Source organism: Archocentrus centrarchus, unplaced genomic scaffold (assembly GCF_007364275.1).
Source record: "Archocentrus centrarchus isolate MPI-CPG fArcCen1 unplaced genomic scaffold, fArcCen1 scaffold_33_ctg1, whole genome shotgun sequence".
In the NCBI taxonomy this organism is placed as follows: domain Eukaryota; kingdom Metazoa; phylum Chordata; class Actinopteri; order Cichliformes; family Cichlidae; genus Archocentrus; species Archocentrus centrarchus.
Genome location: NW_022060261.1, coordinates 1,696,677 through 1,840,855, shown reverse-complemented (window position 1 = coordinate 1,840,855; position 144,179 = coordinate 1,696,677). Strand labels below are relative to the sequence as shown.

Genomic DNA, 144,179 nt, shown 5'->3' with positions numbered 1-144,179 from the left:
TGATTACATTTTCAGGCAGATCGGGCAAAGCATGTACGAACACGTGCCCAAACAATTTTGGTCGCCATTGAGAAAAATGAAAGCCAAATTCAATGGCCTGGTGTGACAACACCATTTAATATTTTGTCAAGATTTCCACAATATTTGATGGGCTGTTTGTCTAGATGATCTGGAGCCAATTTGGTCTCACTGGCTGAAATGCCCTAGGAGGAGTTCATTCAAATAGCAGGCCTGAAAATGGCAAAAATTGACAAAAATTGACACTTTCAATTGAAGATGCTGGACTTCCTGTAGGGTTTCCAGTATGGCTCCAAGAGACTTTTTTGTACGTCTTAGGATGTTACATGAGTGTGCAGAATTTCAGAGCTGTAGATATAATGTAGCTCTGGGGCTAGCTAAAAAACATGCTATTTTATGATATTTCAAGCTGCCAGTAGGTGGCGCTGTAACATTTATGGACTTTATGCATATCAATGTGTTCAGGGCAGGAGGCTTATCAAATTGATGAGGATTTCGTAAGGAATGGTGAAAGATAGTTTCATGCATTTCAGAGCAAAACTAATTATGTGGACGTCATACAAATTTTCATTTGCTTCTGTAGGGGGCGCTATTGCGCCTACAGTCTTGAATCTGTAGTTATCGATTCAGCCTGGGTGTGTACATGAGTGATTAAATTTTCAGCCTGATCAGACAAAGCATGTGCGAACAAGTGCACAAACAATTTTGGTGGTGAGGGAGAAAAACGAAGGCCAACTTCAATGGCCTGGTGTGATAAGGCCATTTAATATTTTGTAAAGATTTCCACAATATTTGATGGGCTACTTGTGTAGATGATGTGGAGCAAATTTGGTCTCACTGGGTCAAATGCCCTAGGACAAGTTCGTTCAAATAGCAGGCGTGGAAATGGCAAAAATTGACACCTTCAATTGAAGATGGCCGACTTCCTGTAGGGTTTGGGGTATGGGTCCAAGAGACTTTTTTGTACGTCTTAGGATGTTACATGAGCCTGTACATTTTCATACATGTAGATAAAACGTAGCTCCGGGGCTACTCAAAAAACTTGCTATTTTAAGATATTCCGAGCTGCCACTAGGCGGCGCTCTACCGTTTATGGACTTTTTGCATATGAGTGTGTTCAGGACAGGGTGCTTATCACACCACTGAAGTTTGAGCCAGATTGGGCAAGTTGGGTTTGAGTTACAGCCATTTTTGTGTTCATGGCGAATCATCGAACTTTGCCGTCCCATAAGGGTCACGCCCTTTTGTCAAAAACTCACAGTTTTGAAAACACAGTAAGTCCAACTTCTTAAGGCTTTCCAGGTGAAATTTGAGATGGTTCTGCTAAACCACCTTGGAGCTGGACCTCCAAGTGTAAAATATGACATTTCCTGTTCCCACTAGGTGGCGCTGCGACTGATATTAAATATTGTCATATGTATGTGTTCAGGGGGGCACCCTCATCCTACTGGAGAAGTTTGATGCACATTGGATCATGTAGGTATGAATGAGAGGCAATCAAAATTTCATGGCGAATGATCAAAGTTCAAAGGGGCATAAGGACCCCTCCCCCTTGGCAAAAACTCACCATTTTCGAGATTTAGATTCCCCTGGGGGTGTAGGTTAGACAAACCAAATATGAAGATGATAACGTCTAAAACCTCTGAGTTATTAGAAAAAGTGTGAGGGCTGCAAATCGCCAAATTTGCATAATTAATTAAAAATGGCGGACTTCCTGTTGGGTTTAGGGCATGGCTCCAAGAGGATTTTTTGTGCGCCTGGACATGATATACATGTGTATGAAGTTTCATTCATGTACGTGAAACACAGCGGTGGGGCTCCAGTTTAGGGGGCGCTAGCGAGCCATTTGGGCGCGCCCTTGCCCGAGCCCATTAAAATACTTAAATTTTCACCAGGTGTGACGCATGTGCCAAGTTTCATGAGTTTTTGAATATGATAAAGCCCCCAAAAAGCCAATTCATTTGCCTGAATAATAAAAAAAAAAAAAAAAAAAAAAAAAAAAAAATAATAATAATAATAATAATAATAAACGAAGCAATTACAATAGGGCCTTCGCACAGTTCGTGCTCGGGCCCTAATAAACGAAGCAATTACAATAGGGCCTTCGCACAGTTCGTGCTCGGGCCCTAATAATAATAATAAAAAAAATAATAAACGAAGCAATTACAATAGGGCCTTCGCACAGTTCGTGCTCGGGCCCTAAAAATAATAAACGAAGCAATTACAATAGGGCCTTCGCACAGTTCGTGCTCGGGCCCTAATAATAAACGAAGCAATTACAATAGGGCCTTCGCACAGTTCGTGCTCGGGCCCTAATAAACGAAGCAATTACAATAGGGCCTTCGCACAGTTCGTGCTCGGGCCCTAATAAACGAAGCAATTACAATAGGGCCTTCGCACAGTTCGTGCTCGGGCCCTAATGAAATGTAAATAACAGACAGTTAGGACCTTATTGATATTTTTCAAATCTTCACTGACAAAATATTGTTGGATTGAATCTGCACTTGATATGGTAGGTGAGCATCATATTTTATTTAAAGTTATTGTAAAATAAAACCAACATGTGCAGACTCTTGTGAATAGACACGTTTACATCTGTTCTAAGCAGCTACAGCAAGCTAATGTGAATACCAATTACATCCTCCAAGGGATTCCTATGCTTTTCAATTGGCTAATCAATATTTGTGAATGTGCACATGTAAGATTTCCCGTTCATGTGACATTTCCCATTGTTACATCTTCAGGGTTTTATGTTGCTTAGTATGTTCATAATTTAGACAATGTATTTTTTCTTCATATAGTCACTGAACTGCATTGAACTGCTGCTGCAAAAATGTATTTCAGTTTTGTGCCTTAGGATATGGTTTCCCAAGTACACACAGGACAACTGTGATGAAGCCACAAGTTTTACATGATTGATCTGTAACTGCACAAATCATATTAATTCTGGGAGTATGCCATGCTATTTTTTTTTATTTTTTTTGTCATTTTAAAGTAATGGAAATTGTTATTTCTTTTTATGTTATCTTAATTTTCTTTACAAATGCACCAAAGAATGTTCATAATTTGATGTTTTTAAAAGTGCACCAGTTTCATTTCTGTATGATCTGTTTAACAATAAGTTAAGTTAATAATCAAGACTTAATAGCTAGTTGATAGCACAAAAAGTTAGTGAAATAAAGAGTTTTCTATTTAAAGATTTTGTGTCTAGTGACTGGCACCTGAGTAATTTTGCAGGAAATTAAGTGCACATTGCATCCTCTACAATACAATCTTTTAATACTCCAGCATGTTGTGCCATTGTTACAGACAATATTCTTGTAGACTGTTATGGTAACCTTCATGTTGAGTCAGTCCTTGACAGTTTAACACAAATTAAATTGAAGAATAAAAGCATAGTTAACCCACCACAAATTATTTCAGCCTTCATATATACATCGCTCCTTCACAGCAAACACTGATTAAGGTAGTCAGAGGGGAAAAAAGGAATACTTTCATTGTGAAAATAAAGTTTTACAAGTAGGCCCATGTTATGGGTAGAAATAGCTTTTATACTCTGTTAAATTGTCCACATTTAGAGGACTTCATGGTTTCAGTACCAGGCTTCTGAAATCTGACAGCTCACACCAATTAACGTCCTTAGAGGACTATCCTGCCTTAAATATTTAGCAGTATTTCATTTCTTAGTAACAAGTACAATTCAGCAGCAGAAAATGCATCTCTTGGAGCATCCCATCCTTTTTCCTGCATTAGAAGACAGCAGAGATCAAATACAGTTTCATCACAGGGGTACTGGCTTTTGGGGGTGCACTCCTCCTTACATAGGGCCAGCTCCTCCAAATCAATAGTCTTAAGACAGTCTTCAGCGCCATGCATCTCTGGAAGTGTGTACATCAAAACAGGACGGCCTCCAGTCACCTCGTGACCCGCCTTTGGCCTTATTTTGTGGGAATTCCAGGTTGTCACGACTTCATTAAGTTCTTCCTGAATAAAAAGATAATGAAAACATCATACTGAAGCTTTTAATTTTTCTGTTGCTGCTGTTGCGCGCATAGTCCTAATAAAAATAGTCAGGTGTGCGAATTTTTTGAGAATTATGCGCTCCAATACCAAATATTAATATTCCAAATATGCTCTAATTAAAACAATGCTGACTTTATGATGGAAGATGTGGATAACGAAAGCAAGGGTAATGAGCTCGGAAACGTACCTGAACAAGGTTTAGGAAGCAGAACTGAATTAAGCTTTTATCCAAAAAATCACCGGAGAAATGCCCATCATCTTGGAGAGTTTGGAAAAGATTGATCCAAAACTGTGCACTTTGTTTTCTCAAGATTCCCCACCAAAACTCAATACGCTGGTTTGCGGTGCTGCGCCCATAGACAAAACTTCGGTCTCTTGCAAAACTGTCAGTGTGGTTCCTTCGCAAAAAGACAAGCATGTTTTCAACATGTCCATTTTCTGTCCCCCTGTCAGCGCGCAGACGCTCCGGACATCCTCCCAAGCGCGCAATAGATGTGATGAAGTAATCAGCAATCACCTTTGGGTCGTTGTTTGTTCTGTAGGCTTCCATCCACACAACATAGCGACTAAAACCATCAATGCAGCCATTGATGCCAATGCCATAGGGCTTCAGTTTATCGTACGAATCCATGTGCCACAGAGCATTTGGGCCTTTATTACGGTAATGCCTGCGTCTCAGACGGCGCGCCCGCCTGAGCTCCACACCTTCAGGATCAAACAACTTGATCAGCTGCCTTATTGTGTCTTGTGATGCAACATACCCCCTCTGTAATGCACGAAGGTGTAACCACCGATATCCTTGCATCTGTCCGTTGCCAGCTATTTCATTTTGCACAAATCCGGCCAATTCTTCCAAATCTGTGTGATTTTTCCTTCTGACTAGACACAGATTTCTGCACCATCTCTTCAACGTCCTTATACTTATAACTACATCGTGTTTATGCGCTAAAAGAGAAAGAATTTCCTTATTACTAAAACCGATTTTGAAATATAGTTTCACTAACTCATCCACGCAAGGCATACTGGAGAGGGTATAGCAGACGTCGCGTGGCAGCTGTTTGACTTGAAACGACTTTATTCTCGAAATTTCGACTTTATTCTCGAAATAGTATTTTGACTTTTTTCTCGAAATTAGGACTTTATTCTCGAAATTTTGACTTTATTCTCGAAATAGTATTTTGACTTTTTTTCTCGAAATTACGACTTTATTCTCGAAATTTTGACTTTATTCTCGAAATGCACATTTTAATTTTTTTTTTCAATGTGGCCCTAATACTCCGTCGTAGATTTAACTGTACATAAAGATTATATTAATTAAAAGTATTATTTTTTTCAATCATAACCATGACAGAGACCATGGAGTAAGTGACTGTTGGGGTTGCAGTATAAACAGCAGATATTTATATTCCAAAGTAAAATGGACATATTGAATATGAACCCTCAGTCTGTACTCTGCTAAGCACCAATAGTTACTTCCCCATATGACAATGACAGTACTCCATGTTGAAGGATATCTCAGTTCTTAAACTGTATCTGGAGGACAGAGGAGATGAGGGTGCAGGATGCACAGCTGGCTCCTTAGTGGAAGCGTTTTCACCTCCAGTGTATAAGAGAGGACGAGTCAAGGAAAGTAACTGAGCTTGTCCAAACTGAGAGATTAGATAAGTGTTGTGTTGGTGTGTTTGTGGATGCAGCTTGCTAACCAAACTAGCTAGCATTATGTGACAAACTAGCGGTTCGCTTGCTTGTCCAAAAGCAGGAACTTTTGGCTCTAAAAAAAAAACATGGTTGCTGACTTAGAGATGCAATTCATATGCCAGACTGCAAACTGCTCCATCACCCAGTGTTAGAGGATCAAATCTAATGAATTAAATCTATGATGAAGCCGCCAGGGCCACATCATCAACAGAAAGCAAAGATTTGATTCTGAGGGCACAAAGTCTGACAGCACCAGGGATGAATCTGAATATGCAAACAAATGTCAGACCATCAACTGCTGTTGGTCCCATCAGTGGTGGTTTGTTTGCTTTGGACTGATTCCAGCTCAGATAAAAGCATCAACATACTCACTGCTTCAACATGTCAGGAAACTTCTGATTAGAAAAAAAACTATAGCACTAAAAAATAACAGAAAAACTGAAGCAAGAAAACATTTAGTACTCATACAAGAAAAATTTTATTAATCCACAATAAATACATTCACATTAAAGGTGAAATGAAATAAAGCAAGACTTTCTGACCAGCTGTTGAAATGTTTAACCTACAGTAACAGATTGAAGAGTTGGAAGATAAAGTTCAATAAAGCTTCAGAGGAAACATCTGACTGCAGCTGCATGAGATGATTTTTGTCCTTGGTTTCATGTTACAATCATAATAATGTGTCACTCAGCTGTTAGATAATATAAGAAGGAGCTCATTAAATTAATGGATTTATGTAACAGTTTTTCTTGACCACACATCTCATTGCACACTGTAGTTCTTGGAGGCACTGAAAAAAGTACACAGAGATATACAAATATACAATATACAAACAATAACACCAGATTAATTACAGCCTGAAACTGATATGTTATGGCTGCAGTTGAAATGTTTATAAATATTCACACATTTTCCGTGTTTGAAATATGGATCATGAAGTAGTGGATTTTACTGCAGGACTGTCAGACTTTGCACTCACAGGAGAAGAAATGTAAAGATGATCCTAATATTTAAATGAATATGAAATGTAGCACAAAATACAGTCAATCCTCAGGCTGGTTCAAAGTAGCTGATTTAGACTGATCTGATATTCAGGCTGATTCAGCTCCAGCTGAAACACTGACAATTGTAACAACACAAAGCGACTCACAGTTCAGCTACACAACAGTCTGAGGCATTTTAACTTGGTGCCTTTTCCTATAGATCAGAAAACCAACAGCAGCAGCAACAAGAAACAGAGCAGAAACTGAGAGACCAATGATCAGACCAACAGGTGCTCCATCCTCTGTGGTTCCTCCTCCTGGACCTGCAGGTAGAAACAGGTGTGAGGTGTCAGCTGTCAGGTAGGTGATGAGTGAAGAACAGAACAGAATCCATTTCCTCTTCAAACTGCTGTCAGACATTATCTACTGCACTCTGATCACATCACTCAGACCAGCTGCTTTCTACAAAGTCTCATCAACAACATCTTTAGAAACAAACATCAACAACCAGGAAGCAGCTTCACCTCTGATCACAGACACACTGAACTCTGCTCACTCACCTGGAGGAGCAACAACTCTCAGGGTGATGGTGCTGATGAGGTTCAAACTCCTGCTCCCTCTCTGGATGACGCGACACTCGTATGTTCCCTCATCATTAATCGTCACATCCTTCAGGATCACAGACACGTCTCCATCCTTCATCTGTCTGTCCTGCAGATCCACCCGGTTCTTGAAGGATGGATGCTGCTGTTCAGAAACGAACTGCCCATCACGATACAAAAAGACATATTCTTTATCTACTGCAGCTCTGCTCCACTCTACAACTATGATGTTGTAATTTAGAGCACGACATGTCAGAGTGACGTTCTGTCCAGATTCAGCTGTGATGATTTTCTGATCTGATGGAGGAAACAACATAGAGCAGAGAGGTTAAAGGTCAGAGGACAACTGTTCACTTCTACAGCAGCCAAGCAGAGAGAAGAGAAACAAAGAGAGGCCTGAGCTGTGGACAACATATACACACACATACAGACACACAAAGAGACTCTTTCCAATAATATACAATAATGACTGACAGCCACAAAACAATATCCAATCCAGGTTTATTTATAAAGAAGTTTAAAATCACCCCCAGGGTCCAAAGTGCTGTACAATATAACAATAATATACATAAAACAACTCAATAAAATGCATTAAAATACTTGAAAATTACATAAATACAAAAATACTAAAAAAAAACCACAGCACACAGACTCAAGCCAAAGAAAAAAGGTGAGTTTTAAAAAGTGATTTCAAGTGTGAGGCCTGTCTAATATGCAGTGGCAGATCATTCCAGAGATTTGGTGCTGCCACTGCAAAGGTCCCCTCTGAGCTTAACCCTGGTTTTAAGCACGGTCAGAAGCAGCTGGTCTGCCGACCTGAGTGACCGGGTGTGAATGTAAGTGTGTAGAAGCTCAGAGAGATAGGGTGGGGCAAGACCATTTAGAGATTTAAAAGCAAATAAAAGAATTTTAAAATGGATCCTAAAACGAACGGGCAGCCAGTGAAGTGACGCTAAAACAGCTGAAATCTGCTCATGTGTGCAGGCACCAGTTAAAAGCCGCCCAGCAGCATTCTGCACCAGTTGAAGGCGAGCAATAGCGGACCCTCTAAGCCCCATATAAAGTGCATTACAGTAATGCAGCCGAGTGGTGACAAAGGCGTGGATTACTGTTTCAAAGTCTCGCCTTTGGAGAACTGGCTTTATTTTGGCCTCAGGTGAACAAAGCTTGACTTGACTACAGCATTTCTGTGGCTGTCAAGCTTCATGTCTGGATCTGTTTTGACTCCTACGTTTGTGATTGTTGGTTTGAGAAACTGTGCCAGAGGACCCAGATCTACCAGAGGGGTCACTGAGTTGTTACCAAAAATCATCACCTCTTTTTTTTTCTCATTGAAACTCAGGAAATTTAGAGCCAGCCGTACCTGAATGTCACCTAAGAATTTAAGTAATTGTGCCACTGAGTAGGAGTCTTTCCTTTTAAGAGGCACATATATCTGGCTGTTGTCTGCATACCAGTGGAAAGAGAAACCATATTTTCCCAGCGGTAATAGATAAAGAGAAAAAAGGAGCAGGCCTAGAACCGAGCCCTGTGGTACCCCACACACAAGTGGAGCCGTGGAGGACACAAATTCACCAAGTCCAACACAGAAACTCCGACTTGTCAAGTAAGACTGAGTATTTTTTTTTTTTTTTCACTTTAATATAAGCAACACAGTTGTTGCATCATGAATTTAATGTCACACTATCACAAACGTCACCTCTGCACTCACGTGATAAAAAGGTTCAGTTAGCTGCTGGGTCAGAGGTCACGAGGTCAAGAACATTCTTACTAGAAAGTCTGACAGAGACACTGAGATAATGTTGAAGGAGAGCTTCAACATCAGCACAGCTTTTGGACCCATTTCAAAAATGTCTGCACTAATAACAAGATGCAGTTTAAAACATCCTCCTGAATATTAAATATTAATATCAATGCTAAAGGCTGTAAACACATCACTGCAAACAAACTGCACTGTGACCTGTGCCCCTGTCCTCCTGATCATTTGGTCTGAAGGTCACATTCAAAGCGTCTCCAGACTTTTCGCTGCCAAACGAGGAAATGAAGAAAAAGTGAAACTCGTCTGTTCGGTGTTCAGAGGATTCAGCGAGCTGTGATCATGACTGCAGATAGTCACATTCTGTCACTACGATGATGTCACAGAGACAACAAAAAGAAAAGACCGATCTGTTCTTATATTTGTCACTTTGTAACAGACTCGATTCTGCGGGAAACACCGTCAGTCCGTCTGCAGTTCCGGGTTTGGAGTCGCACCAACAACAGTTTAGATCAGCGATAACGTCAGCGTTTCAAACTCGATCGGCATGAAAAACATTTAAAGAATGTATTTTAATAACTCCGCCTCATACATTCTTATCTTAAAGAGGAATGTTGTTTCTCACCTGCGGACACAAACACAAGGACACAAAGGAATCCAAAGCAGAAGAAGGGCGTTAACGTTAACGCGGCCATTTCCGTACATCCTTGTTTTCTTACCTGATCCTCCCGGAGCCTGGGTGCTGTCGCGCATGCTCAGTAGCGAACTGGAAGTTATTCTTCTTCCAAAAAGCAGCAGCCAGCGTCCTTACAGGCCCACAGAAACGTGAGCAAATTACCCCAGGACACTGGCTCCCAGTGCAACATGGAATTATGTTCTAATTAATTACAATTAAATAGTTTCATTAGTTCACAAAGCTCCGATCTAAGTGCTGAAGGTGCTCTCCGTTATTGTGCTCCTGTTCTGTGGAACAACCTGCCCGCTGACCTGAGATCAGTTACAAACAGAGGTGGGAAGTAACGAAGTACAAATACTTCGTTACTGTACTTAAGTAGATTTTTCAGGTACCTGTACTTTACTTAAGTATTTATTTTTCTGACTACTTCTTACTTTTACTCCCTACATTTTTACACAAGTATCTGTACTTTCTACTTCTTACATTTTCAAACAGACTCGTTACTTTTTAACACGTCAGAGAGAAGTTTGTATTTCCGGTCAGTGCGCCGTCAAACATCAAACGATCTGAGCCTAAACGGAGGAATAATAACACATAAGAGACAATCGTACTGCGTATCCTCCATCACCGGGGCTTATCTCGTACAAAGGGATTAAATACGCAAACCCATATAATTAATGTATCATTTATAGCGCTATAATCGGGCCGGACCGAGTCCGTAAGTTGCGCTGCGGCACATAAACAGCTTAGCTAGCGCTACTGAAGAGGAGCGAGCATGAAGGGAGTAACGTGTGGCAGGTAAATGCAACGTTTCTAAATGCTCAACAAATATCAGCAAACACACAAAGTGTGTGCAGTTTGTCACACAGTGTGTCTGCTAGCTTAAAGAAGAGCTGCTGTATTTCAGGGAGAGCAAAGAGAGAGAAGTTCACTCAGAGATGGAGAAAGAGGACAGGAAAGGAAGAAGAGAGGTTAGATTTAAAGGTAAGGACTGGAAAATAAACTGAAGTATGCTGACTTTGTGTTATTCAAAGATTGGATGAAAATACTGCAGTTTAGTGTGTAATAAATAGGTTAGTTTGTTGTACTGTATTTACAGTAAAGCTCTGTGGTGGACTGGAGCACAGTGTTTGTGTTCATGGTCAGAGTTACAGGTTACATCAGTGCAGCAGAGATGAGTTTGAATCAAAGCTGCTGATGCTGAGATTCATTCACTGAGTCCAACATTTCTACAGCCTGTATGCTGTCAGTGTAGGGGATGGAGATCAGCTCAGAGAGCTGTGAAATACTGGGTTACATCTTTGTGAGTTCAGTTCATCCACACAGAGCAGTAAACCTCAGAGCAGCAGCAGCAGCAGGTCAGCTGATCACAGCCTGCACACCAACATCATTTACTGCAGCGCACAATAGAAAGCTGTGATTCTTCTCCCCATGCAGAGCCACTACAGCTGATCTTAGGGTTCCTCCACCTTCTGAATCCCACTGTAACCCCTGAGTATCCTCATGTTGGTGTTTAGGTGGAGGCACAGTCACCCTCTACTATGGAGGACACAGAGAACAGAGCTGGGTTTAAATTCCCTTTAACAGTTTGTGTCCTACATAACAGATTCAAGCTGAGTGCATTCATTAGAATTAAAATTTAGATTGGAATAACATTTGTATTCTCGTGTATTATTTTTTATTATTACAATAATATATAATGAGGTTCGGTTCGTTTTACAGAAGAATAGCAGGTAGAAACGTCCTCCAAAGAGCCACTTTTACTTTCTTACTTTGAGTACATTTCAGAGCCTGTACTTTTATACTTTTACTTAAGTAGAGAAGTTGAACCAGTACTTCGACTTTTACCAAAGTATTTTTTAACACAAGTACTTGTACTTCTACTTAAGTACAGAATGTCAGTACTTTTGCCACCTCTGGTTACAACATACATGCACACATTTAAAAACAAAATTAAAACATTTTATTCACGCAGACCTAAACTCACTATTTTATTTTTGTTGCTGTTATTTATAAAGCAGCAGAGCGGCTGCTTTATAAATAACAGCCTGGAGCCTGGTGAACTCCAGTGCACTGCGCTGTGAATTAATGCAATTCTCCCAACACCTGTCCTGTTACCTGAACTGCGCAGCCAGGAGGATTCAGACTGAAAATAAATTAAACAAAAATCTAGTAAAAAGTAGTCCATTAATTACAGGTGATCCATTTCATAGCAATTCTCATGACAAATGCGTTTTTCTCCTTTCTTTTTATTCCTACTGAGGCTCCAGGTTTAAAAGTCTCATAAAGGTTCAGTGTAGCTGAAATCTCAGAATCAGACCGAGACAAACGTATGCATCAGAAGATGTGACATCCCGAGGAGCTGCAAAGGTCACGACCGTTTCTTCAAGGTTCAGAGGTGCTGCTCAGCAGAAGGTGATGTGTTTGCTGGTATTCAGAGTGACGCTGAGAAAGTGACTGTCGCTAACGGTCAGAATACCCTTTTTGTTGTGTTGCAATTATGAAACGTGGAGAACTAAAGAGAAAATACCCCCACCCAAAATCAATTTGTGAAGCGGATGGAAAAAACTTTCATCTTTAAAGGTCTGCAGCCTTTAAAAAACTTTGTTCATCTCTGTATTCATGTGTTTTTGTTTTCCTTTTGTTGATTTTTATTTTTTTTAATAAATCAGAGCCAAGAGGGGAGCAGCTGATGCTGGCCAAAAGAGCTAATGATAGCTTTGAGCCACAGGTTTGAGACTCGTGTACCTGTTGGTGGTCTTGATGGTGGAACAGGTGTAGAGCTTTTGCAGGTGCCTGAAGGTCCTGATAGCTCTCCAGTCTGTCCTAAAGGAAAAAGGTGATGGTGCAAATATTTCAACGAGGAACATCCAAGGTGACCAAGGAGCTGCTGCAGTGCCTGTCACCTTATGCCAGTTTTCCACTAGTACCTACTTGGTTCAGCTCAACTCAACTGCTCGTTTTTAGGTTTTTTCATTAGGTGGTACCACCTGATACAGGTACTTTTTTTAGTATCTACTCAGCAGGGGTTCCAAGCAAGCCACGTCGAGCAGAGAATGTGCCGTCAACAGACTGCATTCTACTGACTGGACAGGAAGTGACATCACTAGATGAGTCATAAGAGCAACTCCTTCACAAGGATCAAATCCGGCAACAAGGAGCAGGCTAACCAGAACAGACGTCTTTGTGCTCGGCGGCTGACAAATGAATCCAGAGCTCCATGGAGCCATCTTTTTGTGTTACATACACAGGACATCACAGGACTTTTGGGCTGACCTGCTATAATGGCCCCACCCACACTGACTCAATTGTAATGGAAACAACAAAAACAAAGTAGTTGAGTTTAGCTGAGTAGGTGCTTGTGGAAAACATGCTTTAGTGTCAGTCACCCACACCTGTTCCCCATGTGAGCCCTGAATCCTCTGTCTCCACCTGAGCATATTTCTGCTAACAGAATAGAAGCTCCAGCCTCTGACGGGGACGGTCGCATTCTATCTCTCTCCCTGCCCTCCCTATCTTTCCTGCTTGCTGCTTGCTGTGAGAGCGTCTCTTGCACACTGTTCGAATAAGAATAAGATTGAGAGCAATATGGATTTGGCAAACTGGGCCTTCAAGACCATGGATCGAATTTTTTCCACTATGAGATCTGGGAAAGGGGAGCCTGCGTGTCCGAGTGGAACAGACCCGGTTGGATACGTCATCGACTCTTGGAGCTCGTGGAGACCTGTGTGCTTCTCGGCCCTAGAGGTGGAAGACGTGGAAGACGCTTACATATTTGGCTATCTGGTAGCGGTATCTTTTCTGTTTGGGCTTGGAGGATACCTGATTTACCGTGAAATCAAGAAAACCTGGACGGCAGTTCGACATCTGCAGAGGCTGCCGACCCAGGTGGATGGGCTGACCAGAATGGTACAGACTCAGACTCAAAGCCTGATGAACCTGAGCCGTAGACTTGGGGAGTAGCAGGTGAGAGGGGTTCGATCTGGAGATAAGGTACGGTTCTGCTCAGTGAGGACGGTAACTAATGAATTTGGATTATTGGATTTATTGAATGGTTTCCCAGTGAGACTGAAGGCTGTTGAAAAAACAAGCAGCCTGTTCCAAAACAACATCTGCATTATCAGAATTCGGCTCCCTAGCCGGCCTTGGCTGGCAATCATATCTCTCCAGAACTATGTGTGAAGGCCGCTATCCCCCTCAGCCCTCTCTGTGATTTGTGAAGCTGGATCTGGTGTACCAAGGCTGCTGATGAACTTCCATCACTATCAGCAAACTGTTTGCCTGGGAGCTGGCATCTGGGCTCCACAATGCCCCCACCCTCTCGTCTCCGTCTGCGTCCCCTCCTGACCCTGACCCTACCCACCATACTGCTATCCCGGCTTTATATGTGCAATATGCTTTTGCTGAGGTGTTTTTTGGAACCTCGTAAGGTGTTCTTTATGAACACAGTATGAGATGATTTTTTGAACCTAACTATCCCAATGTATCTCTTTCTGTCTCTCTGCTAAAGGTAGCGCCGTTGAGAAACGGTTGCATGACCTCAGACATCTGTCCCCCCCCCCTGTCTGTGTTATGTTTTTGTTTTGGATGGATGTTCTGTTAACTGCAATTTCCCCATTTGTGGGACTAATAAAGGCATTCTTGATTCTTGATTCTTGATTCTTGATAACACTTTGTTGTCCTTATTTGAATCATACATATCCAAGGCCGGTGTGCGTGATTGCTCCTCCTTTAGGTAGGAGAGGCAGTGTCTCTACATCCATGTCCAACAGTGAGTCTTTGAGGAGTTTCTCTCTGCAAACTGTGGTGGGAGCTTTGCTGCTTTGCCATTCTCATGAATCTGTGTTTCACTTGGATTTGTTGGTTCAACATTTCTCTGACTGCTGCTCTGAGTCCAGTTCTACTTCTATTTCTGAGATAAACATGAACAAACAAACTCACCACAACTCACATTTTCATTCTCTTTAATGTTCTACAAGGATTTTCTGCCACTGACAATGAGGGAAAAAAAGCTCAGTTATTTTATTTCACTTCATTTATTTAATATGAACTGGGGTGATTGCCACTGTGCCAAATGCTGCACTCTCTCTGGTCCAGTTCAGGAGCACTCAGCAGTTTCTTTCTGATCTTAACTCTGATTGGCTGCTGTAGAGGTGAACAGTTGTGTTTTGACCTTTAACTTCTCTGCTCTGTGTTGTTTCCTCTTAAAGGCCAGAAAATCATCACAGCTGAGTCTGGACAGAGCGTCACTCTGACATGTGAAGCTCCAAAATACAACAATAACACTATTAGGGCTGTAGAGTGGAGCAGAGCTGACCTGGGGACAGAACATGTCTTTTTGTACCGAGATGGACACTTTGAACTGTCCAACCAGCATCCATCCTTTAAGAACTGGGTGGATCTGCAGGACAGACAGATGAAGCATGGAGACGTGTCTGTGATTCTGAAGAATGTGAAGATTAATGACACTGGACTGGAGTGTCACGTTTTCACGACAGGAACAAACAATGAATTCATCATCAGCATCATCTACCTGAGAGTTGTTGCTCCTCCAGGTGAGTGAGCAGAGTTCAGTGTGTCTGTGATCAGAGGTGAAGCTGCTTCCTGGTTGTTGATGTTTGTTTCTAAAGATGTTGTTGATGAGACTTTGTAGAAAGCAGCTGGTCTGAGTGATGTGATCAGAGTGCAGTAGATAATGTCTGACAGCAGTTTGAAGAGGAAATGGATTCTGTTCTGTTCTTCACTCATCACCTACCTGACAGCTGACACCTCACACCTGTTTCTACCTGCAGGTCCAGGAGGAGGAACCACAGAGGATGGAGGATCTGTAGGACTGATGGTTGGTCTCTCAGTTTATGCTGTGCTTCTTGTTGCTGCTGTTTCTGTTGTGATCTCTATAAAACAGAAAAAGAAGAATTATCTTCTCCCTCCACTTGCTGATGAAGGACCGTCCAACAGGGTTTTTTTTATATAAGTACCATAGCGTGGCATTATTCTGGCATTATCACAGTGAAAACACCAGCAGCAGTATAAACACCTTCCTGTAAATTCATCTGAGAATGTGAATCAAGATTCTCTCAGTCCAAGTTTTCAGCCATCTTCATCCTCCTTAAACCACAACATTTAATAGTCTGTGAACACCAAAGCTCAGTAGGTGTTCTCTTTTAGGTATGTAGCTTTCTAGAAGGACTCTGTTTCTGAAACCCTGAAGTTTTTTTTATATACATGGAGGACTTGGGGATCTAACCTCGTCTCAAAACCCACAATGACCAAGTATTATTGTGGATTTTAGGAATCTCAAGAAAAACCCACTCACTGTGGTACACCTCCGTAGTTGTGGAAAGAGTCCCAGTTTCAGGTTCCACAAACTGCACAGCAAACTGGTACGACTATAGACTGTATATACAAGATGTACAGAGCTCTCCATCAGTCTCTTTAATAGCTGCTTTCTGATGTTTCAGGTTGGTTTGTAACAGATGCTTCTTTGCGTGTCTCTTCCATCCACCCTCTGATTAAATGCTGCTGTTTAGGGTGAGGAGCTCCACGGCAGAGGCAGAGCTCAGCCCGGCTGTCACTGCTTTGATTCAGCGTAGTCTTAGAAGCAGCTGTTACAACCACAGCAGGCCCAAAGAAAGACATGCTTTTCTCTGTTAATGCAACACAATGTGAAGTAAGCTGAGTCCTGCAAACATCAGCAGAACAACACAAACACTTATGGTTAATTTCAGTGTGTAACATTTCTAATGAAGTATTCATATATTTAAGCTTTATCTTTTTTTCTGTGCAGTATTGAACCTTTGCTCTTGATGCCTCTGTGCTCTTATTAAATAACTATTTTTTATGAAGACCACATGAAGCTAGCATAGCTGTAGCTGTGTGGCACAGTGATCAACGTCTTGAATGTAAGTGAAGCTCCAGGTTTGGTGATCCAGGGCAAACAGCTCTGGTATCTTTTGTTCCCTTCAGTTATTGTTTGTCTTTATCTGATATTTACCGTTGTGACTGTGTTTGTTTAATCAGCTTCATATTTATATTTTTTCTCCTCTTGTGTCATTAAAGGTCAAAGTGCAAATCATCATGTGACGTCTCTTTGAGAGAGTAGAACACACTAAATGTAATGTTTGTGTTTGTGTGATATGATCTTTGTGCTGATCAAAGAGGAAATACAAAGTTTCAGGACTTTCTGAACTTTAAAGTTGACAGTTTGAAAAATGAAAGTCAAACTGAAACAAAGATAAAACGGAGAGTTTATCGTCTGGCACTGGTCACATGTCAGAGCAATACAGAAAAACTATGTTCAGCATAGAGAAGTTTATATGGTTCATCTTTATTTTTAAAAACTTTTCAAACAGTTTGAAGTTTCTTACTGTTCTTCTATCTTTGACTGATGCCCAGTATCACCAGTGGATGGCAGCAGTGAGGAGGCCCCTCACAGATCGATGTTCTCATCTTAAACTGAGAAACATTTCAAATAATGATCACCTGCTGACAGCCCCAGCTTTACTCTGTGCAGGTTCACAAAATTTGGCTCAACTGTAATACAATGAAAAATACATGCAATACATAAAATAAGATGTTAGCTGAGCTTTTAATGTGAAAGGAACCAGGCAGGAAGTGTTTAGTAATTGGTGTCTCAGTGCTGTGATGATTCTGTAGCTGTACTGGTGAATCAGTGCTGTAAATATCAGCCTCTGCGTGTAACTGTGCTCCTGTTTCAGTGAACAGATGTGCAGATGTTGATTCCAGCTGTTCGTCAGCCTGTAGAAACCACCACACAGCTGCTGCATGCGGACAGATTCACCTAAATGAAAGAGCTGTGTTTAGCTGTCCACCCAAACACAGCGAGCTTGAGTTTAACCTGCAAAGACAAACACACAACCCTTCATCATCTGTGATGCGCGCGCACACAAACACACACACACACACACACAGTAAACGTGTATTTATGTGACTGGAATGCAGTTGAGCAGGTTTTGGTTCATCAGAATCGTGTGGTCACATGGTCTGTGTTTCATAAAGCTTCCTGCTCATCATATTTATAGCTCAAACTGATCAGACTGCTTTTCTCTGTTGAGGAGGAAACAAAGAGCTCAGTGTGTTCAGACTTTGTTTTGCAGCCACAAAGCAGGAGAAGGAAAACGAGGTGAGTGTTACTGTGCTTTTATTTGGTGTCAGAATAATCAGAAAATGTTATTGGCTGGAAAGAAGTCACATGTTTCTCAAATTGGAACAAAACCTCTGAAACTTGTTTTGGTTCATTCTGGGACTCAAATTTGTGACATCATCCAGGAAGAAACATGATGTTTGTTCTGACCACCGTTCTTATGGTGGTCAGAACAAACCAAGTAAGCTGTTTTTCTGTGGACTCTAACAGCAAAATCAAAGAACCTATTAATTAATGAGTCGACTGGTTTATCACACTGGAACATGCGTACGTTGTATTTCCTGTTCTGCCAGTTTGGGGTTTATGTCAATCTGTTCCTCTTTCGCTCTCAGACTGACTGAAGATGAACGGTTTAGAGCAGGTCAGAGCAGAGTCTCCAGGGTCCAGCCATCTGTCCATGAAGAGTTACCATTCCAGGGATTATCCTCCAGTCTTCGGTCAGGAACGTGGACACTCACAGAAAACGTAAGACACTGATTTGTTATAAACTGAAATGCTGTCCTTTGATACTCTTTCAAAGGAGTTTGGAGGAGTGGAGTCACTGAATTGTTCTCCTGTCGAGCAGGTTGTGTTTGAGATTGGAGATCATCAGATATCAGATCACTGCTTTTGGACCAATCAGGTCTCTATAAAGTAGAGTCACCATTCTTGGAAGATCCAATCTAAACTATATCCTCCAAGAATGCTGGAAGATTAGGCTAAACATAAACTTAGTAGATCTTTTACAGTTTGCTTTTCATGCACTCACATTTTATAAAGCTTTTAATTATGCTAAGTACTGCACAGTGGTTTTAATCAAACAGCTGCTCACACAGGAACTGTGGTACTTTCAGTTTATATTCTTCATATTTTTCAGTGTAGTTTTATCTTCCTTTGTAAAATCTGCTGCTCTCCTACCAGCACACCTATCTGTCATGGCTCAGCAAGCTGGTGATTAAAAGTTCACAGGTTTATTCACAGTTCCAATAATCAAAAACTAAACAGGGTGAGATTTTCAGACAGTGAGTTCAAGCAAAACTGAAAGGGAAGGTTCATTAACTGCTGCACACTCACACAAACAGGCAGGAGTCCAAAACAAACTCTCAGCTCCTCTCTGGGAACACCAGGAAAATCTGTGCCGAGGAAGCACACAGGTGAGAAGGCAGGTATTTCAGCAAACAATATTCAGCAGTGTTGGCAGTGTGAAACTGAAGATACGTGCTTCGAACCCTGACCTTACAGTCCCATAGCACCTCTGCTTCGAAGCTTGCTTTGAGGCAAAAAAAATCATGTGACGTGTGAGGCAGCAACTGCTTCAATCCCCAAACGAATCAACTGACTACCTTACAGTCCAGCTGTCTCCGTCCTTACAGCCTGTTGACTAGGGATGGGAATCGAGAACGGGTTCTCCACAAGAGCCGGTTCCCAGTAATTCCTTGGAATCATTACTCTGCTTGCTTAATGATTCTGCTTACATGATTACATCACACACGCGCCTTATTTGGTTCAGAATATATCCAACATTGTGAAGACAGAAGCGTCAAGATAAAAAACATTACAAAATTAGGCTTGCACTGTTTCAGCAACAGCAGCAGTTGTTCTACGTGCAGTCTGTGCACACACAGCAAGCGCAGAAAGGGGGAGCCGTTACCGAGACGGTGAGCTTGGATGGAACGAAAGGAAACGTTTTTCTTGCTTCCAAAGCATCCATCCATCCATTCTCTCCCATTTATCTGGGGTCGGGTCGCGGGGGCAGGAGCCTAAGCAGAGAAACCCAGGCTTCCCTCTCCCCAGCCACCTCCTCCAGCTCATCTGGAGGGACCCCAAGGCATTCCCAGGCCAGCTGAGAGATATAATCCCTCCAGCGTGGGTCTACCACGGGGCCTCCTCCCGGTGGGACATGCCCGGAACACCTCACCCAAGAGGCGGCCAGGAGGCATCCTAATCAGATGCCCGAGCCACCTCAACTGGCTCCTTTCGATGAGGAGGAGCAGCAGCTCTACTCTGAGCCCCTCCCGGATGCCCGCACTCCTCACCCTATCTCTAAGGGAGAGGCCAGCCACCTTTCAAAGGAAACTCATTTCTGCCGCTTGTATTCGCAATCTTATTCTTTCGGTCACTACCCAAAGCTCGTGACCATAGGTGAGGGTAGGAACGTAGATCAACCAGTAAATCAAGAGCCTCGCTTTTACACTAAGCTCCCTCTTCACCACGACAGACCAGTGCAGCGTCCCCATCACTGCAGAAGCAGCCCCGATCCATCTGTCTATCTCCCGCTCCCTTCTCCCATCACTCGTGAACAAGACCCCGAGATACTTGAACTCTTCCACTTGGGGCAAGAACTCGTTCCTAAGCCGGAGAGGGCACTCCACCCTTTTCTGGCTGAGGACCATGGCCTCAGACTTAGAGGTGCTGATTCTCATGCCGGCTGCTTCACACTCGGCTGCGAACCGTTCCACTGCGAGCTGGAGGCCCCCCCCTGATGAAGCCAACAGAACCGCATCATCTGCAAAAAGCAGAGATGAGACTCTGAGGCCACCAAGGAAGAAGCCTTCCGCCACCTGGCTACGCCTAGAAATTCTGTCCATAAAAATTATGAACAGAATCGGTGACAAAGGGCAGCTCCGATGGAGTCCAACACCCACAGGAAATGAATCCGACTTATTACCGGCTATACGGTCCAAGCTCTCACTGTGGTTGTACAAAGACTGAATGGCCCACAACAACGGGCCAGACACCCCATACTCCCGCAGGACCTCCCAAAGGACACCTCGAGGGACACGGTCGAATGCCTTCTACAAGTCCACAAAGCACATGTAGACTGGTTGGGCAAACTCCCACGCACACTCGAATATCCTTGAGAGGATAAAGAGCTGGTCCAGCGTTCCGCAACCAGGACAAACACTGCATTGTTCCTCCTGGATCCGAGGTTCGACTAACGGACGGACCCTCCTTTCCAGCATCCTGGCATAGACCTTACCGAGGAGGCTGAGGAGTGTGATCCCCTGAAAGTTGGAGCACACCCTCCGGTCTCCCTTCTTAAAGATGGGGACCGCCACCCCGGTCTGCCAATCCAATGGCCCTGCCCCAGATCTCCACGCGATGTTGTAGAGGCGTGTCAACAAAGACAGCCCTATAACATCCAGAGCCTTCAGGAACTCAGGGCGAATCTCGTCCAGCCCAGGGGCCCTGCCACCAAGGAGTTGTTAAACTGCCTCAATGACCTCACCCCCAGTGATGGTCAAGGCATCTCCCTCGTCCCCAGACTCTGCTTCCACTACAGAAGGCGTGTCAGTGGGATTCAGGAGGTCCTTGAAATATTCCTTCCACCGTCCGACTATAGCCTCAGTTGAAGTCAGCAGCACTCCACTCGCACTATAAACCATGTGAGTTGTGCACTGCTTTTCCCTCCTGAGTCGCCTGACGGTTTGCCAGAATCGCTTTGATGTCGTCCGAAAGTCTTTTTCCATAGCTTCACCAACTCCTCCCACACCCAAGTTTTTGCTTTGGCCACTACCCGAGCTGCATTCCGCTTGGACTGCCGATACCTGTCAGCTGCCTCCGGAGTCACACAGGCTAATGAAGCCCGATAGGACTCTTCCTTCAGCTTGATGGCTGCCTTCACCTCCGGTGACCACCATCTGGTTTGGTGGTTACCACCACGAGAGGCACCAACCACCTTGCAGCCACAGCTCTGAGCAGCAGCCTCAACAATGGAGGTGCGGAAAATGGTCCATTCAGACTCAATGTCCTCAGCCTCCCTCGAAATGCTGTCGAAGTTCTGCGGGAGGTGGGAGTTGAAGATCTCTCGGACTGGGGCTTCTGCCAGGTGTTCCCAGCATACCCTCACAATACGTTTAGGTGTGCCAGGTCTGTCCAGCATCTTCCCCCGCCACCTGATCCAACTCACCACGAGGTGGTGATCAGTTAGAATAGAATAGAACTTTATTGTCATTATACATACAATGAAATTAATCATTACACAACAAGTTATATAACGACATTCCATCACAATATAATGAAATTCCGTTCAGAACAGCCATCCAGTGAAGAAACAGACAAGACTAAAATAGGGGAGATGGGTGTCCGCAGCCACTGCCGTTTTTCACTGGTGCCGCCACTACAATCAGTGCCCAGAAAAGGAAACAAACACACATCATGGGGTAGTTAGGTTAAAAAAAAGTCATCTGGTACGGTGCTCGACATGAGCACCATACCAGGGTCCAAAAACCACCTTAGCAAAGCATATTTTCACATTTAAAGCCAGGATAGCAATATGGTGGGGGGAGGAAGGGGGCAAGAGGGGATGGACATGGAGACGAGAGGGTCAGGGCATTGTGGAGCCAGACGCCAGCTCCTAGCCAAAACAGTTCGCTGATAGTGATGGAAGTTCATCAGCGGCCATGGTACACCAGATCCAGCTTCACAAATCATAGAGAGGTCTCAGCTCAGCTCCTCTCTTCACATTAGGCCGCAGATCTGATATACGATTACAAAATCGATCATCAACCTGAATCGATTATTTTTATACCAGTTTTAATTTTGTTCTACTTTACATTAAAAATAGTTGATGCAAACCAACCCATATGTGGTACATTTTATTCACTAACCCAATGAGGATCAATAAGAAAATCGATAAGGAATCGAATCGATAAGTGATATCCATAACGGAATTGGAACTGCTAAATTCTTATCAATTGTCGTCACTACTGTTGATGAGTGAACAACTGTTAAAGCTTCATGTTATGTATAAAAATAACTAACGTCTAACTGGGATTTCAGTGCTTGTAGAAACATAAATGTCTGCAGATGAATTCGCTCCTCTGACGCTCTGACAGCCACTTTATGAAGGAGGAAACGAATCATAGTGTCAGACAAGTGGTTCAGGTGCAGAAGGAGGGGAAAAGTCAGAGACACACTCAGAGTTTTCTCATTTTAGGGTTAAAAACCCCAGAGTTGTTAGTTAAACCTGCTTCCATGACAGTCATCCATGTTTGTGATTGGTTAGATGCTCCCAATGCCTTTCATGTGAATGCCTTCATAGTTAGCCACATTAAACCTGTGTTAACCTGGTTAACCAATAACAAGTGTCATGTGATTACCAATGTTAGGATTAGTGAATGTTAGGCTTAGTTAACAGATGAAGGAAAGATAACTGAACAGAATCCCAAACTCAAACTATCAGGTAAGGATTCAAAAGTGATTCAAAATAATGACTCAGCCAACAGCCTCTTTTACGGAAAGTACAGAAGCTGTAAAATTTCTGTAGTGAAAACATCCAGAGCTTCATCCCTGTAAATCTGACCCTGAGAGAGAAGCAGCTCAGTGTCCAACAACAGGAACATGAATCCAAACAATGTGTGATTTATTCTGTCTGTGTTTCCAGACAGCAGCACAGACTCAGAGCAGAGTCTCCAGAGTCCAGCTGTCTGTCCATGAAGAGTGACCATTCCAGAGATTTTCCTCCAGTCTTCAGTCAGGAACCTGGACCCTCACAGAGAAGGTAAGACAGTGTTTTGCTGTAACCTGAGCTGAAGATGAAAGGGAGAGAGCTGCATTTGGTACTGGTGCTACACAGTCTACCTCTATAGCAACACCTGCTGATTCCCAACTAGAATCTCTGTAGAAGAGAGACTTGTTTTATCAACTGCCCTTTGTTTAGGCGAAGATCGGGTAGAAGTTTGAACGAATGGTTGGAGAAAGCCAAATTGTGTGTGGGGACATGTCTTTTGTCTGTGTCTGATTTTCCTGTTCTTTCATTTGGATGTGTCATAAAATTTATTATCACTCTAGCGCAGAGATGTCGATCCAGTGATTCTGTCTGTGTTTCCAGACGTCAGCAGCACAGACTCAGAGCAGAGTCTCCAGAGTCCAGCTGTCTGTCCATGAAGAGTGACCATTCCAGAGATTTTCCTCCGGTCTTCAGTCAGGAACCTGGACCCTCAGAGAGAAGGTAACACAGTGTTTTGCCGTAAACTGAGCTGAAGATGAAAAGGAGAGAGCTGCATTTGGTACTGGTGCTATATAGTCTACCTCTATAGCAACACCTGCTGATTCCCAACTAGAATCTCTATAGAAGAGAGACTTGTTTTATCAACTGCCCTTTGTTTAGGGAAAGATCGGGTAGAGGTTTGAACGAATGGTTGGAGAAAGCCAAATTGTGTGTGGGGACATGTCATTTGTACAGTATGTGTCTGATTTTCCTGTTCTTTCATTTGGATGTGTCATAAAATTTATTATCACTCTAGCGCAGAGATGTCGATCCAGTGATTCTGTCTGTGTTTCCAGACGTCAGCAGCACAGACTCAGAGCAGAGTCTCCAGAGTCCAGCTGTCTGTCCATGAAGAGTGACCATTCCAGAGATTATCCTCCGGTCTTCAGTCAGGAACCTGGACCCTCACAGAGAAGGTAAGACAGTGTTTTGCTGTAACCTGAGCTGAAGATGAAAAGGAGACAGCTGCATCTAGTACTGCTGCTACACAGTCTACCTCTATAGCAACACCTGCTTCTTACAAAATAGAGTCTTTGTAGAGGAGAGACTTGTTTTAGGAAATGCCCTTTGTTTAGGGGAAGATCATGTATAGGTTTAAATGAATGATTGGAGAAAGCCGAAGTGTGTGCGGGACATGTCATTTGTGTGTGTCTGATAAGGCATTGTTCCTGTTCTTTCATTTGGATGTGTGATAAAATTAGTCTGATCCAGTGATTCTGTCTGTGTTTCCAGACAGCAGCAGCACAGACTCAGAGCAGAGTCTCCAGAGTCCAGCTGTCTGTCCATGAAGAGTGACCATTCCAGAGATTTTCCTCCGGTCTTCAGTCAGGAACCTGGACCCTCACAGAGAAGGTAAGACAGTGTTTTACTGTAAACTGAGTTGAAAATGAAAGGGAGACAGCTGCATCTGCTACTACTGCTACACAGTCTACCTCTATAGCAACACCTGCTGATTCCCAACTAGTATAGAGCAGAAACTTGTTTTCATGCCCCATGATAGGAAATGCCCTTTGTTTAGGGGAAGATCGGCTAAAGGTTTGAATGAATGGCTGCCCTGTGTGAGGGCATGCCAATTCTTGTGTCTGATAAGATGTTTTTCCTGTCTCATCATTTGGAAGGGGAAGCGCAAGATTAAATTAAACATCCCTCTCCTGCACACCAGTCCAATCCAGTGAAGATTGTTGCTATATTACAAGAGGTTCACGGTTGCTCAGATTCCTGTGTAGTCTTGCAAAAGGCTTTGTTTTTAAGAAAACAGCAAGAAGAGTTTTCCCTCTTATAGATGAGTCTTATGGAGAAGGTCAAACAGTGTGCTCCTAATGCTGAGGTTTTATTAAGGGATCAGTTTGTGGAGCCGGTTTTAGATGGGGTGTTGCATTGTTAGTAGAGGCAGCTGGTGCAAAGGCAGCCTGCACTCTTGTTGCTTGACATCAGGGGAGAGGCTGTTAGGTGGGAACGTGAAGTGTTGTCTTGTGGCGGAAGTGGTAAAGTAATTCTGTCTCTGATGTATATTGAATTCAGCGTGGGGTCTGTAGTGGTCCTCTGGAAGTGGTTCATTCGACCTCTAAGACAGAGATGAGTGAGATGAAGGAACTGTTAAAACATCAGGAGGAGCAGCTTAATCAGCTTACTGAAAGCATTGGTCTTTTGAAGAGTTCCTGTCTACAGACCCATTCATTCAGTAGTACCTGTTTAATATGCAGACACTGAAAACAACATGGTCATTTCCCTCGAGAGTGTGATGGTGAACATGTTCCCTGCTCCCAGGTTTCTTCACAGGGCATCCTTGCATCAGCACCCAGTCCCATTCTACTATGGCTTCAGAAAGCTAGCACCCACCACACTGCAGAGACACAGTTCCTGTGGGGCATTTCTAGGCTCAGGGGTTGTTTTAAATAGTCTAGCTGCAGTTTGACAACTTGTTTCATCCTCTCTGCATATCGATATGAGAATGGGTGGCATAACAGTGCTTTGTCTGGTAGATACTGGGCCCATGGTATCTATGGTTAGATAAAGTTTCTTCCAACAGCTTAAAGTGGCTAATACTTTGGCCACTCACTACACCGGTTACATAAAGCTGAGTGTTGAGCTGTGTGGTTACTACAGTAAGTAATGCATTACTCTAATCTGACTACTTTTCTAGGTAACGGGTAATCTAAGGCGTCACTATTTGCAATCCAGTAATCAGATTAAAGTTACTTATCCAAGTCACTGTGCGTTACTATTTTTGTCATTTTCTTAGTAAAACAGATATGTTTTTGCTTTCTTCTTGTGTCTCGGGGAGTGGCATCTGGCCAACGCAACAATTGTGTCCCATTTTCAGCATGAGGACAAAAACAGCACACCGCGACACAAATGTAAACCGTGGAGGGAGGAGAAAGATACGCTTTTCTAGCTGAAATTCCCTCACTATTGTGAGTTTGTGTCAGCTAAAGATGACAATATCAAGGTTAGTTGTGCACTCTGTGCTGCGATAAAGTGCTATCTAGCTTAAAAAAACTACGTCAGATTTGGAGAAACATCTGGAGTCGCAGCACAGCACAGTCACACTTACAGAGCGAGTCCCACCAGGTGGAGAAGCAGAGCTGCGGCTAATGCAGGAGCCCCCCAGCACCCACAACAAAAGCTGGACTTTGGTAAAAACCAGTAAGTGTGTGTGGGGGTGGGGGGGGGCTGAAGAAGCTGGTCGGACAGTATGTAGTAGAGGAAATGCTGCCACTTTATTTATTCATTTTTTTTGGGGGGGGGGGGGGGGGGGGGGGGTGTTTACTGGTGTTGTGGCAAAAAGTGATCGTCTGCCATGAAGTGATTCTGATGTGTTTCTGTGGGTTTTTACGTGTAATGTCTTTGCTCATATTGGTAAACAGAGTGCAGTCAGCATGATTTTTGAAGGGCTTATATATAAAATGCAGAAATAACCTGTTTTTCAACAATCTTTAGGAGTCTGTGTTATTGTACCTACATTATAATCAATCCTGTGCTTGTTGGCCACTTAAAATATCTTTATAGATCTGTGATGTTATATTTGTTGTGATTTCTGCAGCTCTGAGCCAGATTTCTGTTTAAAAAGACATTTTTAATGTCAGACAGTTTTTACCTTGATACCGTATTATATATATATATACATATATATATATGCATATGTACATATGTACATATGTACATATATATATATATGTATATATATATATATATATATATATACATATACATACTGTTAGATCCCACAGGTTTTACCTCTGTGACAGCTACTCCGTTTCATAGGGACCTGATCACTTGGGTCGGCAGGGTATTACCCACTTCCGAGCTCAGTGACAGTACTTAAGCTGTGGCGGGGCTGCTCGTCTGGCTCTAACTGCTAATAATCCTAACATCTGCCCCGCTACCTCTGTATTCTGATGCTGTCGGTCAGGAAGGCTCACACAGTCGACCCAAAATACAGCCCAATTAGTTATAGCAGCCAGCCCCTTTGATCAGTGCACTTGTAACCGACCAGATTCTTTTATCGGCTCGGACAGTGAGCCCAAGGGACATAGGTAAAGTTGAAGTGGATTACATACGACTAGTGTGTCCAAAACAGAACCAGATATTATAGCTTAACTTGCCTATCATTTTATTGTTCCGTGGACATTAAGTGTACCGTTAAAAAGGGAATAAATTCTCAACGAATTATACTGACTTTTTAGAGTCAAATTTTATTATGCAGGTTTTCAGCTCAAGCAGGTAGCATTTAGCTCTGAATCAATCTTCAATCAATTCTCAACATGCAGTAATCACTTCTAAATCTCAGATCTCAAAATTAATATAAATCAATCACATTTCTTAAACAGTAAATACTTATGAGCTGGGTTGTTGAAGAAGGGGCTTAAAATATCCAATTCTGTCGATAAATCCTTTTTGAAGAGACTGCTTTCAAGTGAGTCACTCGGCCAAAGCAACCACACCCAAAATCCAGTCCATTACTGACTCAGTGAAGTGGGGGGAAAAAGGAGAAGTCCAAAAAGAGAGGTATTGACCTCTTTCAGTTGACTGTCCTTCTTTTTTATAATCTTACTGTTCTTCGGATATCCTTTTCGAATTCCAACAGCTTAGGTACTTCCAATCTTCATCTGATAATGCAGGGAGAATTCTCACAAAGACATTTGAAGTCAATTAAATGTCCACATCTGGATTGGCTGGGTCCACTCTGTAGACTTGTCCTGGTGTTGGGAAGGGCTCCCTAGATTCTCCCTCGATGCTTCTGTGCATCACCTTTTATAGCTCAAGTCTAAGACACATCCTAGTTTTAAAACATCATCATGACACATTATCACTCCACTGTTTGATTACCAATTATGGTATTTGGCTTTGACCATTACTTCATCCCCTCTCCCCTCTGGGCCTTTCGGTACTTTTCCACTCTCAACATGCCTGGACATGTTTTCTCCCCCCTGTTCTCACTCATCCTTGGTAACATCTTTCTGTTCCTTATTTTACCCTGCTCTGTGATTCTCTAAGATTTCACAATTTCCTTAACTTGTTGTGCTTTAAAATCATTACTTTGTTACACACATCCTGATCAACTTTAGAAATCATACAGATTATCTGTTACACTCTATAAATCAACTTTATTATTTTATATAAATCAAAATTATGATTGTCCACACAGTACCAGCCGTAGGCCATCGAAGAACCTAAATCTCAACCTCAACCCACTTCATTCGACAATACATATACATACATATACACACATACATACATATACACACATACATACATATACACACATACATACATATACACACATACACATGTACACAGATATACGCATACATATACACACATATATACACGTACATATCAACACATATATACACATACATACATATATACACATATTTACACATATACACACATACATACATATACACACATATACACATACATATACACACATATATACACATACATACATATACACACATACATACATATACATACATATACACACATACATACATATACATACATACACACACATACACACATATACACACATATACACACATACATACATATACACACATACATACATATACACACATATATACACATACATACATATACACACATATACACACATATATACACATATACACACATACATACATATACACACATATATATGTATATATGTATACGTATATATGTGTGTATATATATATATGTATATATGTGTATATATATATATGTATATATGTGTATATATATATATATATATATATATATATATATATATATATATGTATACGTATATACACACGCATATACATATATATATATATATATATATATATATATATACAAATATATATATACACATATATATATACACATATATATATACACACATATATATATTCAATTCAATTCAATTCAATTTTATTTATATAGCACCAAATCACAACAAACTGTCGCCTCAAGGCGCTTTTTATTGTGGGTAAAGACCCTACAATAATACAGAGAAAACCCAACAGTCAAAACGACCCCCTATGAGCAAGCACTTGGCGACAGTGGAAAGGAAAAACTCCCTTTTAACAGGAAGAAACCTCCAGCAGAACCAGGCTCAGGGAGGGGCAGTCATCTGCCGCGACCGGTTGGGCTGAGGGGAGAGAAAGACATGCTGTGGAAGAGAGCCAGAGATTAATATCAATTAATGATTAAATGCAGAGTGGAGTATAAACAAAGTAAATAAGGTGAATGAGAAACAGTGCATTATGTGAACCCCCCAGCAGACTAGGCCTATAGCAGCATAACTAAGGGATGGTTCAGGGTCACCTGATCCAGCCCTAACTATAAGCTTTATCATAAAGGAAAGTTTTAAGCCTAATCTTAAAAATAGAGAGGGTGTCTGTCTCCCGAATCCAAGCTGGAAGCTGGTTCCACAGAAGAGGCGCCTGAAAGCTGAAGGCTCTGCCTCCCATTCTACTCTTAAGTATCCTAGGAACCACAAGTAAGCCAGCAGTCTGAGAGCGAAGTGCTCTGTTGGGGTGATATGGTACTATGAGGTCTTTGAGATAAGATGGTGCCTGATTATTCAAGACTTTGTATGTGAGGAGAAGAATTTTAAATTCTATTCTAGATTTAACAGGGAGCCAATGAAGAGAAGCCAATATGGGAGAAATCTGCTCTCTCTTTCTAGTCCCTGTCAGTACTCTAACTGCAGCATTTTGGATCAGCTGAAGGCTTTTCAGGGAGCTTTTAGGACAGCCTGATAATAATGAATTACAATAATCCAGCCTAGAAGTAATAAATGCATGAATGAGCTTTTCAGCATCACTCTGAGAAAGGATGTTTCTAATTTTAGAAATATTGCGCAAATGCAAAAAAGCGGTCCTACATATTTGTTTAATATGTGCATTGAAGGACATATCCTGGTCAAAAATGACTCCAAGATTTCTCACAGTGTTACTGGAGGCCAAAGTAATGCCATCCAGAGTAAGTATCTGGTTTGACACCATGTTTCTAAGATTTGTGGGGCCGAGAACAAGAATTTCAGTTTTATCTGAATTTAGAAGCAGGAAATTAGAGGTCATCCAGGCCTTAATGTCTTTAAGACATTCCTGCAGTTTAACTAATTGATGTGTGTCATCTGGCTTCATGGATAGGTAAAGCTGAGTATCATCTGCATAACAATGAAAATTGATGCAGTGCTTTCTAACAATACTGCCTAAGGGAAGCATGTATAATGTAAATAAAATTGGTCCTAGCACAGAACCCTGTGGAACTCCATAATTAACCTTAGTGTGTGAAGAAGACTCCCCATTTACATGAACAAATTGGAGTCTATGAGATAAATATGATTCAAACCACTGCAGTGCAGTACCTTTAATACCTATAGCAAGCTCTAATCTCTGTAATAAAATGTTATGGTCAACAGTATCAAAAGTTGCACTGAGGTCCAACAGGACAAGAACAGAGATGAGTCCACTGTCAAAGGCTCTAAGAAGATCATTTGTAACCTTCACTAATGCTGTTTCTGTACTGTGATGAATTCTGAAACCTGACTGAAACTCTTCAAATAAACCGTTCCTCTGCAGATGATCAGTTAGCTGTTTTACAACTACTCTTTCAACAATCTTTGAGAGAAAAGGAAGGTTGGAGATTGGCCTATAATTAGCTAAGACAGCTGGGTCAAGTGATGGCTTTTTAAGCAGAGGTTTAATTACAGCCACCTTGAAGGTCTGTGGTACATAGCCAACTAATAAAGACTGATTGATCATTTTTAAGATTGAAGCATCAATAATTGGAAAGACTTCTTTGAACAGTCTAGTAGGAATGGGATCTAACAAACATGTTGCTGGTTTGGAGGAAGTAACTATTGAAGTTAACTCTGAAAGATCAACTGGAGCAAAAGAGTCTAAACAAATACCAGCAGTGCTGAAAGCAGCCGAACATGAAGAATAATCTTTGAGATGGTTATGAATAATTTTTTCTCGAATGTCTAAAATTTTATTTGTAAAGAAATCCATGAAGTCACTACTAGTTAACGTGAAAGGAATACTCGGCTCTACAGAGCTTTGACTCTTTGTCAGCCTGGCTACAGTGCTGAAAACAAACCTGGGGTTGTTCTTATTTTCTTCAATTAATGATGAATAGTAAGATGTCCTAGCTTTATGGAGGGCTTTTTTATAGAGCAACAAACTCTTTTTCCAGGCTAAATGAGCATCTTCTAATTTAGTGAGACACCATTCCCTCTCCAGCTTTCGGGTTATCTGCTTTAAGCTGTGCGTTTGTGAATTATACCACGGAGTCAGGCACTTCTGATTTGAAGCTTTCCTTTTCAGAGGAGCCACAGTATCCAAAGTTATACGCAGTGAGGATGTAAAACTATTGAGGAGATAATCGACCTCACTGGGAGCAGAGTTTAGGTAGCTGCTCTGCACTGTGTTGACACTGAAGAGCATAACAATGAAGGAATTAGAGCCTTAAACTTAGTTACAGCACTTTCAGAAAGACTTCTACTGTAATAAAACTTATTCCCCACTGCTGTGTAATCCATTAAAGTAAATGTAAATGTTACTAAGAAATGATCAGACAGGAGGGGGCTTTCAGGGAATACTGTTAAGTCTTCAGTTTCTATGCCATATGTTAGGACAAGATCCAGAGTATGATTAAAGTGGTGGGTGGGCTCCTTTACATTTTGAGAGAAGCCAATTGAATCTAACAATAGATTAAATGCAGTGTTGAGGCTGTCATTCTCAGCATCTACATGGATGTTAAAATCACCCACTATAATTATTTTATCTGAACTGAGCACTAAATCAGATAAAAAGTCTGAGAAATCAGACAGAAACTCTGAGTAAGGACCAGGTGGACGATAGATAATAACAAATAAAACAGGTTTTTGATTTTCCCAATTAGGATGGACAAGACTAAGAGTCAGGCTTTCAAAAGAATGAAAACTTTGTCTGGGTCTTTGATTAATTAATAAGCTGGAATTGAAGATTGCAGCTAATCCTCCTCCTCGACCTGTGCTTCGAGCATTCTGACAGTTACTGTGACTCGGGGGTGTTGATTCATTTAAACTAACATATTCATCCTGCTGTAACCAGGTTTCTGTAAGGCAGAATAAATCAATACGTTGATCAATTATTAAATCATTTACTAATAGGGACTTGGAAGAGAGAGACCTAATGTTTAACAATCCACATTTAATTGTTTTATTCTTTGGTGCAGTTGATGAAGCTGTATTATTTATTGTTTTTGAATTTTTATGCTTAAATAGCTTTTTGCTGATTTTAGCTTTGGTTTTTGGTGGTCTGGGAGCAGGCACCGACTCTATGGGGATGGGGTTTTGGGGGGATGGCAGGAGGAGAGAAGCTGCAGAGAGGCATGTAAGACTGCAGCTCTGCTTCCTGGTCTCAACCCTGGGTAGTCAGTTTTTAGGAGGGTTAATAAATTTGGCCAGATTTCTAGAAATGAGAGCTGCTCCATCCAAAGTGGGATGGATGCCGTCTCTCCTAACAAGACCAGGTTTTCCCCAGAAACTTTGCCAATTATCTATGAAGCCCACGTCATTTTTTGGACACCACTCAGACAGCCAGCGATTCAAGGAGAACATGCGGCTAAACATGTCGCTCCTGGTCTGATTGGGGAGGGGCCCAGAGAAAACTACAGAGTCCGACATCGTTTTTGCAAAGTTACACACCGAGTCAATATTAATTTTAGTGACCTCCGATTGGCGTAACCGGGTGTCATTACTGCCGACGTGAATAACGATCTTACCAAATCTACGATTAGCCTTAGCCAGCAGTTTCAAATTTCCATGAATGTCGCCTGCTCTGGCCCCTGGAAGACATTTGACTATGGTCGCCGGTGTCTCTAGCTTCACGTTTCTCAAAACAGAGTCACCAATAACCAGAGTTTGTTCCTCGGCGGGTGTGTCGCCGAGTGGAGAAAAACGGTTAGAGACGTGAACAGGTTGGTGGTGTACCCGGGGCTTCTGCTTAGGACTACGCTTCCTCCTCACCGTCACCCAGCTGGCCTGTTTTCCCTGCTGCTCGGGATCTGCTGGGGGGGAGCTAACGGCGGCTAAGCTACCATGGTCCGCACCCGCTACAGGGGCCTGGCTAGATGTAGGATTTTCCAGGGTGCGGAGCCGAGTCTCCAGTTCAAAAAGCCTGGCCTCCAGAGCTACAAACAGACTACATTTATTACAAGTACCGTTACTGCTAAAGGAGGCCGAGGAGTAACTAAACATGTGAAACCCAGAGCAGGAAAGTGCAGGAGAGGAAGCCATGCTGGTAGTGAGTCGGCTAAGGGCTAAGCTACTAGCTAAGCTAAGCTAGCGAATTTCTAAAAACAAATAAAGTGAGTAATGTGAATACAGGTGATTCAGCAAAGAGTATGCTATTTAAAGTAGGTGAAGATTACACTAAAATATGTTATTATCCAGATAAATCAAGTTATACAGATATAACAGCTAACAGACAGCAAAACACTGTGCTCCGAAACAGGAACAGGAAGTGATACAATACCGCAGTGAGAGCCAACACCAAAGACACATATATATAGATATACACATATATATACACATATATATATATATATATATACACATATATACACATATATATATACACATATATATACATACACATATATATACACATATATGTATATACACATATATATACATACACATATACACATATATATACATACACATATATATATATATATACACATACACATATACACACATATATATATATATATATATATATACATGTGAGTGCTGAATTGCGATGGCATTTTTTTCATCCAATGACAGAGAAGCCACGTGGGTCTGTTGCTGCTGCTTCGGCTTGCAGCGCTGCTGTTCATATGTAAAGTAGAGTCGTTAACACCTCCCGCCTGCCGGCTCCCCCGCACCTTTACCCCCCGCTGATTCTGTTGGTACATAAACGACCATATCCGTGTCAGGCGAACGAAAATGCGCTTTCCCGTAAGCTGACGAAAGCTGACGTTTACCAGCGGCGCCCGTGTCAGTATACGGGGACGAACATGCTTCTTTTCGTGCAGTGTGAGCAGATTATCAGCTCAAAGAAGTAAGAACAATGGTTTTAATGAGTGCTCAGAACATTCCACAGAAATAAATATTTTTATGGAAAATTTGGTATTTCTAGTTTTTTCTTGTGTCCACAGAGTCTCCAGTGTAAAGAAAAATCCAGAACCAGAGCTCCAGGCCCCCAGTGAGAGTAGCTGTGTACAAAGTAGGACTTACCATCTACTTATTTCTGAAAACCAGATTTCTTATTGTGTTCAGACATTAAAAAGTTTTCCAGCTTTGTAGTTTAGCTAATTTTCTTTCTTTCAGATGCTGCTCTGCAGGAGGTTTCAGACAGACTTAAGAACATTCTGAGGAGAAGATGTGAACATGTGATAGAAGGAACTGATAGAACAGGAAATCGAACCCTTCTCAACAAGATCTACACTGAACTTTATATCGTGAATGGACAGAGGGAATATATTCACACCCAACATGAGGTGAGGCAGGTGGACAGAGCTTCCAAGAAGATGATCGTCCCTGAAACACCAATCAGATGCCAGGACATCTTCAAAGACTTACCCGACCAACAAAGACCCATCAGAGTGGTTCTCACAAATGGCATTGCTGGCATTGGAAAAACCTTCTCAGTGCAGAAGTTCACTCTGGACTGGGCAGAGGGCTTGGAGAACCAAAACCTCAGTGTGGTGATTCTGCTTTCATTCAGGGAGCTGAACTTGATCAGAGATCAGCAGTACAGTCTTCTGCAGCTGCTCCATGTTTTCCATCCTACATTACAGAAGGTCCCAGCAGAGAGGCTCACTGTCTGTAATCTTCTGTTCATCTTTGATGGCCTGGATGAAAGCAGACTTTCATTGGATTTCACCAACAGGAAGCTCGTGTCTGATGTCAGACAGAAGTCATCAATCAGAGAGCTGGTGGCAAACCTCATCGAGGGGAATCTGCTTCCCTCGGCTCTCATCTGGATAACTACCCGACCTGCAGCAGCCAATCAGATCCCTCCTAGATGTGTTGACAGGGTGACAGAAGTAAGAGGCTTCACTGATGCCCAGAAGGAGGAGTACTTCAGGAGGAGATTCAGTGATGAAGAGCTGTCCAGCAGAATCATCTCCCACATGAAGACATCCAGGAGCCTCCACGTCATGTGCAGAATCCCAGTCTTCTGCTGGATCACTGCTACAGTTCTGGAGGACATGATGACTACAGAGCAGACAGGAGAGCTGCCCAAGACTCTGACTGACATGTACTCACACTTCCTGTTAGTTCAGATAAAAAAGAAGCAGAACAAGTACCATGAAGGACATGAGACGAGTCAACAGGAGCTCAGTGAAGCTGACAGGGAAGTTCTTCTGAAGCTGGGGAGGCTGGCATTTGAACATCTGGAGAAAGGAAACATCATGTTCTACCAAGAAGACCTGGAGCAGTGTGGTCTGGATGTGACAGAGGCCTCGGTGTACTCAGGAGTTTGTACAGAGATCTTCAAACAGGAGTATGTGAGCTTCAAGAAATCAGTTTACAGCTTTGTTCATCTGAGCATTCAGGAGTTCCTGGCTGCAGTCTACATGTTCCACTGTTACACCAAGAGGAAGATGGAGGTGCTGCAGGCCTTTATGTGTAAGGACATCTCATCTCTGGATGAGTTTCTGATAACAGCCATGGAGAAATCCTTTGAAAGCAAAACCTCCCACCTGGAACTGTTTGTTCGCTTCCTTCATGGCCTCTGTGTGGAATCCAATCAGAAACTTCTTAGAGGTCTGCTGGGTCAGATAGAGATCAGTCCAGAAATGATCCAGAGAGTCAGCAAAAACCTGAAGGAGATTAACGCATCTGACAAGTGTCCTGATGGAAGCATCAACATCTTCCACTGTCTGATGGAGATGAAAGACCTCTCAGTATATCAGGACATTCAAGAGTTCCTGAAGTCAGGGAACAAATCAGTGATGAAACTCTCTGAAATCCAGTGCTCAGCTCTGGCCTACATGCTGCAGATGTCAGAGGAGGTTTTGGATGAGTTTGACCCTGCAAAGTACAACACATCAGATGAGGGACGACATAGACTGCTTCCAGCTGTGAGGAACTGCAGAAAGGCTCGGTGAGTCCGGATGTGGCTAACGTTATGAATCAGTGTAGAGTAATAGATTAGTTCATAAAAAAGATTCTTTATAAAATATCCTCATGGATCAGTTTTCTACTTGTTTATTGCAAACTTCAGATGTCAGTTTGATTTTGTCAGAGATCATGTTGAGCTTTTTCAAACACAGTGAAAAATGTTTTTTCACAAAAAATTATTTGGATGATTTAATTTTTATGCTTGTACCTTGGGCTGAAACAGCAGCCATTGTGGTCACATGTAACGATGGTGAGGCAACACATGATGCTGTCACAGTGATTTGATTTTAGCAGTAGAAATTAAATCAGTAAATTTATTGATTGCAGAGTGTGCTGAAACTTTCCTCAGTTCAGCACACTCTGAAGAGTCAGTCGGAATGAATCTGAGTCCAACTTTTCATGTTAAAGAGGGAGGTGAGTCAGATGTGGGATCAGATCACACTGACAGACTGTGGACAGCATGGATACCTGAATAGAACACCACTGTCTCTCCTTCCACTGCACAAAAGAGAAAGGAAAAAAAAAGTCAAATAAGAAGTGTCCAGTTGTTTTGCATCAAGTGCATGAAGTATATATAAAGTGCCTTTTTCATAATAACATGTTTTCTAATATATGTGTCAACACAGATTTCACAGTGTTTCAGATGTTTGCTGTATAATGCTGAGCTCATCTGTGAACTCCAACCCCTCCCATCTGAGAGAGCTGCACCTGAGTTCAGTGAACCTGGAGAATTTTGCAGCAGAACTGTTTGGTGCTCTGGAGAGTCCAAACTGTAAACTAGAGAAACTGAGGTCAGTTTATAGAATCTGTTTTTATCTCTGCAGGTATTTCAATAACATGAACTGTGATGTAATCTGCAAATAATGTGTGGCTCCAGCGCTCTAAGACGAAGGATTGGAGCACTAAACTTTTTTTTTTCTCAGTTCCAATCATTGTTGTTTTTGGCAAACCATTTTAGTTTTAGTCCTAGCCTTTTGGATGAAAATGCTCCTTAGTTTTAGTCAATAAAAACTCAAAAAAGCTTTAGTCAAGTTTTAATCAGCTTTAGTGGGGAAAAAAATTAGAAAATATTTGTCTTCACAAATTAATTTGAATAATTAGCGGTAACAGTGGAATCAGTTATTCCAAAAATACAATAAACAAAAACATTCTCACCTTGGCAATTGGGACTTTATTTCTCAGAATTTGCTAAAGATGAGGAACACAAGCTTCACTTGACCTCGTCTGCCAGATAAATAATAATAATTATTATAATAATTGAATTGATTTTCCCAAATTGAGCATTCACAGTGTTGGAAAATCCTGCACAGTTATAGCAATCTAATAATTCTCATTCCCATGTTGCACCGGTAAGTGACCAGGGTCAGATTTAGTCTGCTATGTTAGGATGGGCAGCTGGAAATATAAACAGGCAACATGACCTGAGGTCAGAACAGCCAACTAATGACCCGCAGGTTGCTGGATTGAGAGCCTTTTTACACTTTTTAAGATGACAGTTTTGTGTATGCTGAATTAACAATTGGAACAAACTGATTCTAAAAATTACTTCATTCTGGTCCATATGTAGCAGCTGTATGATGATTTCTGCAGGCTGAAGAACATCTACACTTTTATAGATTATACACAATCAAATTACACAGAGAGACTCTCTCCAAATGCACAAATTTCCCCGTCGTGGGATCATTAAAGTTTTATCTTATCTCTTATCTTAAAACCACAGAACAAAAGCTGAGAAAGTTTTCTGCTAGAACACTTCTGGTAAATATTGCTATAATTCATGCTGTTACAGCTGGAGTAAAATCAAGATTTAATTAATCAGAGTAAATATTCACTGAAACTAAATATCTTAATGTGTGTGTGAATTAACATTAACTCTTATAGAAAAAAGAAATGTTGACAACCGACAAAGCTACGGATGATGTGCTTCATATCACCCTATCCTTAACTTCCTCTTTGTGTCTCTGCATGTCCTTCATCCATGAATCTATGCTGTGGTTTTCCTCTCCATCTTCAACATATTAACATCCACACATGTCCAAACAATTTCAATTCAATTCAGTTTTATTCATATAGCACCAAACCACAACAAACTGTCACCTCAAGTTGCTTTATATTGTAAGGTAAAGACCCTACAATAATTTTACAGAAAATCCAACAGTCAAAACGACCCCCTATGAGGAGTTGGAGTTTGGAGGTAATACTGACAACTGATTTGTGTGTGTAAGACGCTGATGTGATGATGATCACAATAACAGAAGGGCCAGTCACTATTAATTTTAGAGAAACACATCGAATTTGATTACCAGTGATTTCATCTCCATGTTCTAATCTTCATTCAGATTGGAGAACTGCAGTTTGTCAGAGACCTGCTGTGCTGCTCTGGTCTCTGCTCTGAAGTCCAACCGAACCAGGCTGAAACATCTGGGTCTAATAACAAACAACCTACAGGAAACAGGAGTGAAAGAGCTGTGCAGTTTCCTAGAGAGTCCACTCTGTAATCTGGAGACTGTGAGGTCAGTCTACTTAGTTTCTGTTGCTACTATAAATCTTCCATCCATAAACCGGTATGTTTTATTTTGATAATAACTTATTTACTTGAATTTAGCTAATTTAGTTAACATATTAGATTAATTTGAGGAAGATTTATGTTGATGAAATATCGTACTCACAAAAATAAATAAAGCGACCCCTTTTTAATCTTCTGTCTGCCTGTAACATTGTTCATTATGACTGGTTTGGTGGTGTGTCAGTGATGGTTTGGAGAGGTATATGTGTGGAAGGACGCACAGACCTCTACAAGCTAGGCAACAACACCCTGACTGCCATCAGGTATTGGACCAACTGTCAGACCCTACACTGCTGCACTGGGTCCTGGGGTATGGCAATACCTGGCCTCATGTGGTTATAGTACATAGGAAGTTCCCAGAGGACAAAGGAACAGATACAATTGAAGAAGAAGAAGAAGAAACAGCCTTTATTGTCCCACAGAGGGGAAATTTGGGTGTAACAGCAGCCGCAGTTATTATAAATATAAATAAAGATATAATAATTCACACTATTAAGAAAAGAATATGTATAAAATCAACAAACAATATTAACCTTAATACTACTAATAATAATAACACTATATACAATGTGCATGATGTGCCGGACTATTTACAGTATATTATATATTATCCTACATTGTGTAGGTTATTGTGGTTTTTGTTGGGAGCAGTGATGGTTATACAGTCTTACAGCTGCTGGGAGGAAGGATCTGCGGTAACGCTCCTTTGTGCATTTAGGATGCAGCAGTCTTTCACTGAAGGAGCTCTCCAGCTCAGCAACAGTTTCATGCATGGGATGGGAGACCTTGTCCATCAGTGATGTTATTTTGGTCATTTTAATTGACTGGCCCCCAGTCCTAGTCGTCTCAATGGGTGCATGCCCGAATGCTGTCAGGCGTCAATACAAGTATGTGAGGGGCCATACAAACTACTGAGTTTGTATACAGCTCATTTGGTAACATTGAGCAGCATATTTAGAGGTCCCATTGCCTACCACTTTAACAAATGTCAGTTTCACATGTCCCCAGAATGTAGATTTAGGTATCTGCGCAAAACACCACACAGATTTTTTACATGTGCCTTACACTACCAGTTAGGCTCCCTTTCATAATGTCTTAGTGTCTGTGGTTTCAAGTCATAATGGAATCGCTTCTGCACCCACTTCTTTTACTGTCTCTGGCCTTCATTATAGACCTAACTGAGACACTCCATGGGTTCCTTCGAAGGAAGCTCATTTGTGCTTGTATTCCCAATCTAATTCTTTTGGTCACTACCCAAAGCTCATGACCATAGGTGAGGGCAGGCACACCAATCAATTGGTAAATCAGCAGCTTTGCTTTCACACACAGCTCCCTCTTTAACACGACAGACTAGTGCAGTATCAGCATCACTGCAGATGCAGCCCCGATCTGTCTGTCAATCTCCCTTTCCCTTTTCACCATCACTCGTGAACAAGACCTTGAGATAGATAAACTCTTCCACATGGGGCAACAACTTGTCCCTGAGCTGGTGTGGGCACTCAGAATTAGAGGTGCTAATTCTCATGCCAGCCGCTTCACACTCAGCTGTGAACCATTCCACTGTGAGCTGGAGGCCACCACCTAACGAAGCCAACAGGATTGCATCATCTGCAAAGAGCAGAGAAGAGATTCTTAAGCCACCAAAGCAGAAGCTTTTTGCCATCTACTACGCCTAGAAATCCTATCCATAAAAATTATGAATAGAATTGGTGACAAAGGGCAGCCCTGGCAAAGTCCAACACCCACTGAAAACAAGACAATCAATCAATCAATCAATCAATCAATCAATCAATCAATCAATCAATCAATCAATCAATCAATCAATCAATCAATCAGTCAGTCAGTCAGTCAGTCAATCCTTTATTAGTCATTGTACACAATGTACACAATAAAATTATGTTCCAGAAAAAACCCATCCAAGAAAAAGAACAAACAAACCAAACAAACAGGGGAGATAAGTGTCTGCAGCCATGCTGCCATCACAGAGAGGCACTGCTGTTTAAAGAGATGAAACAATAGCAAACACAGGAGCAGATGAGGAGAAAAAAAATCATCTCGTACTATGCCCCCACAGGGCACAATATGAGGTTGGAAAAAAACCTCTGCACAGCGTAGTGAGTGCACATTTAATGCATGGAAAAGCAGGAGGGTGGGTGTGGGTGGGTGTTTGGGAGACGAGATGGGGGGTGGAGAGGGGGGGGGGGGGGGGGGGGGGGGGGGGGCAGGGGAGGCTAGTGGGTTCAGGAGTACTGTGGAGCCAATCCTAGCTCTCCCCTCGGGTAACAGTTCGCACAGGTCAAAGAGGCGGGATGTGCGGGGCGAGTAGAGCATCTGTTTACATAACTTCAAGGAGAAAAATGAGATTTCCGGCTATCCAAGGCCAGCCAGGGAGCCAAATTAGATATAAACACAGTTGTTTTGGTACAAGCTGTCACTGATTTTGGTTGCTGACTGCCTTACAGTCTCACTGGAAAACTCTCAATGGTGACAACTCCAATCATCCGAATTTTCTCTCCGCACAGAGACATACAGCTTCTCCAAGATTTAATCCGTTTCGCCTGCGGGCACGGCCACACCTGTGAATCTCAAGACTTGCATCCAACTTGCGATTCAGCTCCAGGAGATACTGAGTCTGAGTGTGCCCTGCTCTGCACATACCTTCACACTGGCCAGGCAGCCTTACCAAAGCCCGAATGGCTGCCCAGACATTTCGAATTGCGCTTGGCCTGCCGGTACCTGTCATCTGCCACCGTATTACAGGCTAACCAAGACAGATAGGATAGGACTCCTTCTTCAACTGGATGGCTCCTTTCACCTGTGACCACCATCTGGTTTGGGGATTACTGGTGCAAACTGATGTGCAGGCAGCAAGCCGAGGGGTTACAAGAATCTCCACCTGAGCTTCTCTCCTCTCACTGAGGGCAACTCTAAATTGGAACAGAGTCCAGCTCTCTCTAAGACTGGTTCCAGAGGCCAGGCGATGCACTGAGGTGATCCTGGCTATATCTAGCCAGTATCTTTCAACCTCACGCACTAGCTCAGGCTCCTTCCCCACCACAGAGGTGACATTCCATGTCCCAATAGCCAGTCTTGATAGCTAAGGATTGGTCCGCCAGGGCTTCTGCCCTTAGACACTGCCTGACACACAATGCACCCGACCTCTATGACGCCTCCTGCGGGTGGTGGGCCTACAGGACGGCACGCTCATGACTCCTCTTCGGGCTGCGGCCGGCCAGGCACCACAGGCTAATGCCTGTCACCAGACACTCTCCACTGAGCTCCCTCCCCAGGCCTGGCTCCAGGGTAGAGCCCTGGTAACCATATGCTGGGCAGGATAAACTGTTCCCATGATGACTTTTCCAAAGTGGTCGTTCAAATTGCTCTCTGTCTCACCCCTCACCCAGGACCAATTTGCTATGAGAGACAAGGCCCCGGACAACATAGCTCCTGGGATCACTAGGACACAAAAGCCCATCCACCATGATAAGTTGGCGATTCACAGAGGAGTCTGTGCATACAATTAGCCTTCATCTCTGCATACAATGTAGGCTAATAATTATATTAACGACAATAGTCCCTCCTAGATGCTAGCATGGTTTTACTATTCCTGTAGAGACATTGTCATCAGAAGTAATTCAAGAGAGCAGCTTCAGTTTCTTCATGAACAGCAGTTCAAGCCCAAAACACTCTAAACATGTCCTACAATTAAACTGGGAGGCTGGAAGAACAGCAGTAGTAAGAGACTTCAGACACTCTCAGATCATCATTTACACCTCAGAGTTAATCAAATTTTCATAACCCAATAAAAGTAGGTTTCCAGGATATGAGACTTTTGAAATCTGAACCTATCAGATGGGAATATCACTGATTTTATCCCCATATTTTATTCATTAATCAGTGTGCAAGACTGCAGTCTGTCAGAGGAATCACCTGGGCATCTCTGGTCTCGGGTCTGAAGTCCAGCCCCTCCCATCTGAAACATCTGGACCTGAGTGGAAACAGCTTGCAGGAATCAGATGTGAAGCAGCTGTCTGATTTTGTGAAGACTGGAGGATGTGAGGTCAGTATAGTGTTGGAGACAGTCCATGCTTTGCTTTTTCACACAGGGACAGGCAGGTTTGGATAGCTTAGCTGCTTAAATTCTCACCACTGGATGCCAGAAGATTGCAGACTGCACTGAAATGAATTCTGTTTGCTTAACCCTGCCAATTTAAGTGCATGATCCTAGCTAAAGTGGCTGCTGTACGACGAACATGTTTTAGTCAGCCAGAAGAAGACGATCAGAAGCAAAACATTTATCCCCAAACAGAACCAACAACCAACAAAGATAAAGGAGCACAAAAATCCAAAACAGACAAAGTTCAGGTGGTTTCCCTCTCAATGGGAGAAGTCCGACCAGACTAAACAGTTCTGTAGGCCAGCTGCAGTACCAGCAGCACAAAGTACTTCAGGAGGACTCTCAGACTCAGGCTTGGGACACACGAACGGAGCCAGACTGCTGCAGAAGACACTGCTGCTGCAGTACTGCTTCATCCAGCAGTGACTGACTGCCACAGCTCCAGAGTGAACTGCTCTGAGAACAGCTCCACTGCCACACAGTGTACGGTCTAACATCATCCCTGTGTGCTCCTCTGGATGTACCTGGACTGCTCTGATGCTGCTGCTCTGTCCCTCCACACAGTCTCTGTAGACACACTGAAGCTCCTCCACTCCTTCTGCTCCACACTCACCTGCTCCACCTCATTTTATTTCATCTTTTTATTCATTCACAGATTCTGAAGCCAGAAAGACTGTTTATTATTACTGTGAGTTACTTTTGCGAGATCCTGCAAAACTTCTTAATTTAAGGCTCTTCTGTGTTAATACTGATGAGGCAGCATCCATCTGGATCTTGAAAGGATCACTGAGAGATTGCCATCAAAAGTCTTTAATTCATAACTCAGTGGTTATTGTTGGCCAGAACAATGGCAAATCTGTACAGGGATAAAGGAATGAACCTGTCTTGCTCTCACGCCCTCACTGCTTCACCCATAATACAGTAACCACTGGGTTATGAATTAAAGATGACTTTTCGCTGCCAATCCCTCACCGATCCTTTCACCATCCCAACGGACGCCGCTGTATCAAGATTATATTAAGGTTTTGCTGTGTGGTGGGAAGGGTAGGACCCAAATGTAGGATGCATGACACTGGAGCTACACTCTTAACAGCTTTATTTGCTGGAGGCTCACAGTTGACAAGAAACAAAAACAACAAAATCTCAACTAAGCCTGGGAGAACTAGGGAAAAACTAAACTGGGAAACACACAGCGATAAAGGGGAAACACTGACGATGACACAACAATGAACACATCTTTGGTGGCTTAAATTCACGAGGTAATTAGGGCAAGTGGAAAGAGCAGGGATCAGCAGGTGAAACAAATGAAACTAATAACATAGAGGAAGAAATCTAAACACAAAGTACAAGGAACACGAGACCATCAAAATAAAACAGGAAATGACCAACTAAGACACACACGCAGACTTAACCCATGAAAACCTGACGGAGGGGTGACTAACAGACAGCTACTTGAACACACAGCCTGACAACACAGGGAAGACAGACACAAGAGACTCCACAACACAGGGGAGGGACACTAAGGGAAATCACAGGAAGTAACTAAACAAGAAACTAATAAACTAGGGGTGGGACTTTAACGCGTTAATTTCGATTAATTAATTACGGGGAAAATAACGAATTAAAAATTTTAACGCACTTTAATTGCACTTTGCACCGTGGAACGTTTCTCAGTGCACGAATTCCAGGCATACAGATTATATCAATGCATAATGTCCAAATTCAGGGGCCGCATCCTTCGAAGGACCCGGCCCACGTCCTTCACAGCCCACGAAGACCGCAAAGATTGGAAGTGAGCAGCTAGCCTTCATATCAGCTGCCCTCACCTCTGCGTAGCTCATGTCGCCTAGCAACGTGAGTGCGAAGCACAGCTGTGTAAAAGCAGCTGTTAAACGGAGAACGAACTTTTTCTCCTTTTTGTGGTTTAATTTTAAGTCTTTATTCAAAATAAGCTGTTAAAACAAGCATAACAACATCAAGTAATACAGCTGAGCGAATGATTAATTTCCAGCTATATTAAGTGAGACATTAATGTTGAATAAAACTATCCAGTTATGATGCTTAACTTTAATTTCAGGAGTTTGCTTATCACAGGAGCACTTCCACCCTTCATTGGTCTGTGTAGCAGACTGGTGGGAAAATAAACAAGATTTTGATGTTTAAGCTTATGTATATTGAATCATTCATCAACCAAACTTAAATTAATATTTCTCATGTCAAATATTTAAATGTGATTAACATGCGATTAATTTTGATTAATTAATTACAAAGCTTCAAATAAACTTGATTAATTTTTTTAATCGAGTCCCACCCCTATAATAAACATAATCAGAGATAATTAAAACAGAACAAAACAAGCACAAAACACTGGGCCATGGGCCCAGGACCACAGCAGATTAACACACATGGCTGTAAATTTAAAGATTTTGCAGGATCTCACAAAACATTTGTTTTTGTCCTCACATATTTTTGCCCTCCCATGTCCCTTGCGGGGTTCCGTAGATGTCAGGTGGCAGCAGCTGAGTAGTCTCTGTAAGCATTACATGAAGCCTGTTTGTGTTGGTAATGTCAGAGTTCTTGTATTGCCTCCTTGTATTTGATTTAAGGTTTCTCGAGATGAAAAATCAACAAATGAATACCTTCAAACTTCACAAAATGTTCACATGTTCACTCTCTATTGAACCATTATTTTAAAACCTCGTGTTTCTGTTTAGTTCTACTTCCTATCTACTAACTCATGATTACTCATTTTTCCCACTGTGGATCCCACCTGTTTCCTCTTCCCTCTTTACCTTGTGTATAAATTGTCTGTTTCCCATAGTTCTTTGTTGTGTTGTCCTTCATTCCCAGTGCTGTGTTGTGCCTGAGTTCTTGTTCCTAGTTTGTGTTCCTGGTTCCAGTCAGCTCTGCAAGTTCTGTGTTTGGAAAAGACTTCATTAAAGTTGTATTTCCTCTTCACTTCTTGACTCCCAAGTTGTGCATTCTGGGTCTGAAACCTGCCTGTATTCACAGCATTCCATGACAGTATTGCAATATTTTAGGCAGAACTACAGTACACAGTATTGGAAGTGCAAGAACCAAAAAGCATTGACAGAAAAAACAGAGATGGCTTCACCCCTTCAATCACTGCATAACCAGATGTGTAAATCTTTCTACACTTTTCAAACAGATGTGGTGACATAAATGTGCTCCAGAAAAGAGGAGTAGATAGACTGCAGCTGGATCGGGTAAACAAGGTTGCAAACCCAATACATCTTGAATAGCTTGTCAACTGCACTTGTCAGCCCTTTGTCTCCAAGTGGGAGAGCAATCTTGTCACTTCTATCGATGATCACATACTGTTGGGAAGTTCCACTAGGGTGTCCAAGGCAAATGATGACAGGCTGGTGGGTCTTTGAATCCGGATTTTTAAAAAGAGCTTGTTCCAGTCTGTGACACAAAAAGTTTGAAAACTACATTACAAAACTAGCAAATGGACACTAGCATAACGAAAAATCAGGATGATGAATTAAATTTTACATTCAAAAAGCCAGAAATAGAAAGGTTAAGACAAAAATAACATACTGGTACAAAGTCCAAGAGGTAGGAGATGGCTGATTTCAGTTGTGTGAGCACCTGGAGTGCTTTAAAGCAAAGCATGTCTATAAGAAAATAAACTTTTACATTAGTCATGTTAAACAATTAAAATTATTTAAGTATATATTCATTGCATAAAACAGTTAAATGGATGCAACACAACATACCATCAGTGTTGTTTTCAGTAGTTGATGAAGGATTTACCAGATCTTGAGACAACTGCAAAGAACATCAACTTTAGGATGATGTTTGTCTCCCATTTGTGAAGAAAAAGCTCAGTCTTCCCCTCAAACAGTTTTCCAAAATCTGCATCAAGCTGAGATATAGAAGATGAAACAGTTCTTTAGTCAGTCTCAATACATTTCAATACACTCGTGTGCGTAATGTTTCAGTGCACACGGCTGCTGAGTTCTACACACACAAGTTGTTGAATTTACTCATGAGGAAGGAATACCTGCACTCGCGGAATGACATTTAGGTGGATTGTTTTCTCTCACGAGTGACTTTTGTCCTAATTATGATTCCATACTCCTCTGTCCATAATTAGAATTTGCAGTTTTCCAGCCAACACTCATCAAAACGGTGGCTGTCTGTCTTCAGGGGGAGGGGCGGGGTCAAAAACAGACTGACAGGTCACATGCAGACGTGCAGGCCAGGTGGAGAAATTTTCATTTTAGACTTTCCAACTCATTTTTTTCTCTCCTTCATAAGTGAACTATTCAGTCATTTTTATTTTAAAAAGCAGTTGCAATTTCAAGCAGTTTCATGCACTATATCCAAAATTCAAGCACTTTTCAAACCTTGAAAATACAACATTGAAATCCAAGCATTTTCAAGGATTTCCAGCATCCGTACAAACCCTGAATTTAATATCACCATTTTTAAGAAACATGTAAACTCTTCCTAACAATCCCCTCATTTACAATATAGTATTTAAGAATACAGTTTCTGTAACACCACAAATAATAGAGAATTCTGAAATGGAGGTCATAGGCACTTTGCTAAAACAGCATCGTGTCACAATAGCTTTTAAGACAGTTGCTGCAGCAGAAATATCACTAAAATAAAACTAAAATAAATATGGGATCAACTTCATTTCAGCATAGTCACCATGCAATTTTCCCATCCTTCTGTCAGTGTAAACATATAACTGGGGTAACTCAAGCATGGTTATGTAGGCCAGGCTAGCTTAGTCATAACCACATTTGTTGGGGTAAATACAGAGAAAGACAAGCCTGATAACCTGATTTCCACTTTCTCTAAGCCTTCACGTTTTATCAGCTGATCAGATATGCAAACAAGTTTCTCATATTAAATTAGCTAGGCTACTCCGACCTCACATAAGTGTTACATACTAAACATGTCAAACATGCATGTAACATGGAGGGATAGCATGACAATATGTATAGCAGAAGGATGAAGCCTTTTTCTCAGGTATGCTTAACTAGCTATAACCTAAAGGTTGGTGCTCAACGCTAACATTACACTCAGCAGTAATGGTGAGAACATGTCTAACCAAAAAAATTAAGCTTCACATCAACAAATACAATATATTTAATGTTATCATATATTGTTATATTGCATTATATAGCCTATAAAATGTGCCTGCCCTGAACAATAAAGAAATATCTGTTTAACTTCGAGTGTTTCTTTTCCTCATTTGCAGCCGCTTACTAACAGTCATGAATTAGGATGCGGGCCTAATGTGTGAAGAAAGTATCATGAAATAGATTACTTTAACATATTTGCCTTTTAAAATGGAGTTGAGTAAAATGTATATTTTTTAGGCTATAAGGATTGGCCAGTTTTTCAAAAGACGATTCACAGCCAACCTACTTTAACCCTTAAACACGGCGTTATAAATTTGCTGTTGCCAGAATGGCAATGACCAAGTCGTAGTGCATTACTCAAGGCCCTGTGTTATGTCATATTATAGTGTAGTACGGTAGTTAACTTTTCAATGACTATTACAGCGTTCCACTGGTGGAACGGTGTGCACGACAGCACAAGTGGCTGAGCCTTTATCAATGCTGTGTGGAGATGAACCGTATTGTTTTGCACCAGCAGTTGTAAAATATCTTGGTATAATTTCATGTACAATGCAGGAATATTCAAATTATATTTGTTAAGGGAGTGTTGAGGAACGACACAACACCGCACAGCTCGAGCACTCGAATGCCGAGATGTAGGTTTTATTGCATTAATCAAGCCAACGTTGCCCCCTACTGGGCATAACAGGACATAGCTGGAAAGCTACCTCTACAATATCAAAATAGGTTAAGCCCGACACAGGCTACAGAAGGCCTAATTAAAATTTAAAAAAAAAACTTTTTCCTGGGATTCCCGGGAAATGGCTCGTCTTTTCCCGGGATTTGATTCATGTCATTTTCGGGAAAAATATTATACCCTAGTGGCTACAGCTGATGTTAGGAAAAAATAACAGCTGACATTCTCTGCACAGCGAGCAAAACCACACAGACAATGAAGGCGTGGAAAAAACTTGTCAGCGATGATCCGCTCCTGTTAAATTATGCCTGAAATTTTCATTTGATCTTCGTTTTTCTTCTTACTTCTCCTCATTCGTGCTGGCTGTCATTTCGATTTCCGTAGCCGTGAAATCAAGTGCGCTTGACCTTAGGGATATCAAATGTGCACACTGTGAACTTTCCCTGCACTGTGGTAGATTGTAAATTGCAGTGAAATCATTCAGGCGCAAGCAGCGATAAAAGCAGCGATCTGGCCGGTGGTGCCGGTGCGGAGTCCGCGGAGCTCCTGTTTGCTAAATGCAGTGTTAGCAGAGCTCCAAAAGTGAAGCGGTGAAATCCTCAGCTCAGTGCGAGGGCGTCTCAGACCGGCGCGGCGCCTTGCGATCAACCGCTAGCTAGAACACTGCACACACACACTCAACATTTTACTGTGTTCATGTGTGCAGATCACTTATTCATGGACTTATAAAATACAAGACTTCTATGACATCACTTACCGACTTTCTTTAAACGGGGACAGGAGGAGGGGAGGTGAAGGAGCGCAGTGCATATGATATTGATCATATCATATCATATGCACAGCTGTTAAATACAGAAAATGCAACTACAGAAATATTTTCCCACATCTTTTTGGCACCCCCCTCTTGTGCGGTGCCCCTATGCATTGCATATAGTGCATACCCCCTTTTTGCGCCACTGTTCAGAGATGAAGTTTTTAAAACCAAGCAGTCAGTAAATTTAAGCTGGAAGGCAATAGAAATACTGGAGCTGAGCTGTGATGTCATCAAGTACGCTGGTGTTCCAATTGAGAAATAATCCCCTGTACTTGGGAAGTCCGTACTTGTCAAGTCCACAAGTTCGTACTCGACAAGTACAAACTTGTCAAGTATGCAAGTTCATACTTGCGTACTTGAGGTTTGAGAAATGGCCCCGGTCTATGGAGGACGGGTCCTCCGAAGGATGCGGCCCCTGAATTTGGACACAGCTCCTGTCTGCAGGTAAGAGAGCGCCACCATACGGAGCAGAAGTAAGTCACGTGATCTTAATAGCAGAAGTGGGTCTTTTATGTGCGCTTACAGATGAGCGGCTGGGCCCGTTGCTGTGATACGTCAGCGCATATGTCTGTGGATTTACTGAGCTGGCTAAAATCCTGCAGATGATTATGAAAAATGCCAGACATGACAGGCTTTAAAAAAAAAAAGAAAAATCCTGCAGATGGAATTTTGTTCAGTCAGCCTGTCATATACAGGAGGCTGTACCTGGATACACAGGTTTGTAAAGAATAAATCAGTCTTTTGCTATTTGTGTTCTCTATCTTTTCTATTTACATGTTAATAGCACAGCTGTGAGTTTTTATAGAGAATTTATTTGAGTAGCTGAATGTTAATAAAAATGTCTGTGTGATATTTGAGAATGTAGCTTTGACTCTGAAGTGCCTTTTTGTTTATACGTTTTGGGAAGAAAATATATTGAGATATATATCGCCATTCAGCAAAAAAATAGAGATATTACTTTTGGTCCATATCACCCAGCCCTAACTCTAATATTCATTTTGTGACATCTCCTACTTCAAAGATGATGTAGGAGTTCTGAGCACATAATCATGACCAAAGCAGTTTAGCTTTTGTAAACATACATGGTGGGAATAATCTAAGTGATAAACAGGAGAAAGAAAGAACTGAAAGAAGCCATACTGAAATATTAAGTCAGCTTATTTCAGTCATGACTAGAAGTCTGCAGTGAGCAACACAAACTAACAGCTCAAAGACACACAGACCTGATGAGGGAGTGATCAGCCTGCTAACACAGTATCACAGTGTAATAGCACATTATTGCAGCAGGCTGTGTGAGGCTAATATTAAAGTTGATGAGCCGTTTCATAACATTCAGACATTAATGTAACACGTTTCAGATCTCCATCAGTCTCTTTAATAGCTGCTTTCTGATGTTTCAGGTTGGTTTGTAACAGATGCTTCTTTGTGTGTCTCTTCCATCCACCCTCTGATTAAATGCTGCTGTTTAGGGTGAGGAGCTCCACGGCAGAGGCAGAGCTCAGCCCGGCTGTCACTGCTTTGATTCAGCGTAGTCTTAGAAGCAGCTGTTACAGCCACAGCAGGCCCAAAGAAAGACATGCTTTTCTCTGTTAATGCAACACAATGTGAAGTAAGCTGAGTCCTGCAAACATCAGCAGAACAACACAAACACTCAAACATCAGCTCGGTATGAATTATGTGTAATTTCAGTGTGTAACGTTTCTAATGAGGTATTCATATATTTAAGCTTTATCTTTTTTTCTGTGCAGTATTGAACTTTTGCTCTTCATGCCTCTATGATCTTATTAAATAACTATTTTTTATGAAGACCACATGAAGCTAGCATAGCTGTAGCTGTGTGGCACAGTGATCAACGTCTTGAATGTAAGTGAAGCTCCAGGTTTGGTGATCCAGGGCAAACAGCTCTGGTATCTTTTGTTCCCTTTAGTTATTGTTTGTCTTTATCTGATATTTACTGTTGTGACTGTGTTTGTTTAATGAGCTTCATATTTACATTTTTTCTCCTCTTGTGTCATTAAAGGTCAAAGTGCAAACCATCATGTGACGTCTCTTTGAGAGAGTAGAACACACTAAATGTAATGTTTGTGTTTGTGTGATGTGATCTTTGTGCTGATCAAAGAGGAAATACAAAGTTTCAGGACTTACTGAACTTTAAAGCTGACAGTTTGAAAAATGAAAGTCAAACTGAAACAAAGATAAAACGGAGAGTTTATCATCTGGCACTGGTCACATGTCAGAGCAATACAGAAAAACTATGTTCAGCATAGAGAAGTTTATATGGTTCATCTTTATTTTTAAAAACTTTTCAAACAGTTTGAAGTTTCTTACTGTTCTTCTAGTCTTTGACTGATGCCCAGTATCACCAGTGGATGGCAGCAGTGAGGAGGCCCCTCACAGATCGATGTTCTCATCTTAAACTGAGAAACATTTCAAATAATGATCACCTGCTGACAGCCCCAGCTTTACTCTGTGCAGGTTCACAAAATTTGGCTCAACTGTAAAGTGTCAAACACAATGAAAAATACATGCAATACATAAAATAAGATGTTAGCTGAGCTTTTAATGTGAAAGGAACCAGGCAGGAAGTGTTTAGTAATTGGTGTCTCAGTGCGGTGATGATTCTGTAGCTGTACTGGTGAATCAGTGCTGTAAATATCAGCCTCTGCGTGTAACTGTGCTCCTGTTTCAGTGAACAGATGTGCAGATGTTGATTCCAGCTGTTCGTCAGCCTGTAGAAACCAGCACACAGCTGCTGCACGCGGACAGATTCATCTAAATGAAAGAGCTGTGTTTAGCTGTCCACCCAAACACAGCGAGCTAGCTCCGGCCCTGACCCCCGCTCATGCTGTCCACTCCTGTTTAGAGCCGTGCTGTAAAAAGTCACACTCTCCAAAATATAACATAGAATTTCTAAAAATATACAGGAAATAAAACAGATTGTATAAAAATATATACATTGTAAAAAGTAAAATAAGTATATACATATGCTAATGAAGCTGGTGATTATTGCACTTGGTGAATGAATACTGGATATTACACATAATAGGGTTGATAGACAGTATAAATGATATAATATTGCACAGTTAGAGCAGGTGAGTGTGTTCTGTGGTCTGGTTGTGCAGCAGGTCAGACAGTTCAGAGCCGTTAATGCAGCGTGTTTGAGTTTGACCTGCTGCTGTTCTCTGAAATCAGACCATCACAGAGAACAGCTCCAGGTGTCCAACAAATGTGTATTGGTGGGAAATGCAAAGACAAACACACAACCCTTCATCATCCCTTGATCACGCACACACACACACAGTAAACGTGTGTTTATGTGACTGGAATGCAGTTGAGCAGGTTTTGGTTCATCAGAATCGTGTGGTCACATGGTCTGTGTTTCATAAAGCTTCCTGCTCATCATATTTATAGCTCAAACTGATCAGACTGCTTTTCTCCCATCTCTGTGCATACACATGTAAACATGTCTTTGTCTCACACCTGGAATGTAGTCATACAACTGTGGGGAGGGGAGGGGCTTCTCTGCTCAGGTAAACTGTGGGGAGGGGAGGGGCTTCTCTGCTCAGGTAAACTGTGGGGAGGGGAGGGGCTGCTCTGCTCTGTTGAGTTGTCGGGTCGTGGTTTCGGCTCTCTCCCGCTGTTCTTCTTTAGGGGAGATCAATGGAAACAATGCACCTTGAAAAACCACCACACTTCACAAAAACTCACTGGAGATGAGCAGGTTTCGCCTTCAGGATTTATTGAAGCCCAAAGTAAAACAAAGTACAAGATAGCAAAAAGTTAAACAAAATGCAAGAAAGCAAAAAGCTTCTCCCGGGAGTGAGTGCCTTTGAAGCCGTTACACGGAGATAAGGAAGACCAGCGAAAGAGCTTATCACCCAAATTCAGCCTGGCCTTTTATAGCCCATCTCACACCTCCTGCAGCTGTTATCAGGGGAGGGGACATATTAAGATGCTCCTTTAAGCAACAGTTCTATGAATTGATCTCAGGGGGGCTAGCAAAAACCCATCTTTCCCACGTTCCGAAGTCCAGGTGCGCCTCCTCCCCTCCCCTCGGGATTCACTCCGGCTACTCGCCCCCCCCCCCCCCCCCCCCCCCCCCCCCCCCGGGAGAAGCTGGGTCAAAAGTGCACTGGGTAAAAGGTGAAGCTCCTCACAAAGGTGGGGGCTAGCATTACTTAATGGAAAAATCCCAGGTTGCCTGCAGAGCAGGCCTCAGCATTTTTACCTGTCTACAGCATGCAGAGCTTCAGTGTGTGAGTGACAATATAGGTGACAAATAATACATAATGTGACCATTAATTAGAGTGTGTGATTAATATATATATAACAATACATGATATAAAAATATTGATAGAAAATACTGATGTCATCAAGATAAAAATACACGACATTTCCCCCTTTGATGCCTACTGGTATCAACACAACGTATTTTTATCAATTCAAGAGTAAATATTTGTTTAAACAAGGTGAACATTGCAACACACTGCGTGAGCTGTTTTTATTGATATAATCATTTGCAAGCTTCAAACTAAATCTTCTCACTCACATGGTGTGCTCGTCACTCTGGAAGCTGTAATAACAAACAAACTAATCTTACCAATACAGCATTCCCACTTACAGGGCACATCACGCAGGTCAGAGGCACCTATACTTAGGGGTACAGTATATAAAGCACTTAGGATATAGTGGACATATGAAAACACAAAAAAATACAGCAGTGGCAGAGGTTGTTTCAGAGCGAGATAGACTTAGCATCTTCCAGGTCACCATCAGTTCATCTAGCGGGCAGCAGCATCTTCAGGCTGCATTGGCTGGAGGGCCATTTCCTCCGGTGTTGCAGCAGCCTCTGCCTCAGGTTGCCAGGGGGCAGAGTCTCCCTGCCCTGCCTCCATGATTTCTTCTTGCTCCATCCTCAACCGATCATAGCAGCCTCTGAGCCACTGGTTCTCAACCATGAGCCTTTGGTTTTCAGCCACAAAGCTCTGATTCTCCACAATGAGCCTTCGGTTGTCAGCCTCAAAGCTCTGTTTCTCCACAATGAGCCTTCGGTTGTCAGCATCAAGCCTTCGATTCTCACTGACATGCCCTCCAATGGCGATCAGGGCTGCGGTCAGCTTATGGTTAGCTATTTCACAATTGCTGTTGAGCTCAGCATTCTTGCCTTGCAGTTGGTTCACCGTACGGTTCAGGCCCTCGTTCTTTTCATCAGTGCGAGCTCGATCAGCCTTAACTTCTGCCATCTCGCAGTAGGCTCGCTGTGAGGCCTGCTCCCACTTGATGTTCTGTATCAGGAGGTGAGACTCGTATTGCTCCTTCACAAGCTCTATCTCCTGACTTCTCTCTCGATGGCGGGCGTGCTGAGCGCGAACCAGGAAGTTGTGCCTCTTGCATCTCAGCAGTCGAGCCCAATCCGAAGGCAATTTCCGCATTTCTACTTGAAAGACCTCCCTTGGCAGCTGAGCGAGATACTCTTGAACTCTTGGATCTCTCAGGTCTCCCCATGATGTCATCAGTATCTCTGATGCATCATTTTCACCAGGGTCATCAGAAACCCCTGGCTTCTCGATGTCATCCGGCCCTCCAGTGGCGGGTAGAGAGACTCCCATAAGCCCTCTCTCTGATGATGTCATCCCGCCACGATCCTGCAGATCCCTGGGTTCTGGGCTGGGTGGTGTCATCGGTCCTTGTTGCTCCCACTGCTCGGTGGCTCCCTCTGATGCCCTGGAAGGTCCAGGCTGCTCTGGATCCTCTCTGGATGTCCACACTGCTAGCTCTCCTCTCTCATTTGGCCGAGGCACGACCGGTGTCGGGTCTGCACTGACCACAGCTCTCAGCAGAAGCCTTTCCAGTATGGAGCCAGGCTGGGCTGCACCTTGGCTGGTCGGGTACTGTGGGGGACTGTCAGAGCACTCTATCTTCCACAGTTGCTTTGCCATTACTGCTTTATCTATATCACATGAAACACACTGTCAATAATGTTCATTACATATAAGGCTATGCTAACTCAAAACAAAAACATTCTCCTTTCTCCTTCAATAGCTTCCTTTTTTTTTTTTTTTTTTTTTTTTTTTTTATATATATATAATTTGGTTATTACTGCAAGGGGAGGGGACTTCCACCTTCACACAGTCACCTTTTACTCCCAAAGCTCTGGTTACAACATATCACCATACTCAGCCTCATCCTCATCCTCTGGCATGCCAAGGAGAAATGTTTCTACCGGTGACTCTGCACGGAGTGGCTCCCGTCCCATTGCCAGGTCAGTCTCCGGCTCTATCCTGACAGGAAACTGCGTCATTGTTTTTATGGTTTTGTTAGCTAGTGCTCTGATCAGGGGAAACACACAGCAGAATATTAGTCCAAGAATCAGGAAAAACAGGAAAATAGCTATTCCTGCAGCACGAAGCATTTGAGAGATAGACAACTTCTTAAACCACTCCCAGATGGAGAAGGAAGTGGAATTCCAGCTGGAATCCTTGACATGCATGTCCCTTAACTCCTTCAATTTATCCAACACTCTGGTGATATTTCCAGTTCTTCCTGTGTGCATTGGGATGGCCGTACAGCAGTCATCCCCGAACCTATCACACACGCCCTGTTCTTCTGCTAACATGGTCTCTATCAGAAGTCTATTTTGCATTGTCATTATTGATGTTGCATGCAATTGCTCAGTTACCCCTTGCAGTGCTGCAGTAGTCCAATTAAGGAAGCGCTGTTGGTTAAACCAGAGGTAGTTCAACCACCTAGAGTTTTTAGCGATGTACTGTGCATTCACTATGTTTCCTACCAGGGGTATGGAGCCTGCTGCTTGTCCGGATACGATCCAGTCTTCACCAATGGCCTGAAACTCTGCTGGGATGCCAAATGGCATACGATCTGCTGTGACATAAACATTAACATTCGGTTCCCATGGAAATTTTGACTCTTCTTCTATCTCTCTCTTAATCCTGTTCTCTTTTAAATTATCTTTATTGTTGGCCATGTCTATCACATACAATTGCCCAGTTAACATTGCAGGTGCACAAATTCCTGTCCAATTAGCTGGTAACACTGACCTTAACTGTCTGTCTTCCTCACATATCCAGAACACATCTGCTAAAGGCAGGGTCCCCTTGGACAAGTCATAAACCCTTAACCACTGTGCATTAGTTTTGTTTTTCCCCATGATGAATGTGTCAACTTCTATTTCCCCTCTCCCATTTAAGACTCTAGCGCATTGGATTCCTGCTTGGAAAGTTGTGTTGCACAATTTCAAGCTCCACGTCCTATTACTAATTTGGAAGTAATAATTCTGAAATTCACACTGGAGCAATTTACTGCTCATGTGACTATTGAGATTAGATATTATGCGCTCATGTTCTTCTCCCAGGGCTACACAGAAAGGAAACACTAGGTCTCCTGCTGCATGAACTACAGGGGGTATCTGATATTGCTCAGGACCAATCAGTTTCAAAGGACATTCTCCTGATTCCTCACCCTGGCATGTTACCTGTGGCCTACTACCGTCTACATCTCGGGGTAGCGTGCAATAGGGCACGTGGGTGTGAGCCTTCCACATGACGCAATGAGCAAAACAATGCTTTCCCCCAATTGCTAAGCACTTTTCTACTCCTCCAAAGGGAGTGGCCAGGGCCTGTGGCACAGAGCGTCTGTGACACACTATGCAATCCTTTTTTCCTACCATACTTGCTGAAAACTTTAGCCACTGATAAAAGGAGTTAGTCTCCAAAGATGCTGAATTAATAGAAGTCAACCGGCGGAATTGCTGAATTAATTGCCTCTTGTCCCTACCACCTACTGTTACCCAAAGCCTTGCTTTTTCTAAAGTTATGGTTTTCCCACTTAAGATGTTCAAACACTGTCCCCAGTTGCAGATGACGTGTGATGCAGTCACCCCTCCCCTGCCACACTTTTTGGTAATTGCATGAGCTTTTATTTGAATTCCGTTAGTATCAAATACAATGATTAAGTTGTAAGGATCAGATTTAGCATAAGTGAGAATGATTTTTTGGCCACTGGGAAGCTTTTTTAATTCTACGGCTTGCACCGCTACTGCAGATAAGCAGTCGTGCATCCAAGCATTTTTCTTATTGTATTTAGGCAAAACAGGCCCTATTTCTTGCCCTGTGTTACCGATATAGAGTGGTGTTATTAGCAACATGTAAATCATCAGCCTCACTTTCCAATTCCCTCTACTCTTCCCCCTTTGAGGCTTATGAGTACATGTCCATAATTTTCTAGTCTGAGTCCACTGTTTGTCCCTCATCTTCATGTTGACACCCTTTTTGTAGTCAAGCTATTTTGTCAAATGAAGTGTTAGTTTTTAATGCTCCACCTACCGGGGGATGGAGTCGATGCTTACTGGACTATTGCCCTGGATCACACCCTTCACTGCTGCCTGACTCCCTGCCTTCTCTATCCACAGTGTTGGCAAAAGCACAGTGAGAACCTCTGACTTTTTCCCCAGAGTGTTTTTGTGCAATCAGCCGTTGAGACCTTCTGATCCCAGCCGGGCCTGAAGTCTCCTGTGTGGGAGGTTCGCCTTCTCTCTCTGTGGTCACTGGAGGAGCTCCCTGAGCAGGTGTCTGCGCTTTTACACAAAAGTTCAAGTGGTACCACCCGTTTTTACCTGCAACTTTCACGGCCGTCGGTGTTGCATAGATAACGGTGTAGGGCCCTTTACGTCTGGGTTGGTCCCACTTTCTCTTAATCACCTTCAGGTATACCTGGTCTCCAGGCTGTATAGACATCAGCTGTTCAGGGATGTCTGCGTCTCTGTCTTCTGTTGCTCCTTTTACCTGTTGAAAAATAGCTTTGTGAATATTAGATAATTGTCTTAGGTAACTACCCATTTCCTTCTCTAGTTGCTCCAATGAGGGGCCTTCGTACGGCCCCCGAAAAAATGGTAGTGGCATCGGCCTGCCAGTAACCATTTCATGCGGAGTCAAGCAAGTGTTTCTGTTTGTCTGCGACCTCATGCACATCAAGGCCAAAGGCAAAGCCTGCAGCCAACTGAGCTTTTCTCCACTCTCCTTGATCATATCAGCAATGATCTTAGCAATTTTTGCCTTTAAAATGCCATTCTGGCGTTCCACAGACCCCTGGGCCTGTGGATGATATACACATCCAAACTTTTGCTTAATACCCAACATTTTCAACATCACCTGTACAACTTGAGATACAAAGTGAGGTCCATTATCAGAAGAGATGGTGTCAGGCAAACCAAACCTAGGAAATACCTCTCTGCTCAGGAACTTTGCTACTGTTTTGTGGTCTGGATTTCTGGATGGGGTAGCTTCCACCCACCGACTGAATCTGCACACCACCACAAGAACATATCTCATTCCCTCTCTTCTATTTTCCATCCCCATATCTACAAAATCAATCATTAGGTGTCTGAAGGGACCATCAGGAGTAGGGATGTGTGCTGTGGGAGCTGAAATGCTTTTTCTAACATTGTAACGCATACATACATCACATTCATCCAATGTTCTGTTCACCTCTGGTATTAGAAAGGGTGACCACCATATGTTCTGCAATTTCTTAAGCACCTCACGCCTATTACAATGGTCAATCCCATGCGCTTGTTTAATGGCCACACGCAGCATAGAACATGGCATGACAAACAGTCCTTGTACACTTCTCCACAGACCCTCATGGGGAGGAGAGGTGCTTCTTACAGCACCCCTCTGCGCCCACAACTGTTTCTCCCCTGGGGAGACGCTGTTTTGTGCTTGTATCAGTGATTGCAATGATGTTAGTGGGGACTCATGTGACTCCTCCAGCAGCACAGGAGCGAAGATATCTCCCACGGCTGCCTGTTTAGCTGCTGCATCAGCAAAATTATTCCCTTTAGCAATCAAAGTACCAGTTTTTTGGTGTCCTGGGCATTTAATTACTGCCACAGCACTGGGGAGCCGTAGTGCATCAATTAACTGTGACACAGCCTCTCCATGTGCCACAGGGGCCCCATCAGCCCTCTGAAATCCCCTTTGTTTCCAAATGTTAGCACTTACGTGACATACTCCATATGCATAGGCGGAATCTGTGTAGACATTAAGTCTCTTACCTGCACCCAGTCTACAAGCTGCAGTTAAAGCTTTTAATTCTGCGAGCTGAGCTGAACACGGCTGGTCAACCTTCTGTGCTTCTAGAGTAGTGAAACTTACATCTGCTGGATTAAGCTGAACGACAGCATACCCAGCCTGACAGCCTTGATTATTCCTGAAACAAGATCCATCCACAAACAAAGTTAGATCAGCTGCAATGGGTTCATTAAAAAGATCTTCCCGGGCTCGCACAAATTTGTCGGTTTGCAATACGCAATCGTGAGGAGTTCCTTCATCTGGTAGCAACATTCTGGTAGCAGGATTAACAGTATCACATCTTGAAATGGTTAGTTCTGGAGCAGAAAGGATTACCTCATACCCTGTACGCCTGGCTTGAGTGATCACAAACCTAGGACTACTTAGCAATGCATGCAATTGATGTGAGGTGTACAAGGTTACAGGATGCCCCATAGTTAATGATCCTGCTTTTTGAAAGGCAAAAACGGCGGCTGCCAGTCCCTGATAACAGGGAGGGAAGCCTGCCTCTACATTGTCCAGTTTTGTACTGTAGTAAGCCAAAGGTTGTTTTCCAATGGGGGTGTCCTGCATTAAGACAGCATTAGCATAACCCCTCTTGTTGGCTACATACAGATGGAAAGGTTTTGAGTAATCTGGGTTACCCAATGCTGGAGCTGACTGCATGTCCTGCTTCAACGCCTCAAACGCAGCCTCCGCCTCTGCTGTCCACTGCAATCGAGAATTAGCATTAGCTTGTCCTGCTGCCCGTAGAAGGGCTCGCAGGGATGCAGTTTTGAAAGCATAGTCACAAATCCACTGTCTGCTGAATCCTGCCATTCCTAAAAAAGTCAACATTTGGCCCACTGTCTGTGGTTTGGGGGCTTTAATCACAGTTTCTAGTTGAGAAGGAGCAATTAACCTCTGCTGTCCACTAAGTTGTCTTCCCAGATACTCCACTGTTTGTTGGCAAAACTGCAATTTTTCTTTACTCACCTTGTGTCCCCCCTCTGCCAGCATTGTTAACACTTTAATGGAGTCCTGCTCACACTGCTCCTTAGATGGGCTGCAGATCAACAAATCATCTGCATATTGTAAAACAGTGCTGGGAATATCTAAATGTTGCAGGTCTTTAGCTAAGATTTGGTTAAAGATTCCAGGAGAATCCGAGAACCCCTGTGGGAGTCTGGTATATAGGTACTGTTGATTTTGATAAGTGAAGGCAAATAGGTGTTGTGATGCAGGGTCCAGTGGAATGCTGAAAAAGGCAGAACACAAGTCAATCACTGTGTACCATTTAGACTCAGGAGGGATGTTGGACAGCAAAGTGTGTGGGTCAGGAACAACAGGTGTGTCGGTTTTGACAATTGCATTTATAGCACGGAGATCATGCACTAATCTATAACTATCAGAATTTGACTTTGGTATTGGAAGAATAGGTGTGTTGCAAGGGCTGGAGGCTTTAATGAGTACCCCAGCCTTCACCAGTCCCTCAATGGTGGGTTTGATACCTTCAATGGCGTGTGATTTGAGTGGGTACTGTTTAATGTAGGGCAATTTGACCCCAGGTTTTAGTTCGATTTTAACTGGTTGGGCCGATTTGACCCTTCCCACATCTGTTTTACTCACAGACCACAGCTGAGCAGGAACCTGCTCCAAGAGCTGCTCCTGGTCAATGGTTAATGGCAGCTGACTGGCGCACCTTTTATTCACTAATACTTTAGTGGCAATGCTTTGATCATTACTTTTCATTGAAATCCTAATAAACTCTCTATCTTTTGAAATGTGTATTAACTTGTTGTCTGTTGCCTCCCATTCTGATATGTGCAAGGCCTTTTTAATCATTGGTCCCATTTCGTGAGAGTCATGTCCTCCCGCGATCAGCAGAGTAACGTGTGGAGCAGCATTTGGCACCTGATACCAGTTTCTCAGTTCATCCGGCAAAGTAACAGCAGCAGCCACACCCTGTGGACCAATATAAATGTCATTGAGAGTGATAAAGAAAGGTTTTTTATTGATTAGTTCATCAAAACACAGTTCATAGTCTTTATAATCCTGTTTCTCATCAAACAACAATGTACAGTGTAGTGGAAGCCTGGGTTCAGCAGTGTTCCTCACTTGAGTCCACACCCAGGGCTCCCACAATTTCCATTGGTTATGTAGCATGGAGTCTTCAGCTGCAAGTTGCAGCCAAAATACTTTAGGTTGTACCTGTGACACAACTTCTGTGTCAGCCTGCATTGTCATCATTCTATGCAGCTCCTCATGGGGGAAATCTATTTGTAGCCCATCCGCTGTGCACATGATTTTGGCTTTCAGAGCACACAAAACGTCTCTTCCCATGAGATTTATTGGAGTGTCAGCTGAATACAATAATTGTGAAACAATAACTTTACCTGCCACTTTCATCTGAACGGGTTGGGTCAAAGGAATTACTTGAGTTTTTCCAGAGAAGCCGACGGTCTTCACAGATGATGAAGATAGGGGAAGTTCCTGTCCCTCAATTCCGATACAGGAGTAGGTGGCCCCTGTATCAATCATAAAAGAAAATTCGTGTCCTTGTATTTCTACAGATATGACAGGTTCGCTTGATGAATTAAAAGATATGACCGGTAATTCCTTTTCTTCGTCAGGCCTCTCCGAAAATTCCTATGGCCATCTTGTTGCTGGCCCAGCCCAGGTGTTAGCGGGGCAGTCCCTCTCAAGGTGTCCTGGCTGACCACACCCCCAACATGCAAAATTACCTCTAGGTGGGCCATACATCTGATGAGTGGCTTGTGGGGGTCCCTGCAGAGGAGCTGACTGTGTTGCTCCTCCTCTCCATCCTCCACGCCGGACCCCTCCTCTCATCTGAGGCCTCCCTCGTCCACGAGCTTGCGGGTAAAAGTTCTCACCCTGGTTGAGGTGCACATGTATAACAGGCAGAGATGATTCAGGCAGAGCATTTAAAGCATTTGGGGCTGGAATTCTACCTGTTACCCGCGCAGGGCCTCCCGCTGGTGCTGTAGGCAGTGAGTGTGCCGGAAAAGATGCTCCATAGCTCTGTGCAGGGCCGACTGTCGGTGCTGTGGCCTGGGTCTCTGTAGGTGCCGTTATCAGAGGAGCTTGTGTCTTGGCTTTCTCCTTCTTCTGCTTGGACAGCTCTCCCAGCTGAAGCTGAGTCAGCCTGTTGGCTAAGTGCTTGCTGGTCTCCTCCTCCTTCAGCTTCTCCTTCCTGTAATAGTTCACGTGATGGACAACATGTTCAACAAACAATGACCATTCCATTTTATTCAATCCCACCACCTGCTCCAGTCGCAGCTGCACTGGAGTGGGCAGGCCTCTTTTTATCATACTTTTAAACAGAGTCTCTGTGGATTTGTTGGCGTTCCACGCGCTCCCAGTTTCATCCTTCCACTTGCGCTGAAATGCATACAGCCACTTCGTGGGGCACTCTTCCTCTTTCAGGCTCTCTCCTTCCAGCTTTGAGGGATCTCCGTTGTCAGGATACTGCTTTCTTAGGGACTCCCACAAAACAGTTCTGTGCATACCTAAGTTCACATCATCCAACAGGTTGCTCTGACAAACTCTGCTCAGTTTAGCAGTCTCAAAAATGTTTATGGTGGCGTGCTTTCCAACCACATGCATTAGCAGGGCCTTAATGTCCCCTAATGCCAGAGTAACCCCTGCAGTGTTCTCTTCCAAAGAAGTAATGAACTTACTTGCACCTTGTGTTAAATCCGGTAGTCTATCAGCCAATCCTACCATGTCCATGAAAGACCAGGGGACGTAGGTGGACACGCCTCCTTTCCTCATGATGGGGCACATGGGGATGCTGGGTTCCTCTTCATCCTCGACAGAAAGGCCTGGCCACTCCGGCTCTGGACCACAGTCCTTTTGTCCTTGAAGGCCTCCGGGCAGGCTGTATGCTCGCTGCACCATTCTGCCGCTTCTCAGTCGTATCCCTCTCTCTTCTGGCTCTGTTGCAGGGAGTTTGTCTTCCTCCCTTCTGGGCTGCCGTTGCCTGGGAAGAGTGCTGTGAAAATCTATGGAATTATCTAGAAAAGGATTGCTAGACACACGGTTAGAGCGAGAGAAACAACCGGTCACAGCAGGTTCTCCTTTTTCTGGTAGATCTTCAGTGATGGTTCCCTTCAGCTCAATTCTCTTAGTCCTTGAGCTGTCACCTCCAGCCCTGGCTAGAGAAGGCATAGAAGAAGAACAAGTTTTTTGATTTGCTGTTTCCTGCTCTCTTACCTCTTGGGTTTGTTTAGTCATCCACTGATCCAAGCGCATCAGCGTTTCCTCCAGCATAGCTGTAGTGTTTGACAGTCTTTTATCAGCACCCAGGTTGCTCTGAGCTCCCTGCTCCTGCTCATCATTGTTGACTCGTGCAGCCTCACGGTCCCGGTGAGGCCTGCTCTCCCTTCGCTCCAGCTCAGTCAGAGACCAAACTTGGCCAGCCTCGATATCCCAAGCTCCGGGGGAGCCCTCGCTTCCCTCCTCGGGCGATTTCTCCAGTCCGCTTTCTCTCCACCTGTCTCTCAAAGTCACAGTTAGTTTTCCTTTTAATTCACAATCCATTTCTTGTGCCTCCACTCCTACTAGCGGTTGCTCAGAGGACATGCCCCTCACTGGGAACTGGCCTGCATTCAGGGAGTGAGAGGGTGACTCACCTCGCCACTCAGGGGCAGAGGGAGTCACTTGGCAACACTGAGACCCCTGCTCCCCATCTTTTTGCTTCATGTGTTCTCTAAGTTTTTGTTTTAATCTACTTCCCTCCAATTTAAACCACCCCAGCACTTCTTTTTCTTTAATTCTTTTGTCCTCCTGCTTCCTGCTGCGCCGCACGTCAGCTGCCATTTTCTTATTTATACTTAATTCCACCCTATCACAACTTGCCACATTGAAAGTACCACACACTGGCCACTGATTCTCCCCCTTGGTTCTATCATGCCATTTTTGCATACATTTTGCCACCCTCCGGCGATGCCGAGGGTGTTGTTTAATTACCATTTTCATAGGTGAATTTGCAGAACTCCCCTTTTTAGACTGGTTGTGTCCCATCTGCCACGCCTGTTCTTCCAAGAAGAAAAGTAATAAAAGTCAGAGTCACCGGTTTGCAGGGTAGATTTGTGAACACACAGTTATTTCCCCAGCTGTCACTTTCACCACGTTCGTTTGTGTTTCTATCAATTCACATGTTATTTGATTTTATCCAACACATAGCTATTCATTTATGAATTTAATTTTAATCTACAGGGATGACCTTCTGACCTACTGGGAGTTACAGGGCTACGGCAGCATTCAGCAGCAGCTCTCTCTTTTTTTTTTTTTTGAATCTCCTCCTTCAGCAGAGAGCCTCTCTGCTCCTTCCCTCTTTGCGTCAGCACGCAGCAGCAGCAGCACCTCCTCTGAGGCGCCAAAGCAGCCAGACAGCAATCACCCCACCTTTTTCTTTGTCAGTTTGACTCCTCCTTTTGATTTCTGTTTTTTTTTTTTTTTTTTTTTTTGAAAAGGCTTCTTAAACAAAACAGGCACTTCCGGTCGACCAGCCAGTTGCTCACAGATCAGCTCACATCCCACAACTCTCTGCTATCCCTAAATGTTTTATTTCAATTTATTATTTCTGCACTAAGAGTTAACTTTTATTCACAAAAGGATTTCCTCAGCCTATCTCCTCCTCAAGGTCTCACTCTGTCTCTCCCCACAGCTATTTCCAGTCCCCGACTGGCTAATGTTTGTTTATATTTTAGGCTCAGATTATTTCCAAGCTATATATTATTGCTATTTTGCTACTATTGTTATTCATGCTTTTGTAGCTATTTTATTTAATTCTTTCTTACTCCTTCTTCTCCCAGATATCTTAACATTTGTTTCCCCTTACTCTCCATGTTATAATTAATTCTTACCTCTTCTCTCAGGCTTTTTAAATTTCATTTGACTCTTTTTCTAATTGATATTACTCCTATTATTGGTCTTAATCAATCCAATTATTATTTATTTATTTATTTATTTTTTTCTTCAGAGGTTTGTCACATTTAAATGGGTTACTCTTTACTCAAATTTATTTAAACTGCTCCTGATTTCCCCTTTTGGTCTATCTGCCTTAGTGGATTTGACGGTAAATGTCCCGATGACCAGAAGTATCTCTATTTGATTACCCCAAATAGCCCTATTTTAAGCCCACAACGGTCTACAAGCTTACTATTCACCCCTATTGACAAAAAGTCTCTCGTTAGTTTAGTTATGAATAACCTCTCACGAGTTTCTATAAGCCGCCTCTATTCTCCTCTATTTTCGGTCTCTTCTTTGCCACTTCAAACCCCTTTAAGCTACTCAACCCCAAACTTTTAGCACTTTGTGGTCACGTAGCTCAAACCCTAATAGTTAAACTCTCTAGTTTACGCCTTATCCCCACTTTTATGCAAGCCTTCATGAACTGTTTGCATGAAGATAAGACAGACAGCCTCTTCTCTCCTTACACACACACACACACACACATCCACAGGCAGGCAGCCACCCACGCACACACACATACAGGCGGGCAGACACACACACACAGACCTGCAGCCAAGGCCTTTGCAGCTGCAGCAGCTTTTCTCCTTCTCCCACAGCAGATTATATTCTTGAAGCACAATTTACAGCAATAACAAGGATAAATGAATTATACTTTTCAAAAGCAGAATATACAGCAGGGAATAACTACAAGCCCAGGCAATATGTACAAAACATTACTTAAACACAACTTAACCAAATGGCACCACTCATCCAGTGCCTGATGTCATAATCTCCCAGTCGGACCTCGATGCCTTATTATCAAAGGTTTCCCCCTTCAGAGAGCTACCCCTAAGAGCTTATCTCGATCCGCCCCTGGTTGTCGACCCCGACCGTGGAACCCCCGCTCGTCAGAGCCCGAACCTTTAGCGGATTCTGACGAAACGTGCGGTAACCGCCGTGCGACTTTCTGCTAGCTTCCTTTTTTTTCATACAGTGAATCCTCCAGGCCGAATCTTCAGTGCATTGTTACCGCAAAGGTCTCAAAATATTAATCATGGGACCCCCAATAGCTTACTTCCGATACACGACCTGGGCAGTATCGCCCGCGGCAGATAGCAGCCTGAGCTCGTCCGGCCCAAGATAAAGGTTTGGACCGGATAATTCTCAGCGGTAAATCTCCGCGAGGACCTATCACTTTATTCTCTTCAGCGCTTCTCAATAAATACCACAGAACAGATACGACAAGACGAACAGACAAAACAAACACCATTCACAGCTGCAATCTCACTCTCAACACGCATTCATTCCGCTCCAGAGTTCAGCAAAGCAAGAAAAACCCCAAACACAAAACCTGCTCAATCCAGGAGTCTCCTTTTATCCAGATTAGACCATTTTAACTCAACATAGCCGACCACAAAACCCTTAAATTTTACAAATTCTTTATCCAGAGCAAGACAGCTGTTTTATTTTGAAAGTGTAACCAGGAACTTGGGCGGAAGTCTCAGTCACCCGGACAACACCATTGTTGCAGAAAACTGCTTTACTTACTTTTGCGCGCTTTTGGTGTTCTCCGTAGCAACGTGAGGCTCCGTCCAAACCCTAGGTACCTCTCCAGCTGTTCTTATCTCGGAGTCCTGCCGCGGTCGCCAAGATGTCGGGTCGTGGTTTCGGCTCTCTCCCGCTGTTCTTCTTTAGGGGAGATCAATGGAAACAACGCACCTTGAAAAACCACCACACTTCACAAAAACTCACTGGAGATGAGCAGGTTTTGCCTTCAGGATTTATTGAAGCCCAAAGTAAAACAAAGTACAAGATAGCAAAAAGTTAAACAAAATGCAAGAAAGCAAAAAGCTTCTCCCGGGAGTGAGTGCCTTTGAAGCCGTTACACGGAGATAAGGAAGACCAGCGAAAGAGCTTATCACCCAAATTCAGCCTGGCCTTTTATAGCCCATCTCACACCTCCTGCAGCTGTTATCAGGGGAGGGGACATATTAAGATGCTCCTTTAAGCAACAGTTCTATGAATTGATCTCAGGGGGGCTAGCAAAAACCCATCTTTCCCACGTTCCGAAGTCCAGGTGCGCCTCCTCCCCTCCCCTCGGGATTTACTCCGGCTACTCGCCCCCCCCCTCGGGAGAAGCTGGGTCAAAAGTGCACTGGGTAAAAGGTGAAGCTCCTCACAAAGGTGGGGGCTAGCATTACTTAATGGAAAAATCCCAGGTTGCCTGCAGAGCAGGCCTCAGCATTTTTACCTGTCTACAGCATGCAGAGCTTCAGTGTGTGAGTGACAATATAGGTGACAAATAATACATAATGTGACCATTAATTAGAGTGTGTGATTAATATATATATAACAATACATGATATAAAAATATTGATAGAAAATACTGATGTCATCAAGATAAAAATACACGACAGAGTGTGTTCAGACTTTGTTTTGCAGCCACAAAGCAGGAGAAGGAAAACGAGGTGAGTGTTACTGTGCTTTTATTTGGTGTCAGAATAATCAGAAAATGTTATTACCTAGAAAGAAGTCACATGTTTCTCAAATCGGAACAAAACCTCTGAAACTTGTTTTGGTTCATTCTGGGACTCAACTTTGTGACATCATTCAGGAAAAAACATGATGTTTGTTCTGACCACCGTTCTTATGGCGGTCAGAACAAACATTTTTCTTCATCTGCCAAATCAGCTGTTTTTCTGTGGACTCTAACAGCAAAATCAAAGAACCTATTCATGACTGAGTCGACTGGTTTATCACACTGGAACATGCGTACTTTGTATTTCCTGTTCTGTCAGTTTTGCGTTTATGTGAATCTGTTCCTCATTCCCTCTCAGACTGACTGAAGATGAACGGTTTAGAGCAGGTCAGAGCAGAGTCTCCAGGGTCCAGCCATCTGTCCATGAAGAGTTACCATTCCAGGGAATGGAACTCCAGTCTTCGGTCAGGAACGTGGACACTCACAGAGAACGTAAGACACTGATTTGTTATAAACTGAGATGCCGTCCTTTGATACTCTTTCAAAGGAGTTTGGAGGAGTGGAGTCACTGAATTGTTCTCCTGTCGAGCAGGTTGTGTTTGAGATTGGAGATCATCAGATATCAGATCACTGCTTTTGGACCAATCAGGTCTCTATAAAGTAGAGTCACCATTCTTGGAAGATAAAATCTAAATCTTCCAAGAATGCTGGAAGATTAGGCTAAACATAAACTTAGTAGCTCTTTTACAGTTTGATTTTCATGCACTCACATTTTATAAAGCTTTTAATAATGCTTAAATACTGCACAGTGGTTTTAAACAAACAGCTGCTCACACAGCAACTGTGAACTTTCAGTCTATATATGAAACTCTTCATATTTTTCAGTTTCATTTTATCTTCCTTTGTAAAATCTGCTGCTCTCCTACCAGCACACTTATCTGTCGTGGCTCAGCAAGCTGGTGATTAAAAGTTCACAGGTTTATTCACAGTTCCAATAATCAAAAACTAAACAGGGTGAGATTTTCAGACAGTGAGTTCAAGCAAAACTGAAAGGGAAGGTTCATCAACTGCTGCACACTCACACAAACACACAGGAGTCCAAAACAAACTCTCACTCTGTCCACTCTCAGCTCCTCTCTGGGAACACCAGGGAAATCTGTGCAGAGGAAGCACACAGGTGAGAAGGCAGGTATTTCAGCAAACAATATTCAGTAGTGATGGCAGTGTGACACTGAAGATACGTGCTTCGAACCCTGGGCTTACAATCCCATAGCACCTCTGCTTCGAAGCTTGCTTTGAGGCGAAAAAAATCATGTGACATATGACGTGTGAACCAACAACTGCTTCAATCCCCAAACTAATCAACTGACTGACTCACAGTCCAGCTGTCTCCGTCCTGACAGCCTGTTGACGAGTGAACGACTGTAAAAGCTTCATGTTACAAAAATAACAAACTAATGTCTAACTTGGATTTCAGTGCTTGTAGAAACATAAACGTCTGCAGATGAATTCGCTCCTCTGACGCTCTGACAGACACTTTATGAAGGAGGAAATGAATCATAGTGTCAGACAGGTGGTTGAGGTGCAGCAGGAGGGGAAAAGTCAGAGACACACTCAGAGTTTTCTCATTTTAGGGTTAAAAACCCCAGAGTTGTAGCTAAACCTGCTTCCTGGAATAGGCCCCATGACAGTCATCCATGTTTGTGATTGGTTAGATGCTCCCAATGCCTTTCATGTGAATGCACTGATAATTAGCCACCTTGAACCTGTGTTAACCTGGTTAACCAATAACAAGTGTCATGTGATTACCAATGTTAGGATTAGTGAACACAGATGAAGGAAAGATAACTGAACAGAATCCCAAACTCAAACTATCAGGTAAGGATTCAAAAGTGATTCAAAATTCACTCTGAATTCAAGATGGCGGCGCGCACAGACGCAGCGGCTCACGGCTCTTCCTTTCGGTGCTCTTTTTTGTACTTTTTGTATTTCATATTTGTTAGTCCTCCAATCTCATTGTACATCCTGTATAATGACAATAAAGGCATTCTATTCTATTCTATTCTAAAATAATGACCCAGCCAACAGCCTCTTTTATAGAAAGTAGAGTATCTGTGAAATATCTGTAGTGAAAACATCCAGAGCCTCAGCCCTGTAAATCAACAACAGGAACATGAACCCAAACAATGTGTGATTTATTCTGTCTGTGTTTCCAGACATCAGCAGCACAGACTCAGAGCAGAGTCTCCAGAGTCCAGCTGTCTGTCCATGAAGAGTGACCATTCCAGAGATTTTCCTCCAGTCTTCAGTCAGGAACCTGGACCCTCACAGAGAAGGTAAGACAGTGTTTGTACTAAACTGAGCAGACGATCAGCTCAAAGAAGGAAGAACCGCTGTAAACTGAGTTGAAGCTGATTGGCCATCACAGTATCCTGCTCGTCTCCACTGGCAGCCCCTCCCCTACCCACCCTAGTGCTCTCCAGCTTTAAATGTGCTGCTGCTTTTGCTGAGGTGTTTTTTGGAACCTCGTAAGGTGTTCTTAATGAACACAGTACGAGATGATTTTCTTGAACCTACCTATCCCAATGTATCTCTTTCTGTTTTCCCTCTGCTAAAGGTAGCGCTGCAAGTCAGCTGCATGACCTCAGGACACCTGTCCCCCCTGTTTGCTTTTGTTGTTTTTTGTATTTCTTGGATGAGTGTTCTGGAACGCAAAATTTCATTATATGTTTTCATTATATGTTTACATATATATGACAATAAAGAAACCTTGAAGATGTTCCTTTTTGTAGGCCTTTGATATTATTTCAAAAGAGTTTTTAGGGGTGGAGTCACTGAATTGCTCTGTGTTCAAGACTGGAGATCAACATGTATGACATCACTGCTTTTGGGCCGATCAATTCTCTGGAAATTAGAATCACCATTCTTGGAAAACACAATCTAAACTATCTTGTCCATGAGAGAGAAGCAGCTCAGTGTCCAACAACAGGAACATGAACCTAAACAATGTGTAATTTATTCTGTTTGTGTTTCCAGACGTCAGCAGCACAGACTCAGAGCAGAGTCTCCAGAGTCCAGCTGTCTGTCCGTGAAGAGTGACCATTCCAGAGATTATCCTCCAGTCTTCAGTCATGAACCTGGACCCTCACAGAGAAGGTAAGACAGTGATTTGCGTGATTTGCTGTAAACTGAGTTGAAGATGAAAGGGAAGCATCTGCTACTACTGCTGCACAGTCTACCTCTATAGCAACACCTGCTGATTCCCAACTAGTATAGAGGAAAAACTTGTTTCAATGCCCCATGATAGGAAATCCCCTTTGTTTAGGACAGGGATCCTCAAATCCAGGCCTCGAGGTCTGTTGTCCTGCAGGTTTTAGATGTGTCCCTGATCCTACACACCTGAGTCAAATATAGAAGTCTTTAGCAGGACTCTGGAGAACTTGCCTGCATACTGAGGAGGTAATTCAGCCATTTTATTCAGGTGTGTTGGATCAGGGACACATCTAAAACCTGTAGGACACCGGGCCTCGAGGCCTGGATTTGAGGATCCCTGGTTTAGGGGAAGATCAGGTAAAGGTTTGAACGAATGGCTGCAGGAAATTGAAGCCTGTGTGAGGGCATGCCAGTTTTTGTGTCTGATAAGGTATTTTTCCCATCTCATCATTTGGAAGGGGAAGTGCAAGATTAAACATCCCTCTACGGCAGATCCATTGAAGATTGTTGCTATATTACAAGAGGTTCATGATTGCTCACATTCCTCTGTATCCTTAGAAAAGGCTTTCATTAATGAGTCAAAAGGTGAGATTTTACAAGAATTTTCCCTCTCATAGATGAGTCTTATGGAGAAGGTCAAACAGTGTGCTCCTAATGACATGCCTAATGCTGAGGTTTCATTAATAAGGGATCAGTTTGTGGAGCAGGTTTTAGATGGGGTGTTGCATTGTTAGTTGATGCAGCTGGTGCAAAGGCAGCCTGCACTCTTGTTGCTTGACATCAGGGGAGAGGCTGTTAGGTGTGAGCGTGAAGGGTTGTCTAGTGTCGGAAGTGGTAAAAGTAATTCTGTCTCTGATGTATATGGAATTCAGCGTGGGTCTGTAGTTACGGTGGCCCAGAGGTGTCAGGTCAAATACAAAAGCCGCAACACAAATACAAAAGCCACAACACAAATACAAAATCTGCAACACAAATACAAAATCTGCAACACAAATACAAATGCTGCAACACAAATACAAAATCTGCAACACAAATACAAAATCTGCAACACAAATACAAATGCTGCAACACAAATACAAAAGCCGCAACACAAATACAAAAGCTACAACACAAATACAAAACCTGCAACACAAATACAAAAGCCACAACACAAATACAAAAGCCACAACACAAATACAAAAGCCACAACACAAATACAAAAGCCACAACACAAATACAAAATCTGCAACACAAATACAAAATCTGCAACACAAATACAAAAGCTACAACACAAATACAAAAGCTACAACACAAATACAAAAGCTACAACACAAATACAAAAGCCGCAACACAAATACAAATGCTGCAACGGATATAGAAAACCACAACGGAAGTGACGCCACATAAGTTCTTTTTTTTTTTTTTTCAGAACTTTCAATAAAGACGGTAATTGTAATGAACAACTCAAGGAGTCTGTGGAGACGATTTAATAGAATATAGTTGAATTTATAGCTTCCAATTCGGGAGTTTCTGAGCGATCAAGTCTCCGTTTTTTGCGCCGTACTGTCGCTAAGCAACGCAAGTTATCTGAAATTGCTTCATTGTGTCGCAGAGAGAAGCCGACTCACAGCCGCCTTTCATCCCGAAGCCCTGCTGGGACTTCAACCTGTACTTTTCATGAACTTGACAGATTTCCTCAAGTAGCTCATGGCACCTGTGTGATAAAGAACGTCACCAAATTCATAAACTATTTCATCCGAAACTGCCGGTGATTTAAATCTTTGCCACTTAAAAAGTTCCCTGTCTGTGTTGCGATGCTTATGACACGTTCTGTCTTCAGGACTTTGCTGCGCGCTTCCTGCTGTGTGACGCAGTGATGCGCTGTCAGCTCACCTCTGCAGGTCTCCCTCTGCTTCTTCTCCCATATCGAACATAGCAGGCGAGGAAAAGAAACACACGGTTTACCTCCGATGTTAGCAATCAGGTCCTTTGCATTGCTCCTGTATAAAAACAAGCGATATGAAATCATCTTACGGACGTATAAAATTATATCGCGACCCAGATGTGGCCTGCAGACACTGAGCCTGACACACGTGCTCTAGCTGCTGCGTCTCTCGACTATCGTCTCTGTCAGCAAGCAAAGCTTCTCTTTGTGTTGTTTCATTCAATGGGCACTGTTACTTATGTTGCAGGTTGCGTCACTTCCGTTGTGGTTTTTGTATTTGTGTTGTGGCTTTTGTATTTGTGTTGTGGGTTTTGTATTTGTGTTGTGGCTTTTGTATTTGTGTTGTGGCTTTTGTATTTGTGTTGTGGCTTTTGTATTTGTGTTGTGGCTTTTGTATTTGTGTTGTGGCTTTTGTATTTGTGTTGCGGCTTTTGTATTTGTGTTGTGGGTTTTGTATTTGTGTTGTAGCTTTTGTATTTGTGTTGTAGCTTTTGTATTTGTGTTGTGGCTTTTGTATTTGTGTTGTGGGTTTTATATTTGTGTTGTAGCTTTTGTATTTGTGTTGTGGCTTTTGTATTTGACCTGACACCTCTGGGCCACCGTATGTAGTGGTCCTCTGGAAGTGGTTCATTCGACCTCTAAGACAGAGATGAGTGAGATGAAGGAACTGTTAAAACATCAGGAGGAGCAGCTTAATCAGCTTACTGAAAGCACTGGTCTTTTGAAGAGTTCCTGTCCACAGACCCATTCATTCAGTAGTACCTGTTTAATATGCAGACACTGAAAACAACATGGTCATTGCCCTCGAGAGTGTGATGGTGAACATGTTCCCTGCTCCCAGGTTTCTTCACAGGGCATCCTTGCATCAGCAGGCAGTCCCATTCTACTATGGCTTCAGAAAGCTAGCACCCACCACACTGCAGAGACACAGTTCCTGTGGGGCATCTCTAGGCTCTGGGGTTGTTTTAAATAGTCTAGCTGCAGTTTGACAACTTGTTTCATCCTCTCTGCATATCGATATGAGAATGGGTGGCATAACAGTGCTTTGTCTGGTAGATACTGGGCCCATGGTATCTATGGTTACATAAAGTTTCTTCCAACAGCACTTTGAACCCTGGGGTGTAGAGCGTCTTCAAACTTGTTAATTGCAGCTTAAAGCAGCTAATGCTTTGGCCACTCACTACACTGAGTGTTGAGCTGTGCGGTAAGCAGTGATGTTACTAAGTAACTAAGTTAGTAAGTTAAGGAACATGAGCCAAACAATGTGTGATTTATTCTGTCTATGTTTCTAGACGTCAGCAGTACAGACTCAGAGCAGAGTCTCCAGAGTCCAGCCATCTGTCAATGAAGAGTGACCATTCCAGAGATTATCCTCCAGTCTTCAGTCAGGAACCTGGACCCTCAGAAAAAATGTAAGACAGTGTTTTGATGTAAAATGGGCTGAAGATGTTCCTTTTTGTAGACCTTTGATATTATTTCAAAAGAGTTTTTAGGGGTGGAGTCACTGAATTGCTCTGTGTTCAAGACTGGAGATCAATAGATATGAGATTACTGCTTTTGGACAAATCAATTCTCTGGAAATTAGAATCACCATTCTTGGAAAACACAATCTAAACTATCAGAGAGCAGTCCAGTGTCCAACAACAGGAACATGAACCCAACTGATGTGATTTATCCTGTGTCTGTGTTTCCAGACGTCAGCAGCACAGACTCAGAGCAGAGTCTCCAGAGTCCAGCTGTCTGTTCATGAAGAGTGACCATTCCAGAGATTATCCTCCAGTCTTCAGTCATGAACCTGGACCCTCACAGAGAAGGTATGACAGTGTTTGTACTAAACTGAGCAGACGATCAGCTCAAAGAAGGAAGAACCACAGAACCACAAACATTCCACAAAAATAAAGATTTTTCTGGAAAATTTGGTATTTCTATTTTTTTTGTACTTGTGTCCACAGAGTCTCCAGTGTGAAGAAAAATCCAGAACCAGAGCTGCAGGCAACCAGTGAGAGTAGCTGTGTACAAAGTAGGACTTATCTGTTTGCTGATCTACTCATTGATGAAAACTGGATTTCTTATTGTGTTGTTCAGGCATTAAAAAGTTTTCTTGCTCTCTAGTGTTACTGTTTTTCTTTCTTTCAGCAGATGCTGCTCTGCAGGAGGTTTCAGACAGACTTAAGAACATTCTGAGGAGAAGATGTGAACATGTGATAGAAGGAACTGATAGAACAGGCAGTGGAACCCTTCTCAACAGGATCTACACTGAGCTTTACATCACAGAGGGACAATGGGAATATATTCACACCCAACATGAGGTGAGGCAGGTGGACAGAGCTTCCAAGAAGATGATCGTCCCTGAAACACCAATCAGGTGCCAGGACATCTTTAAAGCCTTACCCGACCAACAAAGACCCATCAGAGTGGTTCTTACATACGGCATTGCTGGCATTGGAAAAACCTTCTCAGTGCAGAAGTTCACTCTGGACTGGGCAGAGGGCTTGGAGAACCAAGACCTCAGTGTGGTGATTCTGCTTTCATTCAGGGAGCTGAACCTGATCAGAGATCAGCAGTACAGTCTTCTGCAGCTGCTCCATGTGTTCGAGCCAACATTACAGAAGGTCCCAGCAGAGAGGCTCACTGTCTGTAATCTTCTGTTCATCTTTGATGGCCTGGATGAAAGCAGACTTTCATTGGATTTCACCAACAGGAAGCTTGTATCTGATGTCACACAGAAGTCATCAATCAGAGAGCTGGTGGCAAACCTCATCGAGGGGAATCTGCTTCCCTCGGCTCTCATCTGGATAACTACCCGACCTGCAGCAGCCAATCAGATCCCTCCTACATGTGTTGACAGGGTGACAGAAGTACGAGGCTTCACTGATGCCCAGAAGGAGGAGTACTTCAGGAGGAGATTCAGTGATGAAGAGCTGTCCAGCAGAATCATCTCCCACATGAAGACATCCAGGAGCCTCCACATCATGTGCCGAATCCCAGTCTTCTGCTGGATCACTGCTATAGTTCTGGAGCACATGATGACTACAGAGCAGACAGGAGAGCTGCCCAAGACCCTGACTGACATGTACTCACACTTCCTGTTAGTTCAGATAAAGAAGAAGGAGAACAAGTACCATGAAGGACATGAGACGAGTCAACAGGAGCTCAGTGAGACTGACAGGGAAGTTCTTCTGAAGCTGGGGAGGCTGGTGTTTGAACATCTGGAGAAAGGAAACATCCTCTTCTACCAAGAAGACCTGGAGCAGTGTGGTCTGGATGTGACAGAGGCCTCGGTGTACTCAGGAGTTTGTACAGAGATCTTCACACAGGAGTGTGTGAGCTTTAAGAAATCAGTTTACAGCTTTGTTCATCTGAGCATTCAGGAGTTCCTGGCTGCAGTCTACATGTTCCACTGTTACAGCAACAGGAAGATGGAGGTGCTGCAGGCCTTCCTGAGTAAGGAAATCTCATCTCTAGAAGAACTTTTGAAAACAGCCATGGAGAAATCCTTTGAAAGCAAAACCTCCCACCTGGAACTGTTTGTTCGCTTCCTTCATGGCCTCTGTGTGGAGTCCAATCAGAAACTTCTTGCTGGGTCAGACAGAGATCAGTCCAGAAATGCTCCAGAGAGTCAGCAAAAACCTGAAGGAGAGTTACACCTTGTCTCCCGATGGAAACATCAACAGCTTCCACTGTCTGATGGAGTTGAATGATCTCTCAGTATATCGAGAGATCCAAGAGTTCCTGAAGTCAGGGAACAAATCAGGGATGAAACTCTCTGGAATCCAGTGCTCAGCTCTGGCCTACATGCTGCAGATGTCAGAGGAGGTTTTGGACGAGTTTGATCTGGGAGAGTACAACACATCAGACGAGGGACAACAGAGACTGATTTCAGCTTTGAGGAACTGCAGAAAGGCTCGGTGAGTCCAGATGTGACTAACGTTAAAAAGCTGTGTAGATAAATAATTTAGTTCTTAAAAAGATTCTTTATAAAATATCCTCATCGATCTTTTTTCGACTTGTTTATTACAAACATTGGATGCAAATTTGATTTTGTCACAGTTCTCGTTGAGGTTTTTCAAATACTGTGGAAAAAAATGGGGGTGGGGGTAAACAAAGAATTCTTTGGGTGATTTAACTTTTGGGCCTGTAGCTTGTGTTGAATCAGCAGCCATTGGGGTCACATGTGACGATGATGGGATGACACGTGATGCTGTCACAGTGATTTGGATTTAGTTGTAGTAATGAAATCAGTGAAGTGATTCACTGAAAAGTGTGCTAAACACAGAGAAACACTGTGAGCCGAAACCAAACACAAAACGCCAGACAAAGGACTACGACATGAGGAACAGACAGGGACATAGACTGATCAGGAGGACATGGGGAACCCGGAGAACTGGAAATCTATCCATAAAAAAACTGAACTCAAGAATGTGATTCTAATAGCTAAAGAGCTAATAGCTAAAGAACGACCTGGAAATACAAGTTGTAAACCCATAGTGAAAGCAAGGCTAAAGCAAACTAAGAAACACAACTGGAGAAATTAAACAATAACAGAACTTCAATGAACACAACATAAACACGGGACCATGAGGGTCAGTCTGAATGAATTTGAGTCCAACTTCTCATTTTCATGGAGTCAGATGTGGGATTAGCTCACACTGACAGACTGTGGACAGCATGGAGGTCTGAATGGAAGCCCACTTTCTCTCCTTCATCTGCACATTAAAGCAAAATGATATAAAGTCTGCAGGCCTGACAGATCAGATCAGCTGAACCACTGATGTGAAGGAAAGTAAAAGTCAAATAAGAAGTGTCCAATTGTTTTCCATTAAGTATATATAAAGTGTCTTTTTCATAATAACATGTTTTCTAATATATGTGTCAACGCAGATTTCATGAAGTTTCAGATTGTTGCTGTATATTTGTGGCCTCAACTCTGAAGTCCAACCCCTCCCATCTGAGAGAGCTGCACCTGAGCTCAATGAACCTGCAGGATTATGCAGTGGAACTGTTTGGTACTCTGGAGAGTCCAAACTGTAGACTAGAGACACTGAGGTCAGTTTACAGAACCTGTTTTATCTCTGAAGGTATTTCAGTAACATGAACTGTGATATAATCTCTTTATAATGTGTGGGGCTCCAGTGCTGAGATCTTTTTTCAGGTCCATTATACCTTAGCCTCGGGTATCCAGGACTCGGATTTCAGCGAGGAGTTGTGTGTACTGAATATATAATCTAATTGATTTTCCAAAGTGATCATCATCTTGATATCACCCTATCCCTGACTTCCTCTTTGTGTCTCTGCATGTCCTTCATCCATGAATCTATGCTGTGGTTTTCCTCTCCATCGTTAACATATTAACATCCACACACGTCCAAACAATTTCAGTTCAGTTCAGTTTTATTTATATATCACCAAACCACAACAAACTGTTGCCTCAGGGTGCTTTTTATTATAGTTAAAGACCCTACAATAATTACACAGAAAACACAACAGTCAACACGACCTGCTATGAGGAGCTGAAGTTTGGAGGTCATGCTGACAATTGATTGTGTGTGTAAGATGCTGACATGATGATGATGATGATCCACAATAACAGGAGGACCAGTCACTATTAAATTTAGAGAAACACATCATGTTTGATTACCAGTGATTTCATCTCCATGTTCTATTCTTCATTCAGATTGGAGAAGTGCAGTTTGTCAGAGACCTGCTCTGCTGCTCTGGTCTCTGCTCTGAAGTCCAACCGAATCAGGCTGAAACATCTGGGTCTAATAACAAACAACCTACAGGAAGCAGGAGTGAAAGAGCTGTGCACTTTCCTAGAGAGTCCACTCTGTAAACTGGAGACTGTGAGGTCAGTTCATTTAGTTTCTCTTACTACTACAGTATAAATCTTATAGCACAGTTTTCATCCATAAATCTGTATGCTTTCTTTGATAAAAACTTGTTATTTCCCTGAATTTAGTTTATTGTCACAATATATATTAGATTTATTTGAGGAATCTTTATGAAGAGGAAATATACTGCTCCCAAAAATAAAAATTCAATCTGCCTGCCTGTAACATTGTTCATTATGACCAGTTTGGTGGCGGATGAGTGATGGTTTGGGGAGGTATATGTGTGGAGGGATGCACAGACCTCTACAGGCTAGACATCGACACCCTGACTGCTATCAGGTATTGCGATGAAATCCGTGGACCAACTGTCAGACCCTACGCTGCTGCAGTGGGTCCTGGGGTACGGCAATACCTGGCGTACATAGGAAGTTCACAGCGGTTCGCAGAGGACTGGTCCGAAGTCCTGGTCGTCTCAATGGGTGCATGCCCCAATGTTGTCAGGCATCCATACAAGCATGTGAGGGCCCATACAAATTAATGAGTATTGTTATTAGTTGCTGCATTTAAATTTCAGCAAAGTGGACTAGCCTGCCACACCATTTTTTTCTTTGAATTCAGCGTCTGTAGGTTGATCATTTTCGTTTGCATCAAATGGTGTAGCAACCTTTGGCTCCTAACACATTACCCAGTCCATACCAGTATAGATATCCAGCATGAACTGATTCCTATTGAGATCGGATGAGTTTCAGTGTTCCTTTATTCTACTGAATAGTGTTTTCTTTGATTTCTGATCATCAGTATGACGTCCTAAAATTTTCTCAGTATTTGTATTGATTCTTCAGAACAAAGAAGAAACAAAAGTGTGGGTAGAAGGCTGACATGGTGATGATCCACAATAAAGGAAGAACAAAGTCATTACTCATTTTAGAGAAAAGCTTTAATATGCAGCCTATTGGCTAACATTGAGCAACATATTTAGAGGTCCCCTTGCCTACCACTTTAACAAATATCAGTTTCACATGTCCCCAGAATGTATATTTCAGGAATCTGCCCAAAACACCATGCAGTTTTGTTTTTTTTAACCTGTGCCTGTATACTACCAGTTAGGATCCCTTTCAAATAGTCTGTTTTAGTGTCTGTGGTTCCAAGTCAAACTGGAATGGCTTCTGCACCCACTTCTTTCACTGTCTTTGGCCTTCAATGCAAACCTGACTGAGACACTCCATGGGTTCTAACTTTCTTTGACTGATTATTGTTCATTTTATTGAAAATTCAGCCAAATTCTCATCATAGTTATTTTTAGACAATACCATGGGTTAAAAAAAATCTGAATTTTTCTATATCAAAATGTAATATAAGTGTAGAGAACAGGAGTGATGCAAATGGATGTAAACCAACAGAAAGTTGAGTTACTTAAACACAAACACAAAGTAAAAATACCCAGTCATCCATCCATCCATCCAGGGGGACCTTGAGACATTCCCAGGCCAGCTGAGAGATATTATCTCTCCAGCGTGTACTGGGTCTGCCCTGGGGCCTCCTCCCAGTAGGTCATCCCTGGAACACCTCACCCAAGAGGTGCCCAGGAGGCATCCTAATCAGATACCCAGAAAATCTCAACTGGCTCCTTTTGATGTTTAGGAATAGCTGATTGACTTTGAGCCCCTCTCGAATGATTGTACTTTTCACCCTATCTCTAAGGGTGAGGAACAGCCACCCTTTGAAGGAAGCTCAGTTCTGCTCGTAGTTGCAATATCATTCTTTCAGTCACTACCCAAAGCTCATGGCCATAGGTGAGAGCAGGGACACCAATTGACCGGTAAATTGACAGCTTCTCTTTCACACTCAGCTCCTTCTTCACTGCAACACTGCAGATGCACCGCGACACTGCAGATGCACCCCCGATCCGTTTGTCAATCTCCGTCCCATCTCCCATCACACATGAACAAGACCTTGAGATACTTGAACTCCTCCAACTGGGTCAGCAACTCGTCCCTGAGGCAGAGTGGGCATGCCACCCTTTTCTGGCTGAGGACCATGGCCGCAGACTTAGAGGTGCCGATTCTCATGCCAGCCGTTTCGGACTGGGCTGTGAAACAGTATACTGTGAGCTGGAGGCCACCACCTGATGAAGCCAGCAGGACCGCATCAGCCACAAAGAGCAGAGACGAGATTTTCAGGCCACAAGGCAGAAGCCTTTCTCCACTTAGCTGTGCCTAGAAATTCTGTCCATAAAAATTGTGAACAGAATCTATGACAAAGGTCAGCCCTGGCAAGGTCCAACACCCACAGGAAACAAGACCAACTTAGTGCCATCAATACGGACCAAGCTCTTGCAACGGTTGTACGGGGACTGAATGGCCCACAACAACTGGCCAGACATCCTGTATTGCCATGGCACCTCCCACAGGATACTCAGAGGGGCATGGAAGAATGCCTTCTCCTGAGTCCACAAAACACATGTAAACTGGATGAGGAAACTCCTACACACACTCCAATACCCTCCAGAGGATTATGAACTGGTCCAGTGTTCCATGACCAAGACAAAAACTGCTTTTCAGTCCGAAGTTCGACTAGCGAATTGACCCTCCTTTCCAGCACCCTGGCATAGACCTTAGAGGGGAGGCTGAGGAGTGCAATCACCCAATATTTGGAGCACACCCTTCCTTATTAAAGATGGGGAACACAAGTCCAGTCTGCCAATCCAGTGGCATCACCCCAGAGCTCCACGTGATGTTGCAGAGGGATGTCAAACCAAGACAGCCCTACAACATCCAGAGCCTTCAGGAACTCAGGGCGACTCTCATCCAACCCAGGGGCCCTGCCACCTAGAAGTTGATAGCCACCTCAGCGACCTCACCCCCAGTGATGTGCGAGTCATCCCCCTCATCTGCAGATTCTGCTTCCCTACAGAAGGTGTGTCAGTGGGATTAAGCAGAGCCTCAAAGTATTCCTTCCACCGCCTTATTATAGCCTCAGTTGCAGTGCCTCAGCAGTGTTCCACCTGCACTATAGACCGTGTGAGTAGAGCACCACTTTCTCCTCTTGAGTTTTTTGTTTTCTGATGGTTTCCTAGAATCACTTTGAGGCCATCTGAAAATCTTTTTCCATGGTCTCGCCAAACCTTTTGCTTTGGCCACTGCCCGAGACACATTCTGCCTTGCCTGCTGGTACCCATCAGCTGCCACTGTAGTCCCACAGGCTAACCAAGCCAGATAGGACTCCTTCTTCAGCTGGATGGCTCCCTTCACCTCCGGTGACCACCATCTGGTTTGGGGATTAGCAATGAAAACTCTGATGTGCAGGCAGCAAGCCGAGGGGTTACCCACCTCAGCTTGCCACCTCTCACCGAGGGCAACTCTAAACTGGAACAGAGTCCAGCCCCTCTCCAGGACACTGGTTCCAGAGGCCTAGCCATGCCTTGAGGTGAACTTGATTATATCTAGCCGGTATCTCTCAACCTCACACACTAGCTCGGGCTCCTTTCCCACCAGAGAGGTGACATTCCATGTCCCAACAGCCAGTCTTGATAGCTAGGGATCGGTCCACCAGGGCTTCTGCCCTTGGACACTGCCTGACACACACTGCATCCGACCTTTCCGATGACTCCTGTGGATGGTGGGCCTACAGGAGGGCTGCGCCTGGCTGGGCACCACAGCCTAATGCCCAGCTACCAGACACTCTCCATCGAGCTCCCTCCCCAGGCCTGGCTCCAGGCTGGAGCCCTGTATCCTGGGGAGGGTAAACTGTTCCCATGATGACTCTTCCATAGTGGTTTTTTGAATTGCTCTCTGTCTGGCCTCTCACAGAGGACCATTTGGCCATGGGAGACAAGGCCCTGGACAACATAGCTCCTGGGATCACTGGGACACCAAAACCCCTCCACCATGATGAGGTGGCGATTCAAAGCAGTCTGTGCATACAATCAAGGCTTATAATTACATTAATGACAATAGCTCCTCCTAGATGCTAGCATGGATTTACAATTCCTGTGGGGAAATTGTCATCTGAAGTTTTTCAAGAGAGCAGAGAGCTTCATAAACAGCAGTTCAAGCCCAAAAAACTCTAAACATGTCCTATGTATATTTTTATACATTCTATTTTTTGTATATTTTACACATTGTTTATTTCTGTATATCTCTTGATTATATTGATCATACGAGATTATAATATTTTTATAATATTTTTATTTTAGAGAGTTTGATTTTCTGTTACATGGCACTGAACAGGAGTGGCCCTCCAATCTCATTGTACATCCTGTATAATGACAATAAAGGCATTCTATTCTATTCTATTCTATTCTATTCTATTCTATTCTAACTGGGAGGCTGGAACAACAGCAGTAGTAAGAAACTTCAGATACTCACAGATAATCGTTTACAGCTCAGAGGTCATCAAATTTTCATAACCCAATAAAAGTAGGTTTCCAGGATATGAGACATTTGAAATCTGAACATATCAGATGGGAATATCACTGATTTTATCTCCATATTTTATTAATTAATCAGTGTGCGAGACTGCAGTCTGTCAGAGAAATCAGCTGGACATCTCGGGTCTCAAGTCTGAAGTCCAGCCCCTCCCATCTGAAACATCTGGACCTGAGTGGAAACAGCTTGCTTGAATCAGATGTGAAGCAGCTGTCTGATTTTGTGAAGACTGGAGGATGTGAGGTCAGTATAGTGTTGGAGTCAGTCCGTGATGCTGTTTTTTCACACAGGGACAGGCAGGTTTGGATAGCTTAGCTGCTCAAATGAATTCTGTTTGCTCAACCCTGGCAATTTAAGTGCATGATCGTAGCTAAAGTGGCTGCTGTATGACAAACATGTTTTAGTCAGCCAGAAGAGATCAGAAGCAAAACATTTACCCCCAAACAGAACCAACAATCAAGACAGATAAGGGAGCAAATCCAAAACAGACAAAGTTCAGGTGGTTTCCCTCTCAATGGGAGAAGTCCGACCAGACTAAACAGTTCTGTAGGCCAGCTGCAGTACCAGCAGTACAGACAAAGTACTTCAGGAGGACTCTCAGACTCAGGCTTGGGACACACGAACGGAGCCAGACTGCTGCAGAAGACACTGCTGCTGCAGTACTGCTTCATCCAGCAGTGACTGACTGCCACAGCTCCAGAGTGAACTGCTCTGAGAACAGCTCCACTGCCACACAGTGTACGGTCTAACATCATCCCTGTGTGCTCCTCTGGATGTACCTGGACTGCTCTGATGCTGCTGCTCTGTCCCTCCACACAGTCTCTGTAGACACACTGAAGCTCCTCCACTCCTTCTGCTCCACACTCACCTGCTCCACCTCATTTTATTTCATTTTTTTATTCATTCACTGTTTCTGAAGGCAGAAAGACTGTTTATTATTTCTGTGAGTTACTTTTGCGAGATCCCTCAAAACTTCTTAATTTAAGGTCATGTGTTTCTGTGTTAATCTTGATGAGGCAGCATCCATCTGGACGTTGAAAGGATCGCTGAGAGATTGCCATCAAAAGTCTTTAATTCATAACTCAGCGGTTATTGTTGGCCATAAAAATGGCACAACTGTATGGGGATGAAGGAATGAACCTGGATGACTGTCTTGCTCTCCCGCTCTCACTGCTTCACTACAGGAACCGCTTTTGCTGCCAATCCCTCACTGATCCTTTCAACATCCTGATGGATGCTGCCATATCAGGATTAACGTGGAAGCGAATGGCCTTAAATTAAAAGATTTTGCAGGATCTCGCAAAACATTTGTTTTTGTCCTCACATATTCTTGTTCTCCCATGTCCCTTGCGGGGTTCCGTAGATGTCAGGTGGCAGCAGCCTAGTAGTCTCTGTAAGCATTACATGAAGCATGTTTTTGAACTTCAAGTTGCTTATTTGGGCTTGACTTTCTTTCCGACTGAAACTCCTTGATTATCTCTCGGCGCCCTATGATAAAGCAGAAGACGAGTGGTAGGGAGTTTGTCCCTTCCAAGCCCCCATTTTCTTTTTATCGCTCCTGCCCAAGTTGACCGGGCGCACACCCAAACAAACACTCATAACAGCCCAGAGTGAGGAGGCAGTGTAAGAATGAGTTCCAGTAAGTGGGGAAAATATAGAAAAAATATAATAAAGATGGGGAGAAAGAGAGCACACTTAAAGAATGGATCTGAGCTCAGATGGGAGAAAGTGGCGCAAAAAGTGGGTGTGCACTATATACAATGCATAGGGGCGCCTCTTATGAGGCGCCCCTATGCATTGTATATAGTGTATATACAATAGTGTATATACAATTTTGCCATAGATGCGGCAAAATTATTTATCTAGTTGCATTTTCTGTATGTAACAGCTGTGCATATGAGATGATCAATAACAGAGGCACGGCACTGATTAGATGCCCCTGTGCTCCTTCACTCCCCCTCCTCCTGCTCCCCCCCCCACACACACACACACACACACATTTTTGTTTGTGATTGATGGAAAATAAAAGCCTGTAATAGAAGTCCTACATTTTTTAAGTCCATGAATAGATGAGATCTGCACACATGAAAACAGTAAACCTTAAGAGGGTGTTGCGTGTGTGTGTGTGTGTGTGTGTGTGTGTGTGGGTGGGAAGGGGGGGGGGGGGGGGGGGGGGGGGGGGGGGTCCTGTGGTCCTGATGGGAGACGTATCAAAGGCATTCTGCAGATTTTGCAAGTGTGAAATATGTGCTCACATGCTGATTTAATTCAATGTGCTAATACAGAGAAGCACGCACACACAAAAAACAAACAAACTGTGCACCCTTCTCTTCTATGAGGCTAAGAACCATTGCTTTCACTGCTCCAAAACACAATGAGACAAAACAAAGAAATGAGCTACACTGTATTAGAGCTATACTGTTAAAAAAGTGGCCTCAGTTTTACAATGTTGTGAGTTGCCAGTTGGGCTTTTTTTGGGCTTGTTTTCATAGAGCTGGCTGTTTGCTTCTGTCGCAAAATCTGGCAACACTGACGCAGACGCCTCATTGACTGGGTTGGCCCACTGATGTGACGTAACTGATGCTTGTTTTAACAGCTTATCTTAAATAAAGATTTAAAATTAAACCACAAAAATGTCAGATGTGGGATCAGATCACACTGACAGACTGTGGACAGCATGGAGGTCTGAAATGAAGGCCACTTTCTCTCCTTCATCTGCACATTAAAGCAGAACCATAATTAAAAGCCTGCAGACCTGAGAGGTCAGATCAGCTGAACTACAGATGGAAAGGAAAATAAAAGTCAAATGGGAAGTGTCCAATTGTTTTGCATCAAGTGCATGACATGTATATATAAAGTGTCTTCATCATAACAACATGTTTCCTAACATATGTGTCATTGCAGATTTCACGACATTCCTCTCTTAGAGGATCACTGCGGAATCGTGGCCTCAACTCTGAAGTCCAATCCCTCCCATCTGAGAGAGCTGCACCTGAGTTCAATCAACCTGCAGGATTCAGCAGTGAATCTATTTGCTAGTCTGGAGAGTCCAAACTGCAAACTAGAGACACTGAGGTCAGTTTACAGAATCTGTTGTTATTTCTTAAGATATTTTAATAACTTGAACTTTGATGTAATCTCCTTATAACCTGGCTCAAGTGCTGTAAGATGGAGGGTATGGATGCACTGATCCAACTTATCTGATAAGCACTGATCAACAAATCTGAACACATCACATTTGGTTACCAGTGATTTTATCTACATGTTCTATTCTTCATTCAGATTGGAGAAGTGCAGTTTGTCAGACACCTGCTGTCCTGCTCTGGTCTCTGCTCTGATGTCCAACCCCTCCCATCTGAAACATCTGGACCTAAAAGCAAACAACCTGCAGGACTCAGGAGTGAAACAGCTGTGCAGTTTCCTGGAGAGTCCACGCTGTAGACTGGAGACTCTGAGGTCAGGTCACTTTGTTTCTACAACAAATCTTATCTTATAGCTTCCATCCACTAAGCTCTATGTTTTCTTTGCTAATATTTTATGATTTCTTTTTTAAATTTATTTTGTGGTCACAAATATACATTAAAATTATTTATAATGTGGAAGATTTGTGAAGGAGAAATATACTACTCATAAATACATAAATAAACCCTTTTAAATCAGAGTTTAGCATCAAGATACTAATCTGGTCAGTAAGTAGCAGAGGGGGCTGATACACAGTTCCTGCTGCATTAGAGGGGCAACAATGAGACAACCCCCAAACAGGAATGGTTTTACAGGTGGAGGACACTCACATTTCCCCCTCCTCTTCTTTTCTGACAGTTTTTCACTAGTTTTGCCTTTGGCTAGGGTCAGTGTCACTGCTGGTAGCATGAGATCATATCTGTTCCTTACAGAGGCTGCACAGGTAGTCCAGCTCCTCCAGTATTGCCAAAAGGTTTGCTGTGTCTCTCACCAGAGTCTCAGAGCATGGAGGAGAATCCAGGAGACAAGCAGTTAATCTAAGCGAGCTGGACAGGGCTCTAGAAGGTCCTTAACCCATTAGAAGGACCGGTATCTGCTTCTTTGTGCAAGGAGAAACAGGATGAACACTGCCATACCTCTAGCAGCCACTGGTGTGAATTTTTCTGACCAAACAATCAGAAACAGTTGAGGGTGCCCTGAGGGCCTGACGTCCTCTGGTAGGTCTTGTACTCACTGCCTAGCCCTGTGGTGCCAGTCCATGAGTTCTGACTTTCTTTTTGTAAATATAACCAAATTCTTGGCATAGTCATTTTTTGACAATGCCTGGTTTAAAAAGTGTAGTGATAAAAAGAGAGAAGCAAATGATGTAAACAGCCAACAGAAGGTTAAGTTACTTAAGGGTGCCCAGGTGGCTCAGTGGTAGGGTAGGTGACCACATGTATTTGCCGTTTTGCTGTGCAGGTGGCGGGGGTTCAAGTCCCAGCCTGTCTTAAACGCAAACCCAGTCCCCTCTGATTTCTGTGCCTACAATCAAAACCAATAATTACATTAATGGCAATAAATCAGGGGGGCTGAAAGAACATCAGCTGTAAAAGACACCTCAGAGTTCATCAGAATTTTTAACCGAATAGAATGCCTTTATTGTCAATATACAGAATGTACAATGAGATTGGAGAAAGTAGGTTTCCAGGATATGGGACTTTTAACACCTGAACATATTAGAAATATGACTGATTTTATCTGCATGTTTTATTCATTAATCAGTCTGGCAGAATGCTGTTTGTCAGAGATCAGCTGTGCTGCTCTGGTCTCTGCTCTGAAGTCCAACCCCTCCCATCTGAAACATCTGGACCTGAGTGGAAACAGCTTGCAGGAATCAGATGTGAAGCAACTGACTGATTTTGTGAGTCCCCACTTCAGACTGGAGGATGTGAGGTCAGTATAGTGTTGGAGTCAGTCCATGATGCTGTCACGGGCTTTACTTTTTTCACATAGAGCGAGGCAGGTTTGGATGTCAGAAGACTGCAGTGAAATTAATTTTGTTTTCTTACTTCTGCCTATATAAGTGCTTCATTCTAGCTATGGTGGCCACTGTAGGACAAATATGTTTTAGTCAGCCAAGAGAGTTTGAAAAAACTGAGACTGTATGCCGTAACATCTGTATTTCTATTTCTGTTTGTGTAAAAAAAATAATGACTGTGAGCCACTGTTAGCCTCTGTTTGCTGCTGTTACCTGCTGTTAGCCACTGTTTGCTGTTGCTTGCTGCTTTTTCCTGCTGTTACCTTGTTAGCCTATGTTTGCTGCTGTTTGCTGCTGTTACCTGCTGTTAGCCTCTGTTTGTTTCTGTTAGCTGCTGTTAGCCTCTGTTTGTTTCTGTTAGCTGCTGTTAGCCACTGTTTGCTGCTGTTAGCCACTGTATGGTGCTGTATGCTGCTGTTAACCTATGTTTGCTGCTGTTAGCCACTGTTAGCTGCTGTTACCCGCTGTTAGCCAGCATGAGTGAAATTTTCTTTGAACATTGTGAGACTCAGACACTTAGTGAATAAACTCATGCAAGTTTTAGGACAGTCAAGCTGAACATTAGCTGGCATAATGCTGATGATGAGTCTCTGTAAACACAGTTGTCACCTCTGCTCTTCTTTTTTCTACAGGTGGGAGTCATGGTGAACAGGACGGTGAGTACTGAGTGTGGATGACCTGTCTTGATAACTGCAGCAGCAGCTTATGTGCAGAAATCTGACTGCGCCGCATTAATGGGAGGCTGAGTGCTTCATCCAGCAGTGACTGACTGTTGCAGAGCAAACTGATCTGAGAACAGCTCCACTGCCACACAGTGTACGGTCTAACTCTAACATCATCCCTGTGTGCCCCTCTGGATGTACCTGTACTGCTCTGCTGCTCCTCTGTAACACTCTCTGTAGACACACTGAAGCTCCTCCACTCCTTCTGCTCCACACCCACCTTCTCCACCTCATTTTATGTCATCTTTTTATTCTTTCACAGATTACCAATTTAGTGTGTGTTATCAGAACCAACAAGAGACAAAACATCTATTTTAAAGTGAAACATCTGGTTCTTCATTATAATCCAGAAGTTCATTTTGATCCAGTCAGGACTGAAGTACAAGTCAGGATCAAACCCTTCAGGTTTAACTACTCTGAAGCTCTCAGGGATCAAAATGAAGCCTGATACCCAGGCAACACATTAAATCATGGTCTAATACAGATATTTGGCTCATCGCCTCTGGACTCTTGACCTTTGGCCGTGGGGACTCTGTCTGTATTCTCCTTCCTTCCTCCTCTGGGGTGTGCACGCGGTTGTGTGGCCTCAGGTCTTCTGAGCTCCTAGTGGGCTGTGGATGGCCTGGGTCCCCTGGGTCCTTTCCTATTTGCCTCTGGATCGCGGGAAGCATGGCTGCAGTTTCTTGCCCTCATTATTGAGCATATTGCATGACAGAGGTGCATACACACATTACTGCAAATAACAAAATTGTGTGTATGTGTGTATATGTGTATGCATATGTATGCAGGGCTGGACTGGCAATCGGGGCCGACAGTCCTCAAGCACCGATGCTGTTGGATTTTTTTTTCCTTCCCTTTTTTTTTCTAAGAGACCGGCCCACAGTTTAGAGGGGGCGGCCCATTGGCCCATCTTCAATATAGACAGTGGATGGAACCAATCAGGATACAGGATGAAAGCGGCCCCACCCTTTCTCTGCGTGGTGCAGAACACTGAAACTACTCCCGCTAGTAGTTTCAGTGTTGAGCGCGTGTGTTAAAGGAGAGGCAATATGGAGAAACTGAAGCGGCAGAAAGGGGGTGCGGAGAAGTTACGTGCGAAGAAACTGAAGAGTGTCTCTGTAGATGCTACAAAATGTGTAAAGATCACAGACATGTTCGCTGCTGTAGCTTCACGTCCTCTGTAACAGTAATGCTGCAGCAACAGCATATGCGGCTGCATAGGGCCCCCTGACCACCATGGCCCCCCCAAGCTCGCCCACATTTGTCATGAATCATTTTTGGTTTGTTTTAATTTTTTATAAATGCCAATTTCCTAAAAGAAAGAAGAGACTATTCTAACTGTCCAGATTTGTACACTTGTAACAACACTAATTTAATGAGTAGACTACACTCTAATATTTCTGTCTCAGACTGATGCTAAAAAGCTAATTCATGCATTTATTACTTCTAGGATGGACTATTGTAATTCATTATTATCAGGCTGTCTTAAAAGCTCCCTGAAAAGCCTTCAGCTGATCCAAAATGCTGCAGCTAGAGTACTGACAGGGACTAGAAAGAGAGAGCAGATTTCTCCCATATTGGCTTCTCTTCATTGGCTCATAGTACCATATCACCCCAACAGAGCACTTTGCTCTCAGACTGCTGGCTTACTTGTGGTTCCTAGGATACTTCAGAGTAGAATGGGAGGCAGAGCCTTCAGCTTTCAGGCCCCTCTTCTGTGGAACCAGCTCCCAGCTTGGATTCAGGAGACAGACACCCTCTCTATTTTTAAGATTAGGATGAACGATGGGTTTTCTCTGTAATTATTGTGGGGTCTTTACCTTACACTATAAAGTGCCTTGAGATGTCTGTTTGTTGTGAGTTGGCACTGTATAAATAAAATGTAATTGAATTGAAAACTTGAATTGAAAAGGCTGAAACTGTAATATATCCTAAAAAAAAAAAAAAAAAAAAAAAAAAATTAACTTTAACCCTCCAGCATTAATAACAATTAAGTTCAGGGGACAATGAAGTGATATGAAGGGGGCCCCAAATCAAATATTGCTTAGGTCCCCTTCAAGGCTTGGGCAGACTCTGCTGTAGGTGAAGACAGCAGCAGTGTGATGAGCAATGGCGATTGATTAATATCAATATTTATTTACATTTGCATACTTCCCCAAATCTGGCAGCCATGGCACCTTAATCTGATGAAATAGCAAACGGTCAAGGCCGAGAAGTGTTGGATGAGCAGCGAGTGTCCATTTTAGGCTGCATCACAGCATTTTAGATATTTAGGTTAAAGGTGTGTTGAAAGGCTGCACAGTAGTTTGAATTTGTAGCCTCTGTGCTGGTTAAACAGGTTTTAAAATGCACTCAAACAGGTGAAATAACAGATTTTAAAAAACTAAATGATACATCAAAGCTTTGCAATTTAAGTATTACTAAAGTAAGTTAAAAAAAAAAAAAAGTATAAAAGTATTATTAGCAAAAGGTATGCCCACACTTAAGAGTAAAACAGTGTCAAATGCTTCTAAGACATAGTTGTGGACCGGTCTAAGCCAAAAATGCCAGGGCCAATTTTTTTTGTCCCAGTCCAGCCCTGTATGTATGGATGTGTGAATGTGTGTATATCTACTTTTCTTCGATTATTTTTTTTTCCCTTTCTTCCCTTTGTCCACACACACACACACACACACACACACACACACACACACACACACACACACACACACACACACACGTTTTCTCTCTGTCTTTTATTTTTTCCCCTCTTGTTCTTGTCCCTTCCTTGATGCCTGTCAGGCCTGGCATAAATAACTAAATAAAAAAATAAAAATACAAACATTAACAAGAATAGCATACAGAAAACTTACAGAGCTGTTCTTGTAAAAGCAAATATGTTTGGTACATCAGTGCATTCAGATCATCATTCTGATTGCAAAAACTGCCAGATATGACAGGCTTTAAAAAAAATAAATAAAAAATTCACAAAGGAACAAGACGGGTGTCCAACCTCTCCTTCCATGTTCACTCGCTGTATTCAACCATTCATTTTATAGCCTGTTGTCTCTCATGTTTGTATTTAGTTCTACTTCCCCTATCTCGTGATTCTGGTGCCAGAACTAAATGCACACCCAACAGGCATGATAACACACAGCAGGGATACATCAATGGCAACACAACAAGGAACAGACACAGACTGAGGACATAAATACACACATTAGATAATCAGGGAACTGGCAACAGGTGAGGGGCACAAGTGAAACTAATTATACAGATGAGACAAGGGGGAGTAAAACTAAACACAAAGCACAAAGCACAAGGGACTATCAAAGTAAAACAGGAAACAACTATACAGAGACAGAAACGCAGAAATAAACACCACAACAGAAACATCAGAATAGAGACATGACAGAACGACAGGACAGACACAAGAACACAGAGACACAGGGGAGACAGAAACAAAGGGAACAAAGAAATCAATATGAAAATAACAATAACTAATAACAGGACAGGAAACTGTGATGGATAATCAAAACCAAAACAAACTAGGAACTAACGGAAACTCAATGAAAACAGCATTAATGAATAAAACACAAAATGCTGGACACATGGCCCAGGACCATGACAGGTCTGTTCTGCCTGAGTTCTGTATTCTGCTCTTGGTCCTAGTTTGTGTTCCTGGTTCCAGTCAGCTCTGTAAGTTCTGCGTTCGGAAAAGACTTCATCATTAAAGTTGTATTTCCTCTTCACATCCTGACTCCTGAGTCCTTCATTCTGGGTCTGAAACCTGCCTGTTTTCACAATGTTACAGCCCTAGCCGGGCCTGCTGTGGCTTCCTGACCCACTGGGTGTGGCTTGTGCTCTCCAGCCTTCGGTGCCACCCGTTTTGGAACAGCTGACCCAACTCAGCAGTGAAGCTGGGGTACTTAAGGCCAGAGAGAGGAGCGCTCCAGGCCAGTGATTGCCAGAGACTGCCTTTGTGGCACAACTTGTGACCTGTGTGTGTTGCTGCAGCTGCTTACTCCTGCTCAGTGGAGAGGAGGGTGTTTTGTTTTAATGAATGAGGCCTCTTACCTTAGGCTGTTGTTTACGTTTGTTGGATACCTCCTGTGTTTTGTTTTCTTTTGTTTGAAGGTGATAGCGGTGTGTCCGTCTCTTTTTGTTATAATCTTAATAAAGATCTTTTATTTTACCAATTTTGCTCATGTCTTTTTGTTACTTCCCCTGAACCCCCTAGACTTTTTAGGGGGAACGTAACACACAACATTACATGACAAGAGTATTGCAGTATTTTTGGCAGAACTACAGTACACAGTATTAGAAGGGCAAGGAACAAAACAAAACAAAAAAGCAGAGATGGCTTTACCCCTTCAGTCACTGCATACACAGTTGTGTACATAACCTTCTATAGTTATATGTACTATAATATTCATTTTTGGGGTTTTCGTTTTTGTAAACATACAATCAAGAATGGCGGGAATAATCTAACTAATAAACAGGAGAAATATTAAATCACGGAATGTTGGAAAAGTGGATGGTGTTAATTTTCAATTCACAATTTCTTGATTAAAATCAGTGATTAAAGGCACAACAATGTGGAAATGTGTCAACACCATAATGAAGTACTTATGGAAGAGGGACTGGATGCTCTTCCAGGTTCCACAAAGGGAGGCAGGAAGGATAAAACTCAGCTGGAAAGAGGCGATGATTCCAACTGTTACCTGGACTAGACCCAAACCTGACCGAGACTGCTTGTTACAGATCGTTAGCTTTAAGCTCTCTGTTACAGAACATAATGGAGAGAATGGTTTAGGGCAGACTGACATATGTGACTGAAAGAAGATGCTTACTGTCACCTTTACAGAGCGGCTTTAGGAAGGGGAGGAGCCCAGAGGATCCAGCCACCTGCTTAGAAGAAGAAATAAGGAACACACAGGAAAACAGGAATAGTGGGGGCCACACTGTGGGATAGTGGATAATGCTTATAACATGTTCTGTAAGAAGATACTACTCAAAAAAATATGGGCATAAAAGAGAGGATGTTTAATTTAGTCAGGGACTTTCCAAAGTGTTTCCACAGGAGTGACAGTAGTTAAAAAAACAAACAGAAAAAGTGATACTGAAATGAAGCTTAGGCTTGTGTTCAATAAGGAAGCTCTGAAATCACTCATCCACATTCTTTCCCAGGCATTTGTCCATTTCTCTTTTTGTCACCATCTCCACTTTTCCACACTGCCAGATTCAGTGCTGACGTCATCTCTTCTAATCCAATCATCTCTTAGTCTACCTTCCTTGAACCAATCAGCCTCCAGTGAGATGTGTCTCCTGGGTCACAACCACCTACATGGGACACCCCCACTGAGTTTTAAGTACCTGGGTCTCTCCACCTTTTGGTTTGAGAACTAAAGAAGTTTTTCGGATGAGCGGTGAAACATTTTCAAGAAACTCAAAGACTTGCCCTTTTTTTAAGCTCCAGAGGATAAATCTTCTTCAATCTCACCCAGTGATCTCTCCGTGTTGAAATACCAGGGGTCCTCAGTGTTGTTTTCCTAGAGATGCGTACTGTGGCTGAAATAAAATAAATAAGCACAACCTTGGAATCATAGTTGATATTCAAAATGCTACTAACGCTAAAAGATTACTACTACTAACAGACTATAAGAAAAAGATGAAAACATAGAGGACAAAGAGCAGCTGATCTGTCAGCCCAGGATGACAAAATCCCTACATTAACAAATATAAAACAAAATAGAATAAATAAAATGAGAAATTTTCCAGCATCTGTGGGATAGTGCTCATCACGTTATGGAAAACTGTGAATAATAACTGTATAAACCCAGTGAGGTGACTGACAGGAGGAATGTCAGGAGCAGTGATTTTTTGGTGGGAAATGCAACCATCACCTCTGACACACACACACACACACGCACACACACACACACACACACAGTGAACATGACTTTACAAGACTGGAATGCAGTGGAGCAGGTTTTGGTTCAGTCAGAAACATGTGGATGTTCTGTGTTTAATAAAGCTTCCTTTTCATCCTCCCATAGCTAAAACTGATTGGACAGGTTTTCTCCTGTCTCTGTACATACACATGTAAAACAATAATAAAGTATAATCTTCACTTTCATCTATTTGTACATAGCGTCAGAACAAAAGCCAGAGTAAAAGTATTGTTACTCAAAAATGTACAATCTGTTTACAGACATTTGTACAGTCCACAGCAGCCTTCACCTGTGTTTGTGTGTCTGCAGAGTCAGAACATGATCAGGAGAAAAATATTAAATCCATGGCTCATTTTGGCTGGAATATTTTGATGAAGGTGCTAAAACCATCAGAGTGAACACGTCTTTATTCACGAACCCATTATTAATAAACTACTATGTGATTTATTAGCACTTTTTATCTGAGATTCACTGAGCTGCTGTAATTCTATGTTTGCACTCTATCAACTCATATTTACGGCTTTGTGTCATTATTTACAGTGTAAGGCACATCCTGCATTGACACTGATGAGCAGCATCCTCAAAATTAAGAGTGGGGGGGTGCTGCACAGAGGATGCTGTTATAGAATTTATATGGACCCTCATTCTCTTAGATGCTGTTAGAAGAGGAATAGTCTTTGTTTTTTTACGGGAAGGGGGGGGGGGGTCAGCTAAAGACTCTACAAAATGAATTTAAGACATATGTTCTCTTCGAGTCATTGCTTGCCTGTTTACAGTTTAGTAGTCAAAAGACAGTTTCGGCCATAGCTCAAATAGAACTGAATAAAACTATGGTTTCTATTCTTGGATTGATTTATTCATTCCAATTTATTTTACATAGAAAGTAAAACAGCGTTTCTATCCAGCCTGAATGATTCACAGTCTCATCCTCACAGAGAGGAACACAGTTTATTAATTTAACTCTGATCTCAGATCTGTACTCACTATCAGCTTACATTTGAACACAGTGTATCAGTATTGATATGTTTGGATTATATCTACATTCACATTTATGGCTTTTAAACAAAGATATCTCTTCAAAAAGGTAAATCTTTGTCTCACACACCTGGAATGTAGTCATTCGACTGTGGTAAGGGGAGGAGCTACTCTGCTCAGGTGAGAAGGAAACAAAGAACTCAGTGTGTTCAGACTCAGGTTTATAGTCACAAAGCAGGAAAAGGAAAACGAGGTGAGTGTTATTTTGCATTTATGTGGTGTTAGAATGATCAGAAAATGTTTCTGACTGGAAAGAAGTCACATGAACGTTTCTCAAACTGGAAAAACACCCTCTGAAACTTGTTTTGGTCCATTTTGGTACTCGACTTTGTGACATCATCCAGGAAGAAACATGATGGATAAAAATAAATCTTTGTTTGGTGGTCAGAACATTTTTCTTCATCTGCCAATTCAGCTGTTTCTCTGTGAAATGTAACAGAAAAACAAAGAACCTATTCATTTACGAGTCGACTGCGTGTATTACACTGGAACTTGTGTATGTTGCATTTCCTGTTCTGCCAGTCTTGGTTTTTTTTTTTTTTATATTTGTACTGCGCTCAAAGTCTGTGATACTTGTTTCACTCATAGACTGACTCAAGATGAGTGGTTTAGAGGAGGTCAGAGCAGAGTCTCCAGGATCCAGCTGTCTGTCCACGAAGAATGACAATTCCAGCGATTATCCTCCAGCCTTCAGTCATGAACCTCGACCCTCAGACAGAAAGTGAGAGACTATTCTTGCTGTACACATCTTGAGTTGTGTTTTTTCTTTTCTTTTCTTTTTTTTTGTAGTCCTTTGATATTATTTCAAAGAGATTTGTAGCGGTGGAGTCACTAAATTGTGCTGAACCTCCTCCGGAGCAGGGTACGTTCAACGGTTGAACTCAACAGCTATGAGATCACTGCTTTTGCACCAATCAATTCTCTGGAAAGCAGAGAAACCATTTTTAGAAGATATGGACTAAACTATGTATTCAAAGAATGGTTGAAAAATAGGATCAAATGTATCAGCATAGTACTGTAGGTTTTTTCCCGTATTTCTGTTCTTAGCTGTTAAAGCACTTGCACATTAATATAAAGCTTTCAATACTAAACTACCTGTAGCCTGTACAGGAAAGAGAAGGTCTAACTGGTTATTTGGGTATTTGGGCCAATGACTAGGTTCGCTGGAGGGTTAAAGTCAAGCTGTGACATGCAAAAGAATGAATGGAGACACAGGTAGCAAATACATTGAATTGCATTGAACAGTTGCAAAATTAACAATGTAATATTAATTGTGCACAATACCAGATGAAAATAACAAAAACAAAAATATAGTGTCTTTTACCCTTTGAGCTCATATTGTGTTGTAGTTCTGCTGACTTTAGTCAGTTAAGTCAAATCTGAGTTGCATGTTTAGGAGACAGTGTGTATTCTGAGGTAGCACATCAATTATCCTACCGCACAGATGAGAGTTTATAGTAGTGGAACAGCCTGTTCTCTATGGGGCCAAGAAGGATCTGTTCAGTTCTCAATGGCAGTGATGTCAGTAACACATTAATTAGTAACGCGTTACTCTAATCTGACCACTTTGTTCGGTAATGAGTAGTCTAACCAGTTACTATTTCCAATCCAGTAATCAGATTAAAGTTACTTATCCGAGTCACTGTACATTACTATTTTTATTTTCCTTTAGTAAACAGATATATATTTTATTTTCTTCTTGCGTCTCAAGGAGTGACATCTGGCTGATGCGACAATTTAGTCATGTTTTCAGCAAGAGGACAACTCACGTGTAATACCACACAGCAACACACACGGAAATACTGGAAATACATCACACTGTTCCCTGTGTGATGTGTTCTTTTTTGCTTCCCTTGTGTCATTAGTGTCATTTTGTTCACCAGCTGTCTTCACTCCCCTCATTATCCCTTTTTTATTTTAGCCCTGAGTTTTCCCCTGCTTGTTGTCATGTCCCCGCTGTATGCCTTTGGTTCTTGATCGATGCTAATGCTTTTGTTCAAGTTAAGTTTTAGTAAGTTTATAGTTTGTGCTGGTTGCTCCTGACCAGCTCTGCCTTGCTTTTCTACTCTTGTTAATAAAGCCTAAATTTAAATTCAACTCTCACCTGAGAGTCCTGCACTGTGGTCCTCTGCCTTGCCTGCCACAGCATTACATGACACTATTTGGAGTTTGTCAGCTAAAGATGACATTATCAAGCTTTGTTGTCCACTCTGTACTGGCAACAAAGTACTATCTAGCTTCAGAAACGTGACACCAAATTTAAGGAAAGATTGAATGTAACTAATTAAGTGTCTTGTAATCTAACTTGGTTAATTTAAAAATCAAGTAATCAGTAAAGTAACTAAGTTACTTTTTAAAGGAGTAATGAGTAATCAGAAAACAGGTTACTTTTTCTAGGTAACTATGCCATCACTGCTCAATGGTGGCTTGCCATCCTCATCAGGGAAAAATCTAAAGCATTCAGTTCCAAGTTCCAACACTCTCAAAAACAAACATATCCTCTGCAGAAGAAAGTGGGCAGGCTTAACTAATTCGGCCAATGAGGTTACAACATGCACAGTGATTTTCCTCAAACAAGCTGCGTAGCTTTCAGTCTATATTATGTGTTTAAATTTTTAATATTTTGTTCCATATAATTTTGTAGTTTTAGGCCTAACTATATCTTCCATTAATGGCTGAAGAATAGGTAAACTTAATACATTTAGTAGCTCTTTTCCAGTCTGTTTGATCAATGTTCTTAAAGCACTCACACATTTTTATAAAGCTTTTAGTAATGCTTAAGTAGAGTTTTCGTCAAACAACTGCTCACACAGCAGCTGAGGTGCTTTGAGTCTATATTGTAAAATTCTCCATATTTTTTCCCAATGCAGTTTTTATCTTCCTTTGTAAAATCAGCTGCTGTCCTACCAGTGCACTTATGCATGTTTATGGTTAGATGTTACTAACATAACACCTGTGAATGCACTTGCAGCTAGACTGACAAACTCTGGATTAACTTATTAAGTTGATAGCTTTGTCTGACTCCATCTCCTGATTGGATACATAGGCAGTTAAGTAGGCATTAACTGTACCATTAAGCCATCACTTGACCCAGCTGTCTTAGCTAATTATAGGCCAATCTCCAACCTTCCTTTTCTCTCAAAGACTCTTGAAAGAGTAGTTGTAAAACAGCTAACTGATAATCTGCAGAGGAACGGTTTATTTGAAGAGTTTCAGTCAGGTTTCAGAATTCATCACAGTACAGAAACAGCATTAGTGAAGGTTACCAATGATCTTCTTAGAGCCTCTGACAGTGGACTCATCTCTGTTCTTGTCCTGTTGGACCTCAGTGCAGCTTTGATACTGTTGACCATAACATTGTATTACAGAGATTAGAGCTTGCTATAGGTATTAAAGGTACTGCACTGCAGTGGTTTGAATCATATTTATCTCATAGACTCCAATTTGTTCATGTAAATGGGGAGTCTTCTTCACACACTAAGGTTAATTATGGAGTTCCACAGGGTTCTGTGCTAGGACCAATTTTATTTACATTATACATGCTTCCCTTAGGCAGTATTATTAGAAAGCATTGCATCAATTTTCATTGTTATGCAGATGATACTCAGCTTTACCTATCAATGAAGCCAGATGACACACATCAATTAGTTAAACTGCAGGAATGTCTTAAAGACATTAAGGCCTGGATGACCTCTAATTTCCTGCTTCTAAATTCAGATAAAACTGAAATTCTTGTTCTCGGCCCCACAAATCTTCGAAACATGGTGTCTAACCAGATACTTACTCTGGATGGCATTACTTTGGCCTCCAGTAACACTGTGAGAAATCTTGGAGTCATTTTTGACCAGGATATGTCCTTCAATGCACATATTAAACAAATATGTAGGACCGCTTTTTTGCATTTGCGCAATATTTCTAAAATTAGAAACATCCTTTCTCAGAGTGATGCTGAAAAGCTCATTCATGCATTTATTACTTCTAGGCTGGACTATTGTAATTCATTATTATCAGGCTGTCCTAAAAGCTCCCTGAAAAGCCTTCAGCTGATCCAAAATGCTGCAGCTAGAGTACTGACAGGGACTAGAAAGAGAGAGCAGATTTCTCCCATATTGGCTTCTCTTCATTGGCTCCCTGTTAAATCTAGAATAGAATTTAAAATTCTTCTCCTCACATACAAGGTCTTGAATAATCAGGCCCCATCTTATCTCAAAGACCTCATAGTACCATATCACCCAAATAGAGCACTAGGTGACTGTGTGTTGGATTTGATGCTATATGAATAAAAGTGAACTGAATTGAAAAATTACCAATATTAGTATTAGTGAATCCAAATAAAGGAAAGATGCCTTGGTTATATATTAGTAAAAACAATCTAAAAATATTAATGAAGGATTCAAAAGTGTATCAAAAGGATCATCTTGACAACAGCCTCTTTGTGCAGTTTCTGTTGTGAAAATATCCAGAGCTTCAGCCCCGTAAATCTGACACTGCGCAAGAAGCAGCTCAGTGTCCAACAACAGGAACATGAACCAAATGATGTGTGATTTATTCTGTTTGTGTTTCCAGACGTCAGCAGTACAGATTCAGAGCAGAGTCTCCAGAATCCAGCTGTCTGTCAATCAAGAGTGACCGTTCCAAAGATTTTTCTCCATTCTTCAGTCATGAACCAAGACCCTCTGACACAAAGTAAGAGACTTATTTGGTGTAAACTGAACGGAAGGTTTTTTTTTTTTTTTTTCAATCCATTGACATGTTTTCTAAGCAATTTGTAGGGGTGGACTCAGTGAATTGTGCTGACCCTCCTCTGGAGCAGGTTGTGTTTAAGATTGGAGATCGACAGCTATGAGATCACTGCTTTTCGACAAATCAATTCTCTATAAAGCAGAGTCACCATTCTTGGAAAATAAAATCTCGTGGTTCCAGTAGGTTCCTCGCTGACCTCTTTGGGTTGGCTCAGGCCTAATAATAATGAAGATTCCAATTAGGTGTTTTTCTAGTCACCCTCATATATATACCTTTGCGGAAACCATTCGACCTGACGCACATCCCCATGGGGTCCATGGTCACTTGCGACCGCGTCACTTGCGACCGTGTCACTTGTGACCACGTCCCATGCAACATTGCCCATTTTTGTGTGTGTATGCCCCTTGCGATTACAATAGGCTCCTCCCCAATCCCTTAGGTCTGACTCAGGCCTAATGAAGAACTCTAAAAATTCCAGTTTTGCGTTTTTCCAGTCACCCTCATATATATACGTTTTCAGAAAGTGCTCAACCTGATCAGCGTTGTCGTTGGGTCCATTTCATCATACAAGCTAACTCATGATGCTAACGATTTCAATTACGGGTTTTTCCATTCACCCCAATATATACATTTTCGAGAAGCATTCGACCTGACCTACCTTTGACATTGACCGTTTTTTTCATTTCCGGGCTAATGAATTTAATAGGCTCCCTGTCGATCCCTTTGGGAGACTCGGGCCTAATAATAAAGAAAAATAATTAAGAACTCGAGCGATTCCAATTAAGTAAATTTCCAGTCACCCTCAACCATACCTTTATGGAAACCCTTTGACATGACCCACGTTCCTATTGGGTCCATGATGAATTTGGACAACGTTCCGTGTGACCTTTAGCATTTTTGTGCATTTTTGAGCTTTTTGCCTACAGGATACAATAGGCTCCTCACCGATCCCTTTGGTTGGCTCAGGCCTAACTATATCTTCCAGTAATGGTGGAAGAATAGGTAAACTTAATACATTTAGTAGCTCTTTTCCAGTCTGTTTGATCAATGTTCTTAAAGCACTCACACATTTTTATAAAGCTTTTAGTAATGCTTAAGTAGAGTTTTCATCAAACAACTGCTCACACAGCAGCTGAGGTGCTTTCAGTCTATATTGTAAAATTCTCCATATTTTTTCCCAGTGCAGTTTTTATCTTCCTTTGTAAAATAAGCTGCTGTCCCACCAGTACACTTATGCATGTTTGTGATTGATTTGATGCCACCAACACCATATTTTTCATGTGATTGCACTCATAACTAGACAGTAAACTGAGAACTAATCCTCAGCTACAAATATGAGAAGAGTTGTGTCTATTTTAGCAGATTTGGTGATTTCTATGTTTAGTACAAAAGTTGTTTCCAGAACATAAAATACACTTAGGTAAATTCCCTCCTGGAGCTCAAAGAAGACAAGAAATAAAAGTTACTGAAGGAGAGAAACAAATTAGTCCTCTGACCCACAAACATTCCACAGAAATAAAAATTCTTCTGGAAAATTCAATATTTCTCCCTTCACTGTTTTTATTTTTGTTTGCTTTGTTTTTTGTTTGTTTTTGTACTTGTGTCCACAGAGTCTCCATTGTGAAGAAAAAATCAGAACCAGAGCTGCAGGCACCCAGTGAGAGTAGCTGTGTACAAAGTAGGACTTAGCATCTACTCATTTCTGAAAACTGGATTTCTTATTGTGTTCAGACGTTGAAAAGTTTTCTTCCTCTCTAGTTTCAATGTTTTTCTTTCTTTCAGCAGATGCTGCTCTGCAGGAGGTTTCAGACAGACTTAAGATCACTCAAAGGGGAAGATTTGAACATGTGACAGAAGGAACTGATAGGACAGGAAGTGGAACCCTTCTCAACAGGATCTACACTGAGCTTTACATCACAGATGGACAAAGGGAAGATATTCACACCCAACATGAGGTGAGGCAGGTGGACAGAGCTTCCAAGAAGATGATCATCCCTGAAACACCAATCAGGTGCCAGGACATCTTTAAAGCCTTACCTGACCAACAAAGACCCATCAGAGTGGTTCTTACAAACGGCATTGCTGGCATTGGAAAAACCTTCTCAGCGCAGAAGTTCACTCTGGACTGGGCAGAGGGCTTGGAGAACCAAGACCTCAGTGTGGTGATGCTGCTTTCATTCAGGGAGCTGAACCTGATCAGAGATCAGCAGTACAGTCTTCTGCAGCTGCTCCATGTGTTCGAGCCAACATTACAGAAGGTCCCAGCAGAGAGGCTCGCTGTCTGTAATCTTCTGTTCATCTTTGACGGCCTGGATGAAAGCAGACTTTCATTGGATTTCACCAACAGGAAGCTCGTGTCTGATGTCACACAGAAGTCATCAATCAGAGAGCTGGTGGCAAACCTCATCGAGGGGAATCTGCTTCCCTCGGCTCTCATCTGGATAACTTCCCGACCTGCGGCAGCCAATCAGATCCCTCCTACATGTGTTGACAGGGTGACAGAAGTACGAGGTTTCACTGATGCCCAGAAGGAGGAGTACTTCAGGAGGAGATTCAGTGATGAAGAGCTGTCCAGCAGAATCATCTCCCACATGAAGACATCCAGGAGCCTCCACGTTATGTGTAGAATCCCAGTCTTCTGCTGGATCACTGCTACAGTTCTGGAGCACATGATGACTACAGAGCAGACAGGAGAGCTGCCCAAGACCCTGACTGACATGTACTCACACTTCCTGTTAGTTCAGATAAAGAAGAAGGAGAACAAGTACCATGAAGGACATGAGAGAAATCAACAGGAGCTCAGTGAGACTGACAGGGAGGTTCTTCTGAAGCTGGGGAGGCTGGCGTTTGAACATCTGGAGAAAGGAAACATCCTCTTCTACCAAGAAGACCTGGAGCAGTGTGGTCTGGATGTGACAGAGGCCTCGGTGTACTCAGGAGTTTGTACAGAGATCTTCAAACAGGAGTGTGTGAGCTTTAAGAAATCAGTTTACAGCTTTGTTCATCTGAGCATTCAGGAGTTCCTGGCTGCAGTCTACATGTTCCACTGTTACACCAACAGGAAGATGGAGGTGCTGCAGACCTTCCTGAGTAAGGAAATCTCATCTCTAGAAGAACTTCTGACCAGCGCCATGGAGAAGTCTTTCCTAAGTGAAACCTCCCACCTGGAACTGTTTGTTCGCTTCCTCCATGGCCTCTGTCTGGAGTACAACCAGAGACTTCTTAGAGGTCTGCTGGGTCAGACAGAGATCAGTCCAGAAATGATCCAGAGAGTCATCAAAAACCTGAAGAAGATTAATGTGTCTGGAAAGTGTCCTGACGGAAGCGTCAACATCTTCCACTGCCTGATGGAGATGAAAGACCTCTCAGTATATCAAGAGATCCAAGAGTTCCTGAAGTCAGGGAACAAATCAGGAAAGAAACTTTCTGAAATCCAGTGCTCAGCTCTGGCCTACATGCTGCTGATGTCAGAGGAGGTTTTGGATGAACTGGATTTGGAAAAGTACAACACGTCAAAGGAGGGACGACAGAGACTGCTGCCAGCTGTGAAGAACTGCAGAAAGGCTCGGTGAGTCCAGATGTGACTAACGTTATGAATCAGAGTAGATTAATAATTTAGTTCTTTAAAAGATTCTTTATAAAATATCCTAACTGATCTTTTTATAGTTTTTCACTTGTTTATTGCAAACTTTAGATGTCAGTTTGATTTTTTCACAGACCTTGTTGAGCTTTTTCAAACACTGTGGAAAAGTGTGTATTTTTTAACATAATTATTTGGATTTAATTTTTATGTCTGTAGTTTGAGCTGAAACAGTTATTGTGGTCACATGTGAAGATGATGGAATGACACTGGATGCTGTCACAGTGATTTGATTTTAGCAGCAGAAATCAGTGAAGCCATTCAGAAAAGTCAGTTATAACAATGTTAATTCTGATTGTGATCAGCTCACACCGACAGACTGTGGACAGCACGAAACCCCTAATGGAACTTCACTTTCTCTCCTTCATCTGAACATTAAAGCAAGAACCAATTAAAATCCTGCAGTCCTAAGAAGTCAGATCAGATCAGCTGAACCACTGATGTAAAGAGAAAAACGTCAAATAGGAAGTGTTCCACTGTTTTTCATGAAGTGCATTTAGTATCTAAAGTGAAATGTCATTTTCAAATAGTAAATCTTCATAAAATTAAAGTATCACAGTCATAATAACACGTTTTCCAATGTATATGTCAATACAGACTTCATGATGTTTCACCCTCAGAGGGTCACTGCGGAATAGTGGCCTCAACTCTGAAATCCAACCCCTCCCATCTGAGAGAGCTGCACCTGAGTTCAATCAACCTGCAGGATTCAGCAGTGAAACTATTTGCTAGTCTGGAGAGTCCAAACTGCAAACTAGAGACACTGAGGTCAGTTTACAGAATCTGTTGTTGTTTCTGAAGGTATTTTAATAACCTGAACTTTGATGTAATCTCCTCATAACCCGGCTCCAGTGCTGTAAGATGGAGGATTTGGATGCACTGATCCAACTTTTTTTTTTCAGTTCTAGTATGATCACTTATCTTCAGGTATCCAGGATTTGGACTTCAGTGAGGAGTTGTGTGTTCTGAATATATAAACATAATTTAATTGATTCTTGCAAATCAAGCATTTATAGAATTGGGATATCCTGCACACAGCTGCAGCAGTCTAATAATGTTCAGTTCAACATTGCACCACTAAGGGACCAGTGTCAGATCTAACCTGCTGTGTTAGGGTGGTGTCTGTGACATTTACTTAGGGTCTCCACGTTCCTTTTGGCTGAAGATTCAAACCCATTTAAACCCCAAATATCCAAAAACTCACTGGGACGAGCAGGTTCAGGTGCAGGCTGTTTATTAGACATATTAGTTACACACAACACAGACAAAAACCAAAACACAGACAGTAACATAGTTGAGACTGAGGTACACACACAGAGCGAAGAGAAGAGTAAGAAAGAAGAGAAGAGGGAAACAGGGAGACAGAGAAAGAAGCAGAAACAGGAAAGAGACGAGCACACAGAGAGAGGTGAGCTGAGACAAAGAGTGGCAAACATTTTATATCTTAAACATGATAACCGCCCACTTGCCTTTGACCCCTCCTAATTTACATAATGTCTCAGCCCATGAATCTTGAACCCCAACCAATTGTCTTTTGGTTAAACCACGCCCACTCTAAAGTCACATGTTCAAGGCACACACATCACAGGGGTACCTTTTGGTTTATGACAGTTCAGACAGGTGTCACAATGATGAACATTTCTACTCAAACATCTGCTAGAATAACATCATTAGTACCACTCCACTCAGCCAAGTCTTATCTCTTCCCCCCTCCTAGCCAGAAGAGTGCGAGGGTGGGGGCCTACAGAACTCCATTTTAAGAATGTACCTGTCATTAAACACTGCTGAAGTATAACATAGTGTTACAGGTGTCATGAGGAGCAGCGCTCACTCTGGCAACTCTCCAAAAGCCTCAAACGCACACCTAAGATCTAACAGGTCTCACCCTCACCCCTGTTACCCCGAGAACATAAAGCACTTTTATACATTGGTGTGTGTGTCTGGAGGTTTCTCTTACTTTGCACAGGCCATAAAAGTGACGCATGGTATCGAAAACATGAGAATAATGACTCCATGCACCAGTATGAAGGCCATACAGAATATAAAATAGTCTCAGTATAAGTAATAAAAGTAAAAATAGTGACAATACAAATAACATAGGTGAACAATAAGAGTAGATATATTCCCATAGATGTGATGATAAATGAAGTAACACTGACTCATCAGAGGCCCCTAAGAACAGGGCCAGTAATTAGCCATGGGGAACGTAGAGTAAAATATTGAGATAATAAATGAGTCCCCCAGCAATGGAAGAGTGGCCCTCACAGTACATGAAATGATAGATGTCCTCCTGCTATGGGCGGGAAAGTCCCGTCCTGCATATGACACAATGTGTAAGGCTGCTACCAGTGAGAAAGACCCAGCCAGCATACAGTAGAAGATATTGAAAGGGCCTCTGATGCCAGTATTAGAAGAATAGATGATAAATGAAAGTAGTAAAAAATATCCCCACAGTGGGGCAGCTGGAAATATTAGGGGGCAACATGAGTGAGACAAATACCAGAAGTTAGACTCTCTTATCATGTGATTTATCACATGAACCAAGCTGTGAAAAAAAAAAAAAGGTGTGCATCATTAACATCACCAGGGGTTTAGTGTGAAACCACTGCAAGATCCCCCCCCCCCCCCCCCCCCCCCACCTGAGGTAAGATGTGAATGGAGGTTGAAGAACCTGGGAAGTGAGCTCAAGACTGCATTATAGTTTGCTGACAGCTGGTCTCATAAGCCACCACCTCTGTTCAGTGATGGTCATTCACAGTGCACAAAGCGCACATAGATGGACTCTTTGACTGCTCTGTCAAACTCTTTCAAATCATCTGTCTTCTTGGTCCAAAATGTGAACATTGTCTTCCTTGAAGGAGTTTCCTTCATCCTTTAGGCATTGGTGTACAGCTGAGTCTTGTCCTGTCGAGGCGGCTCTTCTATGTTGTGCGTTTGTGAAGAGGCTGTTTGGTTTCTCCAATGTAGAAGTCCAAGAACTCATTGCTGTACTGCACTGCACAGCATAGACTACTGTATGTTTCTCAGCTAGTGTTCAAAAGTTTGTGTCCTTGAGAAGAACCAGTGTTTGTCCTAGAGTATGGCTGGATCTGAAGTACACTGGGATGTCACGCTTGGTGAAAAAAACTCCTGATTTCTCTAACAAACCTACCACATAAAGGATGGCTATGCTGTTCCATTTGTCATTCTCTTTCTCCCTGGTTGGGAGAAAATTGGACAACACAATATAGGAATTGTAGCCACCTGGAGTTTAGTTCTATTTAATGAGAGAGCAGAGTGGTGATTCAGCTGCCCATTGTCTCATGTGATGTCCTGTAAGCTGTTGGAATCTGCAAACCTCAGTGATGAGGACATGGTGATGCTGAGTTGCACATTTAAAATCTGAACACATCACATTTGATTACCAGTAATTTTATCTACCTGTTCTATTCTTCATTCAGATTGGAGAAGTGCAATTTGTCAGGGACCAGCTGTGCTGCTCTGGTATCAGCTCTGAAATCCAACCCCTCCCATCTGAATCATCTGGACCTGAGAGCAAACAACCTGCAGGATTCAGGAGTGAAAAAGCTGTGCGGTTTCCTGGAGAGTCCACACTGTAGACTGGAGACTCTGAGGTCAGGTCACTCAGTGTCTCTTACTATGACAAATCTTATAGTATAGCTTCCATCCATAAAGCTCTATGTTTTCTTTGATAATATTTTGAAAATTATTTTTTCTGAATTTCGTTTCTTGTCACAAATATATATTAAAGTTATTTATAGTGAGAAAGATTTATGAAGGAGAAATATACTGCTCAAAAAAAAAAAAAAAAAAAAAAAAAATATATATATATATATATATATATATATATATATATATATATATATATATATATATATATATATATATATATAAACCCTTTTTAATCAGAGTGTAACATCAAATCAATGAAACATCTGTGATACTGATCTGGTGAAATAGTAGCAGAGGGGCTGGGAGAACATCAGTAGTAAGAGACTTCAGGCACTCACATCTCATCATTTACACCTCAGAGTTCATCAATATTTTATGACCCAATAAAAGTAGGTTTCCATCATATGGGATTTTTAAAACCTGAACATATTAGACAGAAATATCACTGATTTTATATGCATGTTTTATTCAATATTCAGTCTGGCAGAATGCAGTGTGTCAGAGACCAGCTGTGCTGCTCTGGTCTCTGCTCTGAAGTCCAACCCCTCCCATCTGAAACATCTGGACCTGAGAGCAAACAACCTGCAGGATTCAGGAGTGAAACAATTGTGTGGTTTCCTGGAGAGTCCACGCTGTAGACTGGAGACTCTGAGGTCAGGTCACTCAGTGCCTCTTACTACAACAAATCTTATAGTATAGCTTCTATCCATAAAGCTCTATGTTTTCTTTGATAATATTTTGAGAATTATTTTTTTTTTAATTTCATTTGTTGTCACATATATATATTAAAGTTATTTATAATGAGAAAGATTTATGAAGGAGAAATATACTGCTCAAAAATAAATATATATAGGAAACCTTTTTAATCAGAGTGTAGCATCAAATCAATGAAACATCTGTGATACTGATCTGGTGAAATAGTAGCAGAGGGGCTGGGAGAACATCAGTAGTAAGAGACTTCAGGCACTCACATCTCATCATTTACACCTCAGAGTTCATCAATATTTTATGACCCAATAAAAGTAGGTTTCCATCATATGGGATTTTTAAAACCTGAACATATTAGACAGAAATATCACTGATTTTATCTGCATGTTTTATTCAATATTCAGTCTGGCAGAATGCAGTTTGTCAGAGACCAGCTGTGCTGCTCTGGTCTCTGCTCTGAAGTCCAACCCCTCCCATCTGAAACATCTGGACCTGAGAGCAAACAACCTGCAGGATTCAGGAGTGAAACAATTGTGTGGTTTCCTGGAGAGTCCACGCTGTAGACTGGAGACTCTGAGGTCAGGTCACTCAGTGCCTCTTACTACAACAAATCTTATAGTATAGCTTCTATCCATAAAGCTCTATGTTTTCTTTGATAATATTTTGAGAATTATTTTTTTTTTAATTTCATTTGTTGTCACAAATATATATTAAAGTTATTTATAATGAGAAAGATTTATGAAGGAGAAATATACTGCTCAAAAATAAATATATATAGGAAACCTTTTTAATCAGAGTGTAGCATCAAATCAATGAAACATCTGTGATACTGATCTGGTGAAATAGTAGCAGAGGGGGCTGGGAGAACATCAGTAGTAAGAGACTTCAGGCACTCACATCTCATCATTTACACCTCAGAGTTCATCAATATTTTATGACCCAATAAACGTAGGTTTCTATCATATGGGATTTTTTTAAAACCTGAACATATTAGACAGAAATATCACTGATTTTATCTGCATGTTTTATTCAATAATCAGTCTGGCAGAATGCAGTTTGTCAGAGATCAGCTGTGCTGCTCTGGACTCTGCTCTGAAGTCCAACCCCTCCCATCTGAAACATCTGGACCTGAGTGGAAACAGCTTGCAGGAACCAGATGTGGAGCAGCTGTCTGATTTTGTGAAGCGTCCCCACTGCAGACTGGAGGATGTGAGGTCAGTATAGAGTTGGAGTCAGTCCCTGATGCTGTCACAGCCTTTAACTTTTTTCACATAGGGTCAGGCAGGTTAGACAGCATGAGTGAAATTTTCTTTGAACACTGTGAGACTCGGACACTTAGTGAATAAACTCATGCGATTTTTAGAGTTGAACATTAGCTGACATAATGCTGATGGAGAGTCTCTGTAAACACAGCTGTCACCTCTGCTCTTCTTTGCTCTACAGGTGGCAGTCACGGTGAACAGGACGGTGCTGAGTGTGGATGAGCTGTGTCCTGATAACTGCAGCAGCAGCTTATGAGCAGAGATCTGACTGTGCCACATTAATGGGAGGCTGAGTGCTTCATCCAGCAGTGACTGACTGCTGCAGAGCGAGCTGATCTGAGAACAGCTCCACTGCCACACAGTGTATGGTCAAACACCATCCCTGTGTGCCCCTCTGGATGTACCTGGACTGCTTTGCTGCTGCTCTGTCACAGTCTCTGTAGACACACTGAAACTCCTCCACTCCTTCTGCTCCACACCTTCTCCACCTCATTTTATGTCATCTTTTTATTCATTCACACACAAACAATTTAGTGTGTTTTATAAGAACCAATCAGTGACAAAACATCTATTTTAAACATAAAAATCTGTTTCTTCATCATAATCTAGAAGTCTGATTTGATCCAGTCAGGACTGACGTACCAGTCAGGATCAAACCCTTCAGGTTCAATTAGTCTGAAGCTCTCAAAATGAATCCTGATACCCAGGCAACACATTAAATCATGGCCTAATACAGGTTTTTGGCAACAGATAAAGATTTCCTCTAATTCATTATTACACAAATTTTTTCTGACACCCTGACAGAGTGAACACTAACCTGAGAAGGTGGGGTTAGGGGTAGGGAATAGCTTGTGTTGCAATGATCATATTGTCCTGTTTTGTAGCCTCCTCTTCCTCCAGCAGGAGCTTGAAACATGGTAGGGCTCAATTCTGAAGGTCAAAAAAGTAGCGGCTGTCCAGTGACGCCCACGACTTCAGTCATGGGCATTTGAGGGGCTGCTGGAGGCTCTGCATGTCACTGTAAGGTGTGGGAGAAAAGGTGGAGGTTGAACAGGTGCAGTCATTGGAGGTGCACAATCGAGGTCATGATCCACTCTGACACACAGGACACGATCACCACCACACACCCAAACCGTTTTTCACTGTGGGGCAGTTCATTCATGGTCCCAGGGTTCAGTTTGATGGTTTTATTAGAGTTTTGGCTGATTCAGAGCCTGTCTGGTAATTATAATTATGCTTTTAGTTTTGGAGTTCCTCCCCTCCTTTGTAAAGTTTCTGTGTTGTGTGTTTGTCTACCTCCATCCTGGTTCATTTTAAGTGTTTTTTTGTGTGTGTGTGTCTTGTGTCTAGATTAACGTCCCCCTCTGACTCATTAGCTTATTGTCTTCAGCTGTGTTTTCACCTGTCCCCCACGTCCCTTGTTATCCGGTGTGTTTATACTGTCTGACCCTCCTTTTGTACATTGTCATATCATCCCTCTTGGTTGTGTTTCCTTGTTCCACTACTGTAAAGCTGCTTTTATGTTCGGGTGAGTCGTGCATGTGGGGCTTCACCCTGACACAGGTCTGAGATCCAAACAGTTGGACGTGTTCCTCAAATATGTGAGGTTAGAGGATGGAGGGGCTGCCTTCCAGGATCAATCACCACCATATCAACTCCAGATCCCACATCAGTGAGGCTTTTCCACGTCACTGACACCACATTTTTATAGATCTTTGAAATAAAATCAATCTCTCCAAAAATGGTCTTTCTGAGAGTTTAATCCTTTGCAGAAGATTCAAACAACAACAGTCCTCGAGGCTTTAGACAAAGATTGATAACAAGCACAGAATAATTTACCAATAATTTGACCAATAATAATAATAATCAGCTGGTGCTCAGAATATCAGAGTTTTCTTATTGCCTATTTGTATTAGAGTCAAAGGTTTTTTTGAATGTCCCAGCAGCCTCTCCTCACAGTGAAGCAGATCAAAGCAGATGAAAGCACTGAGGTGTGTGTCTGTCCCTCAGAGGCCACCAATAATTAAAGAATTAATTAAATAAACATTTGGAAAGTGTTTTATTAACGGGATCAAAACTCCCCGCAGGTTGTAGTCAAAATCAATACATTTACACCTTCAAACTTCACAAAGGAACAAGACAAAGATGCCCAACCTGTCCTCCCATGTTCACTCTATACAGTGAATGGAAATGAGGACATGCACAGTCCAATACTGTGAAAACTGGTGCTGGGAAAACAGGAAGTCTGCACACCAGGAAAAGCTGCTGGGTATTAAGGATACGTTTAATAAAAAAACCATGATGAGAGTGCTGCCCTTCCTCAGATGTATTTAGTTCTATCTTATGAGCCCTGATTTGTTCCCGTTTCCTCTCACCTTGTTACCTTGTGTATAAATAGTTTGTGTTTCCCAGAGTTCTTTGTGTTGTCCTTATTCCAGTGCTGGGAATTCCCAGTGGAACAAACTTCATCATTAAAGTCGTATTTCACATCCTGACTCCTGAGTCCTGCACTCTGGGTCTGAATCCTGCCTGTTTTCACTGCACTCTATGACTCGTGTATTGCAGTATTTTTGACAGAACTACAGTACACAGTATTAGAAGGGCAAGAACCAAAAACCAATACAGAGGAAAAGCAGAGATGGCTTCAAATCTTCAGTCACTGTGTACACAGTTGTGTACATCACTTTTTATTGTTTAGTTATATATGTACTCTAATGTTGGTTTTCTGACATCTCCAACCTAAAAAGATGATGTAGGCGGAATATTAATTTTTTCCCACCAGATTTCCTGTATTGTGACCAAAGCGGTTTAGCTTTAATAAACATTCATGGTGGGAATGATCTAACAGATAAACGGGAGAAAGAAAAAACTAAAAGGAGCCATGTTGAAATATTAAATCAGGAAATGTTGGAAAAGTGGTGTTATTGTTCAATTTACAATTTCTGGATTAAAAACAGTGCTTAAAGGCACAACAATGACTTCTCATGGGAAGGAGGAAATACGTGCCACACCATGATGAAGCACAGAAGAGGGACAGGATGCTTTCCAGCTTCCACAAACGGAGGCAGGAAGGATGCAGCTCAGCTGGAAAGAGGCTATGACAGAACACTGCAGGCCCTGAAACACCAGCAGAGTCCAGATCAGCAGGATTACGTCTGACATGTCCGCTGGAATATCGCTCCTGGTCACCTGGACTCAGGCGTCCGCCTGCCTCCTCGCTTCAGTGCGCACAGGTGAGATTTACCTGTTAAATGAAACTGTGTAGAGGTGGTGGGATGTGTGTGGCTGCTTTACCTGCTTCTTACTGGAAATGTATATTTAAGTTTATTTTCTTCTTTTGATGCTTAGACAAGATGTTCATAAACTTCGGAAGCGTTTGTCTCGGACTCTGATTCATCTGACCCTCGTATATCAGCGTATGTGGGCACACGCAGCTGAAAGCGCCGCTTTGCGGGTGAAAACATCTGGGAGTGCGTCACTACCCACTGTGGGTGATTTATAACTGAGAATTTAGTGATTCCTGACTCATGGATGAATCGCGGACCTGTGATCGAGTCCTGCATACAGTGATCTGCTGCTTGCAAACGTGTTCGACCATTTTCAGCTTCATAAAACCCAGTGCACACACATTACAGTGATGCTTTAAAAACAACCTGATTAGTTGGCCTGTTGTAGTGTGGAAGAAGAGTGCAGTTTGAATGATCACAGATATATTAATGTGCAGCCTCAACACGGGCCATCAGGTATGCCAGTTCCAAGAGGGGAGAACTGATCTGAGTGCAGCCATCCTGCTGCTTCTCAGCTACAATATAGGCTGTCACCCTCTGAATCCTCTCAGAAAACTCTGGCAGCTGCTGGCGTCCCTCCTACTTCTGCCTCCACAGGTCAGGGTGGTGATGCTACAGTCCTGAGGCCTGTTTCGAGTAAACGGGGTGTTTCCAAATAAAAGAATATCACGTGACAAAAGAGAAACGAGGACAGTGACTCACGTGATCACCTCATTATGACTGAAGTTGCTGAAAAAGTGTGACGACATGGCACCAGGATCCACGATCCCATCTGAAAATCAGAAGCATCATTCTCACCTGTACAAATCAGCACCTCAGTGTTTTCTAAGGCTGGGGAAGCGTCAACACTATATATATATATATATATATATATTTATTCTTGTTTCCATGGTTAAGTTTAGTAGACTCACGTCCTGCTTTGGGTTTTGGTTTCTGTTTTGTTTTTTGCTGCATAAGAGCCTCGAGTTAAGCTCGAGGTTCACGCCTCCTGCATTTGGATCCAAGCCAACACAACAATGCATGACATCAGATTGTTGACGTACGTGGCTGCCACTCAGACAGATTCTTACAGATTTGAATGTTCAGCTTGAGGTTTAAAATAGAAAAAAGTATTCCACAAATATTTTACAGCAGGAACAGAATCTGTTCCCAGTGAAGGGTGAGAGCTGCTGGGACTCAAAAAAAGAAGAAAGAAAGGAAGAAAAGAAGACTCAGCTTCTGTAGAAGGCTCTTACTGATGTAAAGATGGGGGGGGGGGGGGGGGGGGGGGGTTGGGGGGGGGGGGGTGCTACTGTGTGAGCAAAGAGTTTGAAAATTTAAGAATATCTATTGACATAAAGATAAAGATTCCAAGATATGATTCTAAGAATTTGGAGAAACCTCTGTGAGCAAAGATCAAGCTGAAAAACAAGAAGGCTGAATGTGCGCTCGTTATGCTGGTCTGGAAGCTGTGTGGCCATCACAGCATCGTCTCGAGGCTCTGAAACACACAAATGTTTGCATTTAGGACTCCACCCTTTCTGTCATGGTTGTGTTTATGATCTTTTTTTTTTTTTTTTTTTATAAGCCTGTCATGTCTGGTAGATCTTGCAAGCAGAACTGTGATCTGATGCGTTGTTGTGCCAAACATATTTGCTATTTCAAGATGAGCTCTATAGGTTCTCAATAGGCTCTTCTTGTTGATGTTTTAACCCTTTATTTTATTTATCTGAGTTATTTTTCCACATACTATGTAACAGCCAGAGCTGACAGGCTGAAGAAGAGGAAAATAAAGAGAAGAAAAAGGGAGAAAGAAAGGGAGCAAAAAAAAAAAAAGGGGAAAGAGCACAAGTCTATTAATCAGATACTTCATCACTTTAACATATAAAAAAATACTATCAATACTTGCAAAAATAAATTTGTGTGTGAAAAACAAAACTAACAAAGCATGTTACGCACACCAACAATTTTGTTGAGTTGTGATTGAGTGGGCGTTTGTGTCTGTGTCATGTTTGTGTCTGTGTCATGGAACGTACTTACCAATGAGGGCAAAACGCTGCAGCTCCACCCATCAGAAGCCAGAGGCAGGTACGGAAAGCCCCCGGAACCCCAGGCCACCAGCAGCCCACCAAGGGCCAGGAAGACCCCCGGCCACTCAGTCCAAAGACAACCGCATACCTACCCCAGCAGACGGGAGAGGGTGGTCTCAGACGGAGCCCCCCCAGTCGAGGAGCGAGGGCTCCAGGGAACCCAAGGCGATGAGAAGCCAGCCCCCCCCCAGCGGCCAGCCCCCTGCACTGGCCGGCGGCAGGGCTCCCGGGCCCACGGCACCCAAGGCCCGCCCGACCCTCCCCAGAGCCCCCCCCCCCACGCCGAAGAAGCCAACGCAGCCCCGCACCGCACCCCCAAGGGGGGCAGGCCAGCACCCACGCCAGAACACCCAGCCCCACCCAGGAACCCCGAGGCACCCCCATCCCAGGGGGGTAGGGGGGAGGAGGCAACCAGCAAGGAGCGGCCAGGAGGCAAGGCACAAGGCCCAGACCCAGGTCCAGCCATACATACAAACACACCCAGGCACCCGTGTACACATTTATACACAGATACTCATACATGCCCATACATACTTACCCACACACAGATATGCCATACATACACATTCACTCACCCACCCATACTCACGGAGACGGTGACAAATACACAAAGACACACATTCATCCATAGCTACCCACCCTCTGAAGGCGGGGCAAGTGGAAACCACCCCAGGGCCAACAGCGACCCCAGGACGCCACCAGCCCGGTCCCCAAGGAACCACCCGACCCCTACCCCAGGCGAGACGCAAGAAATCGGGGTGTAAGATGACCCATCCACCCCTCCTCCTCCCCAACTTGTAGGTCTATGTGTTAATGTTTGTGAGTGAATGAGGTGTATAGGGTGCAGTTAAAATTGAGGGGACAGTTATGCCACAAGCGCCAACTGTTGGTCGTCAGCGCTTGCCCACACTGCCCCCCCAAAACCCTCCATGTCTAAAGTGCAAATAAAATTTGGAGACAGACAGTGACGAGGATCCGAGTGGGGCCACCTCAGCGGCCCATCTCATCAACCTCTGAGTAACATGCCTGCCCCAAAGGTCCTATGTGTATCAGGTTGTAAGTGTGTATGTGTTGTGAGTTATAATGACTAAAGTGCAATTAAAACGGAGAGGCAAGTGGTGGTGCAGCTCTCCACGTGGCCTCTCCATCCTACATCTGTGAGTGATGTGTATTCTGTGTGTGTGTGTGTGTGTGTTTGTGTATGGGGAGGGGGAGGGGGGGGGGGGGCATATGACCAGGAAAAATCCTGGAAGAAGAGAGCCAGCTGTCCGCTGGCTCAATAGGCACCCCGACCTCCCACACCCCAGCACAGGGCAGGGGGAGGTGAGCCCGGGGCCGCGGTGACAGCATCCCGGAGCACTGCAGCACCCGAGGTTGGCGCCCTCGCCCCCACCGCAGAGGGCGGCCCGCTCCTCCTAGATGCCCATTCACTCAACAATAGACACAAACAGGCGACAGGACATACTGGCCTGGGCATGGAAATGCAGTGCCCAGTCCCCCCCAACCACCCCACCGCGGCCCCATCCCCCACCCCACCCCCCCGCAATGCAGGCACCCCAGGGCCCCAAAAGCGTAGACCGGACATCCCGACGTCAGGCCAACCCACCCCACCCGGCGGCGCGGCCGGGACAGCAGAGGCCCCCCCCGCGCCAGGGGGGGCCCACCGGGAGCCGGCGCGGCCCCCGGGCCGGGGCCCCCCGGGAGCCGGCGCGGCCCCAGTGCCGGGGCCCCAGACCCCAGCCCCCAAGCCATACAGGGAAGACCAGCCAACCGACCGAGGGCCGGCACCACCCCCCCAAGCACCCCGCCCACACCCCAGGACCGAAGGCAGCACCATCCAAGCCCCCACCACCATCAACCAGGACAGGCACACAGACATCACCAGAAGGTCGCCCCAGGGCCCCAGCCCCAGGAGGCTACCAGCTACCCAGGCCCCCGGAGTCCCCCCCCACCCCCCCACAAAGCACATCAGGAGCAGAGCCCGCAGCCCATCACCCCCACTAAGTAATGGAGCTGAGCAGTGGGAACCAAAGAGAGTCAAATTCCTCCAATTTGTTTTTAGAAGAAGCAGACATTCTCTCTAAACTAACATGATCTACTAATAAATTTCTGTACTGAGTAATACATAGTTTATTTTTTGTCTTCCAGTTCATGAGGATCATCTTCTTAGCGATGCACAAGGCAGTAAGAACTATGTGTGATATATTTAACTCCATAATTAATTCACTGACATCACCTAAGATGCATAGTCTGGGGGAAGTTGGGATATGACAGCTAAACCATGTGGATAGATCTTCACAAATCCTCTGCCAAAATCTCTGAACTGGTACACAAGACCACAGAGCGTGTAGATGATTATCCTCTGAATTGCTTGTACAGTGGGTGCATATGTTTGAGTGTGTAAGGCCCATTTGGAACATCCTTTGTCCAGTGTAGTATGTTCTATGGAGAATCTTATATTGTACAAGTTGTATTTGGGGTCTTTTAGTCATTTTGAAGATATTTAAACATATTTCTGTCCATAAATTTTGATCCAGGTTGACAGAAAGATCACGCTCCCATTTTGTAATTGGGAGGGAAACTGAATCATCAGTTTTTATTAATAGTTTATATAATTTTGATAACAATTTTGGGGTACAGAGGTTAAGAAATTCTGTTACCCAAGTAGGCATTTCTAGATTCAATTGATTAAGGTTAAATCTTCCCTGTAGGACGGACTTAACTTAAAATCAATACATTTACACCTTCAAACTTCACAAAGGAACAAGACAAAGATGCCCAACCTGTCCTCCCATGTTCACTCTATACAGTGAATGGAAATGAGGACATGCACAGTCCAATACTGTGAAAACTGGTGCTGGGAAAACAGGAAGTCTGCACACCAGGAAAAGCTGCTGGGTATTAAGGATACGTTTAATAAAAAAACCATGATGAGAGTGCTGCCCTTCCTCAGATGTATTTAGTTCTATCTTATGAGCCCTGATTTGTTCCCGTTTCCTCTCACCTTGTTACCTTGTGTATAAATAGTTTGTGTTTCCCAGAGTTCTTTGTGTTGTCCTTATTCCAGTGCTGGGAATTCCCAGTGGAACAAACTTCATCATTAAAGTCGTATTTCACATCCTGACTCCTGAGTCCTGCACTCTGGGTCTGAATCCTGCCTGTTTTCACTGCACTCTATGACTCGTGTATTGCAGTATTTTGACAGAACTACAGTACACAGTATTAGAAGGGCAAGAACCAAAAACCAATACAGAGGAAAAGCAGAGATGGCTTCAAATCTTCAGTCACTGTGTACACAGTTGTGTACATCACTTTTTATTGTTTAGTTATATATGTACTCTAATGTTGGTTTTCTGACATCTCCAACCTAAAAAGATGATGTAGGCGGAATATTAATTTTTTCCCACCAGATTTCCTGTATTGTGACCAAAGCGGTTTAGCTTTAATAAACATTCATGGTGGGAATGATCTAACAGATAAACGGGAGAAAGAAAAAACTAAAAGGAGCCATGTTGAAATATTAAATCAGGAAATGTTGGAAAAGTGGTGTTATTGTTCAATTTACAATTTCTGGATTAAAAACAGTGCTTAAAGGCACAACAATGACTTCTCATGGGAAGGAGGAAATACGTGCCACACCATGATGAAGCACAGAAGAGGGACAGGATGCTTTCCAGCTTCCACAAACGGAGGCAGGAAGGATGCAGCTCAGCTGGAAAGAGGCTATGACAGAACACTGCAGGCCCTGAAACACCAGCAGAGTCCAGATCAGCAGGATTACGTCTGACATGTCCGCTGGAATATCGCTCCTGGTCACCTGGACTCAGGCGTCCGCCTGCCTCCTCGCTTCAGTGCGCACAGGTGAGATTTACCTGTTAAATGAAACTGTGTAGAGGTGGTGGGATGTGTGTGGCTGCTTTACCTGCTTCTTACTGGAAATGTATATTTAAGTTTATTTTCTTCTTTTGATGCTTAGACAAGATGTTCATAAACTTCGGAAGTGTTTGTCTCGGACTCTGATTCATCTGACCCTCGTATATCAGCGTATGTGGGGCACACGCAGCTGAAAGCGCCGCTTTGCGGGTGAAAACATCTGGGAGTGCGTCACTACCCACTGTGGGTGATTTATAACTGAGAATTTAGTGATTCCTGACTCATGGATGAATCGCGGACCTGTGATCGAGTCCTGCATACAGTGATCTGCTGCTTGCAAACGTGTTCGACCATTTTCAGCTTCATAAAACCCAGTGCGCACACATTACAGTGATGCTTTAAAAACAACCTGATTAGTTGGCCTGTTGTAGTGTGGAAGAAGAGTGCAGTTCGAATGATCACAGATATATTAATGTGCAGCCTCAACACGGGCCATCAGGTATGCCAGTTCCAAGAGGGGAGAACTGATCTGAGTGCAGCCATCCTGCTGCTTCTCAGCTACAATATAGGCTGTCACCCTCTGAATCCTCTCAGAAAACTCTGGCAGCTGCTGGCGTCCCTCCTACTTCTGCCTCCACAGGTCAGGGTGGTGATGCTACAGTCCTGAGGCCTGTTTCGAGTAAACGGGGTGTTTCCAAATAAAAGAATATCACGTGACAAAAGAGAAACGAGGACAGTGACTCACGTGATCACCTCATTATGACTGAAGTTGCTGAAAAAGTGTGACGACATGGCACCAGGATCCACGATCCCATCTGAAAATCAGAAGCATCATTCTCACCTGTACAAATCAGCACCTCAGTGTTTTCTAAGGCTGGGGAAGCGTCAACACTATATATATATATATATATATATATTTATTCTTGTTTCCATGGTTAAGTTTAGTAGACTCACGTCCTGCTTTGGGTTTTGGTTTCTGTTTTGTTTTTTGCTGCATAAGAGCCTCGAGTTAAGCTCGAGGTTCACGCCTCCTGCATTTGGATCCAAGCCAACACAACAATGCATGACATCAGATTGTTGACGTACGTGGCTGCCACTCAGACAGATTCTTACAGATTTGAATGTTCAGCTTGAGGTTTAAAATAGAAAAAAGTATTCCACAAATATTTTACAGCAGGAACAGAATCTGTTCCCAGTGAAGGGTGAGAGCTGCTGGGACTCAAAAAAAGAAGAAAGAAAGGAAGAAAAGAAGACTCAGCTTCTGTAGAAGGCTCTTACTGATGTAAAGATGGGGGGGGGGGGGGGGGGGGGGGGGGGTTGGGGGGGGGGGGGTGCTACTGTGTGAGCAAAGAGTTTGAAAATTTAAGAATATCTATTGACATAAAGATAAAGATTCCAAGATATGATTCTAAGAATTTGGAGAAACCTCTGTGAGCAAAGATCAAGCTGAAAAACAAGAAGGCTGAATGTGCGCTCGTTATGCTGGTCTGGAAGCTGTGTGGCCATCACAGCATCGTCTCGAGGCTCTGAAACACACAAATGTTTGCATTTAGGACTCCACCCTTTCTGTCATGGTTGTGTTTATGATCTTACCGTCAATCTGAATCCACCAATCAGAGCGAGCGGCAGAAATGACACACAGCATATATTTTACTCAGAGACTTTCAGTTTCATTAAAATAGGTCCGCTTGGTCCAGTCTGGATTTAAACTCACGTATTCTTTATTCTTGGACATTTCCACCATCGTTTGGACATTTCTCACAGTGACATGTCTGCGTCTCTCTGCTGGACTCTACTCTCCATCTGCCTCCTGTCTGTCTCTGCAGGTGAGACTCAACTTCAGTTAAATCCAGCAGGCAGTTTTTCACTGACTGATCACAAACACTGTGAGTCAGTCAGTCCAACAATAGTGTGAACTGGAAATCTGACCTTTAATGACACACAGCCATGAACATGAGCTGATAGAGTGCAAACAGAATTACAGCAGCTCAGTAAATATCAGATAAAACATGATGATAAATAACACAGGAGTTTATGAAGAAAGGGTTTGTGAATAAATACATGTTCTCTGACAGTTTTAGCACCTTCATCAAAATATTCCAGCAAAAATGAGCCATGGATTTAATATTTTTGTCCTGATCATGTTCTGACTGTGCAGACTCACAAACACAGGTGAAGGCTGCTGTGGTTTGTACATAAAAATATTAATTCTGTTCTGATTCTGTGGACAAAGAGATGAAAGTGAAGACTGGACTTTATGATTGTTTTCTGTGTGTGTGTAGAGAAGCAGTTTAGCTAAAGGAGAACAGCTGACTCACACAAGTCTGTCTGAACTAAAACCTGCTGAACTGCATTGCAGTCACATGATAATGTATTTACTGTATGTATGTGTGCGTGTCTGTGTGTCAGAGGGGATGAAGGGTTGTGTGTTTGTATTTACATTTTCCACCAATGAATAACTGCTCCTGAGGTTCCTCCTGTCAGTCAGCTGTCAGGGTTTATACATTAATTATCCACAGATTTCCATTACATTAAAACAAATTAACACCTCGTTAATGGGTTAGGGTTAGGGCGCAATAAGAGAGACGCTGAGGACAAGCCCATGAGTGTGGACCTGAGAGTTGTTCCTCCAGGTGAGTCAGTAGGTTGTGATCAAAGGTGAGGCTGATGCCAAGTAAATGTGGGAACCACGTCTTTGTAGCCTGAACTGTATTTCAGTACTGTGGAAAAATACACATTACGTTAAAACAACGAGTGAAAGTAAATATTCTGGTGTATAATTAAGGACACAAAGTACTCTGTGTTCCTTTTAAACTTTTATTACTTCCTGTTTTTATTTCTGTGTATTTTCCCTTTTATTCAAATGAGGAATCGCTGGTTTGATTCCAGCCAGAGGCACAAAGGTTCTTTATGGTTCCATCAGGAACGCTCTGCCAAACATGCAGAGCTGCCCACAGTGCAGCAGCCAGAAGCAGCTTTTAGCTCCAATGATTAGTCAGTGTGCCGAAGACCAAAGAGTTCATTTCTCCTGGACTCTGTTCTTCACTCATCACCTGCCTGACAGCTGACCCCTCACACCTGTTTCTACCTGCAGGTCAAGCAAGAAGACAAACAGAGGATGGATATGATGGACAGATAATGGGTCAACCAGTTTGGATTGCATTCATTTTTCCTGTTGGTTTTTTAATCTTTTATCTGTGCTATAAAAATGGATGGTGTAGAAGAATTGATGCCCTAATGACGAACCGCAGGTGAAACATCTGCTCTACCACCTGATCCATGACTGAGGGACCTGCTGCTTTTCTTCTTAGGAGCAGAAAATCTGATGTCATAAAGTCACAGAAGTTTGAGCATTTTCCTGTTTCCTGATAAAAATGTAAGCTCCCACATTAAAAAATTCCTGCTGTCTTTGGACTCTTTGGGAATGTTGGAAAACTTGAAAACATTGCTGTTAATGCGCTGATGATTCCTGTTGTATGGACTTTTCACATCCCACTTTCTTTCTTGTTTCCTCATCAATGATCACATTCATTAAAAAAAAAAGAACCAATCACTCGTCTGTTTGTTTTCCTTGTTTCTCTTTGAGTCACCACAGCAGGTCATTGTCCTCGATCACCTGCATCCTCCTGTGTTACACCAACCTCTGAATGAAGGACGGGAAGCTGACCTTTATGACCTCCTTCATCCTGAGCAGCCTCTGTCGTGGTCCTGGGTCACTGATGAAGGGCTTTTGAGTTCTTTGGAGTTGTGTCTTTATGGTTTCTTGTTCAAGTTTGACTTTTATTCATTATATTTTAGTTTGTATTTATTGACTTTCCCAGTTCCCTTTTATCCACTTAGATTCTTACAGATTTGAATCTGTACAAGTTAATGTGTTCATGTAGCTTTTTTCCTGAACAACAGACAAAATTATGACTTTGTAGTCACAGAAACTTCAAACATGACGTATATCAGCTGTTTAAATTAAAATATGAAGTGTTTGCTGTGTCAGACCGTGCTGGCTGGTTTCTGAGAAACAGCCTGTGAAGCATCTGTCTTCATGACTCCACCCTGCCTGCAGTCCTGCTGGGATGTCTGTGATCATACACCTGTTAGAGTTTTAATTTCATTAAAAAATCCATTAAAAAAGCTCAGTCGGGTTTTAAACGCATTTAGATTTTTAACTTTCACTCTGAGTGAAATGTCTGCTGGACTTTACTGTCTCTCTGCCTCCTCTTTGTCTCTGCAGGTGAGACTGAACTTGTTTTAAAGCCAACAGGTTTCCTCTGATTATAAAATCCTACCTCATTAATCACGTGACCTAACGGGGAAAAGAGAACCACCTCCAAATGACCCTGAAACCTCTGACTTTAAGTTCAGCCTAAGTTGTTCAGCCCGTGGTGCCCCCTGATCAGCTGCTACCACAGGCTGAACACAAGTGCTGAAGGTTTTTAAGAAAAAGAATAAAAACAATCAGTGATGAAAGAAGATCTGATGAAGGACTGATGAGGAGGATCAATGGTTAAAACTCAGACTTGGTGAGATCCACCCGCTTTGAATGTGATAAAACCATTAAATGGACGTTATTAGCAGCCATCAGTCCCACAAATATGGTTCAGACTGGCCCTCCTGCACCTGCTGGCTGGCTCAATAGGTCATTATCACTAATTAGATTGGTAGCTGGCTGCAGGACTGTCGTAATCTCCATTTAATGGACTGATAACATTCAAAGCGGGTGAGGATGATTCTGGAGGATGTGGCGATTAATGACGCTGGAACATACGAGTGTCGTGTCCAGAGAGGAGCACATCTGGAAGATGTCCTCATCAGCTCCATCTACCTGAGAGTTGTTCCTCCAGGTGAGTTGGTAGGTTGAGATTAGAGGTGAGGGTGATTCCTGGTTGTTGCTGTGGCTAAAGAAAAGCCAGCATGCAGAGCAGAGATGGGAAACATTCATTTGTTTCCCTGAAACTAGCTTAAACAGTAGGAGGAGAGCCAGATGTTTAACAGCACACACAGGGCTGAGTGATGATGAATATGCAAGGGTCACTGCATCTTATTCAAAGGTCCATCTGTGAGACATCAGTTTATCCATGTAGTGTTTCCAGTCCAGCAGCTCCCTCTAGTGTCCATATCTAAAGCCTGTGGGAGGATGGTGTTAATCTAAAATGTGAATCATAGTGTTCCAGTCAGTCATCAGTGTGTCTCTGCACAGCTGTCATTAAAATGTGTTCAGAGGGCCTCAGTGTGTGAATGGTTCCAGTTCAGCTCCATAACAGCAGCGTCCCTGGTTTGATTCCTGTGTTTCAGCTCATATCTGCCTCTCTCACTGAGGGGGACGTCCACTACATGGAAATGGATTTGATCAGGAATCAAACTACAGCTCACTGACACCAGAGGATGGTTTAGCTGATTCTTTTTTTCATAATGTGAAATGATAAATATGTGGGGGCAGAGTGGATCTGGGTGCATTCACTGTGCTTCATAATGAGAAAAAAAAGTTAACCACCACTGTGTTCACACAGAGAGAAGGAAAAAACCCACCCTCACTCACTCAGAGGAAGAGGGCGGGGCTTTACTTGGTGTCAGTGAGAGAAATGAAAAAAAGCTCAAATGAGTGAGAAGGACGATGAAGGAAACATCTGTGCTGTGTCTGCTCTGTAAGTAGAATCTCTGTGTTTGTTTGAATTATTGACCTTTGACTGTCTGCTCTCCTGATAACTGATGATGGAGGAGAAGACATGAAAAACTAATCAGGCTGAATTCAAGTTCAAACACCATGAGGACCAACTGCAGGTCTGAACTGACTCTTTATCTTTGCTCAGGAGTCCAGGAAACACAGCAGGCAGTGAAAAGCTCAAATCATTCACTCATTACATGAACACAGCTGCACAGAGGACACATGACTTTACTGTGACAGTGAACAGGAGAGACTGTTGTGCAAACGTTATTGAAACTTGTTGCTGCATCAACTCTAAAATGAGCAGATCTATCAGAGAGAGACGAGTTTGTGGGTCTGTCAGCTGTTTGTGTGGAGTTGTTCTTTGTGTTCACCTCAAACCAACCTGAGTGTCATTTCTCTTTAGTTCTGATCTCACTGCTGAGCTGCACAACAAACCAAGGTCAGTAACCTTCTTCTGTCACAGCTTCAACCTGATAAATGCTCACTAATATGACCTGTTTGGCTTCATGTTTCATTGTAACCCTCACAGCTCGTCTGACTGTGAGTCCCAGCAGCTCTCAGTTCTTTGAATTAGACTTTGTGTCTCTGAGCTGTGAGGAGGACAACAGCTCTGCTGGATGGACTCTGAGGAGGAACACAAGCAAACGACAGAGGACTCAGTGTGGAGATGGGTGGGGCGGATTGTCTGGTTTAGCTAATTCTTCCTGTGACATCAGCTACATCATCAAAGGGGACAGTGGAGTTTACTGGTGTGAGTCCAGAGAGGGTGCCATCAGTAACATGGTTAAGCTCACAGTCTCTGGTAAGCTGAGTGTGTGGAGTTAGTGTTGATGAAGCTGTGTGTAAATGGATGAAATGCTGTAGTTTGTCTCTGTGTTGAGGTGGATCAGTGATCCTGCAGAGTCCTGTCCTCCCTGTGATGGAGGGAGATGACGTCACTCTGCTCTGTCAAACAAAGACCACTCCCTCCAACCACCCAGCTGCTTTCTATAAAGATGGCTCCCTCATCAGGAAGCAGCCTACAGGTCACATGACCATCCAGCATGTTTCCAGGTCTGATGAAGGCCTCTACAAGTGTGACATCAGCGGTCATGGAGAGTCTCCATCCAGCTGGATCACTGTCACAGGTGACACACTCACCTGTCTGTGTTTCTGCAGGTTTCAACATTCACAATGTGACCAGAACTTAATGACTGTGTTTGCTTTATTTTAGAGAGACACACCACCACACCTCCACCTACATCCACACCTTCTGCTGGTTCCACCTCTCCTGCTGTTCTCTCTGTGATCTCCTCTGTTGGATCAGTCTGTGTTGTGGTTCTACTGGTGTTACTGGTTCTGCTGGTGAGACGATGTGTTCACAGGAAACCTGAAGGTGAGACTCAGACTTCCTGATCTTTCATGTTTGAGTTTGTTTAGTAGAAGAAAGTTCACTTTCATTATGATCACAGTAACTTTATTTAACTTTATTTATTCTATACATGATGCTTTTATGCACTGGTGACCTCTGAAGTTCAAGTTACAGTGTAATTCCCATCATTTCTGCAGGGATTTTATTATAACTGCATCTTCCCAGATGGCTGCTGAGTGGTTGGATTTTGCTTCTATTTTTGTGCAGTTGTTGAGTGTGAGAACACTCATGGACAGTAGGAGGGAGAGTATATGAGGACCTGGAAATGAATTAGAGTGCATTATGATTATGATAGTTTGGTTTGTGTGAACATTTTCTGACTTTCTTCCTCTTCAAATGTCTGAGACTGAGTTTAGCTTGAAGGTAGAATCAGATTCAGCTTCATGAAGACTGCTGCTGACTTTGTTGATATGATGGCTTTATGAGGACATGATGAAGATGTGAGGAATGATCAGAAGTATAAAAATGTCTTTTTTGTCATTCATGATTTGATTCTATCAACACCTGAAATCACAGAGACAATGAAGGTGATGACGTTGAGATGAATGTACAGAACTACACAGCCAAGAAGAGCATTACAGCTCCTCTGAAGGCACCTCTTCATCAGGTGGTGCAGTATCTTCACCCTTGGCCGTAGCTTCTGTTTCTGCTAAAGGTGTAGGTGTAACTGATCTCTTTCTCCGAGTGATGAACGTAGTTATGGGGAGTTATATAAATAAATATATACTGGAAAAATTCCAGATATAGCGAAAACTCTGCAATACAGAATTTGATATGTTTTTAAAAAAAAAAAAAAACTGCAATAAGTGAACCGTGATATAGCACATTTTTTTATTTCATGCAAAATTAGAAAATGTAGTCTAATCTAATCGTGTGTTTCACACTGAGTGTTGCTGACTGTGTGTTTGTGGTTGACTGAAGCGAACAGCTCTGCAGTCATCATGCTTCCTGTTTCTGATCAAAATCAGCTGCAGGACTTTCAGCACAGCTCATCTGTCTAAACTGCACACAGAGCAGCAGTTCGTTCAGCATTGTTCACTGCTGTCCTTTAAATTTACTGTTTTACCTTTTAAATTCATGTGACTCAGAGATTTTAATTCCAGTCTATCTCAGAATTTATGCTGAAAATCTTAATCTGACTTTAATAAAGTTAATAATTTGGTAGTTTCTGTGACATACTGACATGTTTTCCACCTACATTCATCATGTTCTAGTTAACTGTAGTCTGAAACTGATGAGACCTCTAACCACACTGTACCTGGTCAGGCTAAAAATATCGTTCATGCAGTGCAAACATGTTTGCTTTGTGGTCGGTGGTCAAGTGTATCAGCCTGCACTGAAACAAGATGGCACGTTTGTGGTCGACTGAATCATCAGTGTTTCACAGCAAAGTCGTTAGGATGAAAAGTGGCCCTGGTTTATAAAACTTATTAATCTCTTCACTGTGGAACATTACAAATGAGAAAAATATATTTTTTTACAGTTGTAGGGCAACTATGTTTGAAGTACAGATACTTCAAATAATGTTAAAATATACTTCATACCCTTGAACCTCCTCACATCACCAATATTTAACTATCCAAGATTTTTAGTAGATTTATTTATTTATTTATTTTGATCTCCATTAGCTGTAACAAGTACAGCTACTCTTCCTGGAGTCAGTCACTCAAAGTGCTACTAAAACAAAGTATTCACAAGCCTTCATAATGGTATCAATTGTGAAGTATGGCATCTATGGTATCAAATTGAAAATCTTACTTTGCATCATCCATCCATCCGTCCGTCCGTCCACTTACCCGGTTGTGAGGCAGCAGCCTAGACATAGAAGCCCAGACCTCCCTCTCCCGAGCCACCTCCTCCAGCTAGGCCGGGGGGACCCCAAGGCATTCCCAGGCCAGAGACATAATCACTCCAGCATGTCATGGATCTGCCTTGGAGCCTCCTCCCCGTAGGACATGCCTGGAACATCTCACCCGAAAGGCACCCAAAAAGCATCCTAGCCAGATGCTGAACCACCTTAACTGGCTTCTTTTGATGTGGAGTAATAGCTGATTGACTCTGAACCCCTCTTGGGTGATTGTACTTTTCACCCTATCTCTAAGAGAGGGGGCAGCCACCCTTGGGAGGAAGCTCATTTCCTCCACTTGTATTCATGATCTCATTGCGACTACTCAAAGGTCATGACCATAGGTGAGGGTAACAATGTAGATCGACCTGTAAATTGACAGCTTGGCTTTCACGCTCAGCTCCCTCTTAACATGACAGACCGGTGCAGCATCCGCATCACTGCACATGCAGCCCCGAGGCATCTGTCAATCTCCCGTTCCCTTCTCCCATCACTTGTGAATAAGACCCTGAGATACTCCTCCACCTGGGGCAGGATTCAACCCTGAGCCGGAGTGGACACTCCACCCTTTAAGGGCTGAGGAGGATGGCCTCAGAATTAGAGGTGCTAATTCCCATGCCAGCCGCTTCACTCTTGGCTGCGAATCATTCCACTGCAAGCTGGATGCCACCACCTGATGAAGCCAACAGGATCGCATCATCTGCAAAGAGCAGAGATGAGATTCTGAGGCCACCAAGGAAGAAGCCTTCCATCACTTGGTAACACCCAGAAATTCAGTCCATAAAATTATGAACAGAATCGGTGACAAAGTGCAGCCCTGGCAGAGTCCAACACCCACAGGAAACGAGTTTGACTTATGGCCGGCAATACAGACCAAGCTCTCACTGTGGTTTTACAGGGACTGAATTGCCCTCAACCACGCCATACTCTTGCAGCACGCCCCACAGGACACCCCGAATGACGTGGTTGAATGCTTTCTCCAAGTCTACAAAACGCATGTAGACAGGATGGGCAAACTCCCACGCACACTCGAATATCTTCCAGAGGACAAAGAGCTTGTCCAGGATGGAAATCGCATCGGTCCTCTTGAATCCAAAGTTCAACTGATGGACAGACCCTCCTTTCCAGCACCCTGGCATAGACCTTACCGGAGACAGTGAGGAATGTGATTGACCTGATAGTTGGAGAAAACCCTCCGGTCTCCCCTCTTAAAGATGGGGACCGGTCTGCCAATCCAATGGCACTGCCCCAGAATTTCACACCCTCACTATACGTTTAGGTGCACCAGGTCTGTCCAGCATCCTCCCTCACCACTAGATCCAGCTCACCACGTGGTGGTGATTAGTTAACAGCTCACCTCTCTTTACCTCAGTGTCCAGAACATACAGCGAAAGATCTGATGATACGATTACACTTATCGATTATCAATCATTGACCTGTGACCTAGGGTGTCCTGGTGCCACGTACAATTATGGAAATCCTTATGTTTGAACATGGTGTGTGTTAAGGACATGTTATGGTTGAATCAGTCTGAGGGAGAAGGAGCTCTGCTGCCTCAGCAGTGTGGAGTGGAGTGAGTGAGATGGTGGTCCACAATGGAGAGCAGTTTGTTCTGTGACCTCCTGTCCCTCACTGACTCAAATGTCTCTAAATTCTGCCCTATGATGGTTCCAGCCTTGCAAATCAGTTTGTTGATCCTGCTGGCATCCCTGGTACTGATGCCCCCCCAGTGATGAGAAACTGAAGCTTTTGTGAAGCACTGAATCACTTGAACAATTGTTTCGAAAATAGGTTCATTACTCGAAGCTTCAATTATAGCGCCCTCTCCTGGAAAAGTGCAATGTTTTCAATTACACACCTGCATGCATTCGCTCACACACCTCAGTGATCTGAAGCATCTTTGCACTGTTTGAGACACACACGTTATGACCAAATTTCATGATATCAGGTTCTATTACAAATAAAGATGGATGAATGTGTGTTGTGTTATTGAGCAGAGTGCTGGGAAAACATGGTAGGAACTGGATGTGCTTGTGTAACTACCGCTTTTGCGTTAATCTTCATATGACAGCGTCCGTCATCACGTTGAAAGGACGAGCCAGCAAAGGTTGTCTTTAATCCATAACTCAGCAGTAACTGTTGGTCATAACAACGCTAAAACTGTGAGTATGAACCTGCTGATTGTCAGGTGATTCATTCTGAGAATGAAGCAGTTGCTGCTTTGGACGTCATGTCACATGATTCTTTTTTGTCCTGAAGCTTCGAAGGTTCTAGAGTTGTAAGCCCAGGGTTCGAAGCACATATCGAAGCTTCAGTTTCACGCTCCCATCACTAAGCCCACTGTTGGACAAACTAATAGGACTTTTTATCGATCAGCTAAAATCAGTTTTATGTTCAGGGTGGCTGTGGCTCAGGAGGTAGAGCAGGTCCTCTGCTAATCAAGAGGTTGGTGGTTTGATTCCTGACTATTCCAGTTTGCATGCCAAAGTATCCTTGGGCAAAATTCTGAAACCCAACCCGTCGAAGTATGAATGTATCTGAATGTTAGATAGAGAGCCCTTAGCTGTAGAAGGAGGTGTGTGTGTTTGTGTGTGTTAAGAGTGAATGAGACATGTTGTATAAGGCGCCTTGAGTGCTCAGCTAGAGTAGTTATTAAATGTGGTATATAAGAACGGGTCCATTTACCATGAGCGTGTTCTGAAAGTGAAAGGAGTACAAAGTACAGATATTTGGGTTAAAATGTAGGTGGTAGAAGTAAAATGTAGTCAAAAAAAATATTCAAGTTCAGAAACCTGAAAATTCTACTTAGCTACAGTAATGAAGTATTTGTACTTTTTTATTTGCCACCTCTGTGTAAACATCATGTAGTTGTTGTACCTGCAGTAATTTAAATGTGTTTTATTGTGCAGACACTGATTCAGCTGCAGTGAGAACTGAAGACGTCAGTTATGAACATACAGCGATGAGATCGAGGAGGCCCAGGTACAGCTGCTCTGTGACAGAGCCAAGCTAGCTGCTGTTTGCAGCCATCATGCTAAGCTAAGCTAACCAAACCACATCCTGACTCAAGCTCAGTCCCAGTTCACACTGGTAAATATGAACTGGGACTGTGTGATACAGACAGGTGCAGGTTGGAGGTCTTGATTGAACTCCAAAGCTTGTAATCATGTTTCCTGTTGTTTGAACTGTGTGTGTTTGTGTTCAGACTTTAAACCAGAGCCAGACGTCGTCTACTCTTCACTGAAGTATCCACCAGTCCAACCACTGACGTCCAGCTGCTGCTCTCTGACTGCTCCCAGCACCTCACACCACAGACCATCCATGTGTTAAAATATTTTTCTATGCTTTTTTTAATGCTTTTTACCCTCTTATAACCTCAAGAAAAAAAATAGTGTATTTGCTGCAAAATCATAAATACGATGCTTTGCATAACTTCACTTGTTTTCACTTTATTGATGGTCGCTGGCTCCTGTCCTTTGCTTCTCTGTGTTGTTAATAAACATCAGGTCTCACTTGGTTTCCTCATTTGGATTTAAAAACATGTCAAATGGAAAATTGAACTTGTTTGGTTGTGACTAACCTATGTTCACTTCTCTGCAGTGTAGAAGACAAAGTAAACATTAAACCACAACTGCAGATGGAAAACAGCAGGAATATTATTGTTCAATGATATAGACTGTTTTTATCTGTTTCCTTAGACCAGTGGTTACCAAAGTGTGGGCTGTGGCCGCCTGGTGGGCCGCAAAGGTACTGCAGGAGGCCGCAGTAATGACAGAAATTCAGTTTAAAAGGACTCACATGTATGCATAATTACATATTTATATAAATGCGTTTATTTATATAAAAAGTAAATTAAATCTGTTAATTGGAGGTGTTTGTAATATTACTCTGGCCCAAATTTACTGCTCTTGTATTGCAGTTTGTGTCCCAGTGGCAAGTGGGTCACATATTAGCACTTTGCATATGGTAGTATTAGCAATTCATAGCCTATGTTGTTTGTGTTTTTCAATATTTTTTTGTCAATGACTTTCTTTTGTATTTTGATGATAGTGAAGACAGACTTAAAGCCAGGGAAATTTAACAGAGTGGCAGTATTGGGGGGTGCTTTGGTTTTTAAGTGGGCCACAGCGGTCATGACTTTGGGGATGGCTAGACAGCCAGAAACCAACCAACCACAACTGACATGGCAAAAATCATGTTCTTTAGTTTGTATTTTAATTCACAGTAAACCTGTCAGTGAAATAAATTATATTTAAATTCTGCTGCCATCTACTGGTAAAAGGGAGTGTTACTTATTTTTCATAAATAACAGTTAAACTTCTTAACATTCACCATCAAATCTGTTTGTGTGCAAATAAGGTTACATTTTACTCACATGCTAACAACAGTTTGGGGAACTAGAAGATGTTAAATTAGTTATAAAATATCCATCTGGGGATGACACAATGGTCAAAATCCCATAAAAGAGGGATGACAGCACCTCAGGGTGGGTAATGGAGGAAACTAGAAAAAAGTACAACTAGAGAAAGTCCAGAGGGAGGGATGAATCCGACTGAATGCTGAAGTCTCTGTTTGTGATCTGACTCTGAATCTTTGACCAATCAGTGTCCTCGGTTTTTGGGGTGTGGTGTTTAGATGCATTCTCTGTTTTGGTAAAACAATTAAATTGGTAGCTGGCTGTCAGTCTAATTTTGTACTGAATCTCTTTTCATCTTTATTTGAAACAAGATTTAAACAACAGGGACAAAAATCCATCCATCCGTCCATCCATCCATCCATCCATCTATCATCCATCCATCCATCCATCCATCCATCCATCCATCTTCCACTTCTCCTTTTCAGGGTTGCTGAGTAATGCAGTAACAAATATGTAACTGAATAAACCTGACACTATTAGAGAAAATATGGTATTCATGAGGTGAGAAAGCAGCAATATTAAAGCAAACAAATCAAAAATAATAAAATAATACCCCCCCCCCAACATCAGACAGTAGTGAGCTTCTCTGACTCATCGACCTCCAGAGTAAATCAGCACAGGTGCCTCTCAGCCAGCACATTAACAGCAGACTGACAGCCTCAGGTACAATGATGGACGGCTTTTTGAGATGAATTGAGGGTAAAAATGTAGAATCCTGCAAAATATTTGACACAATCCTGTTTTTTTCTTCTTATTCTGATCTATTACTAAGTGTTGATATTATTTAAATCTGTTAAAATATAGTGTGCACTAAAATGTTTTTATAGTAGCAGCAAGGCTGCAGCCATTATGTGGTGCAGTCTAAATGTAATGGTTTTGATCTGTATTTGTCCTTCAGCAGCCACCATAGCTCCCTTTATACAGGTGGTGTGGGAGGGGTCAGAAAACAGCTGATTGCAGTCTGTTACCTGCTGGTGTTTCTACCCTTTTCCTTCTCTAACAGCATTCAGAGCCTTTTTAGTCACTTCATTTCTCTGAATCGACCTGCTGAGCACAGAGAAGTTTTTCATATTTGTATATATATATTCATGCAGTTGTGGTATTATAGTTCAAAGTGTATTTTTTTCTCAACTCTGTGTTGTTGCTAAAGCTTGATACAAAGTTTTCATATCAAAATATGTGAAATTTGAGAATGATTTATTGCAATGTGACATTACTAGCGTGAACAGAGGTGAGAGACAGGCTTTAAATCCACTGCAGTAATGAGTAATGTCAAACAGGTGTGATGGGAAACAGTCCAGGGGCAGCAGTAGAGACTCCGCCTCCAGGCGGGGCAGAGACAGGTAGGCAGCCAGCCTCCATCTCCACTCCACCATGGCAGGAAGCAGCTGCTGAAACTCTGAGACTTTCAGGTCAGTCCAGTGACATTTGAAACGCAGCTGTTCTGGGACAGTCACGCCATCTTTTGGACACTTGTCACAATATTAGATGAAGTGAAATGTCTGCTGTAACGTCTGCGTCTCTCTGCTGGGTTTTACTCTCCGTCTGCCTCCTCTCTGTCTCTGCAGGTGAGATTCAACTTGATTTACATCCAACAGGATTTTCTAATTCATAAAACAATATCTCAGGACTTTTTTCATATTCATGATTTAAAATGTGTGTTTAACTGGGCTGTATGACCTTCCAGGTCTCACCCCATTTAAAGAGTTAAAGCTGAGACTAGAACTGATCTGGGGCCTGTTCTTGTTCCAGAGCAGGTTCAGTGAAAACTATGATTGTGTTACCCCTGAGATGAGGGTCTCTGCCACAAAGAGAGCTGAGTCAGGTAACAGCAGAAACCTGTCCTGCTTCACGCGGTTCATTTCCTCATACCTGCAGCTCATGTCAAAGTTCATATCAGAGCAGATCTGGTATCTGCTCATCTGCAGACGTTCACGCCTTTGAAACTCTGATTCAATCACTTCTTGCATAACAGTCATCAGGTAACTGACTCTGACTCTGCAGTCGTATATTAAAGCCTTACAGACCCCGCTGCACGCTGTCATTGAATGCCTTCAAAATAGATTTTGAAAAGCAGCAGAACAGATATTTCAGATTTGAATTTGGTGCAAGATTCCAGCTTAGTCCTTCATTATCACTCTGAGTGCAGCAGGAAAGGCTGCTGTAACTTCTATATCTGCTGAGCTTTGTCTCTGCCTCCTGTTTGTCTCTGCAGGGGACATTTATTAGGATTTATTAGCTGGCATGAAAAACTTAAAAAACACAAGCGACCGAATATTCACTGTGAGCAATAACGCACAAACAGCCTGATCACTTTTAGAAGCTGTGTGCTGTTGTGTGCCACAGCAGTGGTGTAGAACAGGCTGGAGAGTTAATTAAGACCACACATGACTTCATTCACTGATTTTAGTTTGCACATATAAACTGTATATGTACTGCTCTGTGTTGTTGCCTCTTTCAGACCAGAAAAACATCATAGCTGTGCCGGGACAGACTGTCACGCTGCCGTGTCGAGCTCCCAACAACAACTATCCCGTCTTAGTCGTAGAGTGGAGCCGAGCGGACCTGGAGACAGAATATGTCCTTTTTTACCGAGACGAGAAGCTCGATCCAGAAGAGCAGCATCCGTCTTTTAAGGACCGGGTGGATCTGCAGGACAGACGGATGAAGGATGGAGACGCGTCTTTGGTTCTGAAGGACGTGGCGGTTAATGACACCGGAACATACGAGTGTCACGTCGTTCAGAGAGGAACAAACCGCAGGACGAGAGCCAGTCTGGATGGTGACCCCATCAGCACCATTTACCTGAGTGTTGTTGCTCCAGGTGAGTCATCCATCCATCCCAGGGGCTGCCAGCCTATCACATGCCTGAGAAGATGTTTTTCTGTTAAATGTAATAGAGGTGCAAAGCTTTGGTCCTTGTGTTTGTACCTTTTACTTTGGTGCCCACAGAAAAATGCAGCCTGTAGAGCAGAACTAGGCAACATCTTTTCTTCTCAGATGGTCACACTAAGTTAGATAAAATAAGCAATGGACCACATGTTGAACGACAAGATGAAACATGGTACATATAGTGACCAGAAATGATGAATTATGTTTTTAGTGGCTGCTGTGGTGAGCAGTTATGCCTTTAACCTCTCTGCTCTGTGTTTCCTCTTTCAGAGCAGAAAAACATCACAGCTAAATCTGGACAGAACGTCACTCTCACATGTCGAGCTCCAAATCACATCCTCATACCGGGCGTGGAGTGGAGCAGACGTGATCTGGAGACACAATATGTCCTTTGGTACTGGGAAAAGCAGTTTGTTCCATATTACCAGCATCCATCCTTTAAGAACCGGGTGGGTCTGCAGGACAGACACATGAAGGATGGAGACCTGTCTTTGGTTCTGAACAATGTGACGGCTGCTGATAACGGAACCTACGAGTGCTGCATCTCTCAGGAAGTCAGAGACGGTAGAAAGTCGATCGTTTTCAAGTCTGAGCCCATCAGCATCATCCACCTGAAGGTTCTTTCACCAGGTAAGTTGGTCAAATTCAGTTTGGCTCAGTCCAGTTCTGATCTGATGAAGATGAATGTTTATGGCAGGTGTAAAAAGGAGCTGAAGCTGCTTCCTGGTTGTTGATGTTTGTTTCTAAAGATGTTGTTGATGAGACTTTGTAGAAAGCAGCTGGTCTGAGTGATGTGATCAGAGTGCAGTAGATAATGTCTGACAGCAGTTTGAAGAGGAAATGGATTCTGTTCTGTTCTTCACTCATCACCTACCTGACAGCTGACACCTCACACCTGTTTCTACCTGCAGGTCCAGGAGGAGGAACCACAGAGGATGGAGGGAAGAGGGATCGATTTATCGGTCTGCTAGTTTTTCTTGTGCTTTCTTTTGTTTCTTGTGCAATTTTGATAAAATACAATAAAAAGACTGAAAGGACAAAGGCAGAAGCAGAAAAAAGCAGTACCCCCCCGCCGAGCAGCAAGTCGAAACGCTCCGTGCGTCCCAGTCATTCTGTCTTCCGTGGAAGAAAGACAGATGTTGTGAAGACACACAGAAGCTCACGTTGATGGGATCCAGCAGCCCACGGTCACCTGTAGATGACTCTAGGTGTTTTTCTTGGATTTCCTGGATCTGTGGGATTGGACGTGGTTAGTTTGCACACAGATAAATCAGCATCTTTGTGTTCTAAATGAGAAGACATACACACACCTGTTGTGGTTATTTTCCTCATGAAAAATGCAGGGATTAAAACAATCATTTAAAATATTTCTAGCACAGTTGGGATGATTTTCCTTTGGGGACAAACTAGAACCTCTTTGGAGGCACCAAACTTTTTTTTTTCCTTTTTTTTTTTTTTTTACAAGTAGGAAAACAAAGATTCCTGCTTTAGGAACTTTTAAATGCTTCTTTTCTTTCTTTGTCATCAGTTTTCAGAACAGCTTTCCTGTTTGTTTCTCTGTGGATTTATTTGTTAATGTTGGAACAAAGGGATTGAAATGAAGGAATTGAAGGTTAAAGATAACAGGTTCTCCATCAGGTGCAGCTGCTGCTGTTTTCTAAGCTCAGTGAGGCCTTTTAAGCTTTTACTGCAAGTTTCTTTGTTGTGTTTGTTCATTATCAATAAAGTTTGAATGTGTCTATGGAGACACTGACTCACAATGAAAACTACACTTTCATGAAGCTTTACTTTTTTAATGTACTTTCATCTATTCCAAAAACCTGCTTCACTGTGAGGAGATCCAGTCTCATCCAGCTGGTTTGAACAATGGTGGCAGAAGATGACGTGGCCGGAGGAAACACTGGTACTAAAATTGCCGCTCACAGTTGGGCGACTGTGGCTCAGGAGGTAGAGGAGGCCCGCTACTAATCTGAAGGTTGGTGATTGGATCCCTGACAAGTTGAAGTGTCCTTGGGCAGGATACTGAACCCCACGTCACCCCAACACATCCATTGGTGTGTGAACATCAGGTTAGAGGTATGATGGGTGAATAAGGCTTGTAGTAAGAAGGCGCTTTGTGTGCTCGGATTGAGTAGAAAAGCTCTAAGGTGCAGTCGGCTGAGTGACCTGGAATCACTTTGTTAGAGGGGTGCAGCTTTCTGAAGGTTTTTCAAAGTGTTCTTTGGAACTTCTACCTGAACATGTTCAGAGCTTGATTCGAGCTCTTCAGTGGCTTCTTAACTCTGGCAAACTGTATAAATCATTCAAGGACAAAAGAGGCACCTAACTCCAGGGATAAACCAGTGTCGTGTCTAACAGACAACTTTGCAAAGAACCAAATTTAAATATTTGTGAGAACTGAGGAAGCCTTTAGGAAACAGTCCAGTCACACTGTTTTTAAGCTCCAAAGATACTGTGACCTGGATGACTGAGAACCTACACCAACATTGGAGTGCTTCATTTCACACCTCACATTTCTTCTGCAGAATCCATGAAAAATAATCAAACACAAACAGTTTAACAGGCTTAAAATAGTATTTTTGTTCCTGCACAGGCTGATTCCATAAAAGCTGCTACTGTAGCTGAAAACCTGGCATATCTCAGCACGGTGTGCGGTGTGTCCTGCGTTGACGCCGCTGCACAGGCACACAAGCATAAATGCTGCAAACAGTGTCGCCACTGCTGTGGGCTGCATCATGGGCTCCACATTCATTATGGCAGAAATATAAATGAAGCTTTGGAGCAGAAAATATGAAGCTTTGGAGCAGAAAACTGTAACAATTTTACGCTCAGACTTCTTTGTTAACACACAGTCCCTTTCATGAGGATACGACACACTTGTAATGATTGGATCACTGCTTTGCCTCCACACCTTACATGTTCTGTCAGGTCCAGCTGTAACTCCTCTGATCCAGCTCAGACTTTGTTCTTTCATTTTTAGCACATTTTACTTAAAGCCTTTTTATCACATGATCATCTGCCTCAGATAAAAACATTTCAGGTGGAAATAAAAAGAACAGGTTTGAAATGATAACACCCTGCTGATAAAAACTAATCTGGTTACGTTGTTAACACACATGGCCGGCTCTCAGGAAGTCAGACGACCTTTAGATTCATACAGATTCGAATCTTTAAAGGGTTTAAAGTAGAAAAAAGGTTCTGCAGATATTTCCATTAGAACAGAAATAGGATCTGAAAATGCTGAGCATTAGAACTCCTGAACAGGTCTCACTGGCTCTGACTAACATCATACAGCAACAGTGAAAAAGATTCTGCTATTGTGTCAGTAAAGGAAAATTTTTTCTTCTGTTTTTATTTTTAGTCAAACTGCTTCCTGTTCTAGTGATCCCGCATGGAAAGAGCATTTTCTCTACAGGTGCTGGTCATAAAATTAAAATATAAAGTTGATTTATTTCAGTAATTCCATTCAAAAAGTGAGACTTGTATATAATATTCATTCGTTACACACAGACTGATATATTTCAAATGTTTTTTTCTTCTTTATTTTGCTAATTATAATTGAATGAAAACCCCAAATTCAGTTTCTCAGAAAATTAAAATATTACTTAAGACCAATACAAAAAAAGGATTTTTAGAAATGTTGGCCGTCTCTGTTCAAGAGCGGCTCGACACGAGGACTGCGACAGCTGAAACCATGTCTGCATACGTCTGTGCGTGGTGGTTCTTGAAGCTCTGACTCCAGCTGCAGTCCACTCTTTGTGAGTGGACTGCAGTTATCCCTGTTGTTGTACACTTTTTTCTACCACATCTTTTTCTTCCCTTCACCTCTCTATTAATGTGCTTGGACACAGAGCTCTGTGAACAGCAGCCTCTTTAGCAATGACCTTTTTGTCTCGCCCTCCTTGCGTAAGGGGTCAAAGGTCGTCTTTTGGACAACTGTCAAGTTAGCAGTCTTCCCCATGACTGTGTAGCCTACAGAACTAGACTGAGAGTCCATTTAAAGGCGTTTGCAGGTGTTTGAGTTAATTAGCTGATTAGAGTGTGGCACCAGGTGTCTTCAATATTGAACCTTTTCACAATATTCAAATTTTCTGAGATACTGAATTTGGGGTTTTCATTAGTGGTCAGTTATAATCATCAAAATTAAAAGCAATAAACATTTGAAATATATCAGTCTGTGTGTAATGAATGAATATAATATACAAGTTTCACGTTTTGAATAGAATTACTGAAATAAATCAACTTTTTCATGATATTCTAATTTGATGACCAGCACCTGTATCTGTCCATGAAATGTCTCATGGTGGCCAAATGAAAAGTTAGGGGTACATTGTTCCAGGATCAATAACACATAAAATGTTAGTTGCTAATTGTTTAAATAATTTCCAAGTTTCTTCTTGTGGGGACAAATCTGCAGCTTGATTATAATACCCCGATGTGGCCAATAGGAGGCAGCAGAATTCAACTGTGGCTCTGGGTTATTTAATAAACACTTGGTATTAAAAGCAGAGCTGGCGATGCGCCTGCTCTCCGTCGCAGCTCCAGCCTGTTACAGTAACATCTGTAACCACTGGGGGGCGATCAGGTGCAAGAACAGCTCACTTCATTTCCTGCACTGGGCTGGACACAAACATCATTTCTTTGTTGATTCTAATTATCAGCTACTGAATTATGAAGCTTAAAAAAAATGATGTTTAAAGAATCTGATGGTAATCATCTCCACACTCGGCAGTTTATTCAAATTAATGAATGGCTTTAAAGTCAGACCTGAAAGAAATAGAACTGATTTTATGCATAAAACTGAAAAAAAAAAATGCAGGAAAATAACACCATGGGAATTATTATTATTAATTATTAAGCTCTGACTTGTTGCTTTTAGAAAGTGAATCACAAACAAGAAGAAATTAAAGAACATCATTAATATAACCACAGAACACACCCACCAGGGCCCAGCTTTAATAGAAAGTCTCCAGACAGGATTCAAACCCTGGACCTTCTTGCTTTGAGGCTCTAACCATCGCTCCACTGTAGCACCACTAAATGTCATAAAAAGTTTTTTGTGTGTTTAAACCTGTTTACTTCTACTGTGAAGTTGGACGTTTGAATTTGGGAGGCCTTGAAGACCGACTCACGTTTGGAGCTGGAACTGCAGTTTTTGGTACTTTCAGGATCAGCTTCCCGTTTGAGAGCACACTCGCACACACACACACACACACACGCATGCGCACACACACAGTTTCACTTCTCTTCCTCCAACAGAAGCAGTGAGGTGTGTCAGTTTGTATCTGTCACGTTTAAAAGCTGCCCTATAGCACAGCTTTATACAACACTACAATTTCAGAATCAGAGAGTGAAGCAGGAGGAGGAAGCTGATGTGTTTGCTGATGAAATGACACGTTCAAACACCACAGTGACGAGTCTGCACGTTGATAACACCAAAAGGACACTAACAGAAAAAGGCTGCTCATTTGTGCTGTAGCGACAACCAGGTTGAAAACAATTTCAGACTGCAAGCTGGTTAAGAGACTGTGAGATTTTTGACAGGTCTCAGCGACAACAGCTAACACAGCCCGTGATTCAGGAGCTTGTAGAAGGAGCTTTGGCAGCAGTAACTGGAAGTAACTGTTTGCTGTGCGACTTTCAGTCTCACACGGTTGTGGAGGAATGCTCTCCTTTACAGCATTGCTTCAGTTCATGGACGTTTGCAGGCATTTGTTAATGCACAGCTTTCTTAAGATCCCAGCACAGCATTTTAGTCAGGTTGAGGTCTGGACTGTGACTGGGACCAGTGTCCTGTTGTAAAAGGCATAGGAAATAATTAAAAGGCCTTCAGTACACCACCACTTTGAAGCAGAACCCACTTAATTAGAATTTACCCCCATAATGATTCGCAGTATCCAAACAGAGGTTGCTCTGCTGAAGAACGCTTCAGGTGGTACACAGTCATAAAGTAAACTAAAACATAATATGAGGTATCATGTGAACAAAAATGTGTGCATAATTGAATCTGAGGCCTCAGGCGTAATATGAAAGTAACTATAACAGGTCTCATCCCCAAGCTAATGACCTAAAGCTCACAGGGTTCATCAATCCAGTGTATGTGACCCCTATAGTTATTAATAGTCCTGGTGTCTGTGCAGAGATTAGCAGCATACAGGGATCATAAAAAGGAAAAAATACCACATTGTGGATGTTCCTCATAAACTCGTCCTTGGTCTGATTTTCCTGTGACTCTATAAAGACAGAGTGGCCCTTGAACAAAGCCCACATAACTTCCTTCCTGCTTTTTGCCCTTTTGTTTAGGTGCGAGAGACGTACATGTGGAGTCTGACAGGAACGCCCATCTGGAGTGTCACGGTCCTGAAAATGCCAAACTCGTACTGCTAGAGTGGAAGAGACGGGATCTGCTGTCAGATGGATACGTCTTCTTCTATCAGGATGATCGTCTGCATAAAAGCTTCCAGCATCCGGTTTAAAGGTCGAGTGAGGCTGAGAGATCCGCAGGTGACAAATGGGGACATGTCCATCGTTGTGTACAGCACCACCATTAATGACACTGGAACATATGGGTGTCGTATCATCACAGGAGACACAGGAAACAGTTGCACCACTACCCATAAAATCAGGCTGAAGGTTGCTGCTCCAGGTGAGTGAGCAGAGTTCAGTGTGTCTGTGATCAGAGGTGAAGTTGATGTTTGTACCAGTAATGTCAAAGTAAAATTTCCTTCAGTGTTTTGGATCCATTGAGAAGCTTTTGGCAAGTTCCACGAGCTCTACCTACCCGTTGCCTTGGTGTTTGGTGAAGGTAAAATTTGATGTTGAAATGGCACGGCAAGCATACTGGCAACTTCTGTTGAACATTTCACCTGAGGGGTGTGTGTGTGTGTGTGTGTGTGTGTGTGTGTGTGTGTGTGTGTGTGTGTGTGTGTGTGTGTGTGTGTGTGTGTGTGTGTGTGTGTGTGTGTGTGTGCCCTAGCCTGCTGTGACTCTGTGACCCACTGGGTGTGGCTTCCTCTCTCAGGTGCCACCCCCTTTGGTGCAGCAGACTCAGGCCGTAACAGCTGATTGACGTCAATTTGTTATGCAGGAATCTGTTCAGCTGCCATTTAAAGCAGCTGTGTGTGTCTCTGTGTGCGTCTCTGTGTGCGTCTCTGTGTGTGTCTCTGTGTGTCTCTGTGTGTGCTGCTGGAGACTGATTCCTGGTTTAAAGACTTCTGAGTCCTGCCACTGAGACAGCTCTCCTGTCTGGGCCCATCTGTGCTGCTGAAGGCCAGTGCTGCACGCTGTCCTTGGTGCTGAAACTTCTGAACTGAACAAAGACCTCCAGATGATGGTCTGCCCCCCTCTGTGCGGACAGCTTCTCTCCTGATCCTGTAAAAACACGACTGAGCAGCAGCCCTGTGTCTGTGGTCATCAGTAAAATACCTGCAGGGTGCTGGGAGGCACGTGGACCCCCTCACACTGTGCTTTCATCACGAGTCATCACTCATTCATTACTGCTGTGACCACTCATGCTGTGTTCACAGAACCAGTGGAGCGATGGAGCTCAGAGAGTGTAGCCAGGACTCACAGCCTTCATGCTGACCTTTGGTATTTTTTAGTCTCACTAAGAGCACAAAGGTAACATGAAGAGATGTCTGAACTAAAATGTGTGTTTCACGGTGAATAAGGGCGCAGCCATAGAAACAGTGAGACAACACTTCAATTCAATTCAGTTTTATTTATATAGCGCCAAATCACAACAAACTGTCGCCTCAAGGCGCTTTGTATTGTGGGTAAAGACCCTACAATAATACAGAGAAAACCCAACAGTCAAAACGACCCCCTATGAGCAGCACTTGGTGACAGTGGGAAGGAAAAACTCCCTTTTAACAGGAAGAAACCTCCAGCAGAACCAGGCTCAGGGAGGGGCAGTCATCTGCTGCGACCGGTTGGGCTGAGGGGAGAGAAAGACATGCTGTGGAAGAGAGCCAGAGATTAATATCAATTAATGATTAAATGCAGAGTGGAGTATAAACAAAGTAAATAAGGTGAATGAGAAACAATGCATTATGTGAACCCCCCAGCAGACTAGGCCTATAGCAGCATAACTAAGGGATGGTTCAGGGTCACCTGATCCAGCCCTAACTATAAGCTTTATCATTAAAGATAAACATGTCCGTTCCCCCCGACCTCTGACTGTGGTTGCACCATGAGCAACAGCTTTGCCTCCACATTTGAAATGTAAAACAGGCTTATCACAATAAATGCAACTG

The 144,179-nt window shown here is 42.8% G+C and overlaps 4 protein-coding genes, 1 long non-coding RNA gene and 2 pseudogenes across 7 annotated transcripts; 6 read left to right on the top strand and 1 right to left on the bottom strand.

The window, feature by feature from the left end:
- Nucleotides 1–6,206: 6,206 nt before the first annotated feature.
- Nucleotides 6,207–9,796, bottom strand: LOC115776511 (selection and upkeep of intraepithelial T-cells protein 7-like). The gene is made up of 3 exons (XM_030724232.1): nt 9,706–9,796; nt 7,283–7,621; nt 6,207–7,045 (listed from the first exon to the last, which is right to left on the bottom strand). Exons 1-3 carry the CDS (start codon nt 9,773–9,775, stop codon nt 6,897–6,899), a joined length of 558 nt encoding a protein of 185 aa, XP_030580092.1. The 5' UTR covers nt 9,776–9,796; the 3' UTR covers nt 6,207–6,896.
- An 8,039-nt stretch (nt 9,797–17,835) lies between these two features.
- LOC115776531 (uncharacterized) lies at nt 17,836–24,747 on the top strand. The gene is made up of 6 exons (XM_030724246.1): nt 17,836–17,899; nt 18,253–18,385; nt 23,286–23,402; nt 23,733–23,852; nt 24,188–24,307; nt 24,624–24,747. Exons 2-6 carry the CDS (start codon nt 18,264–18,266, stop codon nt 24,745–24,747), a joined length of 603 nt encoding a protein of 200 aa, XP_030580106.1. The 5' UTR covers nt 17,836–17,899; nt 18,253–18,263.
- A 9,692-nt stretch (nt 24,748–34,439) lies between these two features.
- Nucleotides 34,440–44,839, top strand: LOC115776529 (NLR family CARD domain-containing protein 3-like; annotated as a pseudogene).
- A 23,906-nt stretch (nt 44,840–68,745) lies between these two features.
- LOC115776528 (NLR family CARD domain-containing protein 3-like) lies at nt 68,746–90,027 on the top strand (annotated as a pseudogene).
- Nucleotides 90,028–96,578: 6,551 nt separating this feature from the next.
- Nucleotides 96,579–112,875, top strand: LOC115776500 (NACHT, LRR and PYD domains-containing protein 12-like). 3 transcript variants are annotated; one of them, XM_030724218.1, is made up of 11 exons: nt 96,579–96,635; nt 97,031–97,163; nt 101,009–101,128; nt 102,796–102,863; nt 102,971–104,753; nt 105,423–105,593; nt 108,266–108,439; nt 108,977–109,150; nt 109,610–109,783; nt 110,246–110,419; nt 110,649–112,875. In XM_030724218.1, the coding sequence occupies exons 2-11, from the start codon at nt 97,042–97,044 to the stop codon at nt 110,662–110,664; spliced, it is 2,976 nt and encodes a 991-aa protein (XP_030580078.1). In that variant the 5' UTR covers nt 96,579–96,635; nt 97,031–97,041; the 3' UTR covers nt 110,665–112,875. The 3 variants fall into 3 exon arrangements, with proteins under 3 accessions (XP_030580078.1, XP_030580077.1, XP_030580079.1); XM_030724217.1 differs by having other exon boundaries at nt 102,968–104,753; XM_030724219.1 differs by lacking the exon at nt 108,977–109,150 and having other exon boundaries at nt 102,968–104,753.
- A 13,744-nt stretch (nt 112,876–126,619) lies between these two features.
- On the top strand, nt 126,620–132,013 carry LOC115776515 (uncharacterized). The gene is made up of 3 exons (XR_004019473.1): nt 126,620–126,733; nt 131,525–131,597; nt 131,821–132,013. It is a non-coding gene; the product is annotated as an uncharacterized LOC115776515 (long non-coding RNA).
- A 2,517-nt stretch (nt 132,014–134,530) lies between these two features.
- On the top strand, nt 134,531–142,400 carry LOC115776527 (matrix remodeling-associated protein 8-like). The gene is made up of 4 exons (XM_030724245.1): nt 134,531–134,600; nt 135,494–135,856; nt 136,195–136,554; nt 142,228–142,400. Exons 1-4 carry the CDS (start codon nt 134,531–134,533, stop codon nt 142,398–142,400), a joined length of 966 nt encoding a protein of 321 aa, XP_030580105.1.
- Nucleotides 142,401–144,179: the final 1,779 nt, after the last annotated feature.

Coding starts and splice junctions, on each gene's coding strand:
- LOC115776511 (XM_030724232.1), bottom strand. CDS start 9,775: ATGGCCGCGTTAACGTTAACGCCCTTCTTCTGCTTTGGATTCCTTTGT. Junction 7,622..9,705: donor CCTTGTGTTTGTGTCCGCAG/GTGAGAAACAAC, acceptor TTCCTCCATCAG/ATCAGAAAATCATCACAGCT. Junction 7,046..7,282: donor GAGAGTTGTTGCTCCTCCAG/GTGAGTGAGCAG, acceptor TTCTACCTGCAG/GTCCAGGAGGAGGAACCACA.
- LOC115776531 (XM_030724246.1), top strand. CDS start 18,264: ATGAACGGTTTAGAGCAGGTCAGAGCAGAGTCTCCAGGGTCCAGCCAT. Junction 23,403..23,732: donor CCTGGACCCTCACAGAGAAG/GTAAGACAGTGT, acceptor CTGTGTTTCCAG/ACGTCAGCAGCACAGACTCA. Junction 23,853..24,187: donor CCTGGACCCTCAGAGAGAAG/GTAACACAGTGT, acceptor CTGTGTTTCCAG/ACGTCAGCAGCACAGACTCA.
- LOC115776500 (XM_030724217.1), top strand. CDS start 97,042: ATGAGTGGTTTAGAGGAGGTCAGAGCAGAGTCTCCAGGATCCAGCTGT. Junction 109,151..109,609: donor TGTAGACTGGAGACTCTGAG/GTCAGGTCACTC, acceptor TTCAATATTCAG/TCTGGCAGAATGCAGTTTGT. Junction 109,784..110,245: donor TGTAGACTGGAGACTCTGAG/GTCAGGTCACTC, acceptor TTCAATAATCAG/TCTGGCAGAATGCAGTTTGT.
- LOC115776527 (XM_030724245.1), top strand. CDS start 134,531: ATGTCTGCTGTAACGTCTGCGTCTCTCTGCTGGGTTTTACTCTCCGTC. Junction 135,857..136,194: donor CCTGAGTGTTGTTGCTCCAG/GTGAGTCATCCA, acceptor TTCCTCTTTCAG/AGCAGAAAAACATCACAGCT. Junction 136,555..142,227: donor CCTGAAGGTTCTTTCACCAG/GTAAGTTGGTCA, acceptor CCTTTTGTTTAG/GTGCGAGAGACGTACATGTG.